This window comes from Fistularia commersonii, chromosome 12 (assembly GCF_037954325.1).
Source record: "Fistularia commersonii isolate RoL2024-O1a breed Wild chromosome 12, RoL_Fcom_v1.0, whole genome shotgun sequence".
NCBI classification, from domain to species: Eukaryota; Metazoa; Chordata; class Actinopteri; order Syngnathiformes; family Fistulariidae; genus Fistularia; species Fistularia commersonii.
In genome coordinates, this window is record NC_141295.1 from 13,745,327 (window position 1) to 13,864,379 (window position 119,053).

Consider the following 119,053-nt stretch of genomic DNA (forward strand, 5'->3'; position numbering starts at 1 on the left):
ATAGGCTCGAGTGGAGGAAACACTAGTTTTTAACTTCTAAGGTGTAGTAGAGGAGCAGGGAGTAAGGCAGTGTGATAAATTATGATCCTGACTGTTTAATGGAAACATAAAATGTATTTGAAAGACAGCTACGAGACAGATTGGAGACACAGGGAATATACCCCTGGGGGATAGAGGGCTGGAGAGATGGGCGAGAACATATATCACACACTGGAAAAAAAGGACTTTCCCACTCCTAACAGAGGTCTGTCCCCACAGAGGCTTCAGCAGGGGGCGGTGTCAAGGGAGGATGGAAGCACCTGCAGTCTGAACGCGGGAACCGGCTCTTAAACCTCTTAGAAGCAGTTGGTCGCCACGGGAACAGTGACAGGCCATGATTGGCCTTCTCCAACCATGCTGTGTACAAGGAGGAACTCTGTCAATCGTTAGATGACACACGAGCCCCGGACAGGGAGGCATTGTGCAGAGGAACAAAAAGTCTTGGTACTGGGAATTTGCAGGGAAATGTGTAACAGGGATAGGCAGGGGAAAATATAGTAAATAGAAATGGCAAATCAGGAAGATTAAAATGAGCGCTTTCCAGGGTGCTTTCATTCCACCTAAACTCCCTCACAACCAAAACGCCCCGGATCCCCCGCTGTGCCTTAAACAATCGGGCTATGTGAGACACACACTAACGACTCTCTCTTGTCTTCTAAGATAACTGCAGGTGGAGGGGCAGCAGGGGTTGACATCTTGTTGCTTGTGTATTGGCCCAGGCAGAGGACTCCTACTTATTACCCTACATAAAGAGCTAGTGTGTGTGCGTGCCAATGTGTGTGTGTGTGTGTGTGTGCGTGTGTGTTTAGATAGCCCCAGGAGAGTATTGTGCTAATCCCAGTAGTTCATGTGAGAAGCCCGGCTTCATGATGAGCCCTAGTGGCTCTGTCACGTGTCAGATGTCATCCTCCTCTTTCATTTTCAGACCAATGCTAAAAGGGCTGTAAATCACTGCCTTCATTGCAAATCAGTCTCCACCTCTTTTCGAACTAAATGATCCAACACCAAATAGAGAAACAAAACTTTTCCAGGAAGCAAGGGTGTTTACATTGGGAAAGCTTTCCCTTCTCACAGTTGTTTATAATCCTTTAAAGAAAACATTTATACACAAATGACTGTAGAATGAATTAAGATTTTGTTTTCCTTCTTTTTGACTATTTTAAAACATCCAGTCAACCAGTGCTGGTTCCTTAGATTGTACTTATGGTTCAGGTTTCACGTTACAGTGATTTACTGTCCTACTAGGTTTTCCGTATTTGATTGGCTGCTTTCCATCGTTGTCCTCGCTCAAACCAAATAGATCCAGCCATTTATGTCTGCAGAGGAGTTTGGAGGCGATTGTAAATGCCCTGCCAAAATTTGAAAAGAATGGAGGAGCCAATCTGCTCTGGACCTCCACCTCCCTACATGTAAATACTCATCTACCTTGCAAAAAAAAAAAAACTCTTGGTTATTTGAGACCATTTTTTACGAGTTAACATTAGTTACAAATGGAATTTGGTGGTACTCACGTGGCGTTTTAATTAACTATGTCATAATCATTTCCATTTCTGTGTTTGCTATTGACGAAAAAAAAATCATTAAAAAAACAAACAAAAACAAAACATTTGTTTTCTATTCACGAGCTCACTATCTTTTTGATCAGATCGCCTGGTATGTTATTTGTTTAAGCGGATCACAAAGCATGCAGAGGTTGGGAAAGCAAAAGTATACAGACTTTTTACCAAAAAAGATAACAGTGTTTAGGTCTGTATTTGGCCATGTGTACAGCAAACCTGTTAACCCCAAAGTAAGATGAATTTGGTTGTAACTAACTGAGAAGACATTGGTTGCTCTATAAAGTTTTCATAAAGTCATAAAGTCATATTTATGTTCACACAACTAAATAACTCCGTGCGGACAAGACCAACAAATGAATACTGAGAGCTCTATTCTTTATATAGCTTAAAGGCTCATTAATGGCCAACTTTAAATACAGATACGGTTACATAAGCAGCCTCCTCTAGGCACATTTTTATCCACATCCATGCGTGTTTTCTGGATGTTTGATTATGAAAGGAAACAGCACCACAGGATTTAAAGTTGGCTATTCCCGGTTTTGCAACAAATGACAGCAAGGGGGAAAAGTAGATTTATCACTCACTTTTGCAACGACTGTTATATACAAAACAAGAACAACATTCCTTTTCCTTCATTGTAACGCATTTTATACACCTAATGGTGATTATGTAAATTACTGCTCAAATTAAATTGACTTTTGTCAAAATCGTGTGACTATGTCATGCATTTAACACAAGTTGAAATAAGAGCAGAGGCCCTAATGTGTATTTTATTGCTTACTTTCCAGACTGGATTTATCCAAAGGTAAGGTCATTTCAGAGCTAAAACCCAAGATATTTGATCGGGAGCCGAGCAGAATCCTGCCAGTTCAAGTCCCTCCTCAGTGCTCGTCCTCATTTCTAGGTGCGAAATCATTCAAGTGACAAGTGTGCCTAAATTCTGATGACCCTGGGTCAGCATGGGGTCGTGGCTCTGTGTTTACAGAAGAGGTGATGTAACACACACCCCAATTCCTTTGAAAGGTGGGAGGGTGAGCAGAATGACAAGATAATCTCAGATTTACGAGTTACAGTAGCATTCAAACAAGGAGCTCTGCTGTTTGACACTGACAGTATACATGGCAAAAGTCAATACAGCTTTTTTGCTGAAGTTGCATGCAAGATACATGGCCTGATAAATGCACCGCATTAAAAATAACTGCGCTGCTGGGCTGCTGTGGCAGCAAATGCGAAGAGTAATGAATAAATAAACAACAGAGAGGAACAAAACAAAACTGCAACTTTGAGCCTCTCTCCCACAATTTGATTACAGAGATGCCAAAATTGGACATTAATAAAACATTTCTTTTTTCCCTTTTCATTTAAGGGGTTATTTTACCAGACTGTTTTTGTAGCAGAGGCCCCAGAGACACGTTGCAAAAAGAGGGAAGAAAAATGACCAGTCCAAACAACCACGAAAGCCCTGCAGCATACATCTGTAGGACACCTCTGTCATGCAGTGGTAGGTAAACTACCTTGCTCAGAATATGCTTTGACAGCAGTGAATGGATACAGAAAACACACTTACTTTGTATTTATTGACCATCTGATACTTGTAGCTTATTGAGAGACTGAAGTTTTGCAGTCAGTTCTCTAACCATCAACAGGGATGCCTGCAGTTTCCATTACTTTAATCTGCGCAAATGAGGATTACCAGCAAAGGACAAGCATAGACATGCTACAGTCAGAAGTGTTTCCCACAGAAGACACAGTCACTAAATATCTTTTGACATGGAAAGAAATGGAAATGGGAGAGAATTGTCAGTGATCAACTGTATGGACATTATAAATAACTCGAAGAAGACAAACACAATGGCAAATGTTGTTTTTTTTTGTTGTTTTTTTACACAAATTAAATGTCAAAGTTTAAAAATCTCTATCTACGTCACTGTGACTTGTATGGATTTTTAGGAAGGGATCAATGAAGTGTTCAACGTAAGACTCTCTGAAGACGAAGACTGCTTTAGGAAACAGTTGATAGTACGACTTCATCATGGCTCAGCTCTGCCCCATTTCAGACGCATCTGCAGCGATGATGGAAGGGGCGGTGCGGCTCAGGGGGTTAATGTACCGGTAGTTGGCTGTGAAACTGAACATTTCTGGTTTGATTCCTGGTTTGATTCCCAGCTCCTCCTTGCCAGTTTAGGTGTTGTGCAAAACACAGAACCCTTAGCTGCCCTCTACTCATGATTCATCTACGATAGTTTAAGCAAAGCGGTCTGATTTTGTACTGTATGTATAACTGAAAGTGACAAACAAGGTGTTTCTTTTTCTTCTAAAAAAAAAAGACAGATCTAGAGACTGCATTTTGTCCTTGCAGAGTCTGTGCTACAGATAGTAGCTCCTCCTTTTTCTCCCTGCCTCTACCCCTCCCCCATTCTGTGTAAAACAAATCTCCTTTTCTGCTCTGGGCCTGAAACTATTGAGTCAACAAATGTCACTGCAGTTACACAGTGGCTGCAGGAGAAGAGGTGGGGTCTCAATTTAAGCCTGACCCGAATAGTAAGGCAAATTATTTTCAGACAAAGCTAAGCAGTGTGCGGAGTACATTTTTCAAGATGTTGTAAATAAAAGTGAAACACACATCAAGATGGTAAATCATGCAAATTTCAGCACAGATGAATTGGAGGTTACATGTTTAACGTAGATGTTTCTTCTGACTAACACTGGCAAGAGTTTTAGTACATGTTATTTTACACACCGGGAGAAACCTGAGTTTGAATTTTAAGCACTCTGAGCTGCTTTTTTTTTTCTTATCACATTGCTCTTTTTCCTTTCAAGCCCACGTGGCCGTGTCAACAGGAGGTGGGGTCTTGTTGGACACATGAAGAAAAATATGATACTCGTATGTTGGCCCGGGAGTTGTCTTACGTCTCGACCTAAAAATGAGCCGGCCAACCGGCCAAGGCGTGCCAAAATAAGACACAGCCGTTGAACATGTACGCATTGCTCAACTGGTTGTACTCCAAACGGACAGCGTCTAACAGTTGATGTAATTCCCCTACAAACATAAGTGCTATTGCCACACGGAAGGAAAACTTGTGTAACCTACCAGAGATAAAGACTGAAAATGAAATAGGGAAGTCAAGATATACTGGGTGAAAAAGGAGGGAAAAAAAACTTAAGTCACTTGGCTTCCTGTCTGAGAAAAAAGGGGGTGGAGGCATCTTCTGCTCTGCCACAGTCAGACAGTTGAGACCAGTGCAATATTCAACAAAAAGTGGGGGATGGACTCCTGTTCTGAATCCACTCCATAGCTTGAGGGCAGCCATCATAGTGTTCACTATTGTGTGCGGCTGAGGGACGAAGAAAAAGAGAGGAGGGAGAAAGAGGGGGAAAGAAAACCTGTCCCTTTGTGTGGGAAAGACTCAGCAGGAAAGTGATTTTGTGATTATTTGAGTTTGCCATCAAAGCAAGCCTCTTCCCCTTGTCCTCCTCGCTCGATTTTGTCCAGTCTGCGTGCCTCTCTTGGCTTACACAGGTCACATATGAGTGTGCTTCTCTGGCCGGCAAACAGCGACACCCGGGCTTCTCCTGATGATGAGAGCCGACGTCAGACTGGTTTGCATGAATATTGATGTGGAGGATAGTCTGTTTCATAGAAGAACAGAAGGAGGCAAGATGGCTGCCCTTTAGGATTTGTTAAAGAGAAGCACCCGACGGTTTGTTGGAATTTCTACAAAGTGGAGGGACGTAAAAGGAGGTGAGAATTTCCTAAGAGGGCTGAATGTCTGCTTATCTTTTTCGTTTTTGACATTGTGTGTATTTTTTGTCGCTTTTCGTATCAGGTGAGATGTAGCAAATGTCCCCCACCGTAACAGCAAGCCAACATAATAAGGAGGGGATATTAGATAAAAGCTACTCCAACATGGCTGACGATTTTCTTTCTTTTTTTGCCAGCCAAACTGAGAGTCACCTTCTGTGTATTCCTGTGAATTCCGTGTTCAGTCAACATTCTTACTGTTTTTGACTGCATCGTGGAAAATGGTATACTTAGACTGCTTGTTGTGTAGTTTTATTTTTCTTTAGGCAGAACTAAAATAGCCTGTGTAATGACTCCCTTCTTTCTCAACATTTCCACCTTGCAGTTGTTATTTGTCAGGTATATTTGGGAACGTATTATAGATGATTTCCCACATGGGTGAATTTATGCTTTATAAGGAAATGCGTTTTCAACATTTATGTGTAATTAAATGTTATTACTATACTAAAATGTTACAATCCATGAAATATATTCAGCTGTAGTCTGTGCTGCCTTCATTAGCACTAGAATTTCTCTGGCTTTGTATGTCTTTTAGTGCTGTTCTGTGTGGATTTGCTCTTTGTAAGAGAGTAAAATTCCAAACTGGACGTATCTAGCTGTAAGTGCACAGTGTATGCACAGCAGTGGAGCTTGAATACCTTCTTGCTTTGTGTATCTCTTTGAATCAGCCTTCATTGCTTTCACTACTGAATGTCAAGCAGACACAAAGGCAAAGCCTAAGGAAAAGCTAAGAAGGAGAATTGTTGTGTCAAAGACTAGTATTGGCAGAAATCGTTAGAAAGTCTAAAGGAAATTAAACTCAATTTTTCAACACACCATTTACTTGGAAAGCAAGAATTCAAACTCTAGTGCATTTTGTTGGTCTTCTTTGAAGGATAAGTTATTGATTGCTGCCAACGAACAGAAATAAACATGCTGTGTCTTTGGTGGAATTTTAATGTGAGACTAATAGGCACACCGAATGGTAGATTTAGTGAAGTACAACTCATATAGGTGACAAGTATATTGTATTTGGTCCCAGACTTGAGAAAAAAGGATCCTTATATCCATAATAAACTAATAAATGAATGTGTTAATGGTTGTTAGGTGTTATGTCAATGACTAAAACACTAATTTGCTGTTAGTTTTTGGTTGTCGTTGTTGTTGCTGTTGTTTTCAATTCACTAAGTGCTACTTTGAGATTAACATCTCAATGGCTCATTAGGATAAAATAGGGCTGCCTCATGTTTGTGTATTGGACTTGTGTATTCTACTGCCTACAGTTGAAATGTTGCACCAGTATGGCCTCAGGTGAAAAGTACTGCATGCCTGCAAGGTGGAGAATTATGGCTGAGCCTTAACTGGGTCGTGTAATAAAACAGTAAAGGGTGTGTAATGTTAAAGTAGTGTCTATGCAAGCACTCATTTGAGCTACACAGTGCTGAACTTAACAATTCTTGCCACAAGAGAGCTCAAATAAAATACTGATATCTGAATGGTGTTGGCTACAACGAAGTATAGTAACTGTTTTGTGGAAAAGTACAACAAAGGGCCAGTTGCTTGTCAAATGACTTGAGGATTAATCACAAAGCTGTTATGTGACCTGCTGATGACAAACAAAAAGGAGCACTATTCTCTAACAGCCATGGATTCTTCAAGGAATTAAGCGGTTTCCTCTGCAAAGTTAAACTTCACTCTATTTTGCTACGTATACATTCCTTGTAATAGCGTAGGATGCCATTTAATTCAACATGTGTGGACAGAAAAAAAAAAAAAAAAAAAAAAAAAAAAAAAAAAAAAAAAAGAGCCCTCTGACGCAATGGCAAGGCTGTGTTTTGATACGGCGAGCATGGTCTTTAACTATGCCGTGTCAACACGAGTGATTCGGTGGGGCGGGGGTCGGGGGGTTCTTCATGGTTAAAGTATGTTATGGCTGCATGAGCTCAAGTGATCCACGCTGGAGTGTGTGAGTGAATATGCTATATGTATATTTGTGTGCTGATCCACTCATAATGTCACATGTAAGAGTCATGAAATCTGCCAGGAGAAAAATGTGCATTTCTATGAAGAAACCATGAATCCATTCCAAGAGAAAGGATAGCGTCTGATTTATTTTTCAACCATCGCTTTAGCAATAGTTCCAACGGCCGCACCGCTGCATTTTAGGGTCGGCTCAATTCAGACACTAGTAAAGGGAGCATGAATGCACCATTTGTGTCTCATCTCTTGTGTTCAGCTGCACAGTGCGCATAATTTAATAATGTGAATCATTATGAAACATTAACTCAATCTAATAATTAGAAGTGGAGAAACACACAGTCCTACTGGAGGTGGTATAATGAGTATCTGCATGGCTTCTGTTACATCAGACGCTGAAAAGGCATCAGAGCATTAATGGGACTGTAGGGGGCTGAGTGGGGGAAGGGCCAAACAGATCAATCACATTCACATAGCAGCTCTCATCTGTCCACACCTACAGATGAGGCTGTGCAGTTGGATTGGTTCTTAAACATGGCTGCAAGTCCCCTTTTTTGTCAGTCTCAGGGCAAAGACAATATCACCTTTAGGAAGAATGTCCAGTTGCCATAGCGTTCAACAACAATGCTGTCCACTTACAATGCCCAAGCCTTCACCTTTGACCCCACTCCGACCAGCTCTAGCATCATATTTCCACTCAAAGGGTGTTGTACAAATGACACAGAGGAACCAAGTCAGTGGCAGGTTAGACATTTTAGATTGCACTACCTGCTGACTGTTTTCCTGAGACAAAATGGCGATACAGAGTGTTACATTGATTTCTTCAATATTGATTTTTCTGTTCGCCTATTGCGGGTTGTTTTGCCATAGAGTGAGAAGGGGAGAAGCAGAAAACCACAATCAGAGTTTTGTACAGGGAAGTTCTCCTGCTATATTGTACTAAGCCTCCAGTATACCTTTTCAGTAAATAAGCTATTAATGACACAAAATGTTTCCCTGCTGAGGGAAACAAACATCCAAAGCACAAGCACTTAAAGCCTAATGCAAAATGCGCATTTACTAGATATTTTTGAATAGGCACACGCCTCTTGCTTTCTGGCCTGATATTTCTACAAAGCATAAGCTTTCCGTTTGGTTAATGACTTAGTGGACAGTTCTCTTTGCCCACTCACAAGTCCATTATGAAAGCATGTATAGTGCATCAGGAAAAATGCAATCCAAGTGTACTGTATTTTTTTACTGAAAAATAAAACAAAAAACAACACTTTAATAGTCTCTGGGCATGACATACCTGAGAGATTATTATGGCTTGAGAAGGTTCATTGGTCAACGATTACATCATAGTAATAATATTTTATGAGACGGTAATACAAAATGTTATCAGCGTCTACGTTTACATTCCAAATACAATTTGCGCCTGCCTTCTACCATTACAAAATATTGTTAGCCAAGCTTAGATATAATTACGGAATAAAAGCGATAAGACTTTCGGAGTGGCACAATGCCTCGAGGAGTGTTGCTGGCCCTATGAGCGTGTATCGATGTCAGGGTTTACCCTCAGGGGTGAGACAGCAAGGGCAGCAACTCAAAGGCTTTCTCCACGTGAGCACACGCACATGGTCGCTCTGTTTACAAACACTATCCTGGCATTCCGCTGAGAGAGGCAAGTGAGATGTTATATAAGTGTGCCAATGCGAACGGCATCGCTTACCGCCGCTCACCAGGACGCTCCGATATTCTCGTACAATTTTCTTGAATGGTGCTTTTACTGCCTTACACTACGAGGAGTTTAAAAAGAAATTGGGCGGCACAGTCACGAGTCTGTGCTCATTAACGTGGCAATGGCGGGAGCAGCACGTTTTTCCGTTTATGCGCCCATGATAGTAAATAGATTGTGTGCAGGTGAGATTCTGAACATTGCTGGGCGGGCAGTCGAGAGTGGCTGCATCTTTTTAGGCGTATCGGGTGATTTCATCAACTCGCTTCTTTTATCATCGACCGGCTCAGCCCTGCGGAACAGCAATCTGATCGACGAATGTTCTCTATATTCAAACTTGTCGGCATGGAAGCATACACTGGAAAACTTCCTTCAGCTACGACTTGGAACCTCCCAAAACGAAAAGTAATTGTGAAATACAGTAACTATGTATGGTCTTACATAGAGAGGCTGAAAATGCTGTTTTCTCTCCATCGCTGGACATACTGAAAACTTAGCATTGCTAAACACCGGCATAATCACAAGAATGTGTGGAGAAGAGCGGACCTTCAAGAATCGGAGGTCAGTCAGATGCATTTAAATCAAATCAGCAGACACAAGAGGTTTCTTCAAGAAGTCTAATCCCAAGAAGTCAAAAGAAGGTTTAGAATTAGGAGCATGGCAGCCTATTTTACACACATCATCTTCTGATATCAAATTGGCTAATTTAGTTTGATATGTGAATAGGAATGTTCCCAGTTAACACCCTGTCACATGGTCCGTAAAGCTCAAAGAAGTGATCTAAAGAACTGCCTCTGATGGTCTCTTTGCCTTCTTCTAAAATGGCTGTCAGGTATGGATGCATTTTGCTTGGAGGAGCTGTCAATGAAAAGGTTAGGCCCCATGGCCCCCTTGCTGTCCACACAAGGAAGCACAGAGACGGACAGCTGGATGTGAATGTCATACAGAAGCTTTTACCCTGCCGAAGGCTTTGAACGACACCACTGGCTACTTCTGTGCCCCAGGTTCCAAGTCATGTTTTACTAATATAACTGGAATGTAAACTATCTGTGTCTCTCAGGTTGAACTCCACATAAACAAGTGCTCTGGTTTGCATGTTTTTTTTTTTCATTTGTTTGAATGGTATGATTTCACATCAAATTCGGATACTTACGATGGCAGCTACAAAAAAAAATGTTCCTTTCTTCCTTTCTTAAACTTCGTAAAAACACAAAAGTCGTATCCAATGCATTTCACTGAGGTGAACTCTAAATCAGCGAAATCGCTTGAAAGCACATACTTGCTAAATATGTTTGTCATTCTTGATATATTGCATGGAACTATAACTTATTTCAAACTGATGCCACAAATCACAGAAAATATTCCAAACTAAGAAGGATTTGTGTCTTCAATTCAATGGGAATCACGTGCCTCGCTCTCATTGGAGAGCAGGGGAGCTTAGCATCAGTGGCTTAGGCCAGGCTGCTTAGAAACTAATGAGAGAAGTAATAATAAGTCATTCAATTTCCAGATGACCAAAGAGAACATAAAAAAAAAAAATGACTTAGCCAGAATATACTGGGCTTTAGAGTATTTTATGGTTTTGAAAAAAAGAGGAAACTGGATGGTTTGGTTATCATTTGATCAACCACTGTTCCATTTGCCCCGCCTCAGATTTTTTCTCATCAGTAAAATCTATCAGTCTGCTCTATCCCATTCACACAGAATACAATGCCATATTGTTTGACAGTTTGATCATCTGCAATTCCTGTTTAATGTGAAACTGCTCACAATTTGGACATAGTGAACAGAAAATAATTATTTGCTTTGTAATCGTGCCTGTACGTGAGTAATATGTAAAGCTTGCAGTCCAGAGGGTGGGCTGAAGAAACATGACATGGCAGGCTACATTTGTCCATTATTAGATTTTTGGGGGAACATAGAGGTAGGGGATATAAAAGCATTAACAGCTAGTACAAGGTTGAGGCTTGGAAAGAATCATAGCTAACAAAGCTCTTGATTTGTTGGTATCAAAAAGAAAGGAACAAAATGTAACGGTTTTGTACCTCAACATATTCCTCAAATGCAATTTTAAACATGTTGATCGACACGAGTGAAAATGTAGGCTACTGAATATGTGGCTCTATTGATTTACTGACAGGATATATACAGCACATGTGCACACCACAGCCCAGCGTTCTATTCAGCAGTCAGCAGAGCTAGGGTAATGTTTAGACCAGATGGGCTTGGAGCACTCATAAGATGGTCACCATGGCTACCATGCACTCTGAAAGAAATTAACTTTGCTCTGCAAACAGTTCATCAAGTTAGTCAGATATATTGACAGTAGCATAGACAAAGGGTTGGAGGCACTGGGTCATTTATGGTAAGGATGGTGTGGCTATGTCCCCTTTCCCTAATTTTACCAAATTTTTCCCTCCACTAAATCGATAAGTCAGTGCTCACGCCTTGAAATATGTATAATTTCTATCAGCTCTAAAAGGGGTTGACTCAGTTTGCCTTGCATTAGAAATGTGTATGTGAATTAATCAAACATGGACAGGGATCAGTGGGGCAAAAAATAATCCCTTTGTGTTCATAATATTATGCAACTGGTCAGTATGAACATGTTGATTTTCCTGTGAAAAGACAAGGGATAAATATCTCTACTGTAGATATTTTAAAAATTGCAGATGTTGGTGCTCATCAAGTCATTAGCAGTTGCAAATTTTCTCAGCAAGGACTTGTAGATTTCCCTACAAATTCATATCCACTATATCTCAGTTGAAGGGGAAGAATATAAGTGGCTGGCACAGAAAATGCAGTTCTGTGAGAGGTTTGGTGCAGGTTAGTGAGTTTGTATGCTCAAGAGCTCTTTTCTTAATTAGAGTCTCCATGTGATGCAGCTCGAAGGCAGAGAAAAAGGTTTAGACTGTGTTTGTAAGCTTTACACAGAGGGCTTCGCAGTCATGGTGCAGGTCAGGGTTTCTCCTCTGGCTTGGCCCATTTAACAAGAAACATCTAAGACTTAGGAGTATTATTCCATCAGATCTGAGCTAATGTTTAACTCCTGCTTACTATCAGAAGTGACCTCTTGGAAACAGTCTAAAGACAAGGTTTTAGAGGAATGCTTTTTGTTTTGTGTTAGATTTTTGGAGCAAGGCCTAATGTTTATACTTGACATGACCGCTGTCACTGTTGCCTTTGGTGAGCAGTTCTTTCAGCAAGCTTTGCGTTAGCAAAAAAGAATTCCAGATTTCTAACTTGAAACATGCCAGTCTTGGAAATAATTAAGTCTTTCAGGAGCATTCTTAAAGCAGTGAGACAAGGCTGAATACAGCAGTGGTATAATTCTGAAACGAATAAGATGGTGACACACCAACGTGTTTTTCTAACTCCATGGTTGTTTTGCTGAAATTCCTGTTCATCAAGTTGTGTCAGAAATGTTCCGAGACATGGTTTGTTAACAAAACCACGCTTGCTGCTATTCAGGTTTTTCTAACCTCTGGTGTTATTACATTGCTGACACATCCTCCATTTTCTTCAAGCCATAGTTTATGCACTGACAAACATGAGCCATCATAAAGATTAAAATATCCTCAACAATATTCTTACTTATTGTAAGTAATGTATATCTTTTAGCTATATCAGGATTTGTGCATAATTTTAATTGTATTGTTTATGCCACCCTCTTCATATAGTCCTGTTTGTGACTGAGACGGAGTAAACCTGCGCTTTAAAAGTAAAGTGACTAAGCTACTCATGAGCAAGGATCTTTGCACCTTTGACAAATTTTCATGAATAATGCATTCCTCACAAATCTTTCTCTCAGCTTAACAATTAATTTGTGCAGAAAACGTACATATGTATGAATATTCTTTGCTATCATCCACACTTTAAGATACAATTTTTCGAACAGATTTGATATGCAGATCTAAAGATATCTGTAAATTTTGCTTTATTGTCTCTTTCAATTCTAATGTCAACATTATACTGCAATTTGGGGGCCTGTGAAGATTCTTGGTGTTGTAAAATATTGATATACCAATCTTAATTCTTAAAATTACAGCTTGGCTGATGGCTGACAGCTTTCTGTCACTCAGCACTTGACCACAATAACAGTTTTTGTGCTCAGAAAATGATAACAAATCTTCTGTAAAGCGTTTGTACATTGTGTAAAAATAAAATAGAAATAAAATAAATAGGGGGGCAAAAACACACTATATATATGACACTATATATACTATATATATATGTATATGTGTGTGTGTGTATGTATATATATATATATATATATATATATATATATATATATATATATATATAACAATAATGACTGCAAATTGTGACAAAATGTTACTAGTACTGGTGAGGAGGAGGGTACCTTGCTCTGCAGAATCTATTCAACCTCTTCTTCAGATGTTGAGGTTAGGTAAAAATTACCAGGGCAAGATTAAGGCTATGCAAAAATCGTCAGTAAGGGAAAAACCCTGGCACAGTAAACAAAATGCTAATCTCTTGCAGCAAACACCAGTTTCTACCTCAGGTCATGTTATCACACCACACACTCCGATGTCAGTTAGGTTAAGAATGTGCTTGCATTGCTGTCGATATGAAAATAAGGACATTTGCATGAGAATGGTTTCTCGTGGATTGGGATAAATATCAGCTGTTTATATTTCAATAGGTAACTAATGATGCAATTGAACACAAGTTATTGCTAGAGTGTAGTAAAACAGTGAGAATGAAAAGTACCCTACAGGTCAATTGATAAAGTTGTACAATATCAAAATTAGCATGTACGACATTATTGCCTATATAAGCTTTAATCACAGAACATATTGGAATACATGCATGAGATACTGGTATATCGTTATTTAGCCACTATTGGCAGATAACACAGCCAGCCATCTTTGGCAGCAGTGACCTTTATTTTAGCTGTTGTCTTATTTCCAAATAATTTCAACAAGCAACTGCATAAAGTAGTCAAGAAGTTGTTTAGCTATCTAAACATCATGATGAGGAAAAACAAAAGGAAAAATCTATGAGGAAAATTCACATAACACAACAAACAAGAAATTTGCGACTTACGGTAGCCCAAAAGTTAGAACTCCCAGCACTGAAGCTTCTTCAAACAACAACACTCTCACTTTTGAAGTGGGCATTAACTCTTTGCCGGACATTTGAATGTAACCTTAAGATTACTCATTTTAAACAAAAACCGCAGCACATTTGCACATCAGCTTTTCCAAAACTCACTAAAGCCATACAGCTCTACTTTCCTCATTTCTAAACTATTCCTCACTGGTCTAAAAAACCTATTTAGGTATGAAAAAATGTTTGGAAGCTCAGACTAACCGATATATTGAGTGTATGAATAGAATAACGACATATTCAGTAATGGGATGTCAAAGGCAAATACACAAAAGCAATAAGACAAATATCCATGGGAGCACAAAGAACTAGAGTGAGAATCTCCACAAGTCAGCCACATCTGTTTTACATTAGGCATAAAGAACAATGAAGATTGTACAGATCCTTTCGTATGTAGGGGGAGGAAGCTCTCTAGGCAAGAAATTACAAACAGAAGTGTCCATCCTTGTGTTTCTACTGAAATCTTATCTATCACTAATCTTAAGAAGAAAACCGAGATAGTATATGTATCTTAAACTTGGCATCGCTATGAAATTTTGTAAGATCCTCAGGTTTCACACGCTCTGAACTTGCTTGCTTAAAAACCTATTCTTTTCTTTAGTACTGTAACGTCAGACTTTTGACAGTTTTTAAAATTGTATTTCATTGAATGAGAGAGCAATTCTTGAATCGGGATTTTATCTTTCTTGTGCGCTGAATCTACCTACAGAGACATCGCATAAGAGGAAATGAAAGAAGAGTCAAGACAAACAGACATGTTGCTCCAGGCCATCACATGATCCAGCTATCATTACTTCACAATGTACTGATTAGGCCACAGTGCATCGACAGGAAACTGCACTGCTCTACCTTATACACACACACATCAAAAAAAACTCCATCAGAGGTAGAACAGGACAGAGACAAATTTTTTTGTTTCAATTTTGTCCTTATTAATGGACGCATCATAAGTCACATTCTATCTCAGAACCACAAGCATATGCCTTCCAGCTCTACAGATGTATCTGCATCCCATTAGTAAGTAATATAAAAGTTCACCACACGTTAATGTAAAGCAGAAGCTACTTCATTTGAACTTCAAACGGTAGATATTTCAGGAAAAGGTGGTACACAAATGTTGGTATACAATTACAGCCTTAAAGAGTTGTTCACACAAAAAAGAAAATTCTGCTATTATCCACCCACACTTATTTTGAGCATACAAAAAAATATTCCTTCAGTTTTTGCTGCAAACAAGTGTTACCGTTTTATCTCAAACAATTGAAGTGACCTATGACCATTTTTTGAAACATCTAAAAATATCCACTGCTTATCTGATGCAATCCAAGTCTTCTAAAGCAACAATATGTGGAAATGACATGAAAAGACATCATTTACACCAATGTCAATGTCCGCCTCTTGCAGAAATGTCCTCTTTAGCCACTTAACTTGTGCTGAAACCACATACTGCAACAAAGATTTTAAAAGAGATTTTATCTTAAACACAACGTATGTTGCATATTTTCAAGGCTTGGCGTGTCTGGGCTGTCACAGACTTGGACTACAATAGATCAGCCATACCAAGGCATTTCATTTTTTTTACTGGATTTAGGTTTAATAGTGTTCGCCATTTGTTTCTGTGGGTTGAAAGAAAACTGCAGAAATGTTTTCACTTGACATTGCAAAAGTGTTTTGAGTACTAAAAATATCTCGCCCTATCTTTGATGGTGTGTTGATATTGGCTGAATTTACAGGAAGAACAAAATTTAGGTTAAAGTATAATGTTGGACATTTTGAAAATGCAACATAAATACTTTGTTGCTAAGACCTAGAAGACAAACTGAATATCAGTCTCATGCCTTTTCATACAAGCTATAACCTGCAGCCAATTAGCTTAGCATGAGCAGAAGAAGTAAATATTTACTGGCCAGATGCAGTACACATGGATATATTTCATATTCACCGTAAACATGACCTTACGGTACCGATAAACTTGTCTATAATAATTGTCCGCAAGACAGTTAACGAATATGTATTTGCATAAACGTGCACACTGAATGGTTTCATCAATAGAATGTCAACTTTTACCACACAATAAAATACATTCCCATAGCAATATCACCCAACATACATATTGAATGTTTGCATACTTTCAGAAAGTGAAATGGTAAAACTGTGTGACCCAGGGTTCAGAATACTGTGCAGCTTATTTTTATTTTACTTACATGTTTCATTTGTTGAGATATGCTCTCTTTGCAGGCTTAAGTACTATTAGGGTGCAGTTCATGTGACAGAAAAGATCCAAGCACTCATAATAAAATGTTTCATGATCTGGCTAGCATGTAAATTTCGAGGATTACAGAAATGACTCTAGACACAGGGGCCTTTTGTTCCCTAACCGCAGTGGAGAGTATCATATGTTCATACAAACGCGGCTACAAATGCGTGAGCAACCATGTGCGGTGCACTATATCTGCTCTATGACCGTGCCATGTGACATAAATCACAAGTGTGAATTGCCAGACAAGAAGACAAATCAGTGAGATGCATTTCATGACTTAACATCTGTTCTATTATGCCCAAGAATTTGACCAACAGTAAGATCACAAATGAATAAGACTTTTTATCAGATTGTGCCTTATGAGTTGGGTTGTTACCTTGAAGGGTTTTCCAGTCCACCTCATAATTTTTTTCTTCACACACCAAACAGTGAGTCTTCAAAGTGTGTCACTGTCATATCCCAAAGCACCTAACATCAAAATGATTACACTGTAAATATAACCCAATATATTGAATAGCTGTTCAAAATTTCAATACGATATTCAATCTGAAATTGCCTTAATCAGCCTTCAACAATTTGTGTTGTTCTAAGGCTGCCTCTTTTAGAACTTTATGGGCTAACTATTAATACCGTATCAATTACAGACACAGATGAATATGAGCTGCAGGAATGATCTTTGGCTGTAATAGATATTTATTCTTCAATGAGTCAACATTAATATTTTTTTGTTATTTCTTTTTCCTTTGGTGCACTTTTGGTCTCCAAAAAAAGATATTTATACAGCACAAAACCCAGCAGCATTTATCTCAAGAGAATTTTCACATTAGGCCAGTTGTACAGCTTTTTTTCTTTCTTTTTCTTTTTTTTTTTTACTATTTACAGAGAGCCCCATGTGCAAGCATTTGAAATTCTTTTACGAGAAGAAACCTGTGAGTAAAGCTGGGCTGTGTGTCGCCAGTCATCTGTCCAATGGCTAGTGAAAGAGAGAGAAGGAGAGGTAGGAGAGGAAGAGGGAGGATAGATGCAGAGTGTATATAGTCAACTGGAATGCCAAGTTGTGCAAATGTTGTCAGAGGTCACAAGGTTTGCAGAGCAGCAAGTCCGGCTCTATATTTAGGAGAGGATTTAAAACACTGACCTAATTACACTGGTAGGGGTTGCTAAGGATGAGGTTTCACTTGCACATGAGAGTCTATGGTCCTTTATATACAATGTGTTAAAGGCAAAAATGTTGTTGTGTTAAAAATAACGACTGATTCTGGAAACATCATACCTTTACAATCACACACCAGGGGCAGTATTGTGTCAGCTTTGTTTTGTTCAGAGTAAACAAGCTATCGGGTTTACTGACAGCTCTTTTTTATCAATCACGACAATATTGTAGCGTCACTTAGTGCAATTTTTTAATGCTCCAACAAGTAGGAATATCACAAGTGTGTTTGGTGTACTGGGCTGCTCAGTATCTCTACCTATGCTCAATAGCAGTGCTCTTGCCCCTTGCTACTGATGTCTGAACCTGAAAGTACAGAGACCTCAGTCTTCCAGCACCTGTTGTTAGGGGTGAATGTCATATTCGGCTGCCAAGTCATGTCAAATACTCTACATCAACTATGGTAGCTCTCATATTTCAATGTGCCGCTCTGGCAAAACCACAATCACTGGGGATTCATCCTTATTAAATTGCTGTGGTGAAAAGAGTATCATGTTTTTGTAGCAAAGTCTTTTTCCCTTTCATGTAGAAGAGGGTGAACTGTAAGGTGACAACTATGTTGAGATCCTTTGACTTGTAGGTTGATAATTTGCTCAATTTCCAAGTCTTTTTCGAAGAAAAAAAAAAAAGCACTACTGCCATGCACATTAACTGCAAGTCTTAAATGACTCTTGTGCAAACTGTGTCCATTGTTTTACTACACTGATCACACTGTGTCCAAAAGTCCACCCTTGCCCTTAGGCTTCAAACAACTAAAGCAACTGACTGTCCACAAATACCACCAAATTCATAGCTCTGATGGCTACGGCTACGGGCAACCGGTGCCTAGATTTACAACAGCACAACAGCCATTAGCAGCAAGGTTCATAACTGCACTGGGTTGATGATAGACTAAGTAGAGGGAAGTAGTTGAACAGAAGAAGTGCGAAGCAACCCGAAGAGCAATTACAGGAGAGGCTGTAGGACAGGGTGGGAAATGAAACAGCATTCTGACAAAAAGACTACAACTTCAAGTGAAATAAAAGAAGTAATATTTAGAAAGCAATTCAAGCCAGGTGAATTGAGTTATATTATACAGTAAACTGAAAACACTGCTCATTTCCCTGGTGAACATATGCTACCCAAAGGAAAATGAAAATAGATCAAAGGATAATAACTGACAGTAGGCTTTCAAATGAAAACTATTGCACATTTCCAACTCTGGTTTATATCGATGCTCTACATCCGGAACAAAAAAGGCTTGTGTGTGTGAATCTTCTTTTTATGTAAATATATATTTACTTTTTTTTTCCCTTAACAGACATATCTGTTATCACAATACATTATTATAAAAATGCAAAAGTGCAGAAGTAATGCAGAGTTAATGCTATGTATAAGTGTAGTATATGTTTATATGTTTAGTGCTTGCAGGCAATCACGCACTCAGCTGGGATCCCTGGCTTTGTTCTAGGTTCACAAAGATTATTATTATTTTTTCTTTTTTTTTTTTTTGCTGTTGTCAGTGTGGGTGTACCCAACTGTGACAAGCTGCTTGGCTCCATTTGGTCCACTATAAACCCTGGAGTGTCCCAGAGGAACGGAGCTGCACAGAGTGTAGATTAGAGCTCGTGTTCAACTCTTGACTTAGTTACTGATTTACAGAGGGCCAGACCAAACAAAGATTTAGTCACACGGGTTTGAGAAGGGGAATTCACTTGATGACCTCATTGCATTGTTTTCATTTTTGTTTTTTTTTCCAAACTTAAACTTACCCTCTTATCCATTTAATTACAAACATCTAAATTTGAGATTGGACACTGAGTGCATTAAAATATACATTGTAATAAAGAATTGGGTACTCAAAATACCAAAATTGTTTATTCTATTCAGCATCATTATCTCTGATTTAAAAATCATATAAAAAAAAATTGCTTCTGGATTAAAGTCTATAGTATATGCTGGAGCATTTTTGGCAAATCCAACAACCGAATCATTGAAAATTTCCGGTTAATGTAACTGTATTTGATTATGAGCCCCAGTAATTGACTCTGCGTCAAGAAATAAAACATTTTATTAAGGTTAAATATAAAAAGGTTGCTTACTAATTATTCCTACTATTACTAATTTCTGTGTGATTCCCTGGTTAACATTCAAATTAATCAAAACCTATTTGACCAATTGTTTGAGTGCTCTTGGCGACAAAAATTCAATTATATGGTGACATTCAAATATATTATCAATATCAACATAAATTTAATGTCATTTGTAAATACTCACAGAGTGAAGTGAAATCTGATCACTCAAAATTCAATTTGAGGTATCAAGGGCTAAACATTAATCATTGTGTGCATTTTAATTGGGGTTCAAAAAAAACCTTCCTGGACTTCACTTAAAAGTCCAATACGTTGATGCTCTCCATGTCAGCACAAATTTGTTTCTGGCCACATTTTCAAATCAATAACAGCATATTTTCATCATGTGGGATAGTTCTTCCAACATCTTAAATGGTGACTGTTGCAAGAGTCTGTTGCAACAGTCAAACATAAAGGTCTGGTCCGTAATATTTTGATTTCTCCTTTTTGTCTTTAATTTTCTACCAACAAGATATAACATATCTGCATATTGCAGTTACAGTAGAACGCTGGGAGATTCTCTAAAACAAGCTAATAATCTCACAGTAAAGAGCAAGTCTCTCTCAACTAACAAGCATTTCCAGCAGAGAACCTCTCTTTTACTGTCTATACGATTTAATAAATAACAAGGCAGCCTGATCTGATTTGGGTAACATACTAAAGGGAGTGCCATGCTTGAATAATCACAATAATCAAAAAATATAAGGAGGGTGATTTTTTTTTGCCATAACCTGTTAAGATTGGTACACAAAACAAGAATTAAAGCTGTTTCCCATCAGTTTGAGTTCTATTGTCAATCATTTTAAATGTGTATGTGTGTGTGATAAGGTTGAGTCCTCTCTATTATCGTCTCACAAGATAATTCATTTGTAATTCTGTGGTATTATATTTTAAGCTAAATAAGTGCTATTTGAAAATTGATACCTTGGGTTCACAAAACCATTTCCTTATCCAGCCAATCGAGGGACTTGTCAGTTTGTTGTCCCTTGTCTCTGACCTGAAAGTTGTTATTGTGTCGTGTTTGCTGCTTCCACCTGCTAACAGGCAGCTGAATGCTGTTGTGACAGTGAGACAGGTTTCCAGACACTTGTGTAACAGCTTGGCTTGTTAGTGGGAGATTTAGCACTAACTGGGGGTCTGGAGGGCTACTAACGTCCTGCAGGGGTGATTGACGGAGAATGGAGATCTTTATTCCTGCCTTGTTTGCCTGGCTGGGCAGGGCTTGGCTTGGCTTGGTAGCTTTTTTTTGTTGATTATCTCGGTCCACTGAGGCAACTGTACAACAACTGCAACTGAATGACTCTTTTTATTTTTAAAGATCCTAATCCACGTGATACTACCGGTCATTGTGGTGGAAAGAATTTTGAGTCTGTGCTGAAGCAACTGACACTGTTGCTGGATTTACAATATGTCATAAGGGCGAAATAATCCACAAAATGGTGAACAGACTAGATAAGAAGGATTACTTCTTCATTTGAACTTCTGTAAAAGTGCTCCGGACTCCTTGAAAAATGAATAATTATAACATATATAGTTAGTGATTATAGTTAAATACATGATAGTTATTTTGCATATTTTAAGTATACCGTTTGGATAAGCGGCAGAAGATGGATGGATGGATATATTTTACAGTATGTGTGTTGCTAATTGAAATAATGTGAATTAAATTATATCATATGTCACATGGCAATAGCTGGAAGGCAGGGGATTTTTTTCTTATTCCCCAAAACACTATCTGGCTGAGATGAATACTGTGAATTTGAAGAAATGTTATCAGACTTGGTATGAACGGTTTTATGTGACGATGATAGCTTTCCTGGCAGAATCAAAACTGGTTCCAGATGTGATAATCAAGCTGAGTGATAGAGCACAATCATGCTGAACAAAACATGCCAAAATATTTGGTGATTTTCCTCTCTCCTCCCCCAAACTTCAGTTAGTGCCTATAGTAGGCTATAGTAGGTTTACATTAACAGGGGGGCTCTCATGGAAATTGAAACCTGGATCCAATTATGTTTTCAAAGTTTGTACAGCATATTTTTCAGAGTTAGCAGCGGTGACTTGAGACTTACCTCAAGAAGGCCAAATATGTAAATTACATATTACAAGGACAGGCAATTAAGCAGACTTAGCTTCAAATTAGCAAACATACAGCAGAAATTAAATTAGTAGAATCTTTGTATCATGAATATTGGACGAAAGGCAGAGATTCAGCCACTGTTGGTGATGTGGCAGGATGTGGGCATTTAGTCACAAACTGACTTGAATATAATTAAAGTCAGGAAAATACATATTATCCAGTCTGAATGTCAAAGAGAAATGTCCAAGGACAAGACTAGCTTACTTAAAAAGTGGACTACACACATGGCAGTATTGAATGATGTAAATTAACAGAGGCTGTGGAAAAGAGAAATCTGTTACTGTGGCTATTTCTTCATGTGAAACCAGGTACAGGAAATGATATTAAGCGGTTAACGGATACACATTTCTGCATTCTGAATGAATCAATTAATCCGTACAACAGGTTTATCTACGGTCCCGTGTGCAGGCACACAGCTAGGAGCCTGTGAGCACACACGCATGGGCTGCCAACCATGAGGACCACCGTCACTTCAATTTCCCTCTTTACTGTTAAATAGCTTTATGTTCAAGGCAGAATATTTAGCAAAGCATTTAGGATTCAATTGGTGCTCACCAGCTGCCCACTGCCTCAGCATCTGCAGCAGAGTTGCTCATAATTATGATGGATTAGACTGCAGCTCTTTGTGCCTGTGCACAGCAATTGTTTTGCAGATTCTATGGATGTGACCTGCATTAATATTTAAGGAAGGCGGAAAAAAAAATCAATGCTCTCCTGGAATCAGCTGAATTCATTTGCTTTAGGTAGGAGGGAAGACAAGCGAACATTTATCATAAACTCTTGCTACTTAATCCTCTATTTGATACATAGATTTCTAGACCCCCAGCTATATGAAAATAGAGAGACAGAAACAGAGAGAGAGAGAGCTAGAGAGAGAGAGAGAGAGAGAGAGAGAGAGAAAGAGAGAGATTACTCCTGTTAACAAAAGCCTTGACATAGAAAAAGAATGGCATTGAATTATATTTGCATACTTGACAGTGGAAAAATCTGCAGGGTGGCAGCAAACGCGCACACAACTTCTCTTTCCATCAGCCATCTGGGATTTTAACCTTGCATACAACTGTCTTGAGATCAACTGAAATTTGAATTTTCGAAAAAATATTGTTTTTGAAATTATGATACACAAAACAAAATCAATGATATATAAATGAATTTCCTTTCAGTTATACAGTACACTTCAACAGTCCATGTAAGATTTTCACATAAAATGACTAAAATGTTTTACTTTTTAACCCTAATGATGGGTCATGCTACATCCCTTAATTCATATGGGATGATGGCGATGGCAGTAGTGGGGTCTTCACATGCTGGCACATACATGTGCTAAAAGCACCTACAACTACAGTTAATGGAAACTTGGCCTATTATTGAAAAGAACATAACTTATCAGAGCAGTTTTTACAAATACCTAACATTGTTTCCTTCCTTTTAACCTTTTTAGGACAGTCAGAGGGCAGCCCTGTGGATGGACTCTGAGCAGGCCAAATGGAAACAGAACAGACCAGACATGAGACGGAAGAAAGTCTGATATTACCACAATTTGGCACACCTCGAAACATCTCTAGCAAATTCCAGAATGGAGGCGAGTCGTCAGAGGGAGAGCCTCTGCATATCACTGGGGATGCAAACTGGAACCATTACAAGTCTAGCGCAGGTGCCAACTCCTTGAAAAGGCACAGGGAAACCTGCAACAGCCCTGCTTCAGTACCAGCACTGTTCGATCAGGGATCCTGCATGGTGAATGGAGAATTAATGAATGGAGATTTGAAGCATGCACTGACTGAGCAGTCTTCAATGGCCCACCCGGCCAAGAAACTTAAAGTAGATTCTGAGATTAAAGGAAATGAAGACATGAGCTCTAGTTTTGTTGAAAAAAATTCAGAGTTAACAAAAGCAGTAGAACATGAATGCGATGCTTCACAAACAGAGATTAAGTTAGATAAGAGGACCTGTACAATTCCAAATGGAGATATTTTCTCTACATCAAGGAACAAATCGTTTTCAATTCCAAACTGTGTTGCATTACCCCCCTCAACCATAGAAAGCACTCCAGGTGATCTTTTAGAGAAAACATTGTCTCAGTATTATCCTGAGCATGTGTCAATTGCACCACAAACATCTGGGTCGCAAATAGATGCTGTCAATGGTTCCCTGGCTGATGAGTTGCCCAATGAAGATGGTCTTCATCCACCTGCACCATCAGGAGAAAACAGATCCGAACAAATGAACAACTCACAGCAACAGTCATCTGAAGAAAAAGGCAGTGTTGAAGGGGGAAACAGTTATAGCTCTGTCAACTATGTAGTCAACGGATACTCTAACAATTACATAGCCAACCACCAGCAGCAGCAGCAGCAGCAGCAGCAGCAGCAGCAGCAGCAGCAGCAGCAGCAGCAGCAGCGGCCACCATCATACTCTGGTCAGGAGCTGTCTTTAGACCAGCTTTCTGGAGTGAGAACACCTCCAAATACTGCAAATAGCACTACACAGAGTAAAAATGACCCATGCTGTTATCCAGAAAATACAAATTCTCAAGGTGCATATGAAAGAGCCAACCAGGAATTTAACACCTTCCTTGAGCACAATGATCCTCTCCAGGTACCAGAGGCAGATGAGTTTGGATCATTTCCCAACTCTGGGATACCAAAGATGGGGCAAAGTGAGGAGCCTGTGTCCAATCAGCATCAAAATCAGCAGCACGGCCCTGATAGGAGTCTTCAGTTCAGGATTCAAACTGGTAATTTTCAAGAAAATTCTGGTAACCAATGTGGAAATGACGCTACAGTCATTTTGGATCACGGTATTCAACAACCCAATCATTCAGCGTTAGAAAATGGGATGGATAAAATGTCTCAGCAGACAAACTCATTGTGTTCGACTCAGCACCAGAGGGGCTGGACAGAACAGAAGAGCTCTCTTTCGCCACAGCAACCAGCAAATGGTACATCATCCAAGGCACAAGAACAGGACATGTGGACTGGCTTCTCAGCTTTGCCTCAGTCAGAACAACAGATCACAAACCACCGGGCTCACAGTCAGATGCCGGAGCCAAACAAAACACAAAGGTTCCAGACACAGGGGATTTTCAGAGAGAGTACCCAAGGGTCTAACAACCTCCAGCAGCAAAAGCAAGACTGTGTCCAAACTCAAACACACTGTGCTTCAGGCCAACGCATTACAGCCCCTGATTGGCAGCAATCAAACGCTGCAGCACCTCAAATGCAGCAGCCATTACCCCAGAAAATATCTGAGCCACAGAACTTTCCACAACGTCAGCACGCAGACAACCATTACCATAACCCCACGCAGTCAGAGCACTTATGTGAAGACCCTGACCTGCAGGATATATTGTCCCCTGATTTTATAGTAACAAAGCAACAACAGCACTGTCAACTTCAGCGTCCACTGTCCCACCCACCACAATTTGAAGAGCAGCAACTGAAGTCTCCAAATTACAGACCTCATAGTCAGCCTCAACCAGGTCAGCACCTTCAACTCAACCACTTACTAAGAAACACCACCGCTGAATCCATCAGCCAACACATCCAGAGTGGTGACCATGCAACTTTTGGTTACAGAAACACAACACAGATGCAACTACAACATGGAAGGCACTATGCTCAAACCTCAGGTGGCAGTAATTTCATACAGTTTCAACCACAGCAGTCCAACAACAACAACTGCCACCAGCCTAACCATTCAGACTTCAAAGATGCATCTATGAAGTCACAACCTCATTTAACACAAGGTGCATTGAAAGAACATATATCAACACAGATGCACCCTAAATCTGAGCACCAGCTGAAGACATCATGCACTCAACTCCAAAGGGGACCTCGACTACCTCTGGGACCTGTAGGTTCCCATGGAGATTTTAAAAGGCACGCTGCTTCGTGTATGCATCCATTACAAAGGCAAGAGCAACAGGGCCCTCCAATTCCCTCTCATAGCACTAGTGATCCCAAACATAGTCTGGGAACTATAAAAATTGAAAACGGACTCAGATTTGAGCCCCCATTCTCACAGCAGCCGCCGTTACAGATGAGAGAAACAGTTCAAGGTGGAATGCAAATCAAACAAGAGAATCAACAGTCCTTGTGTGAGCAAAATAAGGGGCATGGAAGCATCCTTGCCTCAATGGAACAAAGCTTAAAGCAGTACCGGCCTTCACCCGTGTTTGAAAAGAAGTCCCTTGTAATTAATTCAAATAAAATCAAGGTGGAATCTTCGGGACCTGTCACAGTCCTTTCAACCAACACAGACCTGAGTAAATTTGAATCATCAGTGGCTCCCCCAGCCACTTTTCCCTTTAAGAGAATTGATTCCACACCTAAGAAGGAAAACCTCCTGCAGAGCTTTACTGAGTCACCTATGAAATTACTGGACACCCCAATAAAGAATCTCCTGGATACCCCGATGAAAACACAGTATGACATTGCATCATGCCACTGTGTCGGTGAGTCACATAATGTCGGTTTTGAAGTTGAAATGATCAATTGGTTTCAAAGTATTAAATTCTGATCCTTTTTTACAATTAGAACAAATCAGTGAGAAGGATGAAGGCCCTTACTATACTCATCTGGGGTCTGCGCCGACTGTTGCTGGTATACGCGAGGAGATGGAGAAAAGGTTAACACCAAATATACACAACAAAATGGCCTTTGTTACTTAACCTGTATGGTTTTACTTCTCTATACTTCAATAATGTGAATTTTGCATTGAAGGTCTGGATTAAAAGGGCGCGCCATCAGGATTGAGAAAGTACTATACACCGGCAAGGAAGGGAAAAGTACACAGGGCTGTCCCATAGCAAAATGGGTAAGAACCCTCTTATTTTTTTGTATTTGGGCTTAAAAGCTTTCTTTGCTTGCATTTCCTTCAAAAATCGCTGGATGTTTCTTACTGCAGGTCATTCGCCGATCCAGTGTGGAAGAAAAATTGCTTGTGTTGGTCCGGCAACGTGCTGGCCACACATGCGAAACAGCTTGTATCATTGTGGTAATCCTGATCTGGGAGGGTATACTGCCCAGCCTGGCTGACCGACTCTACCTCGAGCTAAGTGAAACTCTAACAAAGCATGGAGCACTCACCCAGAGACGATGCGCTCTCAATGAGGAGTAAGTAACACATAAAATCTAGTGGAGAACGAATATTTTCATATTCAAACACAAACTTTGGTTATTGAGGTATACTGAATAGGGTGTGATTTTTCTTAAAATACCTACTTTGTGCAATTATTTGTACATATGTCAAGATAATCCGCATTTGTGGGAATACAAAATTTAATTAGTGGCTAAGGATTCTTATTTCACATGTATCAAGACGACTACCTGCCAATTCAGTCCTCAATCAGCTATGCTGTCTCTCGATTTGACTTACTAATGACAGATACATTTCTAATTCTTAATTCCAGGCGCACTTGTGCATGTCAGGGGTTGGATCCTGAAGCTTGTGGAGCATCGTTCTCTTTTGGCTGCTCCTGGAGCATGTACTACAATGGTTGCAAGTTTGCCAGGAGCAAAATCCCAAGAAAGTTTAAGCTTCTGGGAGATGATATAAAAGAGGTATTACATTCATTTTGATTAATGACATTGGTTATATAATATGCTGATAAATTAATTGATACTACTATATGCTGTATTCCAGGAAGAAAAATTGGAGCATAACTTTCAAAATCTGGCAACCTTACTGGGTCCTTTGTATAAAACCTTTGCCCCAGAAGCATATGGAAACCAGGTGAGAAAAAAAATCAAACAATTTATTTCAACTATAAAATATCAAATATCAATTGATTAAAGTAAAACTGCCATCAAAGTTTCTGCCATCCAAAAGTGAGAATATCGATGAAACATGCTTTTAAGCTAATATCGTAATCTGTTACATACAAAACAATTGGACAAACGTAACAGCACTTCAGTAGAATGAACCAAAACTGATCAGGTTTAGATAGCCTGGGCCATGCAAAGAATCAGGTATTATATATTATGCACTGTGGGAACAACTGTTTACTCTAAAGGTGCATACGCATGAACACCATGCGTAACTCAATATGATTCCTAAGGGTTTAGTTGCCTTCAAACATTAATACGTAAATGAAATTTGCCTTCTGTTTATTACGGATGTAGGTGGAACACGAGCAGCGAGCACTAGACTGTCGTCTCGGGGTCAAGGAGGGTCGCCCCTTCTCTGGGGTCACTGCTTGTCTAGATTTCTGTGCCCATGCCCACCGAGACCTCCACAACATGCAGGGTGGCAGCACTGTGGTAAGTACTACCTGGGAAATGTATCGTTGTCTGATCCAGAACTTAAATTTAAAACAAGTTTTGCAATTTTGTGCTAACTTGACAGCTAAACTTGTCATCTGAATAATAAACTTATTCGTCATCCAATCCCAGGTGTGTACTCTAACAAGTGAGGATAATCGAGAGATTGGAAAGATACCAGATGATGAACAGCTCCATGTTCTCCCACTCTATAAAGCTTCAAACACTGATGAATTTGGCAGTGAAGAGGGGCAGCAGGAGAAAATAAAGTCAGGGGCCATTCAAGTCCTCAGTGCCTTCCGTCGCCAGGTGCGCATGCTCGCAGAACCAGCCAAGTCTTGCCGCCAAAAGAAGTTGGATGCTAAGAAGGCAGCAGCTATTAAGAACACCATGCTCGACAGCTCTAATGATAAGGCAGAGAGGGCCCCCCAGGCGAAGTCAAAAGGTGGCACTTATGAAAATATGGCTCAAAGCACTCCTGTAGCAGGTAGGCATGAAATGTATTTTGACTCATTTTATAAACTGCACTGAAAAACATCTTCCTTAATGCCTCCCCTTACCACACTGTATTCCCAGTATTGTATTCTCAGTGAGAACCCAAAGAGCAAAGAATTACTGAATCTCCTCAAGTAGAGGCCCGTGTAACTACAGGCTCTTGCTGGGAGAGTCACTTTTAAGAAACAGATATTTTACTTTCTGCACATATTTTGATACTATCTCATATGCTCGTTTTTTTGTTTTGTATGTTTTTTTTTTGTTTGTTTTCTTCTTGTCTACACCAATTATTGGACCTACAACACTTAGTGTGGAAGACAAAGTAGTAGTAGATAAACTGGTAAGAGCAAAAAGAATGAAGCATAAAAAAGCAATAAAATTAAATAAAATGGCCATGTCAAGGAAGGGTTGAACCCAGTGGCATTAATCTTCTGTCATTTGTCCCTTTTTTTCTTGTTTATTCATATTTTTAGAATCAAGAATCCTTATCAGTTGCTGAAAGTTTACAATTGCTGTAAACAGTTTTACATTTTGGGGGAAATATAGTACATATTTGACCTCAGGGGTTTGACATTTGATTTTTCCTTGCATTCCTCGGCGTCTAAAGCTGTTATCTGCTGTTGTTTCAGGACCTATTCCAGGTGCCATGGGAGCAACCCTACAGTCAGGTCAACCAACACAGCCTCTTGGAGGTCATCCTCAGCAACTTCAACATCAACCGCATGAGAATCTTTCCTCTTACCCTGGTGCTACAAATGCTGCAGCCTACCCCAGGTTCCCCAACCACCTTGGGGCTTTTCCAAGCACTTCCAAGGCAGGAAGCATGTATTCCCCTCAACCATCAACACCAACAAGCCCTTATCCTTCCCCACTCCATGTACAAAACTCTTACATCAATGGTTCAAATCGCTCATACCCGGGTTACCAATGTAACGGAAGAATGCCCCTCGACAATTACCACCCATACTATGCTTCGAACCCAAAGCATCTGGACATGTATCAACAACAACGGCCAGTCCTTTACTCAGAGCAGCATTATAATGTACATCAGCATTATGACATCAATTATCCACCGGGGTATGGTGAGCCAGGTTTACAGGTCAATGGTTACAATGCATGTAGCATGAGGCCAGTTCACCCCATGAGATCTTTTAACCCTTACGGTCCAAATGGAGGCTCAGACCCACGGTTTATGGACCCACTTTCAAGAGTAACCTCAGCCCATGGAGGCCAAGATTACACAGCTGCTGGGAGCAAAGGCAATCAGTTTGGAGGATTTCCAAACCCGTATCGCCCTCAGAGCCCACAAATCTTACCAACAGGCCAAGATTCTTTCCATATGCAAATTAAGACAGAGATGGGCTTGCCTGGCCAAAAGATGCTAGCAGCTCAGTTAAGTGGTGGATATTTAAATCCAGATTCACAGCAGGGGCTAGGACTGCCCAGTGGCGGTCTTATGGGACCTGGTATTAAGAAAGAGCCGGGAACCCCACAAACACCAACAACCCCACAAAAGCCGGAGATGTGGTCAGACAATGAGCACAACTTTTTGGATCCTGATATTGGTGGTGTGGCAGTAGCCCCAAGTCATGGCTCGGTCCTCATCGAGTGTGCTAAACGGGAGCTTCATGCTACAACACCCCTGAAAAACCCAGACCGCAACCATCCCACACGTATTTCACTGGTCTTCTATCAGCACAAAAACATGAACGAGGCCAAGCACGGTCTGGCATTGTGGGAAGCCAAGATGGCAGAAAAGGCTCGAGAAAAGGAGGAAGATGCGGAAAAGAACGGTGGTGAAGGGACACCAAGCAAGAGCAGCAAGAAGGGGGGAAAGCGCGAACATTCAGAGTCATTAGAGACTGTTGGAGAACCTCCTTCTAAGCGTTTTATCCAGGCACTCATGGAGGGGACCTTGTCATGCACAACAAACACCTATGTCAGTACATCTCCATACGCCTTCACTAAGGTCACAGGGCCTTACAGTCAATTTATTTAGAATAAACCCATGAAGAAAAAACATAAGGTGCATTATTTATGAAATTACCACATGCACCCCTGGCCTAATCATAAACACTCCTCCCTATTAGTAAATTTAGTAACACTGTTGCATAGTAAAAAAGAAACCTGTGATCAAATGAGATTTAAGTCATAGGGTCTTTCACCTCCATAACAACCAAGCTTTACTTGCTGAACCTTCAATGGATGTATTTATTTTTGTTTTGCAACTTTTGCAAGAAACACACTGTCAAACTCTCTGGTGCTTTCAGTCTTATACACAAGGACCTATTTTTACTGGAAACAAACTTTCATTTTTGGTGGCTTTATTTTTTTCTTAAAAGACAGACTTTGTAACGAAAACATCTATGGTGCTAAAGCGTGTACCATCCTTTTTTAAAATCCAAATGCTTTGACACTATTTCTATGACGCTCTACAAGCGTGACAGTGATTAAGTCGTGTCAAAAGGGCCCTGAAAATTTTACCCCACTGTCAAAAATACAAGCATCTTAATGGTTTTGGCAAGTCAGCCTTTTATGAGCACTTTTTCACCATAAATATCAAAACTTTTGCGAAATACGTTTCAATCATGAAATCTGAATTTACAGCAACATTTTGTGTAATTAATTTCTGAGCAGCCCTTAATGAATCAATAGCATAATGGAACTGTTTCAAGTTGATGCAAAAAGATTTTTTAAACTGTTATTGTGTTGGTGCTTCTTTCACTTTCCTGTCATTTATACTGTAGATTGAGCCATTGTAACGATGCATTTTTAACATTTGAGAAAAAAAAAAAGAAAGATCATGTCTGTGTTACTTTCCTTTCTCCAATTCGTTTGCTCTGTCGGCAAATTTTGATGTTCATTACACAGCGTTCATTTAAAAAGCCTGGATTGTGAAATTTACATGTAGTTTTATGTCTGTGGTGCTTAGTACATGTGCTTTTTGAACACTGAGGAGCATGAAACAGGGTAAGCTCAGTGTCAGTTTCAGAGGGCAGCTGGCTTGCTGTGGGTTCTTTAATTATTGTAATCTAATTGTAAGATAAACATTGGAGATTTGTACAGTAAATTAATTTCCTTTTTACAATTACTGTTATAGATTTTGTGTTGTATAGAATGCGTACAACCTATTTCATTGTATTTCGGGGGGGCTCAGCTGATTTTTTTTTTCTTTTTTTTTTTTTCATAAGGTGCTATTCAACCTGCTAGATACATACAATGTGAGACTCTTTGGGCAGTGAGAAGGCTAGTAAATAATGCACAGTACCAACCTGTCAGATATACCTCAAAACCAGTTTGGCAATAGGATCTGAACGATTTTTTTCTTTCTTCCGTATATTTTACTTTCAAAAGTGAGTAACAGTTAAAATGAAGGCCACCAAAAGGCAGAAAAGTTCACTTCTTACTTTCTTATCAATGTGCTAGAAAGTATTACTTGAACTTGAATCTTTGATGTTACTGTAAAATCAGGGAGATTTTCAACAAATTGTGTGTACATCCTTATCTGTTATTCATCGTGTCTTTTTTTTCTTCATTCAGGGACTTGCCATTGCATCCTGAGTCCCAATATGACTCTTGTCTAAGATAATTCACACAGACAAAAAATATTTTGTGAGAAAGACTTTCCTGCATTTTTTTTACTTATATTTTAGCTAGCAGGACAGGGTAATCTTTGTAATCTAAAAAGAAAATTGAACATAAAGTATATGCACTGACTTGACTAAAGGGAAAGTATGATATTGATTAAATAAAGAGCAATGTATTTGCTTTTTGCTAAGAGGCAAGACCAGGGCAGTGATTAACGTCTTTGTGCCTGTGTATAGTTCAATTTATTTATAACCACTAAGCAATTGTATAATTTTTCTCCCCTCTATTTGTTTTAATTAATGTTATATATAATAGAATGACTGTCATGTTTTAGTAACAATTCACCCTGCTCTTCAACATATTCAGTTTGTGAAAGCACTTCATTTTCTTCTTCAGAAAAAAAATGTAATAATAATTACAAAATGTTTATTTAAACAGATTGTAAATGTGTTTAAAAAAAATAAATTATGTCACAATGTACATACCAAGAATTTGTTTTGCAGGAATACAACTCATTCTTTGGTGTTTCTTGTAGGTTCTTCTAGATCTGTTAAATCGACCCACAGCTCTGAAAACAGCGATCCTAAATCATATCTTAAAATACTAGTTTGGCTCTTTCAGGTCAGCAGAATGAGCACAGTTAGAATTTCCAGGAAGTCTCTGTAAAAATCACACTCACCGTCACGGCAATGTTTACAGTTGAAACTATCCTGTTAGATCAATCATTAGAAGTTGTAGGTTTTGTTTTTTTCAGGATTTTAAATGTTAGTTTTGTAAACTAAATCTACATTTAAAAAAATGTTTATTTTCATTGTACAGGACCCAGCTACGGTAGCAGGACATGGTGGAGAAAGCTGAGATGTCTAAGATATAGCGGGTTAAAAGCATAGCCATACTTGAAGATGCTTCAGAGTGTTTCTGAGTGAGTCAGCATTACTTGAATGACTTTGTGGGCATGACTAGTGCACTACATGTGCTCAGCTCAAAGGTTAAGCTAGCAGTTTACACACACATTGTCTTTTTTGCAGTTAGACACTAAAGGTATACAAAATGTGCAACTTCTCCCCTGTCATTTTATTTCTAAGGCTTCCCATGTTCTCCTGAAGTTTGGTATGCGACAAAAATGGAAATAAGGATGGGTATTAATACTGTAAGTATTGTAATGTACTGAATGCAGTTTATTTGAAAGCTGTTTATTATATCATTCCTGATATTGCTGAGATGTGGGTGTTTTTTTTTTTTAAATAAAATTTATATTTATTTAAGCCAGCGACTTGTTACTCCATGTTGATATTAGCATTTAACTTCAATGAGTATAATTGTCCATACTTTTACTTACCTGTCTATGGATGAAACACAAGGGAGCTCATATTATGTCAATGTCATTTTATTCACACTGCATAAAATTAGTGTCAATTTTATGACTGGATGGACCAGTTCAACCTCCCTTTAAAAGAACATTTTAGGATTGGTCTCATATATTGTTGACATGAATGGGGGCCACAGATATTCTAAACCATATGTTGGATTTCTTAATTAAATGGATGATCAATTATCTTGGGAACTGGTGAAATGTGATGCTCATGCAAACAATTGATGCATTGCACAATTAATGTACATATGACATCATCTAGTCTATAATCTGTATAATGCATTATACTTTATTGGATTTTATACATGGTAATTTAAACAGCGTAAGATTGTTCCTGACCAAAAATCAAAAAAGCTGCATTGAAAAAAGATGATGCCATTTACTTAACAAGTTGGAAGGAGGTTTTTCTGGTTCCACATCTTCATAATCACTTAGACAAAGTACCACTTGTCCACTGTGCAAGAGAAATGTACATTTGAGTAACTTTAATTTATGAAGCACAACACCTCAAATGAACCTTTTTTTGTGAGTCAGTGCTTATTCACTTACCCTCTGGAGGGACAAGATGTGCACTACCCAGTTCAGGAGCCTGATGGGAGTAAAAATTAAAAATTACAACAAAAAACGAACACTGAGGGCCTTTTGTAAACATTTAAGTGAAATAAGGCTAATCTCACGGATTGAACTGTCTCTCTGGCCTCATCTGGGCTGCACTGGAAAGGACTCTCACAGCAACAGACATTTTTGCTGAATATAAAGAATCCAAACAGAAGAATTAGATAACATACTACTCGATATGATGAATTGTACATTTTCATAAACAACAATATGTACAGGTTTGATTACTAGTAACTTACCATTCAATTCCTCTACTATCTGTCTTCTTCTGCACTAGTGCCCTCCAGTGCTCATGGTTGGATTTAATAACCTGAATTGCAAAGTCCTATCAAAAGGAAAAGACAAGAAAAATAAATGAAAAAATAAGGCCCTTTGGATTTTGAGGAATTGATTTAAGTAATGCACACAAAAAATGAGGTTTAATATGTGTAAATTTGACCAAAAATGTCTTTATACTTTGTCTTTGAATTGTGCGTTGTATCCAAACTGGTTTTCTGGCTTTCCATCAGGCACCTTATATTTTCTAAACCAGTCCACTGTGGCCTCTAGATGACCAGGCCGGCTTCTCTGGACATCCTCAATGCCTGTTGAGAACAAATAAATACACCACAACATTATACTTGATTGTTTAATTTAAACTGAAATGAAATTCCATTTACACTTTTTTGTGCTTAGATATTTTTGAAAAGTTTCCATTTAATGAGTTACAACACACAAGTAATAGATTATAACTGTAAATAACTTTTTTTAAAAAAATTTTATTTACAGTTGTTTGTACATTGTTAAACCTAACCATAGTTGACTGAATTCAGGAGGGATTGAACATGGCCTATTTTTCCAGCAAATAAATATCTCTGAAAAAATTGTTGATTATTATCATTATTATTATTTGCTATTAGGTATAATTCAAGTACAAACCATTTTACAGAGGTGATCATTGGACTGTATGTCATTACTATAAGACTATAAAATTAAATTAAGAGCTATGCATCAGTGGTGGATAAGCAGCTAAACAAGAGTGCAGTCCTCTGTGATAATGCCTGATCCAGTTTTGGACTTGACATGTTTGAATTTTTAATAAATTTAAAGATATGGAATAATAGAAACGCTAAATATTATTGAAAGTATGTGGTGTGTTTCATCATTTACTGCCAGTGAATGACATCTTTATGGCCATAAATATATTTAGGAATATTTTAGTTACTATTCATCCAAACATATCTTAGACAAGCTAAACAATTTGGAGAAGCTATGCTTCCAGTTGGACCCTTGGAATTTCAGTATTTAGCATTCTATTTGCTCTGTCATCCATGACATAACACCATGTCTGGTCTTGAATAGTATCAGATTCAGTCATGTCTTAATAAATAATCATGGTTTGAAAATACTCACTATTCATGTTTATGGCATCAGGGTCCTGAACGTTGATGGCAATAACCTTCCAGTCCATTTCTCCCTCATCAATCATTGCCAAAATCCCAAGTACTTTCACTTGTATTACCTGGCCTAAAGAGCATACCTAAAGAACAGGCAAACAAAAAAACAGACAAAAGACAACAAATAATTCATCTGTCTACTGTACACCCATGTTTATTTACAGGTCAATTCACAAGAGGATTGCTACTAACAATATTAGTTGTAATTCATATTCACACACGTCATGAAAAGTTACCTGGCTGCCGATGTCACAAACATCAATGGGATCATTATCCCCAGAACATCTGGTTTCTGTGTCTGTGCGATTTGGGTCCTCCCATGTCTGTTTGCAAGGAAGAGTGACCTGTAAATCCTGCTAACAGACTCCATAAGTACAGCCCTATAATGTTCTACCCAAATTATGAATAAGGACAATGACATGCAGTCAAACTAAAAGTAATTGATTATTTGATGTTTAATATTGTTAAAAGTCAAAAGACATTCTTCTCACCTGTGGGATTGCCCCATAGTTCCAAATGTACCCTTTGTGAGGAAATATGTTGGCAACATAGCGGAGTTTGCCTTTCTTCATATCTTGCTTGATAGGGTTCAGGGGTTCCTTTGTGGCAATCTGGACATTTTTTTGAAATGATGGAGAGGTTCTGTGTGTACATGCTTTTTTTTCCCCCAGTGTTAAAAAAAAGTTGTTTTGAATGAAAGGCTCTCACTTACCTGGTGAGGACAACCATACACAACTAAAACTTCAATAATATTACCATTTGGCTTCTCTTGTGCGAGCATAAAAATCTTAGGAACAACATTTTCAAAAATTTATCCAACCCTTGTCAGCTTGGAATCATATTGTACATTTGCGGGCACATAAAATAACTGTTATAGAGTAACCAGCCTTTATTAACACCATGGCGAAGGTATGAGCAAAAAATCTGACTTTTTAAAAGGACTTCTGTATCTTTTACACTCTTACCTCCATTTTAGCATTTGACCATCGGGGCACCTCCACAACCATGTTAAAGAGCACCTGAACATACAGAAGAGAATATTCAATCATTCATTGTCTGTACCACTAAGCTTGCACAGTGTTGCAATGGGGTTGCTGACCAATTCCAGCTGACATTAAGTTGAGTGGCGGGGAAAAACGTGGACTTCTTGCCAATCGATCACACAAATGGAAACAGAGCCACCCAAAGAAAACTTGATACACCACTGGTATGACTAAATACTACTATATAAGGTAAACATACCTCAGTCTCACTCCTCTTGGCTATTTTTGCTGGCAAGCCATTGTCCTGCTGAACAAAAAGAACATGATCACTGAATGCATTTTAAATCACAGAGCCAGAGAAATTCATGACATAAAACAAAATCTTTGCATTTAAGTAGAGTCACCTGTTCTGTATCTGCTATGAACGGAATATCGTGGAATGGAGAAATGTACTTCCCCTCAGGGTTTTCTGAGGAAATAGAGAAATAGAGAAGAATTTCATAAAATATTCCCTTCCGGCTGAGATATGAAGGGAGACAATGCTATAATAACATCCTTTTAAAGAGACCTGAATTAAGTGCAATATGTATAAATAAAGTTAGGTTGTGAGAGGATACAGAGTAATGGGTCAAAGGGAAGAAGTTGATTTGCTGTGGCGACCCCTAAAGTATAAAGGATATGTATAAATGAATATAAAATGTATTATTTAGATTTATATCAAAACTAAGTAGCATGTCTGCTGTTTAAAACTCACAGGTCATTTGGCAGAGAAAGTCATCTTTATGGACATCTTGTCGATACAAAACAAGGTCTTCCCATATATTTTGTAGCTATAGAAGTCCTGATAACTGTCTTGTCAGGACTGATGATACTAATCCCGGTGGGCTGGTGGGTTGAAAGTGTGTGTGTGTGTGTGTGTGTGTGTGTGTGTGTGTGTGTGTGTGTGTGTGTGTGTGTGTGTGTGTGTGTGTGTGTGTGTGTGTGTGTGTGTGTGTGTGTGCAGGTAATTTGTGTTGTGTGCAAATTCTTACTTTCCATTTCCATTCTTGCTTTCCATTATATTCATACTTATCATTTACATTGTGCACATATTTTGATTTATCAGTAACATTCTTGTCTTTTTTGATTGATTCTAGGGGAGCAACTAAAAATGACCATGTTTCTCATTCAGAAAAACTCGTTGAAGATGTATGTGTTTCAGAAGGCAACAAAGATGCCAAACTGCTCTTGTGAAAATTTACTGCACAAGTACCCAGTTTCATACCAGTGTGCCAATCCATTTTACAACTACATGCTGTACATCACTGCAAACTCCACGAAGGACACACCTATGAATCTTCACTCATATCTCCGCCAGCTGCCCTCTTCTCAACAGAAAAGTTTTAGCAAAATGTCCTTCACAGTGACTGCCTTAGATTGATTTCTGGGCCACATGCAGGAGGATGGACAGATGAGAAAAGAAGAAATATGGATAATATGAGACACTGGATGAGCCTTACACAATGTGGTGTGCCAGTGCACACTTGGGGCACATTTTCAGTGACCATGAGAGTGTGGAGGCTTTTAATAGCAAAGAAAATCTCACAGTAACTATATTTTTTATCCATTTGTCTTTGTATTAAATAATATTTGATGATGTGTATGATGAAGACTGCACTCTGCAGCTACTTTGAATTTACTTCAGGAATAGCTTCAATAGTTATAATGAATGCACATCATGTATATGTTTATGGTAAGAAGGTCAACCTATCTTCGTTTGTGAGTTGTTACATCTTATTTTAATTTAGGAATCAGTGTTTAAATCAGGGCCCGGTGTGCACCTGTGCATAAAAACCTCAGCTGCACTGGTATTTGTGTAAAATCATAGATTTCAGTTCGTGAAGGTTACATCTAAATTAAAGACATGTTGAAAGTCACGTTAACTAGCTGTCAAGCTATCAAGACGTGAATCTCCGGAAAAAAGCCGCTATGAAAACACTTGGATTTTCCCACATAAAACTACTTATCTCGTAAAATAAATTAAGGGGCACAATATAACTGTTGACTTAATTGACATGGTTTAAAAAGTTTGTACTTCCATCAAGTCTTAATCCTCTTTACGTGCTAACCCTTTAACCTGTTAACTTTGGGTGCCACCGTTGACGTCCATGGGACCAATAGCCAGCGCGCATTCCAAGAGGGAAGTGAAAGCTAGCGGTGAGCAGCCGCTGAATAAACAGGTGAGGCTGCGAAAGAGAAGCTAACAGGGTAACCTGTTAAGTGCCCTGTCAGAAGTCGCCTACCTCAGTATGGACCAGTAACTGCATTAAGAATTTCCAACGCCAATGTTTATGCCACCCTAGAGGGTATACACTTACTAAAATAAATCCGGTAGTTCGGAGAATTGGGGCTTCCCCTCTCTTCGGTCTGATAGTGCATCGTTTTTCTAACACTGTGCAGATAAGGCAGAGCGGTTGCTTGACTGATAGGTTTGTGTCGAGCGGTGGAAAACCGTCCGCAAACTTTCACGAGTCGACCGACGGGAGAGCGAAAGACCAGATGGCTCATCATATAATTCCACACTGAGTTCCTGCTTCCCGACACCTGACTTCCAGCTCCGCCATTCAGCTCCGCCAAGCCCGCCAGAGTCACAACTCCACTTCCGGTTGATTGAATTCAAAATAAAAGCCTGTTCCAGCTCTTTGTGTAGGTTTCTTGGTTGAAACCAGTGCTTGGTAGATTTTCCTTTTTTTTTTTTTCAAAGATTGGTTATCACAGTAAAAATCTTTTTGAAAATAAGTGCATCCCATATAATATGCATTTATAGTCGTTTACAGAGTCCCTGGTTTAATCTTGTAGGTTTTATTATAACGAACTAAAATATCAACATTAAAATATGGTGTCGACTGCATGGCTATTTACAGTGACCGGGGTGCTTTCAGTTGGAGTTACAAAAAGAGTTACAACTGTGAATATGTAATATGTGCCCCGATGGAATATGCTCATTCTCTGAGAATAATTGCAAGGCACATCACAATTTCTGTCAAATTTCGTCAGTCCCTGTGCTTTATAATTTCCTAACGAAGAGTTAACTATAATCAGAAATCCGTGTGGTAAAGGGTGTACCAAAGAGAAGAATTATGGATGCAGCGATGATATGAGGATGTAGAGGATATAAAATTAGTAGGTGTGAGAGAGGAGGATATAGAGAATAGGGTTTGATGGAGAAGGTTGATTCACGGTGGCGACCTCTGAAGGGAAAAGCCGAAAGGAAAAGAAGAAGAGTGTGATAAAGGGTGTCCAAAAAAAGGACTCCAAATGCAAACGCATTGTCAATAACTATAGTACATATTCTAGTTTTACAATCTAAATATTTCCTGTAATTTCAGATAAAATGCTGTTCAGCTTGTTGCTAAGATTGTATTATTTATTTCTTTTATTTAGATGATGGTTTTAGTTAAACCAGATGTTTGTGTCTGTCGTTTTTCTATACAACACTCCAAAGCCTCTTGCCGCGCTCTATCAGAGGCTCTACTTTACTGCCACCTAGCTTCCAAATCAATTTGATCTTGTTTATTTATTAAACTCTTTCTTATTTATCAAAATATACAAGGAGATGTCACTGAAAATTCATCCTGAAAGTTATTATTGGCTTACTACAGCTAGTACAGCTACTGCTGCCTCGACTTATATAGAGGCTACAGTAAAAACAACAATAATAAGATATATTCAATAATGAAATAGGATCAACACAATTGCATGACCTTCTAAATTTCCAATATTGTCATGCACATATTGCATGATGCTATCTGTAATTTGTTTAGAGACCCGCCAAAATGCTATTTTTAGCGTGGGCAGTCAGCTAATCTTCACAATTCCTAATGAGATCAAAGTTCATATGTATCCATTGTTCCTTAAACAAATAACCTTGTGTCTCTCTGCATACTTTTTCTTTTTCGCTAGTTCAAACAAATGATATCATCAGCAGCCATAAAAAGGTGGTTTGTTAAAAGTCCATATTTGCTTTTGATACTGTTGCCACAGAGCTGTGATTTTCACAGTGAAAATAAGAATTCCCATCTTTTGTGTGATTCAGGTCATAGGTACATTTGTTTTGAGTGAATAACCATATTAGGCTGTACCGTAGGTGATGACATTAGATATAAATGTTAATTCATAACCATTTGATTACAATTGCACAAAAACATTATGCCAGTTTTGGCTTAACTGAAGATTTATAGAATTGGAAATGGATAACATTAATGTGAGTAATAGTATTGAACAAAGATTTGCACCATCACCCATGCCAACATTCTCACATTCCTAGTCGAAAGGAAAAAGTCTTTCTTCTCAGGCTGAGAAACGTAAACTTCTAGCAGGACACCCCTCCCCCCACTAGGACATGAAAATGTGCATCCCAGTGCTGATAATTTCACTGCCAGTGAAATTGGACTTATCTTTCCAAACCATTGATCACCATTTCTATTTTCTCCTTGTATCTGAAGAAACATTTTCACAAATCGCTTCCATGCTCAAAGTAAAACACAACTAATGCCCCCCAGTCCCTCTATAAGCAAAACCTTCCCCAGAAAGTTAGTAAGAAGAAAAATTAGGGAAACCTTGTGGAGCGTGGGAATCCCTTTTCTGTGCAGAAAAGATGTGCATTGAATTCCATACATACAGAGCACTTTAAAAAATAACATCTTGGTTGATGAATAATGAAATAAAAATGTGGTGATGTTGCCCCATGGTCAATTAGTAAGAGAATTTCCCCCCATTATGCCATACACATAAATCCGCCAACCAAATGGCAGATTTTTTTTTCTTTTACATTGCAAGAGGATCATGCCAAATGTGTGACTGTATAGTCTATCCCATATAACATATCCATTTTAAAACTAAAAATTACATCTAAAGTAGTTGCATTCTTCTGTCTTACTAAAGTAAAAGCTTGTTCTAGTTTTCTTGTGACTGAGGGGGGTAGCCAGCATTTAAAGACAAAATTATAAGTGCCTAATATATCTAAGAATTTGTATGAGCACACGTGTCTCTTTCAATAAGGCAAGCAAAGTGACACCCTGAGCGACTTGTCACACAAACACCCACAGGGACAATATTCCCAGCTGACAATGTTTGTTTAGGGTATGTGCTTGTTCTGTATAATGTCCTGACTTAGTTACATAACACGGAAGACGCCGACAAACATTGCTGTCGTCAATAGAGTTTAATGCTGTCAGCCTGTTTAATGAGGGAAAGTAAATACTAAAGTAATTTCCTTTTCTTTTTTAACATGCCCGCTTCAGTATTCGCATGGTAAAGGTAGCAGGCAAATTACTCATTGGTGACCATCTAATGCGCACGTAAGGCCCATCATGTGTAATAGCACACTTGATGGTGATCCGAAAACACAATAGGAACGCTCATTCCATGTAGTTCAATAGGGAGCAAATGCATCCATTCATCGTTCTGGAAAGGAAGAGAGTATCTGGTTGCCATCATTGCTGCTTCTCAGAGTCAGTGAGTTACCACCCTGTCTACATTTAATATTTGACATGAACGTCATTTTAAAATCTTATTTAAAAAAAAAACTTTATTGAGCAAGAAATGAAGTATTTGAACAGCTGAAAACTAGTAATTTATCAGATTTGTGAAATCTGAACGGACATCAGTGTTTACTGGGTATTGTTCAAAAATAATTTACATTCTGCAGCAGTTAATAATTGCCTGCTCAGTGTTTCATTTCTGTTATCTAACTGAAATGTACACTGCATGCAGCTGATGCGCAACATGACTTGTGGGTTACTTGGGGTGCAATTTCCATTAATCATAACATTGTGAATAGCTAACTCTGTTCGCTAACAAGGTTGCCATCATCTGTTGCACCTGAATCTCTTACTTTAAAAAAAAAAACTTTCTTGCTATGTTGTCTATACGTCCCACTTTTCTTTTGTCAGAAATACATTCAACGTATGGCTTGCATTTTTACCTTCCTCTATCAGAACGATGTTGTTTCTTCAAGTCACTCAAATGGCTGCAAACAGGCCAGCAAGAATTCCCAAGCGTTGAAATGAGAACAGGGGTCCTGAATTGTTCATTACTTAAAAGTCCACAGATTGCAGGAAAGTCGAATATTCTCTGCATCTTGTGTATTTCTTCATGCACCCAGTAGAATTTGAGTCTTAAAAAGATACACCCCTGGAAAAGATACACCATTGGAGAAAAAAAGGCAGACTAGGCAAGCAGTTGATGAACATGTGTCGTGTTAAATGACATCACAGCTGAGTGTTTATGTGTGTGTGTGTGTGTGCATGTGTGTGAGAGACGATGGAGGGAGGGGTTCTTTGAAGCTTTTTGACATCATCATCTAATCATGTGATCTTCCTGTAGCAGGCCAGCCCCAGAGGGGCGTGTAGTGATAAAATGCTAAAAAACTTAATATGTGTTTAAAGGTGAGGAGAATTGAGGAACCAAGGAGGTCAGAGGTAGCAGTACTATAACTCAACAGATGCTCTTCAACGTGACAAGTCACTGAATAAGAAGATGACCATGAGGTGCAAATCCAATTGGTCCCGAAAAACTTTTCTCAGACATCCTCTGATGGTAGGTGATCGCTTCAACCCAAGTCAAGAAACTATCTGGTCTAAACAATGAGACCTTCCACAAGCAAGAAAGAAAAAACAATCATACTGAATTATTTGTATACATTATTACATATGTATAATTACTGTACATGTAATGTTTATACTTACAGTATTCATCCATCCATCCATCCATCTTCCACCGCTTATCTGAAGGCAGGTCGCGGGGGCAGCAGCCAGAGCAGAGAGGCCCAGACATGGCCCATTTTGACTCAATGTGCCCAGCCTCCCTCGCGACGTGGTTGTAGTTCTGCTGGAGGTGGGAGCTGAAACTCCTTCTGACAGGGGACCCCATTCCCAGCAGACCCTCACGTTACAAGGTTCTTCCAGGTTTGACCGGCATCTTCCCCCACCATCGGAGCCAGCTCACCACCAGGTGGTGATCAGTTGACAGCTCCGCCCCTCTCTTCACCCGAGTGTCCAGGACATGTGACCACAAGTCCGGTCGATCAAAGAACTGTGGCCTAAGGTGCGTGGGTGCAAAGTGCACATATGGACACCTTTATGCCTGAACACGGTGTTTGTTATGGACAATCTGTTACGAGCACAGAAGTCCAGTAACAAAACACAGCTCGGGTTCAGATCTGAGTGGCCGTTCCTCTCACTCTTGCCCTTCCAAGTCGCACTGTCATTGCCTACGGGAGCGTTGAAGTCTCACAGTCGGACTAGGGAGTCCCTAATAGGAGCGCCATCTAGCGGACCCTATCTGGACCCCAAGAAGGGTGAGTAAACTAACCTGCTGTTGGGTGCATAGCCGCAAGAAGTCAGAACCCGTCCCACCACCTGAAGGCAGAGGGAGCCTATCTTCTTGTCCACCAGGTTGAACCCCAACGTACTGGTGCTGGTGCCGAGTTGGGGGGGGGGGGGCAATCAATATGCCCAAACCTGCCCGGCACCTCTCACTGGGGGCAACTGCAGAGTATAAAAGTATCCTGCACGTCTCAAGAGGCCTGGTTTCAGGCCCCATGCTGTGTGTCCAGGTGAGTCCGACTATATCTAGTTGGAATCTCTCAGCCTTGCGCACCAGCTCGGGCTCCTTCCCCACTAGAGGTGACAGTCCATGTACCAACTGCTGATGGTCAGACCGCCACACTTTGTCTGGCCTTCACCTGGGAACTATTTGCCTTGGGTGACCCTACCAGAGGCGTAAAGCCCCCAACACCATAGCTCCCAGGATCACTGGGACGCGCAAACTCCTCCATCATGTTAAGGTGGCAGTATCACAATCTTTTTTTTCAATAACGAAAATGAAATTGTGCCAAGAAAAGCATTTATTTGAATTGATACAATTTCCAACAATGAGAAAAACAACAATTATCATATATTATTATTATTATACATATATTTTGTTACTCTCAATGTTACCCTATGTGGCAATCATTATTATATGTACACAAACATTCTCTAACTTTAGTTTGTGCTGCTGTAACACCGCGAATTTCTCTTATGGGGACCGATAAAGTCTTATTTTATAGTCATGTATTTAGTATTGTAATAATATTTAGTCAAGTGATGTCTTCAAGTTAAAAAAGCTACCCTGTAGACTGGTGATTTGTCCAACCCGTCAAGATCTATAGTGGAGTAAAAGGAAGAAGTGCACCATGGCAGTGGGGGAGGTGTGGTCACAGAACTCTCATGTCAGGTAGACAGGAGGAGCTACATTACCTGTGCAGAGTGAGCCTTGCACAGAGTACAGTGCACCTGTTACACCTCCCAGGCTCTCTGCCTCCCTCCCTCTCCCCATTCTGTTCTTCTTGACTAACACACAGGAACCGACGGCCCCGCCATGGATCTCAAAGAGGCCATCGTGAGTGATAAGGACAAGGAAAAGGACAAGGAGAAAGTGATCAAGAGGAGAAACCGGCCCGTGTTCTTGCGATACCTGGAGAGGAGAAAGACGGACACTGTCGTCGTGGCTGATGACATGGGCAAAGGAGACATCAACCTGGGGACATTGGTGAGGAGGAGTCAATCTGACAAGACGGAGTACAGCGCTAAACTTAAAGGTACATTGGTTAATGACCTCCCCAGGGGTCAAACTATGGCAACAATCTACACATATGAGCCAGCACTGAAAAGTCTCTCAACTCTTTATACTGTACTTTTTTCACACATTTTTTTCCGTGATGGATTGATATCAAGAGCAACTTCTTTGGCTTTAGGGCATCAATGCAATGCAAACACAAAACAGCAGTGCACCGCATCGGTGCCGGGCACCTGTTGTGTTACTATGTGGTGAGCCAGAGATACTCCCATAGGGATGGGGCCACATATGCAAAATGTGCTCCAAAGTCAGGCACAGAGGAGTGGCTTTAGAAGCGTTCAAGACCGGATGGTAAACAAGACCCGGTGACACGTGATTAACAATTTTCCATCCTGATCATAAAGGAAAGTTTGAAGATGTCTCAGCTGCATAATCTTAGATGTCCCTTTCAGCTGTTATAAGAAAGACCTTTTTTAGTAGTTGGTGTAAGAAGTTAGAGTAATATTATAACATTAAAAGAATGCGTGATGATTCACACATTTAGATAGCACCTTATTACAGTATGCTGTTAGTCACTTCAGACAGACGGTACATTCATCTTTCTGAATAACTGGCTTCCAGTCTCCTTAAAGTTAAATGTTGTAGGAATGTTGTAGTTCAGGGAAATGACTGAATGACTATCAGCTGGGGCTACTACTTAAAAAATGCTGAAGCATGTTGGCTTTCCTGTCCCACTCGTTCCTCCTTTCCATGAGCAATTCAACCCTCATTCCAAATGAGTAATGAAGCGCATGCACACACACACACACACACACACACACAAATTCACACACATTCACACACAAACTTGCCTTATCAGCTGCAGCGCTATTTACTTGGAATAGAGACTCTCTCTATTCATTTGCACTTTCTGTTTTGTTGACTAACCTGCATGGGTGCATCGAAAAACACCAGGGTGTTTTCAGTAAACATCTTAAGTTCAAGCCTCACACATGACAAGCAGTTTTATATATTTAAAGGGGTATTACCATTGTAAATATTGACGGAACGATGACTTCACTGAGAGAGGAAGCATGTGAGCTGCTGCTTGACAGTCAGTTCTCATGTGCTTGTCAGACAGGTTGTTCAAGTCAGAGGGCCATGGTAGCATGGCAACATGGCATCACCATCATATCTCTTTAATAGAATACTACACATATCTCAAAAATCATCATTTCAGTGATAATTACAAAAATGGTATGAAAACTGTATATGTATTTCGGTATACACGCATAGAGAGAGAGAGAGAGAGAGAGAGAGAGCGAGAGAGAGAGAGGGAGAGAGGGAGAGAAATTGTTAACAATATCTTGCTTTCAGACAGGGTTGATCTGTCTGTATTTCATGTTCCATAAAACAAGGCATTCAAATTGCCATGCAGTGTAATAAAACTGTAATTAAGGTCAAAGAAAGCAAAATCAGTGCGATCTCCTGTATAGAAGTGAGACACAAATTATAAGATGCACAAGCCCAACTTGTTAAAATGAAACATTTAACTATTAATTTTGTGCTTTGTTTTTTATTTTTTAATTTGATAAAATTGTGCTCAGCACTTTGCGGTGTGGCCAAGTCTGACACGTCATTTTTCTGCATTGTGATATATGATACTTTTTTTTTTTCTTTGTATGGGCTGGCTCTCAGATCCCTTTCAATGGTCTGAGCAGTGAAAGGCTCAGTATCCACTTTCATGGGAACTCCTATGCTGGCAACATAGCTCACCAAACATAATACTAGGGGAAGAAAAAAAAATCACTAACTCAGATCCGGTAGGAAATGTAAAAACTGAAATACATTCTTGCTATAATGAAAGGAGTTTTCAAGGCCACACCGGAAAAAACAATTCAGCACAACATAAAAAAAGAAGAATATGAAATTTACTCAGATTGTGCATGGATTCCTCCGAAGATTAGGGAAAATGCTAAATGCATGGTAGAATGGGTCAAATTCCAAATTGAATAAACATTAAATTCTGTCACCAAGTTAATATGCACAATCCTTCAATACAGGCACTTTTCTAATTGAGACCTTTGGTATGTTGACACACAGCACTGTATAAGATTGCTGAAATACAAATTTAATGCTCCTTTCAGTTAGGTTTTATGGGTTTATAATCCTATTTTCCATTACTTCTGGTTAAAGAAAGTAAATAATGTCTCTGCAATTCACCATTCAATACATTTCCAAGGCGAATACTATTCTGTGTAATAGTAATGCTGAGTAATGAGAGAATGCCGTTCATAGTGACTTAACAGTTAAATGTTGTATAACCTGTGGCCTCTTGACATTCAGTATTCTGTGTTAAGTACGTTTTCATGCCAGGGTCTCGTACACACACGTTTTATTGAGGTGAAAAATTCTTTAACAGGATTCAAGGTATTTATGCCAAATTTGGGACACCAGAATTTGAACTAAGCAATATGAAAAACATTAAAATAAGATTACATTTATATTGTGTTTTATGACTACAATAGTTCTCCATAATGAGTACCATCAGGCAGATGATCAGGTTCTCCTTTTTTTTAAAGTGTCAGATCATTGGTTGTTTATGTCTGCCTGTGGTTAGTTGGTTACAGGCTCTCACAGAAAAGCAACACTGTACTGAATGTTCAAACCTGTTTTCCCTGACCATGACCTTCCTTGACTATCTCATCATGTATGAACAATTCAGGTCTGACACCAACACTCTATTGTATAAATAGCAGGTTTCAGTACAAATGGTGGATTTTTGACTAATCATTATCCAGAACGGTAGAAATCATAAGTAAACACTCTGGGAGTGAACTGATCCCGTAACACTTTCATTGCAAATAAACCCTTAAGTACCAAGTGCTTCAAGTAGCAAAAAGAATAAAATGAAAAAGAATTAAAAAAAAACAAAAAACTTTTTTTTTATTTATGAATTTGATTATTTATTAATTAAATGTTTAAAACAAACCAAAAAAGATTAGGATAACTTTAGCAGATGAAAATAATGTAAAATCATTGAGGACAAATAAAATTGTTTGTTTTGTTTTATGTTACAAACTTAAAGCCAGATTATAAACTGATTTAATCAGTGAGCTGCTGCCAGTCAGAAACCCACTAAAATCTCATATATATATATATACACACACACACACACACACACACATACACACACACATACACACACACACACACACACACATACACACACCGGTATATATTTGTTCAGCTCCTTGGTGGTATAAGCAGGCTGATGCGCCACTCTAAAACTGTGTGAAAAAAATGCGTATCTATGATTGTGTGCACTCTTTGTGAAATAGCATCTGTTTGTATGTGGGGGTGCATGTGTGTGTGGGCGCACACGCGCGTGCATGCTTCTGTGCGTGTGTGTGTCCTCTTAAATGTGTGTTCATCAGTGTTTGCCACTCCCCTCACACCCCCAGCCCGAGCAGATGGAATGCCTGAGCACGCCAGTGCCGTACCTCATCGGCACGATTAGTTCCGCAACCTGACACGGGCTTTGCCGCCTTATATTTCCCTTCCTCCACCCCTCCCTCTTTCCCCTCATCTCTACTTCCCCAGAGGAGGAAGTATGGTGTAGCGCAGATTAAGCAGTGAGGAAGCATCCCTCTTCCCCGAACAGACACACTTGCATACCATGCAAAGCACACAGCAGCCTGGCGGCGCAGCAATAAAAAAAAGAAGAGCAGTGAGCCTGACTGGCATGTTAAGTGAGGCCTTTTGGCGCTTGAGTCAAAATAATTACTGTGAAATATCGCTGGCTGCTCACATATCAAGGGGATGTGTTAAAAGAGTGTGTGTTTAGCAAAGCACACATCACCGGGGTGTTTAACAGGATTCTAGCAAAAACATTCTGCGTGTGCCACAAGCCAGTAATGCTGGATGTCTCCATTATCTGATTTGAACGCCCGCAAATTGCATCTAAGATTATTCACACCTGTTTCACACCTATGGTCATTTTTTACGGCATTTTGTTTTGTCCCTCAGAAAAAATGACGCCGTATGACCTGTCTGCGCCCTCCTCTCCTGCACTCGACCCAGAGGAAGTCCGTTTGAGAAAGATGAAACGCAGGGCAAAGGTCGCCCAGGAGCTCGTGCAAACGGAAAAAGACTATCTGATTGACCTGGAGCTGTGCATCAGAGAGGTGGTTCTACCTCTAAGAAACACGCAGGTGAATAGCGTCCTTCCACTATCGATAATCAATCATTGTATGTAAATGGAATAGTCAGAGCCAAGCAAATCAGGGTTCTCCAGGCCATATTTAGCAAATGAAAGCTAGAAATCCGGATCTGACAGAGCAAATATGAATCCATATGTTTACACAAAATATTAAAAAAAAAGACCTATCAATCACTTCTCAGACCGGGATGTTTGTGTTAACAAAATCAAATTTAAACAGATCCAATAATGCACTTTAATGGTAAACATACTTTGACAGACAGTCATATTTTACTATTCCAATTGCTGTTTGCACAATCCATACCTCGGTACAGCTTGTCTTTCTACACTCAGGTTGTAGATACAGACCGGCTGTTTACCAACATGGAGACGGTCTGCGAGGTGTCGGCTGATCTGCTCCACAGGCTACAGGAGGCCGTGGCAGACCCCGACCCAGAGGCAGTTGTTATTGGTAATATCCCGTTCGCAGCTAATAACTGCCCAAGTCACTTATTAGTTGCATTTTGAGCTCTGGTTGACAACATCAAACATGTCTTGACTATTTTGAAGGTGGAGTATTCATCCAAATGAAAGCGGCTTTAGAAGACGTGTACAAGATTTACTGTTACCACCACAACGACGCCAACATGTCGCTGAAATCCTACGAAAAGGAGGAAGAGATAAAGCAGCATTTCACCACATGTACATTAGCGCTGAAGTATGTCCCGACACTTCATTCATTTTTCAAATGATCCTTAACTTCCTCATACTCAGGTCATTTTTAATGTTGTCCTCATCCTTTTGGATTACAGGAAAATCTATGACAAAGAGTAAGTATCCGGCGATAAAACATACTGTTTTGTCGCAGGTCTGATTCTCTGCCTATATTTCACTCTCTTGATGGTGATGCTTTGTTCTTTATTATGAAAATATTCTGACTGTCACAGGGGAAAGCCTAACTTATTGGACATGGGCTCTCTGCTCATCAAACCCGTCCAGAGGATCATGAAGTACCCCTTGCTGCTCGGGGAGCTCTGGCAGGCCACACCCGAAGACCACCCCGATTGTTGCCCGCTGCAGGAGGCGTTCACTGCAACCAAGATAATAAATGTCAACATCAATGAGTTCAAGAGGCGCAAAGATATAGGTGAGCTTGGAAGACTCAGGGATAATATCACTGCATAATATTACATTAAATGATCTAGTATCCGGTGCATTCAAGCTGTAACATATGAAACATTATTTTAATAATGTGGTCCAATTTTGATTTGATTTAGTCATGAAGTACAAGAATTTAGAAGACGAAGGAACGCTGCGCAAACTTCACAAGTTCAACATTCACTCCATCAGGAAGAAAGGCGATAGGTTTGCTGGCTATCTGAAAATCCTAACCGGAGTTGAACCACAGGTAAAAGACTAGAATGTCACAATTATCTGCGGTTATCTAAACTTCTGTTCTTCTTCTCCCCCTCTCGGCTTTTCCCTTCAGGGGTCGCCACAGCGAATCAAGCTTCTCCATCTAACCCTATCCTCTGTATCCTCCTCTTTCATACCAGCTACCTTCATATCCTCTCTCACTACGTCCATAAGTCTTCTCCTTGGTCTTCCTCTAGACCTCCTGCCTGGCAGCTCCAATTCCAGCATCCGGCTACCAATATATTCACTATTCCTCCTCTGTACATGACCCAACCATCTCAGTCTGGCTTCTCTGACCTTCTCTCCAAAACATCTAACATGCTCTCCCTCTGATAGACTCATTCCTGATCCTTTCCATCCTGGTCACTCCCAAAGGGAACCTCAACATCTTTATCCCTGCAACCTCCAGCTATGCTTCGAGACTTTTCGTCATTGTAACCGTTTCTAAGCCATACGGCATCATTGGTCTCACCGCTGTTTTGTACCCCTTTCCTTTCATTCTGGCTGATAGTTCTCTATCGCATAAAACCCCCAACATTTTTCTCCACTCATTCCGACCTGCTTGAACCTCCTTCCCACACTCTTCGTTCCTCTGGACTGTTGACCATAAGTACTTGAAATCCTCCAACTTCTTGATCTCCACTCCCTGTAGCCTCACCGTTCCAGCCGGGTTCCCCTCATTCACACACATATATTCTGTTTCGCTGTGACGAACCTTCCCTCCTCCATCTAAACTTCTGTTCTAATGGTACAGAGTCAAAGCAAAGCTAAGTATATCTTGTTTCAGCCACTGATCAGAGCACAAAGCTCCTGCTCAGGCAACAACTTCTCAGCAAATCTGAATTACAATACAAATGAAACAGCATAAAATTTGTTGACAAAACCAGAAATTTGGGGGATTTAGTTTATATGATCTTTTTTATTTTTATTTTTAGGTGAGAGATGAAGTATTTGACAGAGAGGAAAAGCTGTTCAGAAGTCTGGAGAAAGCCGTGAGGCTGCTGGTCAAGAATGTCCAGTGTTATCTGCAGCAGGCACAGGTTAGCAGCTCAGCCTCCTGGGAGAAATGTGAAGTGTTGGCTTGTTTAAAGGCTCCTGTAGAAATTCGGAGCTTAACCTTTGGTTTCTCCTGCAGGAGATGGTGTCTGTAGCTGTTCAGACTGTCAAGGACTTGGAAAACGTCATCAGGGATGGCACAAATGGCTCATCACACAACAATGGCGGCGACCCCTATAAGCACTTTGTAAGAATGGCTTTTTTTCCTGAAATGACAAAACATGATTTCCTTATCCTCACAGTACGTTGCACTGACACCCCTTCTTCCCTCCCTGTCCTGGTGTCACCTTGACTCGTGTTCTCATTACTTTGCTGTCTTGTTTTTGTTTTGCTTTTTTTCATAAATCCCCCCCCTCTAACTGAATCATCAGCCACTCACACTTGTATTAATCTCCTCCTTTGTAAGCTGTAACGATATTTCAAGGTGTTCTTTACGACGAGACGATATGACGTTGGTAACCAAAATAGATTTCATTGGGTCATTATTTGCGCAGAATAGGAAATGAGCAAATGTAAATGATGAAACTTAATCCTGGAATACATGACACGATCCCTCATTATAAATCAATGAGGTCACAAATGGTAGCTTATTTTAGTGTATAAACAGAAAATATAGGTGATGAGGCTTTGTTATAATTATATGGTTAGGGTTAATTTGGGGGTTGCATTTTAGTCTGTTTGGTTTGAATTCTCAAATTGCTTGCATTACTAAATCACAAACAAGCCAAAAAAAAAAAAAAAAACCGACACACACAAAAAATACGATCCCGTTTTCTCTTACAATTTTTATGTTGAGATTACAAATAGTAAATCACTTTTGAGACATTTCAGAGTACATCGTGTATTGCTATTTATATTTATTGCTTCGCTAACTTCTCACAGACAGAGAAAATGGAGCGCCTGGTCCTCGCCCCTGTCTCTTCTCTGCAAGGCATGTTCACAGCCCCGCAGAAGCTCATCCAGAAGCGATACGACAAATTGCTGGATTACTGCAGCCGCCTGGAGCGCTCTTCTTCTTTATCCTCATCTACCCCTTCACTGGTGTCAGAGGACCCGTCCGGTCCTGCCAGGAGAGACTACGAAGCTCTCAACACCTTATTAGTGGAAGAGTTGCAGAGGTTCAACATGGCCGCTTATGCTATCTTTACCAACTGTGTGGTAAATCTAGTGTCCTTACTCAGAGGGTTAACGAATAAAATACTACTGCGCGCTCCGGCCATGCAACAGCTTCCGGTAAGTATCCTGCACATGAGACACATTAGATTTGTGTGTGTATTTTATGATAAAATTGTGACACTGTAATCTTTTCTTCCCCACCAGGTTCCGTTGTCGAACATTGCCGAAGTGCAGAGCAGCATCATGGAGGGGCTGAACAACATGAGTTTCGTCAAGGATAACGCACAAAAGTTAATGGAGCGAAAAGTCAGCTTTGAAAGACAGCGAGACAAGAAAATGACGGTAAGAAAATTCGCAGAGGAGGTGGCTTGTAAGCTACAGTGACCAAAAGACAGGAAGCAACGCTGGAGGTGGCAGGGATGAAGATGTTGGATTCCCTTTTGGAGTGACCAGGATGGGTAAAATCAGGAATGAGTCTATCAGAGGGAGAGCATGTTAGATGTTTTGGAGAGAAGGTCAGAGAAGCCAGACTGAGATAGTTGGGTCATGTACAGAGGAGGGATAGTGAATATATTGGTAGACGGATGCTGGAATTGGAGCTGCCAGACAGGAGGTCTCGAGGAAGACCAAAGAGAAGATTTATGGATGTAGTGAGAGAAGATATGAACGTAGTTGGTGTGAGAGGATGATACGGAGAATAGGGTTACATGGAGAAGGTCGATTCGCTGTGGCGACCCCTGAAGGGAAAAGCCGGAAGGGGAAGAAGACGGTGGCTTGTAAGCTATGTCTTATCAAAGCAAACACCATTAAGAACTTCAAACCAGGCACCGGGAAACTCCCGCCCCCACCTGTCAGTTCCATGACATTGTAAATCTTAACTTGTTTCTGTACATACATGAGCACATAAGGTTGGGTCGTGTTAGTCACATGTTTTATATTTCTTATCACATTCCTTATATCTTATCTTGATCTGTTCTGTGGTGTGTTGCCTTCAAGATGCCAGAGGTGCAGCATCAGACGGACGACCAGCGCGCCCGGCTGCTGGCAGAATACCCTCTGAGCCGTCTGTACCAGCTAAAGAGAAAGTGTAATGGCTGCCAGGAGCAGGACCTCAGCTTGCTTGAAGGAGAGCTGGTGGCCCTGCTGGAGGACACGGACCCATTGGGCAGCAGCACTCGCTGGCTGGTTCATAGCGGAGGCAAGTGTGTGCATGTGTGACTATGTGTGTATGGACCAAGGATGTTGGAAAATGGTGGCTCTTGACCTATGTAAGAAGATAAAAAAAAGGGAATGAAGTCATTACACCACACCCTTATAAACAAATATAGTCTGTAAATGCAGCAAACTTTACTTCCTGTCTCAGCACACGAGATGTTTGTGCGATGTTCCCGCTGTGTTTTCCGCGGCCTCTGGAGACATTTGGCTCGCAACAAGAACCCCACTCCACGGCTTGTCTCCTTCTCTTCTGTACATCTCGCAGCGGCGCCCGAGATCTTGTTTGGAACAAACCACTGTGCGTTGTAAGCAGTGTTTCTTAGTGTACAATGCCTCTCCCTTTGGGTATTCAAAAACAAGGCTGGGGACACACCGTTCGCTTGCCTCCACTGCATTCTTCAACAACAGCTTCCTTTTTGAGCTCTAGACCAAGAAAAAAAAAAAAAAAGTGGTGTTTCTTTGTACAAAGTGCGTTCTTCACAGACTTGTCATCTCCTCCGGGATTACAATCATTCCCAGGAAGTTGTTTTTGATTTTCAACACAATGAATTCGCTTGTCTCTTATTTACAGTCTTCAGGTCTAACCCAGTAAGTGGGTTCAAGCTAGTGTGAGCAATGTAATGCCGTAATACGATACATCCAGTGCCACGTGTTGACACATCCGGCCTCCAGAAAATAAGCCGATTGTTGATCGAAATCGTGAGAATTGAAACAAAGCAGCAAACCTTGTTCTCTCAGTTTGCCACTCTGTGCTGTGTTTCTCTCCCAGGTGCCCAAGGTTACGTCTACTCCACTTTCCTTAAGCAGTACAACCCGCTGCGGGACTCGCAGCGGTCAGGCCAGATGGCCAAAGATCAGCGACAGCAGCAGCCTGCCTTGGTGGATGAGGACTTCGATGACCTCAGCCTTTTTATGTCGGGCAGTGGCAGCAGCAGCTTGCGCAGCTTTGGTCTCAGCACCACCGACAGCAGCTCCACACTGTCCTGCCTACAGGGGGAAACAGAGAGCGCTGTGGACCTGGAAGGTGGAACAGACATAGCGGCTCAGCAGGTGTGTATTGAATCTTTATTAATTGGTATATTTTCCCGTTTTACATCACGTGTCATTTAACTGAACCCCCGTGCTCAACAGAGCAGCCATTGCTTCTCTCCCCTGAGGTGCAGTTGATTATTCAAAGTTTTAGGGGGAAATTGTGAAATTTGGAGGCGCACCAGATACGCCTGCCTTCTCTCAGAGGCGCTGGAACTTGATGGCATCTGCTTTGCTCACATTGCCAAAAGTACATATAAAAATTCAACAATCCTGTTTCATTCCGGAAATCCTATCCTGATTACTCTAGATAGCAGCAGATCCTGTTGTGGGCAGTTTCATTTGGAAATGTTTTCTTCTGACTGAAATAAATCCCCATCTGTCTGTAAGAAATTGACCACAAAGGCGTCTGGTGATAATATTTCATGTTTTGAGAAACGTGAGACAAAACTTGATGATTTTTTTATATTCTATTGAATACAAAGCTAAGATTGTGGCAGCAACAAATTACATTTGAGGTACCACAGGCAAGAGGAGAGTTTCTTAATTTGGAGTAAAGTGCATTTTTGACTTTGACATGGTAGATAATTTACCTTACTTTTGAGGTTATAATAACATGCCACCAAAGGAGACCTAAAACAATGGAGGGACACAGTTGTTATAAGAACACCAGAGGAAGTAAACAGTTTTGTCCTTGGCAATGTTTTGCTTGCAGTGGTGTTACTGCTCTTTCAGAAAAAAAGAACAGTTCACTCGAGGTAGAAACACAATGGTTTCAGCCATCTGACCTTCGTCTCTGAAGAAATAATGATTTACAAGGTGAATCACAGCATTGGGAACAGTAGGAGAGAAATACGAGATGATGCAAGTTTTCAATGACATTTTAATCCCATGTTCTTGTATAATATTGATTCTTTGTTTTTCGCTATGATGGAAGTACATTGTAACTACATCCAAACCTCTTTATTTGTACATGTTGAACTCAAGTATACTGTATGTGGCATACAAACATTTGAGTTAGTATGCAGTCAGTAGTTTAGTATGATTGAATACGAAATTGAAAAACAACACACACACACACACACACACACACACACACACACACACACATACAATTTTAGCACAAGCAAATCTCAGTCCAGCTGGGGCCCAATTATTCTGTCCACACAGTCCAGTGTGTGGCACTGATAAACAGTGCCCCCTTCTGGACATTTCAGGTAGTAACATTAATATGCTGCATACAACTGACATTTAAAATTTCTTTTTCTATTTTGAGAGGAGAGATGGTTTGACATTTTCAACTGCATTAAGTGGGTTAGTGACTTTACGTGGTTTCGTTTAATATATTTTTTATGTCGCTTTTCTCCACAGTTCTACGCCGTGTATGCTTTTCAAGCCCGTGGTGACCAGGAGCTCACCTTACAGGAGTACCAGCATGTACGCATTCTCCAGTTTCATGACCTGGGTGGAAATAAGGACTGGTGGTTAGCTGAAGCTAACGGACAAAAGGGATACGTCCCTGCCAACTACCTTGGCAGGATGTCTTATGCGTAAACGTATCCCTCTGGTTTTGCGTGGGACATCCCGGAACTCCCCCCTCAAAACACAATCAAGCACAAATTTTGTGTTGTAAACAATCCTCCTCAGCTTTTCCTTAACATGAAAAAAAAAGAATTCTGGTATGAATGTAAAACATTTATGCTTTGAGAAAGCAAAAAAATTACTGGTGCTTGCTGTCATGCCAGCAAGTAAATGTCAAATCTGCTTTGCCTTTAGAAATCAGAAAGATATGGATGAACATGACTAATTGTAGATACCAGCCACTGTGCTGAGCACTTTTTAAGCTGCAGTGTTTTTCAGAATAATTATGAAGAGATTTATAAAATGAAGTAAATTCTATATGTGAACTGGGTAACAGATGAAGTAATTTATCTAAGTATGACATGTGAATGTGAAATGACAAAACAGATGTTATTTATATTTTAATAACTGCAATAAATAAATGAAGCCTTTATGAAGACCAATGTGGGCTTCTGTTTTCTCTTCTGGAAGAATATCAACAGCAAATAACACCTACATTTTAAATACAATGTACAACAGTAACCAGAGGGTGAATAAGAAGTGGATTTTTAATGACATTTCTTAATAAAACTGTCAGTTTTCACTTGTTAGATTAGTCAGGACAGGACGAGGCACAAAGAGTCCAGCAGCATTTATACACAGTGAGATTCAAGTATTTGAATGGATGATCCATCCGCGGACTGGATGGCGTTCCTCCGTATCCACAGATATAATACAAATATAATGCTCTGGCACAAAATCCACTCTGGAGCCCTCACAACCCATACTGCTCTGTGATTCTACCTCAAAATTATTTCTTTAGTTTCTTCTGTGCTGCTTTTTTCTTTACCAGTTGTAACCGCTTCATAGCATTAAGCTGGGACTCCTGGGATGTTGGCGCTTTGTCCCCCGGTAGAGCTTTTGACCCATTTCCATTGTTACCATTACCTCCTCCGTTATTGCCTGTCGCGCTGGCACTCGCGGCGCTCGCCTGGGAGCTGCTTGGGGAGCCACCTCCCGATGGAGCAGAGCTTTTACCTTGGCTTTCGCCACTTGATGAACGGTTCAGTGTCTGCTTGCCCAGTGTCAGGGGTGGGGGCGGTTTCAGAGGCACCTGGCTAGAGCCATTACCGTTGCTGCTCCCAGGCATCTTTGCGCTACCGAGTCCAGACTTTGCTCCTGCCAGCCCAGAAAGACCCACCGGTTTTTGACTCGAGGGGGCTGTAATAGTCTTATTGTTCCCACTTGGTCCGGAGGAACCCAGTTTGGAGCTGACTGGGAGGGAAGGATTTGTCTTGGCGCCAAATGCGGCCCAGCCTGTGAGACCACTGCCCGATGAAGATGAATTGCTGGCGGTGGGATTGGCAGATGTTGTGGATGTCTGGATGATATGGAAAAGATGTGCCGCGATCAACACAGTGAAACACCAACTTGGGTTAAGGTTAATTTGAGGTGTGCTCATTCGTTAAAATGTTACAATTAATGACTATAAATCACAAACATATTTCTCATTTTCTTGATCCGATAAGTGAACACTCATCCCCTAAGTCGCCTCCGTGACAGGTTGCAGCATTCTAATAAACATGTTTTGTAGAAGCAGAAATACAATATTAATCAAAATGTAGATGCCACAATTAACATAATTGGAAAAGTTAGAATATTTACCTAAATAATTTATCAAGGGGCGGTATTGATCTTCAGACTTTTGAGGGCTTGACTTTGAGTATCTCTTCTGTAATTGTGATTTGCTGTAGTTACGTGCATGACATAATATTGTAGGATTGATTTAAAATTTACAGTTGCCCTCCGGTTGCCTTGCCAAGGTCAGAGTGAAAATAGACATCTGTTTATACAATGACAAATTTGTATTATAGACAAGGGCGAAGCCATGATGCAATAATATAATTATATTACATTTGCTGAGCTGACATCTTTCAACGGATAAGCCTGTTTGTCTTTCAGCGGCTTTGTCAAGAGGAAGGTGTTGAGACAATCGATCAACACAACTCTTTACAGAACAGAATTCTCTGACTGTCAGCGCTGACAGGAAAATAAGGCAGAATTTTTAACATGATTTAGCAGCAAATGGCCATATACTGACTCCTGCCTTTTTTTTTTTAAACCATAAAACAAAGCACAACATGGACAGACAAATGATGCTCTATGCGAACTGTTCCTATTACAGGATAAACCAGGGGTCGGCAACCCGCGGCTCTTTGACCCTTCTGATTCGGCTCCCTGTGGCTTTTGAAAATAATAGTAATAGTCAGAGTATTTCATTAAAACGTATTCTATTTTAGTTTGTTCGTTTTTAAAATGTAATTTTAAATTTGAAGAGAATGACGATCTTGTAACATCTAAATAAAACATGTTGAAATATTTTTGTCGCTCTTAACAAGCGACTGCACGCACCAGTTAAAGGATGACAGCACACAGAGAGACGACCCCATTTTTCGCTTGCTGTTGGTGGATAATTTAAGTTCGGCTTTTTTTTCCACAAATAAAAGAAGCACTCAAATAGACACTGAGTATTTTGCGTCAAAGTAACCTTCAACCAAACGTCTTTTCAAAATGTTTTGAAATGTCATTTCGCTATCTCTGCAGTTGTTCATGGATTAAAAAAAAATGCCACGCATATTTTGGTTATACATAGCATAAAGGCAAAAAATAAATAATGTTACATGCTGTGTTCGTTCATCTTAAATTTCAAAAGGGTCGTAGGGCTCACAGTGTTTTCTTTACTGTGGGGAAACGGGTCCATATGACTCTTTCAGTGGTAAAGGTTACCGAACCCTGAGCTAAACAAATATCTTGACAGTTGGCTTTTTGATTTCTACTTATCAATATTTCCATTTCTGTGGAGGTTCTCAGTCACCCAAATCATAGTTAATTCTTGTCAAAATCTCATATATTCCCATTCTTTGCTGAAAACCACAGAGGGATACTTTTACTTTTTTTTCTTTTCTTTTTTTTTAACTTTTAGGATACTTTTAGCAACAACTCTGTTAGTATGACAGACAGCAATAAGATTGATTTTCATGTGATTATTATCTAATTTTCATATAATTATTTCAAAACCTGGCTGTTTGTTAAAGATTATACTTTCTTGTTGTTTACTCTTCAGTTACAACTAATAAATATTGTTCAGGTAGCTTATTGCAAGCTTAAAACGTGGGCTTAATTACATTTCCTGGACAACGCGGGAATTTCCAGAATATTCTGACTTTTCTCCTTTTCACTGTATTCAGTAGCTGATGCTTATAGTTCTGCAAGTTTTCCATCGTTCCATGAATACGAGGGAACACTCATCAGTGATTTTTTTTTTTGCGAAGAGAAATTTTGTCAGAGGGATTATACTTAAAGAACAAGTTTTTCGCAAATCCTGATAAATCCCATCCTGAATTCTTCCTTTTGTGAATTTCCACATACCTTCACCTCTGTTCTTTTGAAGGCTTGGAAGGTGCTTGCTGTGTCTGGCTTGGCCTTAAGCTCCGTCTTTTTCACCAGCGTGTCTTTGACAACGGGTGCAGATGATGCCGAGGCCGGGGATGGCTTCTGCGGAGGTTTCTGAGCCTGATGCACAGACAGAACTTTTTACCCTCTAGACATAAAGCTGGATCTTGAAAACATTCACCGGTGCATTTTTGCAAGAGAGCGCATGTTACAAATACATAATGATATACTGTAGATTTGGAAAACCATGTTCAAAACTCACCATACGTTTCATTTGCCTGGTGCAGCGAGCACAATACCACACGAGTCTCGGGTCATTGACCTCTTTGTCTGTCACTTGAGGCTTGTGACAGTCCTGATGGTACAAGTTATGGCACTCCTGGCACTCCACCAATTGGTTTCCCATGGTCACGGTCATTTGTCTGAGGCGATGATGAACGGAGTCAAGATGTGAATATATTAGAGTATTTCATAAACACCTGGTTTAGTTCTGCTTGTAAATGACATGTACCTGCAAACTACACAAGCCAGACCCATTTCCATGGCGAAGTCATCGGCATTTGTCTCGTCGTAGTCGCTTATGTTGGTCAGGAGGTCTTTGCTTGTCTGCACTGTAATCGGAGATGAACGATTCTCCGTTTTTTCTAAGCGAGGCTTTTTCGGTGGATCCACTTCTCCCAAGTCCACCCTGACCTGTTGATTGTGATGACAGCAAGATTTTATTTTATAAGAATGCAATTTCTTTTTTATGTTACGATGCACTCATAAAGGGATTTTGCATCTGGTGGTTTGCATTTGAGGCCCACCCTGGTTGTAAATAACTAAACAAATAATTCAATCTAATCTTGAATAGTTTTGCACTTGTAAAAACATCAAAACAAAAAGGAGGATAGCAGGATAGATACTAAACAATAGCTGTTAAACTTTTATTTTTCAAATTAAAGTGGGCGTTGGACTGTTATTTTCTTCTGAACTCCACTTTCACGAATGGTAAATATTAAATCTATCATTTCAAATTGACAAATTCATGTCAACCTGAGGAAATATTTCAAATAGATTAAGAGAAATAAAAAAAAAAATCGAATGCGGCCAATTACCTTCTCGGACGATCTCTTTTCTCCTTCTTTCTTGCTCTTGCTCTCGGAGATGGATTTGCCGGTGACGCTGCTGTTGCTGGAGGACGAGGAACTGGACGAAGACTTGGAGTCCTGCTTAATAAGACTGAGTTTGGAGACAGTGGCCTTGGACACCTCTATATCCTAGAAATATACACGGTGACGACATGCAGTAATTAGTACTTGGTGATACATTACAAATAAAACCGATGATTAACCAAGAGACGACGTGCCAACGAATCGGCAGAAGTGTTTACTTTTTGCAATGAGCGATAGGATGAATCGCTCCCTCTTGCAAGAGACTCATCGAGAAGAGCTTTAAGTTTCTCGGCAGAATCTTTGCTCTTGGAGTGCAGGTAACTCAGTCCTTTCAGGAAAATGGGATCCAACTCCAGACTGACCGGTCCAGCCATGACTTGAACTAGGATTCAAATAATGGCGCTCAGAAACGGTCAATTCGACACAGTAATATAACGTTACAACAGAAATAACATGATACACCTGATATATATGTATACTATCAAATCTTCATTAAATTGAGAATGTCAGCATCATATTCAAACGGTTGATACCAATTCAAGAAAAGCACCATAACAAACTAAACAGATTAAACTGGAGGACAAAGAGTTCTAACAAAACGCTTTGAAATTGAAAAGAAAAATGCAGTTGCAGACCTAAGTGGACACCTAGTTACAGTTTTCGCCAGGACACTGTGATCAATTTTATTATAAATTATTTCTATTTCCTCACAGATTTCACAACAATTGCGTTTGGGATCTTTACACCCATTCTCACTACTGGATGCTCGGAAGTAGCGTATGTTTCAGAGTTCATTCACAAAATAACATTGAAAAGTAATGATCAAGAGATAGCAAAGTAAAAAATAGCACGTATAATCTATTTGGTATTAAACCATAACTTAAATCTGTTACGCTATTATGGTCGAAAACAGAACGATGACACGATGACAGTGAAATGAACTCCATTGTGGCTACACTGTCGTTTCTTCGTGGCTCTTGGGAGTAGCTGATAACACATCAACGCACGTTTTCATTTACAGTACATTACCTTCTGCTATGAAACTCGGTTAAAAATCTATCTCTTTCACCGCTGCTTCCTTTGAAATAACGTATCGGACATCTGCAACGACAGATCGACCACCCTAAAATACCGCTTTTCTTCTTTACTCAACCGGCGCAACCATCAAATACGTCCGGAATTAACAGGAGCGGAACCTTATGTGGAAGATTTAATAGAAAAATAAAAAGCGTTATTTGTCACATTTATCACATGTATACTTCTAACTCCATCGTTTTAAATCGTGTTATTTTTTTTTTCCAACACTTTAAAACTGATGTCGTCACAAAAATATTTCCGGTTTTTTTTTGTTTTTTTTGAAGGATTGTACGGTGGACAGCAGGTGGCGCTGTCGCGCCTCCCACGCAGATCCAACAAAGAAGAAACACCAACGCATCACCAGGAAGTTTGTACCAAAACAACGTGGTTGCGTTTAAATTACCGCGTCTAATTTATCACATAAGAAGCTGCCGTAAGTATTCATGTACGTAATGTTGATCGTTCTTCAAAATACAGAACATCATCGATTTTTTTTTTTTTTTTTTTTTTTGTGGAGGGGGTCTTTTAAAGGATAACGCATTAATAACGTTTTGTTTATTCCACAGTTCTGCTCACAATGAAGCAACAGAAACCCTCTCTCTTCCTTGAGGTCATTTGCCAAAATGAGGAACCTCGTCTCCCGCTGCACACGTCCGTGGTGTTATTCCTGCTGTCCTACTGCGAAAGCAAGACTTTTAAGGTTTTTCTGGTTTTCACCAAACATGCCAACTCCGAATCACTGAAGAATCAGCTGCCGGAGTGTGTGGATGTGTGTGAAATGCAGTTGGAAGAGCTGCCTCAGCTGGTGAGGGGCTGCAGGCTCCCTGCAGCTCTGGATGAGAGTGGAAGTCTCTGCAGGGCAGGACTGGCTGTTCTTTTAAGACACATCATCAACAAGACAGTTGAGACCGACCCATCGAGAAATGATGTGCTGGCGCTTCTTGGCTTCAAGAAGACGTGTTTGAAGGCCTGCGCTGAGGTTTGTGCTGCAGAGCAAGACAAATCATTTTAATAGGAGTGGAATATAATCTTGAAAATGAATTCCTTCGTGGCATCGATTTGATACACTTGTCTGTATTCCACAAAAATTGTATCGCACTTGGTCGATTTGATATGGTTGACCATTACATATTGATATTTTACCCACCCCGAGTTTAGTTTTAACTGGCGTAATTGGTGCGCTCTGGTACACGATGTCATGGCGTGTTTCAAGAAGACAGAATGTCTCTATATTACCGGACTTTGCAGCCACGTGGGACAAATGCAAGGAAAATGGTCATGATGATGATGATGACGTTTCTGTGTTGACTGACACTAAGCTCGTGGTAAACGTCAGAAAACTCATTGTCGTTTTCCTGTTTATTTCCATAGAGGCATATTCATTCACGCCCAAAATTTGGTCTAATGTCCTAGAACAAATGTGCATTTGAAGAATTGTGTCCTTTTCTTCTCCTTTCGGCTTTTCCCGTCAGGGGTCGCCACAGCGAATCAACCTTCTCCATCTGTATCCTCCTCTCTCACACCAACTACCTTCATATTCTCTCTCACTACGTCCATAAATCTTCTCTTTGGTCTTCCTCGAGACCTCCTGCCTGGCAGCTCCAATTCCAGCATCCCTCTACCAATATATTCACTATCCCTCCTCTGTACATGACCCAACCATCTCAGTCTGGCTTCTCTGACTTCTCACCAAATCATCTAACATGTGCTGTCCCCCTGATAGACTCATTTCTGATCCTATTCATCCTGGTCACTCCCAATGAGAACCTCAACAACTTCATCTCTGCCACCTCCAGCTCTGCCTCCTGACTTTTCATCATTGCAACTGTTTCTAGTCCATACAGCGTCGCTGGTCTCACCGCTGTCTTGTACCCCTTTCCATTCCTCTGGCTGATAGTCTTCTATCACATAGTACCCCTGACACTTTTCTCCACCCATTGCAGCCTGTTTGAATGTTTCTTAACCTCTTTTCCACACACTTTGTTGCTCTGGACTGTTGACCCCAAGTACCTGAAATCCTCCAACTTCTAGATCTCCGCTCCCTGTAGCCTCACCGTTCCACCCGGGTTCCACTCATTCACACACACATACTCTGTCTTGCTGCGACTAACCTTCATTCCTCTCCTTTTCAGAGCATACCTCCACCTCGCTAGATTTTCCTCAACTTGTTCTCTGCGCTCACTATAGATCACAATGTCATCTGCAAACATCATGGTCCTTTGAGATTCCTGTCTACTCTAACTGTGTCCTTTTGTAGTGTTTAAATGGAAGCTTGTTGTTCAACTGAAACTTAGGACTCCATCAATTAAAGACACCAATGTAAATCAAAGATGCACAAGTCTTAAATCAGTGAAATGCAGGTTGGTTGGACTGAGACAATTTGGACACAATCACAAAATCAAATCATTTATAGAACACTCTATTCAAACAAGTAAATGCCTCTTGCATTTATTTGTTTTAGTATTCAATAATATACTTTAGGCTGATGTTATTCTTTCCCCATTCGCACATCAAATGCGTGTCAGTTTTATATTGGACCAGAGTAAACATAAAATAACATTATTGATGTCTCAAATCCTGGTTTGAGGCCGGCACTTAAAATGTGATTTTCAGATAAAAAAAAAAAAGTTTAAATTTATGCTCCTGTCGATGAAGATGAAATAGCTCAAATTGACAAACCCCGCACATATGGTACCAGGGTCTCAGCCTTTTGTGTGTCCCCAAGGTCCAGAAAAGGGCCGTTGGTGATAGAGCTTTTTAAATTCGGGCACCAATTGTGCAGCAATCCGTTCCTTGACATCAGGCGGAACCGATCTGTCGATGTTTCTAAAGCAGAACTGAAAACCTGTATTTTTGTCGCTGCATAGTCCCAAGTGGTGTTTGTATGACTGAATATTTTTCTGGGTGACACGGTGGTGCAGTGTTCAGCACTTCTGCCTCACAGCAAGAGGGGTTCCTGGTTTGATCCAGACTGGGGGGGCCTTTTTGTTTGCATTTTGTTTGCATTTCTCCCTGTTGCTGCGTGGTTTTCCTTCAGGTTTTCCAGTTTCCTCCGTCAGTCCAAAAACATGCAGTAGGTCTGTTGGAAGTTTCTAAACCCTTTGAGTCTTTTACTCTGGGACTGGCGAAGTAAATGCATTGAATGTGCATCTTTATACATTTGCATCCTACTTGCAACCCTTCTAACTTGTAGCACTTTGATAGAAGGTGCTCTATAAATATTATTACGATTATCATCATCATCATCATCACCATTATTATATATAGTTTTGGGAACCAGAAGAAAAATGGGTTTCTGTATGGCAGTATTTATTTGTTTTTTTTTTTCAAGAAATTATCTTCAACATCTGAACACAATCACAGATAAAATAGCAAGACAGGTGGCTTTCTGTTTTTTTTTTTCCGTTTAATTTATTCCATCTCTCATGACAGAAAGAATGCTATGTTTGACTTAATTCCAATTTTCTATCTCTGCTTGTCTCGCCTGTTGTTTCTCTCAGGTGAGCAAGTGGACCAGATTGTGTGAAATTGATATTCCCTCTGCTGTCGAAGAATACCTCCGAAACCCCTCAAATCCACATCCGCAGCCGCCTCCCTCCATCCTCACCTTAGAGCGAAGGCTCGCAGAGCCCGTTAAAGTTCACAATGATGACAAAATTCGACGGAAGAAGCTCCGGGAGCAGAGGCAGAAGGACGAGGCACCCGAGAGTCAAGAGGGCGTGGCGGCCGCCTCCGAGCCGGCGCCTCAAGCCTGTGACGGGCTTGAGATCAGGGCTGCTCTGGCGAAGCTCTCGGTGGCTGCGCTTCCAACCTCCACCACCAGAGAGAACTCTGAGATCAGGAAAGTGAAAACCAGCGACCTGCCTCCGCTGGAACATGTCTTTGCTGAAGGGCTGTATTTCACTCTGACTGATGTGGTCCTGCTGCCATGCATCCATCAGTACTTGGTAAGGCTTAGTTTATAACCCAGGGGTTGTCCGTAAATGACAGACCACCGCAAGTTATGCCCGTTTTATTTCATGGAAAAATATTCTGATGATTTTTCGCTCACTTTTAGCGAAATTTACTCCCCTATCATCGACGGCATGTTGAGGGGGGAGGCACTGCTGGGAGGAAATGAGAAAAATTATTAGAATTATATCCACAAGCAGATATTTGAATAGTGTTTTACATGGGGATATTTGGAGAGAAGGTCAGAGAAGCCAGACTGAGATGGCTGGGTCATGTACAGGGGAGGGATAGTCAATATATTGGGAGACGGACGCTGGAATTGGAGCTGCCAAGCAGGAGATCTAGAGGAAGACCAAAGAGAAGTTTTATGGATGTTGAAGTTAACTGGTTTGAGAGAGGAAGATACAGAGAAGAGGGTTAGATGGAGACGGTTGATTCCCTGCGGTGACCCCTGAAGGGAAAGCCAAAAGGAGAAGAAGAAGTTATGCATCGGGATACTTACAAGGGCAAGATCCAGATGCTAGAGAGTCAGCACAAGTACATTTTCTGTTTCAGTGGCATTATATTTACAGTATATATAGTTCCTTTCCTTCACTTGTATTTAAATACTCATAAGACTTGACGCATCAGGGGTAAATTGCCTAAAGCAAGTTTGAGGTAATTTCCTTTTCCCTTTTTGCTTGTGCATTTATGTGTGCCGTTGTTTTAAGGTCACTGTCATTAAACATGACATTTGGAGAAAACGGTCATGAAACTACTGGAGGAAAATGTGATTAACTTTTTTTTTTTTCCTTTTTTTTCCCTTTAAGAAAGAAATTGGAAATTAAATAATAAAATAGTCAATAATATTTTTCAGTATTTGTAAATCCACATAGTGAAACTGGATTATATTCTATCTATTTTTCCCATCCCATGATAGATTATGATCTGCAAAATTCTTTTCTGCAAAAAATTTAAGCAATGGATTTTATCATCTCAAAAAAAAGGAGCAGACGGTAGGTCACATAGGTGGCATCTGAAAATCTCCATTACCGGCAGTTAGATTTTTTTTCTCTCCTTCTATTTCCTTAAGAAAGTCTTTAAAGAATGTTGTGACAGTGGTCAGGGCGAGCTGGCGCCACATTCAACTCTTTTCAGATCATTCCAGGCAGAAACGTGAGTTTAGAAGACACCCCGCTCCGCTCTGGCACAGGTTTTCCTCTCAAAGGTGGTCTGGAGCCACCTGGCAAAGAGTGATAACAGTGTATGGGAGGTTTACCATTCAAACGCAGCAGGTTAGAAATGCATTTAATTAACTTTATTTTGGGAGTTTATCTCTCCGCAACGGATCAAGAATGGCTGGGGCAGTTGTGTCGGCCGTTGAATTCAAAGAGCAATTTCACAAGCCACAAGAGACATTTACAGAATATTAACTAAACAGAATGACTGCATATGTAAGTAAAGCTGTTTGTTTTAAGCATCTACTTCCTCCTAGATCCATGTAGTGTTTCCCTAAATCAATAGAAAAACTAAATCGCATGATGAATGTAGCCTGATTTTTACTTTAAAGAATATATGTACAGTGCACACGTGTCTAAAAGTGGACACATGTTCAAGCTCCTTTGCTGTCCATGGCATATCAATGCAAGCAGCACTTATTTCTGATTACCACTGCCGAGAGACCCTTTAGCAAGGCTGTAAGCCCTTCCCTTTTGCATTTAAGTGGCTCGGTGGTGTTCAGACCTGACAAGCTGAGCTTATTGGCTTACAAGTATGAATGTGATCTGGGTGGCACTGCAGTACAGATGCTACCTCTTAAATAAATTAGGGGGGAAAAAGGAGGACATAGTATCAAGTGCTTGCATAATGTAACTTTTCCCCTGAAATTGTTTGACACCGTTATTATTGGTCGGGTACTGCGATACCAGACGTATGGCCTCATTTAATATTTTAGCCTTCAGACAAGCGAGAAGGGAATTTCCCATGCAGCTCTGGCCTCATTTCAGTTTGAAATGTTATTTTCTGTTGGTGTTCTCTCATATCACTGTCGCGAGATTTTGTCATTTAAGACAAGTGAACATGTTTTTGAATTAACTGAGGTTGAGTTTGTTTTTTTTGTTTTTTTTTAACAAAGTGTAGCCGAGAACATGCTGCTGTGTCATGCTGCGAAAGTGGGTCTCACGATCATTTTCACCCCTCTGCCCCCTCCAGCTGCTCCTTAACTATAGGAATGAAGTGCGGTTCTCACAGTGAGGCCCTCAGTAGTCAGCTGTGCTCCAGTGGTTTCCAGTTTCACACTTGGCCTAGCATGTCTCCTCTCAACAGCCGTCGCTGAGCATGTCAGATAGAGCCGTGACTGATTCTCTCCAGTCAACCCAAGTCTCATTGCCGAGTACCCCTTCACATCCCCCTCTTTTTTTTTTTTTTTTTCCTTGTTCATGTCACTGTTTGTTTAGTTACCTTTGCCACGTGAAAACCCAGGTCCGACGTCATGATGAGTGATTGTAGTTAAACCTGACACGTTTCACTGTTGGATTGATCCCTCCATCAGCATCTCCTCGTATTTTCTTTCTCCTCGCCAGCAATGCATCGTCACCAATCCTGTTAATGTTCTGCAAAAGCTGCCCCACCTCACGCGCTGGTACGGCCGTGTTCAGGAGGTGCCCGGAGTTCTTCGAGCCGCCAAGGCCTGCGGGATGACATTCCACGTCCCTGAAGCCCCCGCATTGAGCATCTCTGAGGATCCGCCAGGGGAGGATGATCCATGGAGGCCAGCGGAGCAGGAGCAGCAGGAGAAGCCCTCCCAACTACCCTTTGTTGGCGGTCCTCGACCTACAATGACGAAACTTAAAGTAAATCCTAACTTCTCACTAATTTCTCCTCCTGATCTGCCTCCCCCCGCTTCCCCCCGAAGATAAAGTAGTAGCCATGCCATTGTGAGAACCCCTATAACTTCACAGTTGGACTTTGTAAATTTGTTATGAAGCGTCTTGCTGACCTGTAAGCATGAGAAACATTCATCTCAAAGTGGGATTTCCCCCGCCGGCTGAGTTGATCACTCTGTACTGAAGCAATTATCTCCTTCAACCGTGGAAAAGTTCCCAAACTTCAAGAACTTTCGGACTATCATTTCAGCCCTCCGCTGCTGAGTGTGTAAAAGACTGCGGGGAAATGTTAAGAGTCAGCCGAAACAGTAACGTCGCAGGCTGGACAAGCAGACGTTCAATAGAAATGCCTTCAAATTGGTTTGAAAGCCAAGGGAGATACTCCCCTGTACGCTCATCGCTCTGAGCAACACCTCAGACGGTACACATTGTTATGCAATACTGCTAAATAATACTTATTACAGTCTTGTTAATGAGCTCCCTTCCTCTGCGTTCGTGGGGTTTAGAAGCCCCTCCAAGTTGCAAGCCATTGTTTTGATAATTTCATGCCACAGTTTTATGCTGATTGTGCCTTCGAGAACGTGGAACTAAGGTAATATTTTGGCCTGTGGGAGACTGTTAACAGCAGTATTTTTAGTTTCTCTGTCAGTGCTTAACGATGAGTGCTTTGAGGCATCGAATTAACATTTTGGATGGGCTCTCCAAAGCATCGCCTTGCTTCTTTAAACTGTATTTATTTATTTTTTAATACACTCCTTTCAAAGACATTGTTTATCTGGAAGAATTTTTTTTCTCAATCAGGGCATTCAGGCAAAATGACCTTTCCAAACGTAAAAACAATAGTCGCCGTTATTATTATTATTATTATTATCATTGCTATTGCTTCCTTAGATTGCTCAGTCAATTCACATTCAATCCGCTCCCAAACAAAACAAATGATAGTAAGACAAAAAAGTAGTCATATAGTAATAAAGGCATTGTATCGTAGCATCATATTGGGATTAAAAACAAGACAGAACACTCGAGGGCAACATATATATCTGTACCTGTCGTTGTGCCAGAGCACACACACATATTATTCTTGCAGCATTTCTTTGCCATAGATTTTACAGCAAACGACAGGGAGACGTTGACTCTTTTTCTGCTTAGCCCTCACTAACCTCTCTCCAGTCAGCAAGCACGCTGTTCTGTTGGCCTCGTTGCTTTGCGCTCTCAGCAAAGAAATCTCCAAGATTTCCTGTTGGCTAAGTGTCTCTAACAACAGTGACTGTAAGTAATAGGAATAGGAGACAGAGATTTTGGGAAAGGCTGAGGGAGCTGGGTGGTCAGATTGTACAATGTTGCCGGATTAAATTAAGTTGAATGCAGATGTGCACAAATGACAGTTTTCTCAGGACAGTGAAATCAGATATTAACGTGGAGAGGAATGCACACGCGCTAAGAAACACAATGGCCTCTATTCTTTCTTGGCTTACCGGGATTACAAGGATGGGTGCACATCGCCAGCATTGCTTCTGCCACGCAGCTGTTGTGTTGTCGCGGCCAAGGCGCAACTGTGTGGGTGCCCATGTGCACGCCCTCGCACATCCTCGGATATGAACGCGCGTGCAACCCGAGGCAAACGCACTGAAGAACAAGTTCACTTTTTGAATAGTTGAGTCATGATCTTTTACTGCTACTAACCAGGGGAATCAAACTTATCAAACTACACTGTCCACAATAAAAGGCTCATGAACCATTTCTCGCTTCACTTACCACACAATGATGCGTGTCAGTCTAACTGCCGTCAGAGTAATCTGTGGAGGCAAGAGCAGTGATCCAAATATAAAAGGGACGGAAGCTCAATGCTAAATGCCAAGGACTAGAAGCCAGGAACACAATTTGATTGCTACAATTTTCTAAGAGGCCCAATTCACACCTGGTGTTAGTAAATGTGGACCCAACAGGCCAGTAAAAATCTCCGACAACGGAATTATGGCAGCACCGATTCGCATAAAGAGCGTCAAAGTAAGATCAAGCGGGAGTCATGCGCAGTCATGCGGGAATTATTTAAACAGATCTGAAAGATGTTCTCCTTTGTCCGTCTTTCAGTTTGAAACATTTGTACTACGAGATACCTTCTTAGGATATATAAAACAATGTTAATCTGACTTGAATCATTAGTTGGCAGAATTTATTCACAGAATTTTAGAGAATCCTTGCCTTGGATTATTATTGTTTTTTTTTAGCTACTTCAGAGCTTTCAGAAATTTGGGATTCCAGTTTCTCTGTTTGTGTGAGGGGAAAAAATTAGCTTTCATACTCATAATATGGGAAGATACATAGTCTGGCATAGCTTTCCTCAGTTCATTTCATACGTTCAATGAATGTTAACAGCAGCCACAGACCAAGCGTGGCTGCGAATATAACTGACTGGATCTACATCCAGTCAGAAGAAATCATGCATTACTCAAAAAATGAATAAAAATCTGAAGGCGCCAATGTTGCTCAAAATTTAACAATAGAACTGTTCCTAATGGCCAGTGTGAGCAGAACACTTGTCTGCTTACAAAACACCGCCTGACTGTTTGCCAATTATATCATGGATATAAGTGACAGCTGTAACTGGTGTTTTTGTTTATCACTGAAAGTACATACACTATTGAGATCAGCCAGTCTACTTTTATGTCTTTTATGTAAAAAAAACACCACAGGAAATGCCTGAATCAGCATCAAGCATCCCTGTTCCTTCAAAGCTGTTGGCTTCTTGTTAAACCAAGCCACGCCGGAGATACCTGGCAATGATAATCGTGAAAATTCAAGAAGCCTGAACGGGTCCGTCCCGAGTGATAGCTTGACTTATTGTGTCATTTTGGTTACAAGGTTCTTTTATCCAGGTGTTGCCCATCACACTGCTTGACCTCATCATGTCTATAGTACACTGGGGACTTACCAAGATATTAGTTAAAATGTGTTATATGCCACATATCTGTGGAGTACATTCTCTTTCCCCTCGATCCATACATTGGCAATTTTAGAGGGAAATGACACTGATGATTTTTTATTTTTTTTGTGGCAGGTGCCACTCTGCCGTTTCTCTTGGTAGAATGGATAAAATAGTAAGTGGTGGTGCAATGAACAATGAAACCCTTCATTTAAGACAGCATAACATCATATTTGTTGAACCAGATTAAAAAATACCAGTTTTCAGGATACTCTATATATTTCTTTATCATGCAGTTTGTAAATAAACTGCACACTGGAACATTAAGGTGGGAATGTTTGGAAGGTGTGTTCGAAAGCAAAGAGAAAAGAGGAAAGGCAAGAGTTTGGGACTGAGAGTAGGGATTTTGTATACCGGGACTATGACAGGAAAAGATGGAGAGTTCGTCAACATGATGCAGAGAAGGAAGGTGGATATAATGTGTGTCCAGGAGACCAGGTGGAAAGGTGGTAAGGCAAGAAGCTTAAGAGCAGACTTTAAGTTGTACTGTCACGGTACTGAAATGGAGTAGGAGTTATCTTGATGGAGGAGTTTGTTAGGAATATTTTGGAGGTGAAAAAAATGTCAGACTTATGAGTCTGAAACTGGAAATTGAAGGTGTGATGCTCAATGTTGTTAGTGACTATGCCCGCAGGTGGGATGTGAGGTTGAGGAGAAGGAGAAGTTCTGGAATGAGTTAGATGACGTGATGCTTAATATCCCCAGAGATGAGGGAGTGGTAATTGGTGCAGACTCAGGAAGAAGTGATGGACAGATTTGGTTTACAGGATAGGAAGGCAGAGGGACAGATGGTGGTAGACTTTGCAAAATGGATGGAAATGGCTCTAGTAAACACTTTTATCCAGAAAACACAGGAACATAGGGTATCATATACGAGCAGAGGTAGGAGCAAGCAGGTAGACTACATCTTGTATAGACGAGGTAATCTGAAAGAGATAAGTGACTGCAAATTAGTTGTAGGGGAGAGTGTAGACAGACAACATAGGGTGGTTTGTTGGACGACTCTGGTGACAAGAAAGAGGACAAAGGCAGAGCAGAGGACAAATTGGCAGAAGCCGAAAAGGGAGGAGTTGAGAAAGGCTCTGGGTGGTCAGGGAGGGCTTCCAGATGACTGGACAACTACAGCTAATGTTATCAGGGAGACAGGTAGGAGAGTACTTGGTGTATTATCTGGAAGGAAAGAAGATAAGGAGACTTGGTGGCAGAATGAGGACGTGCAGGAGTATATACAGAGAAAGCGGTTAGCAAAGAAGTGGGACACCAGAGGGGACTGAGGAGAATTTCTGAAAAAGCATATGACATGGTGCCAAGAGGGGAACTCTGGCATTGTATGAGGAAGTCTGGAGTGGCAGAGAAGTATGTTAGACTGGTGCAGGACATGTATGCTTGCTGTGAGACAGTGGTGAGGTGTGCTATAGGGGTAACAGAGAAGTTCAAGGTGGAGGTGGGAATCCATCAGGGATCAGCTCTGAGCCCCTTATTATTTGCCGTGGTGATGGACAGGCTGACAGATGCGGTCAAACAGAAATCTCCATGGACCATGATGTTTTGCAGATGACATTATGATCTGTAGTTAGAGCAGAGAACAGGTTGAGGAAAATCTAGTGAGGTGGAGGTATGCTCTAGAAAGGGGAGGAATGAAGGTTAGTCGCAGCAAGACAGAGTATATTGTATGTGTGTGAATGAGAGGAACCGGGGTAGAACGGTGAGGCTACAGGGAGTGAAGATCAAGGAATGGAGAAGTTGGAGGTACCATGGGTCAATAGTCCAGAGCAGTGGAGAGTGTGGAAAAGAGGTGAAGAGACTTGTCAAAGTCTTGACAAAGACCAAAGAGAAGATTTATGGATGTAGTGAGAGAGGATATGAAGGTAGTTGGTGTGAGAGAGGAGGATACAGAGAATAGGGTTGAATGGAGAAGGTAGATTTGCTGTGGTGACCTCTGAAGGGAAAAGCCAAAAGGAGAAGAAGAAGGAGACTGGAACATGAATACATAACTTATTACATGTACATACATATATACACATACAAAACATAACACATTTATTGTTTTGTAATTTGTATAAACATTTGTCTTTTTTTTTTTTTTTCTTACATTTGTTTTTTAAGTGATGAATAGGAAAATTTAAAGACTGATGAAACACTTGCTCTTGACACACCTAAAGAGGATAAATGACCCTCAATGGCCTTAACGCCCACCTATAAAACTCAATACTACACTACCACATTTTTTGTTAAAATAGTAAATCCACACTTATTTCCTGTGTTTTTGAAGGTTACTGCTCATGGATATTTAGCACTAATCATCAAGGATGATGAGAAAAGTTGTCACTTCTCTTTTCTTGTCCTCCTTTCCCAAAGTGGATTTGATGTTTCGATGTATCTACTGAATGGGCCATTTGTTCTCTCTGGAGAGACTAATAAACTCTCAGGTTTAGGTTCAGATTAGTCCAAACAAGGTAACAAAGGGCTTTCTCTCTATAAATTGCTTCATTACAGCCCTTTGGACCATCGAACCCTGAGGCTGTAATGGGGTTTCCATAGTAACACCTGTATTTGTTTGCCCCCCTCCAAGGAAAACGGGATTGAGGCAGCCTTCTCTCCCCATCCTTGCCCTGACTGGAACCTCCCATGGGACAGCTTACCAGAAGCTATCAACCCCAATGAAGGTAGAGTCAAACCACTCTTCTTTTTTTTTCTTACCAAAAATCCCCTTCAATGTTCTTACATCATAATTTTTGTTGTTTGTCTTACTCCCTTGTCGCCCTCCTCCCCTTTACTTGCGCCACTCTTTCATTGTTTAACCTGGCCAATATTTAATCAATATGCTGACACATCATTCTTATCTACTCCCTTATTAACCTTATTACTCGGTCAAAGTCAAAACAACGTGCCGTAAGAGAGGAATGCAAATAAATATTATCATAAATCCTCCTTGACGTAGGAGCAAGCGCCACAAAAAAACAGGGATGGTGCTTCTTAGCAGATTTCTGGAAGATGGCCAATTAGGAGAATGTGCGTTTTTATTTCTTTATTTTTTTCTTGTCAGATAGATGATTAACCAGCTACTGCATATAGAGCCATGGCTACATAAATAAGACTGAAACAACCAAAGCTAATCTATTGGAGTCTCATAGTAGTGATATGGTTCTGTAAATTATTATATTACACCCCCTTTAGAGAATTTCACAGTGCAGATATTCATATTAGGGCTTGGTGAAATGGGGAAAAAAATAATTATATTCTGAGACCATGCTTTTGATATCAATATGTTTTATAATATGTGACAAATGACATGTCAGATACACAGCACAAATAACTTCAACATAATGAGAGGGCTGTTTTTTTTTTCTTTTTTTTGATTAAATGTTTTTGAAAAAGGTAAGTAAATTAATTTTGACAATCCATTGCTTATCAGTCCTTTTAAACATATCATTTGAATAATTGGAGCCTGAAGGCAAAGGGTTCATTTATCTCGGGCTCTCGTTCGGGAATGTGGGCGGGATTGAGTGAGCGTTGGAAAGGTGGATCGGTTCGGTGTCAGCAACGATGCCGGCTCCGAATCGGTCTGCTGTGGAGGTGGAACAGAGGCGGAAAGCGAAGCTCTCAATTTACCAGTCCATTACCAGCTCTCACCCTTGGTCACGACCCCATAGATCATGACCGAAAGAACGAGGTCTCGGATACAAGCAGCTGGAATGAGTGTCCTCTGCGTGGTTCCCGGGCTGAGCCTCACAGACATCTGGGCAGGTCCCAGAGTAGATGCGGCTCTTTGTGTTGATTCATTTGAGGTGAAAAGGGTTCAGATTATCTCCACCGGAGAGCAGATCCCTTGGTCGACCCAAAATACACCAAAGGGATTACATAGCACATCTGGCTTGGAAACACCCTGAGAGGAGCTGAATGTGTCACTGGGAACCCCTGGGTTGACCTCTTCACTACTGCTTAACTACCACCATATTAGTGATGGGACAATGATTGAACAATTTGAGATTCTATAACATTATTATTCAACTATTCATTATCTGTACTGCTCATCCTGCTGTCAGGGCTGGGGGGTGTCACTGGAGCCTATCCATGTTGTCATGGGTCAAAAGGACCGGGGTTCATTCTGGACCCTGGTTCACCCTGGACTGGTTGCTCGTTGATCACAGGGCCAAATATAGAGATATGTGGTCATTCACTCTCTCATTCACACGTCTGGGCAACTAAGGGTCACGAATGAACCCACTGCATGTTTTTAGACTGTGGGAGGAAAGTGCAGAATCCGTAGGAAGTCACTGCAGATGCGCACTTCGTGAATCGAACCAGGCAGGAGCACTCACGATGCATCATAACGATTTATATCACATTTATCTTCATTATCTTATGCTTTAGAATTAAATTTTGAGTTGATGCTTACCTATCGCATGGAGGTTTCGATTTCTCTCAGTTTTTTTTTCTTTTTTTCTGATTTTAGATGTAAATATTTGCTTCTTTCCTCATAGTGTTTGACATCAACATACGTCGAAATTGAAATTGGTAAAAATAAAAAAAAACAACAAAAGCATACAATGCCTCCAACAATACATTGTCATATTTCAACCATTCACTAGATATAGATTTATTGCCCTGTTCCAAGTTCATCACTTGGTTGCATTATACTGCAGTGTTAAAAAAAATTTGTGACTAACATAACATAGTAAAAAGAGGCTTACTAAACTGCACATAACATAGAACTTGTGTGAGCTGTTGCCGCAGTTGAACACGGACTGTCTTATTAACAGTGACTGACAGGCAGTGAAGGTTGATTCTTGCTTCTTTTGCTGCTCCTTCTCAAATCTTTTTTCCTGTTCACATAGTTTTTCTTCTCACTAATGAAGGCCGTGTATCTTGAGATGATCAGTGTATCCACATTCATTCATATACGGAAACAATATTTATTGAAGCCTTTTTACCTCTTAACAATCATTCAGCTTTTCTAAACAGTGGTTAAACTAACGCTCCACTTAACTGCAACACACTTTTAAAAAATGGTCAGTATTAAAACACACAGAATTGCAAATATACCAGACATCATTATAAAACAATGAGCGCCTTTTTGAATACTTAGTTTGTGGGTTGCCTCTCTGGCATTCACAATGTTTTCATGTATTTATTCAGTTTTAATTGGTATTGTACTTGTAAGTGGTAAAAAATTCAATTTATTTTGTTTTTTACTTTTTTCTCCCCCTTGAATATTTTATGGGCACAGCCCTGGGGTAGAAAATGAAACTGAGAGGCTTAAGTTCTGTCTTCTGATCTACCTGGTCTGATTTAGACGGAAAGGCTTTACTGCTTTTACTTTTTCTAAACCATTGTGTCACAAATTTTCCAAAGCTATGTGTAATGGACCATGTGGGCTGTTATTCAGAAATGCCCTGCATACACACCTAAGAATATATTTACATACTGAGTTCTGAAAACTTCCCACTCACAAGCTTTGATAACCGAACATGCAGCAATTAAAATAAAAAAAAAAAGGGGTTTTGAAAAATATGTATTACTAATGATGCTATAAATAAAGATGACATGATTCAATTACTAAATGTGCATACATTAACCAATATGTGTGACCGCAGTGAAGACCCATGTGGTCCTGTTCATACTGAATTTAACAGCAATTATTAATTTTTGACTTTAACTACAGTTGTGAAGATTGTCATATCACCAAAGGACACAGAGATCCTAATCCATGCATTCGTGACATAGTGTCTGTATTATCGTCACGCTATTTTATCCGGGTTGCCCGAAGAAGTGTGCCAGAGCCTGCTAACTGTTCAGAATGCTGCAGGACGTGTTCTAACCAGAGCGAGTCAATTTGAATGCATTACTTTGGCGCTGCCCTCTCACCACTGGCTTCCTGTTTGGACGAGAGCAAACTTCACTCTGCTGCTTCCCACTTACCGGTATATTATCGCCAATGGCACGGCACCATCTTATTTATCTTACTTGGCCCTATGTGCCTGGACATCCACTGTCCCAGGGTTCTCGTCTTTTGTGTGAAAATGCTCTATCGATATATTTATTAGTATATCATAATGCATAGTTTGATTTGTAATGAACTGAATTGATATTTTTTTTCTTTTTGGTCTTTGCATCACTTTCTTAAAGTGCTTTTGCATGGAAAATGACAAGCCATTTCAGGAAGGGGCCTTGAAAGTTCCCTGTATAATTAATTGAATTTTAAAAATGGATCACAGGTGGCCCATATATGGCTCTCCTCCCCAAATTTTAAGGCAGTCTACCTTTCTTTAGTGGAGATTATTCCAGTGCTGGCTTTCTTAAACAGATGTGAAATGCCACTAAATATGTATGATGCAGTGGTGTTTACTAGTAAGCCTCTAACCGTATGTTTTGTAATACACATATATAGAGTTGGATGGGCTTTAACAACAATCAACAACAATCTACAGATGTAGATGGTGGACACTGATGTGAGAAAGGTACTGCCTGCTTGTATTTCACCAGAGATCAAATCCACTGACTGTTTATCAGGTTAGATGATAGTATGAGTTAGTCGAGTAGAGTCTGGCTTGAAGCCAGCTCAGGCAGCTGTAGTTTCGAGGATCGATGAGGCTGAAAACGAAACGCTGTAACCTTTGCATTACTCAGATTTGGAATAATATTTTCAGGGACTTTGTTACTTTTTAGACCACAGTGCAGTGTAAGTGTGCCAATGTACACTGTCATTGCACAACTGAATCAACTTGATGTATTAGCTAGTAGTTTGGGTTTTATTACTATCATGTCCTTCCAAATACACGCCATTATTTTGATGCCATCAAGAAATGGACTGTAGCTATATGTATCATGCCAGATTTTTAAATATTTAAATATTTATAAAATATTTATATTTATATTTCCAAATTTATATCCGTTTTTTTTCCGTATTTTGACTGCAGGGATATGCCACAGTTTGAATAACCAACTATTTTGCATCATTAGCTGTTAACCAGTACAGCAATACTGGGATCTTCAGCTTCAAGTACAGAGATGATTCATGTTTATCTCTACTTAACAATATATTGTATTATATTGTTGGAAATGGTAACGATGACACGGCCGTTTTTCAGATGGACCATAATCTGTGCATTTTCAGCTCCTCATAAAATATACATTAATGATTATGGGAGTTTTTGCAGGTTTTTCCATTCAAATTTATCTTTTTTTAAATTATATTCTCTGTGTGTTTGATTGTATTTTATTACCGTGCATAAAGGTAGCCTGTGTAATAACTGTGGCTTTCACTCCAGTAAATGTATGCAATTTTTTTGTATGTGGTAGCACATATTAGATGCCTTTGTTTGAAAGCACAAGTGGGCGTTAAAGCCTTTCAGGTGTATGTGTGGGCAATCATTTCGGTTTCAGTGTATTGGAATTCATGTCAACTCCAAATAACAAACTCAATTTGCGTCTGAGTCTAACAAGCTATTAACGTAAATCTGACTAACGAATATGTCAGGACTGATTGAGAACCCCTGAAATATGGCGTCCATATTGTAATCCTCTCCGCTTCTTGTTTTTGCTGTCATTTTCAATCATTCTACCTCACTGTCAAACACACGTTCAGTTTAACTGAAGTAAAGTATTTAGGCAGTCAAATCCTATACCCTCTAAAAGCACTTGTTTTTTCTGAATACTATATTAAGTTTGTGACATATATTGCCATTGCACTGCTACCTTACCGTCAATGTGGGGGTGAGTTTTTCACAAACATCTCATCCTGTGATTTTTTTTTTTTCTGCTGTACAACATAGTCATCCATTTCTATCCGAAAAAATCCGGTATCCAAAATGAGGTACTTTTGATAGTGTGGGAACTGTCTATTCAGAGAGCTAGAGTTCATTTCAGTTATCCCACTTTTCCCGGCACTCTGCATGGTAAACTGCAGTTGATTCCCTCGCTGTGCAGCATCCGGTCGGCTGATGGATAGTGCCTGTGTTTCACTTCTGTCTAATTAAAGGAGAGGAGAAGAGATGAAAGGTAGTCAATTTGTCCTGAACCCCAGTGCAGCGGCTTTCCATCTATCTACTTGTACAGTGTACACAAATGGCTTCAAATATGCCTACACATGCAATAGAAAAGCAAAAAAGTGAACCATTTGGCCCTTTCAGGTACATAAATTTGTCTGTATGTGCGAAACTAGACTAACATGCAGAAAGCCACCTTATTTATGTCTTTCTCCCTATTTTCTGTAATGGAATATAGATCGTAACCTGCACGTATTAATTGGTTTTGTTTTTACCTCTGGGCTTGTGGAGGTTCGCAATAATTGGGATCTGCAATTTGGACATATAGTCCACCAAATGGAAATAAAGTCTAGCATCATTATTTTGACCCCAATCCCTCATCATCTCTAGCTGCATTATGCCAAGCAAGGAATATATAATGATTTGTCATTATAGAATCTAAGGTCACATTACAGGCTTGAAATTATTATGCCACTCCTTCTACAATATCATTGCTATCTGAAATGATCTCCTAATCATCCATCCATCCAATGTATACACATTGTGCGTGTGTGCCTGTGCGTGCGTGTCACAAATCTTGATCTTAAACACACCTCTCAAAAGGGCAGCTCATTAAACTTTGATTGACTTCAACTTCATCTCATCTTTCTACAGTCAAAAAGCAAGTTCTTAATTGCAGTATTGCATATATCAATATTATTAACATTTTTTTTAACTGAGACTTTAAACTCCCCTACTGTGCAACAGCGCTAAGAGAAGAATTCTGTATTTGAAGAGCACTGTGCAATATCACCTTCAGTTTAAAGCATAAAGTGCATTTTCTTATAAAATAGACAAAGTAGGTTTTTAATGATGCACTAGTTTTTTTTTTTGCATTACCTATTGACCCAACTAATTGACATTCAATGGAAGCGGATTTCTTTTTTCCCCCTCTCCTCATTTGCAGTACTTAGCGGAAGAACAAAGGGACCTGTGTGAAGTTGACTGCTAAAGTGAGGAGTGTCTCTGGATATATAAACAATAATTTGAATACAGGGACCATTGTAGAGCAGCCAACATCTCCTACGCTTCACTTAATGCTGGTACATGGTGAGGTGGCAAATCAGGTGTTCCTATGATGGAGTGTGAGAGGAGAGAGTGGGAGATTGAGATAAGGACGAAGCGCCTGGAGAGGAAACAACAGTAATCTTGGGGGAAAATACATTAGTGAAAAACCTGGAAAGAGAAATGACCAAGACAGTGGCAGTGGCTGGGTAACGCATATAGTTGTCATAGTTGAGACATGCAGTTGTTTTTGTGCAAGGAGATCAGTTTTAATGTTCTATTTTGACCATGGAATTACAGAAAGTTAAATCCTAGACTTAAAATGCCTTCATATTCCTCCATCTCCCTGCTACTGGTACAAGTGTGATATACAATTTCACACTTACAGCTGTATGTTTTTTTTGTGCACCTATTTCATTGTAATGTAGGGAAATGAAATGCAGCGAAAGGCAATTCTGAGAAAGCTATGCCCCTTGTTTTTTCTCAAAGGACACACACTACCATGTCAGGGGCTCTTTAGGCTTCTCTTTGGCAAGGGCCCTTTTTTTTTTTACCCCTCAGCCTTTTGGCTTCCTTCTCCTTACCAATACTGCCGGGTAACCTTAAGTCATCCCTGCTCTAACCTTATTAATGTCAAATCTGTGTGTAAATTGCTACATGTCCCATGTGCTTCACCTACCAACAGAACCCTGGGTGCAAAGGATGTTGTTTTCCAAAAGATCGAAGTTTTTTCAAGCAACTAATATCACAATAAAAGTTCCCAAATTTTGATAGCCAATATCACTTAAAACTGCAACGCATTTATCTTTTGTTGGTACAACAGTGTATCCCTACCCCACCGAGTTTTAGGAATGAAAGGAAGAGCGTTTTCAGTCTTTAGCTGAGTGGGTGAACAGAAGCTGGTTAGTGGTACTTGATGTATGCATGAGTTGCTCTGCGTTTTTTTTACAGCAGCCAAATTCAGTTGATCATTTTTCAGCATGGTCCAGGTGGCACCGCTATTCCTCAATTTCAGGCAGCCAACCCGTGAACCCCCATATGTTGTAGACTGCGTGCTTTTGGAGGAGGAATTATCAATCTACTCACGAAGTAGAAATTTCCTATTGGGGTCTTCCGAAAGTAGACCTAGCGTTGGTCTCTGTTTAAAATTAGCTCTGAGACAATATGGTTCACTGTATTGTTGTCCCAGATGGATTGTGACACATCGACACATCCTCTTTGCTCCATTGCTGTCAATTGACATGTTGACCGCAAGGGCTTTGGCATTATAAGGTCAATATTTACAACAAATGATGCAAAGCATCATCGGTCACTGCTCAAAGTTGAAAATTCAGGACAACTGTGTCACGGCATAGCTCAAAGATCGGGACAAAAAGAAGGAGCTACAAGGTCATGGGAAAGAATCAGGAATAAGAAGGATCACAAAAATCAAAGGGAAGTGGCGTTTTTTGATAGAATTATTCAAGCATTTGATGAAAAGGAAATAAAAATGTGCCGGTGATTTCTCCTAATGGAAAGAACCTACTGTGCTGTGTGTATGGAGTCCGTGTCTTATGTTGTTCTTAATGAGATTCAACCAGTCCACAATGTGTTTGTACCCCTGCTGGTAAATTTGTAATCAGTTTCGATTCCTTTTTTTTTTCTTTTTCTTTTACAAGTAAGCAGATTTAACATGAGAAATGGTAGTGCAGTCCAACGTACAATGTTTTCTTGTATGAAAGTGCAGACGCAACAAATTAAAAACCTGCTGTAGAATAGAGTGGTTTGCACTCAGGGTGTAACAAGACAGTTATATAATCTTGGAATCCACTGGATAACAAAAGCATTTCCAGGCATTCAATGGTAGCAATCCAAAGATTTTCTCTCTTTTTTTTGTGATTCGATATATTCATTGAGAAATCCTACCGTAATGGAAACTAGAAAACCTTGATTCCAAATCATGTCAATTGCCCACATATCCTGTATTGAGTGTGAAAGAAGTCCATTGATTTGTAAATAAACAGTGAGATAGCAAACACTTAGACATCTTACTCTGCCAGTAAAAAACGTTTAGTAATTATCTTTTTTTATGGATAATGTTTTCGTTGAATGATCAGATTTTTGTGACAAATTTTTAACTGAGCGTGAATAGTCTTTTTACATACCAAAGTACAAGCTGACAATACATTGGCTATTATCATTAATCTATACATCTTTATTCTGACTTTAACATGTTGGAAGATAAAATTTAACTGCTCGCTCTAATTTAGCTAAAAAAAGCAACCGCAAAATGTATTTTATAACTTGTAAATATATTTTGAGGACCTTTGTCAACTTTTCCTAAACCTACTAATAAAGGGCAAGTAAATGTGGTTTCCTGGTAGATTGAAATGATTCAAGATTTATGATAAACCACAGTTAAATTCCCAGAGGTTAGTATTACCAGTCCGTAAAATCCTGTTTGATGGCCCCTTACCATAAATACTATCTCTCAAAGTTGGTAGGTGTGACCTTCTTTGTATGCCCATTAACATGAAAGCTTTGCCAATGCTCCAGAGAGATGTTTTAAGCTCCCTACAGAGAAAGGAAAGAGTAAACAAGGTGGAGATGGGAATGGAATCTCGACCTTTTGCCAACCTGAAGCACAAGATTAGAGTTTGCGTCAGCAGTTGCCCCTTGTCGCCCTGCAAAATTGCAGAACACTGTTGAGCAGAGGGATCGTTTAGATATAAGCCGCGCAGAATTGGGCCTGTAGCTTTTGTTGACTTGCGTCACTGGTGAAATACTAGACACCGCATTTGTGACCAGCTGTGTCTGTTGGTGTGAATTTGTCTTTAAGTGAATAGGGGCCAGCAGGCAGCAGCATTTTTTAAAAATTACTTTTCCAAAATATAATGGCAAAGCAACACCATGCAAATTGGAAGTTCCTTATTCTGTATACATAACAGGTAATATATAGTGCAAGTGCAAACCCCAGCATCTGTTTCTCTGCTCATTCCTGACTTGACATGGCTGCTGGGCAAGGACATGACAAATGCGGGTGTCATTTTCCCTCCCAGCAGCCATGTTAAATAAGTAACATTTACTTAACCTCTGCGCTCATGTCCTTGAAGCATGGCAGCAGCTATAGATTTCTGAGGAGAAGCCAGAGTCAACAATGAGGGGGGAGTCAGTTGAAGACCTCGATTATGGCACAGCAGTTATTGGAGTGAAATGATATTGGCAATTTTCGATATTGCATGTTACCGTATGCCATAAAATTAGATTGTTGTGAATTGCTGATTCACTCACAGTATCATGTCGACATGCCAGGGACTTATGTCTGTTGACTGTTAAGCTTACAGTGGAGAATGTTTGCTCTGATGTGCTCTGGCATGCAGAGACAACCCTGGGGATACAAGAATTATATATTCATGTTGTTTCCTACTTAATATTTAAAGATACTGTTTTGCTTTAGTTCTTATCAGGACAAAAATCTGTTTAACAAATGAGTGAGTCAAGCTTGCACAGGACATGATTAGTTCTGCTTGCATTTTTTACAAAACGAAATCATAATACTATTTATTGACTTGATGGTGGTAGAAAAAAGGATCCCGAAAGTTAATATTTTCCAACTACTGGAATTACCGCCACCAACTTACAGTCGTCAAGACGTTTCATTGAGATACCACAGTTGACGTCCTTGTGCTGGTGTTGTATTAAAAAAGCAAGGATATTACCAAGATTACTAGACTTTATACTTCCTCTTGTTTATGTCATGATATTAAACTCAAGTTAATAAATCTATTTTGTCAGTCCTGGAGCATGGTGAAAATATGCAAGTGTAAAAAATCTCTTGAGATGTGTGATTCGCCTTCGAGGTGGCGTGAGGGTCAATGACATTTTTTTGCATAAAGCTGTTAGTAAATGTGTAATTAAGCACATTAAGCAGGTAATTGAGCAGTTATTAAAACTGGAGATAAAATAAATGTTGTTTTTTTTTTCCTCTGAATAGCATATGTTAATACAAACACACAGATGTGATTTAAAGAAACTGTTGCTTAGCAGGACATCTGCTTATAATATGTCCCTTCGCCTGGGTAACAGCCCCAGGGCTTAAAGCGCCATCCACCATGCTGTGACTCAAACATAACTCCTCTCATTCTAATTGAACTCATTAGTGCCTTTTTAAATTGGAGATTTAAAGATGTGTAGTAAACTTGGGACCAAGCATAACAGACACCCAGCTTTGTTACTTCCAATTATGGGGATAATTGGCACTTTATTCCTACAATTCACATTCAAACACATCTAGACTCCCCTGAGGTGTACCCCAGAGTATCACTCTTCACAGTGATGCTCAAGTCGGACCCATTTGAATGCAGAGCCACTGGCTATTTCCGTGATGGGCTGCTTGCAAATGTCACATAATGCATATTCATAAGTCTCCTCGGTTTTGTTTTGTTTAATAATCTGCGGCGAGGCATTGCGATGTGAGTGAATGCGAGCGGAGAGACGATTTACCTAACCCTCAGCCAGCTTTTGGGGGGGCTTTGGCTTTTCATACATTTGGAAATAATGAACACACAAACTAGTACGTGTGTCCCGGACACCTTGTGAAAAAAAACAGTATATATTCCCCACTAATGAACAATAAGGTGGATAGACGGGCGATCGCCTCGAAATATGCTTTTCAGAATATTATTCTTTGACTGTGTTTGGAAAAATTTCAACATACAGTATTGTAACTGGGAGGAAGGTAAATGAAGATACTTTCTGATATATATATATTTTTTTTTTCTCCTCTTTGTTGTTTATTGTTCTGTGTGTCTTCCTCTCCTTCTCCATATATTTCTTTCTGCACCCATCCGTACATTTACAGTCCGTAACCCCCGCTTCCCCTTCCCCAAAAGCCATTGCTTTGAGATTCAAAGTCCTGCTTGCAAACTTTATATTTTTTCCATGGGCCCATGAACACTTATCACACATTGATTCATTCTTCTTCCCTTTGGCTCAGAGGTGCAAGTCTTCCTATTTATAGTCAGCACTACAATAGAGAACGTTTAGTCACGTTATGTAGTGTAAAAAAAATGTCCCGGGCAAAGAGAGACTCCTCCAAGGCACCGCATTAGGTTTTGGCTCCAATTTGCATTTTTTGTAAGGATTTGTTTGACTGAGGTCCATTCTTTTTTTGTTGTTTTGCTCAGGTGTGCATGAGTGAGTCAGTATGTGTCGCCCATTTTTTTTTTTGTGTTTGCCGAACAAATAACTACATTGTGCCCTTTTATGTCCTCACATTTTTTACAGCCGCAGCAGAGCCCGTCCGCATAGTTGACAAAATCCACAGTTGAAAAATTTGGCTGTTCATCTGTTGTTAAGCGATCATGCATGATCCTTAATGACTCAATGGACCATATTCACTACGTTAAGTAATTTTGATTAGTATTTTGTGAGAAGCGAGAATGTAAAGGATCGGTCATATTTTAAGGGGATCTGTTCAAGAACTGTAAAGTAACAACAGAGCGGAAGAATATTTCATGTAATTGCTTTTCTAATTATGTGATGGGCTCCTTTAACTTTTGTAGCTGATCCGTAATCCCTAGATCCCTGTCCCATTTTCTTGAATAAGAAAACCCTTACAGTCCAGAGACATGTACAATAAAAGTTGCGAAATGAGTGGAGGGGTTCATGCATATATTCACACTTGAAATACACACATTTCAGAATGCTTATTCCAAGGAATCAAACCAAACAATTCAGGTTCAACAACACTTTGACCGAGAAATAGATTTCTAATCCCAGCCCCTGGATGAGATTCCTTGTCGAGGCTCGTGGAATATGGCCCCAGTCCTTCACAAGACCCGTGTGGAGTTTAGATAAGGCAAAGAAGAGGAGCATGCCAGTGGGTACACTGTAACAGCAGAGAAAGCTTGCAGATGCTCAGTTGAGACACGTCTGGTGGCGAGAGTTTGTTTTAAGCTTCACTTCATGCAAAGGCACTGCAAACAGTTTTCTCCTGAAATGAGGAGTCAATTGACACACAGACACTGAAGTTCACCCTGGCGTGCGATTGTATTCAGGTTCTGTGGGATTATCCGCAGCTGTGTTCGATGTCCATGACGTGTGCCTTCCCTGGGCATAACTCCATCAGCATCACTGGTTACCTTACAGACTGTATTATTCAACACTTTTGTAGAGTGGCAATCTGGTAATTGGAAGTTTGATGGTTCTGTCATGCTGTTCAGCGCTTGCATGATAGCCTTACTCATCCATGTGTGTGTGAGTGAGAATGAGTTAATGAGGCACATTGTAAGGCGCTTTTTCTCATTCACAAATACGAAGCAGTCGCCACCGCAGCACCATACATCTCACAAATGATAGAAGTGAAACCGACAAGTCGTGCTATCCCAATGAAGTGTCTCTCCAACATCAGATTGGTTAAATATATATTCCATGTCTATGACTCTGTAGGGATGATTGATACTAGATCTGGAGACCCTCCAGTTGTCCAGACTAGATACTTCAACAGCTGTTTATGGTCGCCGGTCCCACAGATGCATCGGGCAAACGTGTCATCCTTCAGCTAGCGTCGGGGCACGCGCTTCCCTCGCCTCATGTTCACTGGTGCCAAATTGCCCAAGCTGACCTGCGAGGACATTTTTTTTCAATGGCAAACTTGATTACATTCCCAGTTGTCGCACTTCAGTCAAACCAACTGCTTGCAAGTTAAATAAAAAAAACCTTCTCCCTTTTGACAACGTGTTATGACAAATCATCTGACCCTTTTGTGACCCCCCCCACAATAAAGAAGAAATATGGCTTATTCATGGCTTTATCATTCACTCATTAACTACCATATTTTCTGGACTTTAAATTTCCCTTTAAATTTTCCCTTTAAATTTTAAAAGAAAGAAATAATTTTACATATCTTAATGACACCGGATTATAAACCGCAGACATCCACAATGTGAAATTAGATATTTACACAGAAAGAGTTTATAAATGTTTATTTACATACCTTAATTGTTACATACCTTAACGTGCATCATCTTCTTTTTTGCATTGAGCTCTTGCGCCTGTCTCGTTTTTGCACTTCCTGCTAGAGGGCCCCCGATGGCAGTTAGCGAAGACAAATCGATAGATTAGCCGCATCGCTATATAAACAGGGTTCAAAGTGTGGGGAAAAAAGGAGCGGCTTATAGTCCCGAAAATACGATATACTGCCTATCCTGCACACAGGATTGCCAGGGTGCTGCAGCTTATCCCAGCTGTTGTCGGGCAGGAGGCGGGGTTCACAGAGAACCGACAGCCAGTCTTTCACAGGGTCACATAAAGAAACAAACAACCGTTCACATTTCATGGCAATTTAGGGTCTATAATGAACCTACTGCATGTTTTGAGAGGAAACCGGAGAACCTGGAGGGAAGCTGTGCAGACACAGGGAGACTCCTCACAGAGAGGCTCCCCTGTTGAAATCAAATCAGTGGCCTTCCTGCTAAGAGGCGTCTTTTTATCCGGCTTTTAATCGGCTAAATTTGCCACATGTAAAAGATGGATTCTTTTGGCAATGAACAAATGCACACCTAGATAATTGTGTTTTTCTGTTTAAATTTTAAGGGAAATAACATAAGAAGACTTTGAATGTATTTTCTGTTTTTTTTTTTTTTTCTTTTACACGTAAAGATGCCAAGTCTTCTTTTGTTTGACAAAATAAGTTGAGGGAGCGGGGTTTTTTTTCTCTTTTTGCTTAGATAGCAGGGCAATCACACAGACAACTCAACCATGAATTATTTTTGAAAGAAAACTAGGAGAACCACAACACAAACTGGCTGGAGTCCAGGCAGGCTTTATTTATCCTTGACTTACCACTGTGAGTCTCTGACTAAAAGCCTCACTGGCTGGTGGATTTTTACAAAAGTGGCAGGTCAAGAGATGTTGCCCTCCAAAGTTGCCGAGACTGCGCTTGGCCTCTGACAGCTCTGGCGGCGAAAGACTGGGAGGAGCGTGCGCGGAATACAAAAAAAAAAACAAAAAACAAAAACAACCAAACAAACCTGCTTTGAAGAAACCATGCAAATTTACATGAAACATAACCAGGTCATGAGATGGCTGTAAATTATATTTGAAAAACTCATTTCATTACAATATATTTTTTTTAAGTTTTAATAGTATGAAAAAGCATACTGCTGAAAGATAGAGCTCAGCCACATTGCCATTCCATTTGATATATCTTATATATGAATATTGACAAATTACTGATTAGACATGTAAAATTTTATCAACTGGCTACCGTTCAGGTGACTTGGAAGGTGGATGTTTCGGACTTTTGACTTTTGGATTTAAATTCATCCGTTCACCACCCCTCCGGCCCCAAAGCAGCTTTCCAAGTTGCTCTGTGGGTAATTCAACGCTACATAGCTCAGAAAATATTCGGCTAGAGTGTACTCTGTCGTTCTGCTCATTGATTCCCTGCAAGGTTAATTATTTACTGAGATAAATCCTTGAGGAAGCAGACAATTAAAATTAGCAATCCCCCCCCCTCCAAAAAATGGGGCTTCTAGCATTTGGCTCAGCCAGTCAATGCATATATATCAAGCTATCGTAACCAGTTAGAACAAAGATCTTTTTTTTTTGTTTTTGGGATACGTGCCAGCGCAATTATCACCGTTAACCAAATTTGCATTAGTATTTTGATAAATGTTAATTGAGCGGTGCTTGATAGGCTGTCATTCTATTTGTCTCTTGTTTTCAGAGTGGAGTAAACGGAAACACTGAACACAAACGCTTTGCTCGAAGATATTCCCCTTTTTATTGCGGAATGATGTGATTGTTTTTAATTTGCATATCGATGAAAATTTAATACTAAATGGCTCTTCATAGTTGCGGTGAAAGGCTGAAAAATTAAGATAGCAGTCTTCCCTCAATCATTGACAAGTGTTCAGTTCCCCCAAGAAATATTAATAGAGAAGCTTGTGACCTGATCCGGATGTGCATTTCTTAATACATTTGTTTAAAAAAATCAGTACAGTCATGCGTTTCTTGACATATTCCAATTTTTTTTTTGTGTGATGCGTGCTGCTCTATTTAAATTGGCTTTTAAGGTCCTAAGTGCACAGAAAATGAATGAAATGCTGATTTAATCGAAAGCCTGATTAGGACACATAATTTACTCACGGAATATTAAGGTTCTGTGATTATGATAATTTTAAATTAATTTGTATAATATGAAAAATTAATCTACCCAGTAAAAAAACAAAAAATTCAGCCCCTGTATTTGGTTTACATTTTAGTAAACATTTTGAAAGAAAACAGTCAAATTGGGTTTTTGCTCTGACCTGAGAGAACAACAATGGGGAGTCCCATAATTATTCAGACTGCTTGCCCAAAGCGATGTCTGGTCATGTTTTGACACACATTCCAATGCTGTTGAGAGATGCACAATGAGGAGTTTTTTTTTCTTTTTCTTTTTTTTTTTTTGCGTCTTTGTTCGTCTTCATCAACCTTCCTTTTTCTTGTCACTACTGTCTCATACAAAAAGCCAGAAAAAAAAAGCAGTGACTGGTGCTGTGAAAGCAACCCCTATTCTGACAAATTCAAACAAGCTAACCTGACATGATTACATTTATTCACCGCTTCCTGGCCTTATGGGCTCTTAATATTGTTGATTAGAGACTGCGTTCGCTCAGTTCAATTTGTTTTTCCTTTTTTTTTTTTTTTTTGGCTTGATCAAATATCCAATTCTAATAAATGTCTCTTGCCGTTGGATATCCTGCTCCGCCATCTTTAGATCTGTTTTTACTATTCCTTGTTATTGGCGACTCTGTCCCATCCCAAAATCACCATTTTAAACCCATTCAATCGTATATTCACAGTTCTATTTAACACCCGGACGATCGACTCCTTTTCCTTTGGCTGCGCGAGATTTCACTGGTACTCTCTTCCCTCCCATGTCACTTTGTGTCACATCTCTGAATCCATGCTGTCAGGGCTGCCATTGGTGAAGAATCCTCCCAGAGAGATACTTCGGTCGATAAACTTGCGCTTTTAAAGCGTTTTACTCTGACCCAGAGCACAGCACACACTCTGTATTTTCTCCTCATGGCTTCCGGAGACTTAGCATGCTTCACGTAACCGCACCTTGTTGTATGACGTGTTGTGTGCAGACTGTTAATAAGGGCGGCTACGATTTTTGTTTTAACAGCACCCAGCCGCCCAGCAGCATGCCGTGCCGTGTAGCATCTCATCATCATCTGCGCGAGGAAAAAAATCCACCGCACGTATCCTTCACATCTCATCTTGACTTCTCAGTAGCAGTCAAAACACCAAAAAGCAGTGACCCGGCCTTTTGCAAATGACCCTGTGCTCGACTGCTCTAGTAGGATCCAGGGATTGATTAGACAACACGATATAACGAGAAGAGCTGCAAAGATAGTGATCTCACCATTCCTCTGTGTTTGTTTCACGGCACCTTACTTGTGCACGAGGCATGCCTCCGTGTTGAAGTTGAACAAATAATGATGGCTTTGATTCGCCCGGATCAATGTACACAATCAAACACGTGCAAACTCTGCATTCTTCCATCTAATCTGCAGAGCTACTCCATCTTACTTCCTTCATGATCACTTCCCTCCACAAACACACACACACACACACGGACAGAGTTCTAAGGGTGTTTTTTTTTGATTAACCAAACTTTGCTCTGGGTTATTTTCCAAGGGTGAAGTTTCTACATCTATCAGCAGTTTTTTGAAGAGAAAAAAAAGAACAATAATAGGATGAGTTTTCCAAATTTTGTTAAATGGCCACTAAACTGACTTTACAAGCCTTTAAACTTCAAGACGGATCTTTCAATATGGAAAAATAAGCATTTCTACTGCCTTTGCAGAATTGTGCTGTACAGTATGAACATCAGTGTTTGGATTTATTGCTTGTGGTAGTGATTTCACCCCAGGATTATTAATCACTTTGTGATTAATGATTTCCCGCAAAGAAATAGACTATGGAGTTTTTTTTAAAGCGTTTTAAGTTGATTACCTTTCAATAAAATAAATTGAATTCTTACAAATATTATATAATTTCAAAAAAAGATAATCGCTCAAGGTCTTTTGGAGTGGTATGTTTTTTTATCTGACTGCTCAAATTAGCATTTTTAAGACTGCCTTTTCAGACTGGTCACCTTCTACTATGACATCTCTTTACAGCATTTTCCTCACTGGCCGGCATATGACACCATCGCAGATCGCTCTGTGGCCAAGTTGTCTGGAGCCACTTGTAAAATGTATATTTCCTCTACGGCAGCAAAACATGTAACCTAAGTTAGCAACCTACTTGAAGAATTAGCTTGGCTTACGGGACACTTTGGGTCCTGAGCAACTTTGACATTGGTATAAAAAAATGAAGGAGTAAAATGCGCAATTCCCACATGATAGTATGTTCTATTAATGTATATGACTATTTTATTTTTCAGAAAACATCCACAAAACCCATTATTAAGATTCTAACTGCTGTCTCAAACAGTTCTCTCTGTATATAGTTGTTTTAAACCAGCATATCCCATAGATATGGGAGATGTCGGACCATGCAGGACCCTGAACAGAGGCCCTCTGTGTCTCAGTGCTGTGTTTACATTCTGGTCTGTGCGATGGACTTGGTTGATAAGGCCCCAGGCAGTCCTGCAGTACCAGGGGAAAACAAAGGGAATTGAGGTAGAGGCTCACTTTAACAAAACACCCACCATTCCCTTCAAAAAAATATAAAAATACATATACCGGTACCGTAATTTCCGGACTATTGAGCGCAACTCAATACAAGCCGCACCGGTAGCCGATCGCTATCTAGGCTTTCCTCCTGCGCACTAAAACCGTCAAAGTCGTCCTCTTCAGTGTCGGAGTTGCACGAAATCAGAATTTCCTGGTCATTTCATCGGTCTGATGTGATGAGGATAAACGTTTTAGCAGCGTGATGCTCATTAGCCCCCCCAAAAAGATCCATATATTAGCCACATTGTTGTTTATATAAATATATATTTATGTTTTTTTTATTGTTTTTTTTTTTTTTTTTTTTAAATAGAGGATATGGAGTGTGATGAATTCTCACCCTTTGCAAATGATTCTGCCCCAGTGTGTTCTCTCTTCATGAGGATTATGAGGTTTAAGATATTCAAGCGACAATCAGTCTAATGGAAATGAAGAAAATGTTTATGCCAACATAAGTGGTGTTTTGAAAGAAAACAATTTCCCTACAAATTCTCTCTGAAGCAGCGTGACTGTATAATATATTATGTATAGCATATTAAGAAGTCAAGGAAATGTTTGGTGGAATTAAAAAAAAAAATAAAAAAGCAGTTACATCTTTTGATGGAGGAATGAGCTGTGGCATCATGCTGAATGAAAGCAGTCGCAGGCTTTTCATTTTGTCCATAGATAACGTTCCATCTCAGCCTTCCTTCTTTTTGTAACTAAACCATATATTTGTATTAAACTTAAACGAGGATAAACAAATAGTTGATGGATTTATTTTCAGTTTTTTATTTAAAGTTCATTTGTTTGGCATTCTTTGTTTGCCTTTTTCCCATGTGTTTTTTTTTTTTTTTTGCAGTTCATTTCTTGACAGGTGGACTCTGGATATTGGCTTTACTAAATATATATCAAATGGTGGAATTTTCCAGATTAAAATGATAAAAAAATCATTATTCCTCGGATCTTTAAAGATACATTTTACATTGTTGGTACTCATACAGTATTTTTTATTCTTTTAAACCGAATCAGTCAGTTATGTCTTGCTCTCATTTCTACCCTGATCAGAGCAAGAACAGTCTTTCAAGTTAAGACAGAATAAGAGAGGCTGAATAATGTGACAGTGAAATGTCATACTTGCCTCTCTAGAAGGTCCCCCTCATGTTTCCTCTCCGCTTGTCATTTACAAAGCCGTGAGTGGCAAATGTCCAGTAAAACTGTCACTGAATAAGAATAGATTGATTACCGAGATCAAAAAAGTGCCTCCTTTATGGAAAGTAAGAAAAAGTTGAGGGTGTAGAGGATACCCCTTTTTTTTTAAAAAAAAAAGCAATTTAGTTCCTTGTCCCACTTTGCCTGTGCTGTTGCTTACATTTATATTGCACATTTAATGGGAACAGCATTCCCAGGGTCCTATACTTTCATGTCCTACTTACATAGTGTTGTCTGGTTTGATGTTTCTCGGTAATGGAATCTTTACCCCAAAACCCAACTCAAGCTCATTTGCGTTTACAGAATGACTGAATATTGGATTTCAGCCACTCCAGGGTCCAAACATTGCATCCCTTAAAGTGACACGAGAAAGGTGAAAACTATTTAATGTGACTGGCCTCTTAATGAGATCAGCACCTAAATTCGGTATGTTCTTATTCCATGTCGTCCCACTAAGTTTTGAGGAATAAGGCCTGGTAGCGGCTGCAGTCTTTTGCAATCTTGCCAAAGTTTTGACAGAGATAGAGAGAGAGAGAGAGAAAAGAAAAGGCACAGAAACATGAATCATAAACCCAGGTTTATTTTGTTCATATATGGCTTGGACTCAACTGCTCAATCCACTTTCTATACAGAGGAGGGAGTGCCTGCAGTATGTACTTCAAACTGCTCACACGGCTACAGAAAATTGCCCAAAATAACAATGACATTCAATTTTGACATTCAGAGGCCCGATTTTCATGGAAGATTGTTTGTGCTCCCTTGTTGGCAATTGGCTGGAAACACACTGATGAGAGAGTTGGGGGGTAGAGGGGGGTCTTTTTCATCTGTGTGCTATAACCATTACTTGCAATGGCCGGTTGTAAATCAAAATTTGTGTGTATTCTTGCTCTGACACTATTGGATGTGAGACTTTACAACTCCCACTTAATAATAATAATAATTTGTCTTTCATTAATCCCTATGGGGAAATTCGTTCTCTGCATTTAACCCATCTGAAAATAATCTGAAAAAGTGTAAGATTACACATCACACACACACACACACACACACTGCTCTGCGTTTGCTTTTAGCATTTTCTTGTAATGTGTCACAATTGTCAATGTTAGTTGAACCAACCCGCCTGCACCGCCATCTTTTACAGGTAAAAAAAAATGTTTCGCGTATGTACGAGTCATCTCATTGCTTTGTGACAGATTTTCAGAGGAATTGAAAAGCCTCTGCTCTTTCGCAGGGAAAATGTCAGATATCCGCGCAGTTAGGAAGAGGCAACAGCTGAATAACTTGGTCGTCATGGTTACAGGCCTAGCCGGGCCGGGGGACACCATTGTGGATTTTTGCAGTGGAACAGTAAGTATCTCTAGCCATCAGTCCAGAACCACACAAATATATCATTATTCTTGACCCCCCTTTGTTGGATTGCTCCAGCCTCTGTGTAAATGAAGCACTTCTTCGATATTCTATTTCCTTTTAATAATGTGTATATACCCCATATCTTCATTCAATGAATGATGTATCCAGACAGACCAAAATGAAGGGGAACAACATGATTAAAAGGTCAATACAAACCCAAAAGGCCATATCTAGCTCTGACCCACTCTGTGATGTGTACTATTATATATATTTGGTATTTTTATCCCTTTAAAGTGCTTCTTTTCCCTTCTCTGCCATCAGGGTCATGTAGGGATAGTGCTGGCTCACACTCTTCCCCGCTGCAAGGTAACATGTCTTGATGCAGAGGTGACAAACAACCATGAAGTATGAGTTGGATTAAAATATTCAACAGCTCAAGTAATGAATGTATGAGGCTGTTGTGATGAATAAATAAATGCATGAATAATTCTTCAATGAACGCACAAGTTGTTGTTCCAGGTCATCCTCATCGAAAACAAAGAAGAATCCTTGGTCAGGGCCCAGAGTCGGTGCGCTGAACTCGGGCTGGAAAACATCGACTTCATCCAGGCCAATCTGGACTATTTCACAGGACCGTTTCACATCGGGGTGAGCCGAGCATGCAAATCTCATCCGCCCATTAAAGCTTCTGCTAACCGCTTAGGAATATTCAGTCACTCCGATGGCATCGGGGGTCAATGAATTCAATAATGCATAAATTGAGGCTAAAACGGCATTATCTGCAGTCGTCTCGCTTTCAGTGATATCAAATATACCTCAAAAGAAAGGCCAGTGCTCAACACGTTGATGGCAAAGTACAATGCACTACATTACAGTAAAGGTAGTGCAGGTAGATCACGTCATGAAAAAATAGTAATTCGGACAAATACAAACCTAAGAAGGAAATACTAACTGTTTAAGGCTAAGCTACCAGCAACGACTACCTGCACTATGCTACCTTGGCTGATTCCATTCAGAGAGTAAGGTAGTGCCCAAAATGCACAGAATTGTATTGTGTCATACATTGTCATGCTGTTATGAAAGGGTACAATACATATTGTAAATATAAAGTAAATTCAGAATATATATAAATGAATATATGTTTGGCATTTTTGATGTTGTTAGATCATTTTGACATAGTCATTTTAAAAATATTGCTCACAAGACAGAAAGGTGTAGGCATTTGTCCAAAAAAAAAAATCTGAAACGATTGAACCTATTTACATTTTTGCTAACAGTTAAACTTGTGACATGTCCTTGGATACTGAGGGCATGTCAGAGCTACGGGCTTCTCTCGCTCTCTGCCGCGCTGTATATCGGCTGAAAATTTTGTCTTTTCCCCCGATCAACTTTTATGAGAATGCTTGATGTCTGAAGATAACAGCAAAATCATGGATTGCAATAATTCCGTCATTGCAGATTAATAGGCGATGTTTGCTGTTCAGTGAAAATAAAAGGAATTCAATTCATGCATTATTCCAGACAATCACAGTGTGCGTGATCCATCTTCGAACAGAGTCTCCATATGACATTTCAGGGGAATCGTTCGGCGTGATGACGATTAAGGCAGTAACTCAACACCCCTTGTTCTCGGCCAAGCTCGGAAACAGGGAATTTGACTCCTGCGTAAACTATGCATTACGCTCCGGTCCGCCACTATCTCGACTTAATGACGGTGTATTTTTTAGCGCGAACGTCTCATTTCAAGATTCTGGGGGAAAAAAAAAGACCCCTTCCGCACATTTCATGTGGAGACATATAATTCCCATCATACGTGAAAATGCCAACTTGCAATTAGTTTTGTCAGAGGGGTTGAGATTGCTTTTCATTTCCTGAAGTGGAGCTTTTAATCAGAACCCTTTTAGCACTGTGCACTTCAGTCAAGCAGAGAATGCCACTGTTTCTGCTGTGATTTTTGAGTGCCGAAAGGCAGCCCCCCCCCCCCCCAAAAAAAAAAGAAGAATACAGATAATGTCAGACTAAAAGTGTCTCTTGTATGTGTCAGAGGAAAGAGTTGTTTGACAGTGTTTGTTCCTGTTTTACAGTACAAGTCTGTGAAGTGAATATATGGCTGGTATAGCTCTGAAAACAAGTTGCTGGAATCTTCGGAAATGTACCCTCATAAAAGTTTAATAGTTTTTTTTTTTTCATTTTTCGCAAAGCGTTTGAAATGAAACGAAAATGTTTTCCAGCTTCCAGTTTTATGTTCTGAATTCATCATTCGTTGCGCAGACTGACGTCTCTGCCAAGACTCCAGTTCCGCCTGTTTATGTTTGTTCAGTTTAAAGACCCGAGGCTGAAGTTTTAGATGATGTGTATGCACAACAAGCATCCATGCTCCTTTACCAACACATAGACCGGTGCTTATAAAGAAGGAATGTTGTTGTGGAAATGTGTAAACCTCACACATTTCAGACCACACACAGGTTTTTGTGAGACCAATCCGAGCCTGATCGCGCATGTAAATGCAAGGTAGACAATAATGGAGGCATACAGTTAATTTCCCTGTGCGTGTGACATATTGTCATGATGATTTTACCTTCTTAACTCTTTCTGTTTCAAACACGTGCACACATGCACACACATGCATTCACACATCCGCACACCTTCGCACATACACACGTCCAATAATTTTTTCAAATCACAGAAAATAAGATCCGGCTTCTCATTACCGATGCTCAAGTGTGAGCACAATAAACAAATAACCACAGCTGTTGCATAACAGGTGTGTTTTCTTTCCTTTTGTGAATTGATGGGCTTTTTTTCCGCTCAAATTTTTTTCTTTCTTCAAACCTGTCAGGGCCAGAGTCCCCATTCAGTGCAAACTTTTGTTTCTCACGTCCTCAGATATTGTGCTTTTCATGGTTTCTTTTTCCACATGTAATAACCTAAACAGATAGCATTATCGTATGCATCTCATCAATCAAGGCATACTCTGCATTCATTTGCAGCTAAAGATGGAAAATTGGTTTATGCGGCTTCTCACAATTACACTGGGACTGAATCCATAGAAAGCTGTGCAGACACACAATTTCATAAATTTGCTTCTTCGCACGTCCAACAGTTTGCATCTCAAGACTTGGCACGATCTGCATAAATGGACTGGAAAGTCTTAAATGTCCGAGCACCGCTAAATCGTCTGGCGAATTTTAAATGCAATGTAACTACTCGTAGGAGCCAGTGTTAACAAAGCGAGACCTTTACGAACTTTATTGTAAGATGACCCCCATTTACTAGAACTCGTGCTTCTCTCCAATTCTTCTCTGTTGAGGAAAAAGTCAATTAAACCTCTGTATTAAATTTAAGACATTTAACCCTAAACCTTTAATTTCCTTCAGTGACTGAAGCTGAGCTCTTATTTCGCTGTTGCAATTTACTCCGCAACTTATATGTTTTTACTGTACAATCTGAAAGACTATTCTACGCACTTGGGATTGGTTCATCAGTGCTGTTTATTTTCCTTTTTTTTTTCTCCTTATTGTGTGTTTTGGACCCTGTCAGCGTCAGGTATCCCTCTAAGTACTTAACAGTTTCCTAATCTCTATGTTTTTGTTTTCTTTTAATCACGACCGCTAGTTCCTCCATCCCACTAAAAATGTCCAAGAAGGGTCCTGATCCATCATCGACCCTGCAGGCTGTGATTCGTGATCGTTGTAATTCGCTAATGACGTCCACAACTCTTTATTACGGTTTATTTTATTTCCTTTGAAATGATATTTAATTGATCCGAAAATACATACAAAACAGTCACAGCAAAGTCAGAGCCCACCTGTCTAATTTAAAACACTCCCCTTCAGCTATGAAGCTGTTCTCCCGTCAAACTAAGTGTTATTAGTTTTGACAAAATTGGTCCTTTACTGCAGGTGTTCAGTTCTCAGGCTTCATGAAGAATGCTTTCTTTGACGTAGTTTTTTTCTGTATCTCTGTGGAGTTACAGATTTTCCATTTTGACATATTCCCACAGAATAATTTTTATCATTTCCGATTATCATCATTATTATTATTGTTATTAGCATGGGTTTTCCCTTCACATGTTGTAGTTATTAAACCGTGTACTTGTTGTAACTGGACAAAACTTTGCCGATACCTGCTTCCATAGGGTCAGAAACAACCGGCCCCAATTTCAGTAAAATACGTGTTTTGTTTTAAATTGGAATGTTTTGCACATATATTGATTTATTCAAACAAGATGATTTTAAGATTCCTTTAGTTTCGCCGTACCTCGCATTGTTTTTAGGCTCTAACATTAATGAAGCTTTCTTTTGTCAGACTTTCTTCCTGGCAGACTCATCGCATTATCCTTTATCCTGTGTAAGACAAGGCTCAGTTTTAAGTCACATTCATTTAATGAGGCAAGTTAAATTGAGTTTTCCCTGATTTTTGTCCGAGCCTCCCCTGTCTTGCGGTAATGTGCCTCAGATTCCATGCCGCCATCGAGGTGGCCTCCACATAACAATGTATTTAATGTTTGTCTTTTCTTATGTCAAATAAAATTGAACCAACAGGCCCCCAAGGCAAGGAAAGTTTTGGAGCTTGAAGTTGATTCAGATTTTATTGGAACCCCGTCTGTTATTGGTTCTGCTTGAGGGTCTGATTGTTTGCGATTGATTTTTTTTTTTTTTTTTTTCTTTTTTCCTCAGTGAACTTCTTTGTTTGTGGACATAAAAATGCACTTGCCGTAAGCTGTATGCTAAATCTTGGATTGGTCAATTCCAATAAGACTTCATCAGAAGTCAAAAGCTTTATTCATGTTTCTTTCTTTATTTGCTTAGGAGGTTTAAGAGACATTCTGCTTATCTTAAGTGGCCTGCAGCGTCGCATCGGGCTCTTAGAAACAGCATGCTGTTTTAGTGCGCTTCGTGCAGCGAGAACTTACAACCGCCATGAATTTAAAACATCATTGAAGGTCCTCTGCCACACTTGTCTTGCAGTCAGATGATCGACCCAAATCTTCTCCTCATATTGCATTTGATATTAAGTGTGTTATCATAATGAAATCTCCTCCACTGAAAAAATGTGAACCAATGATGACAGTAGAGGTCTCTCATGTTATAATCTGCCCACAGACAATTTGTGAAGATTACCTCATTAACCCTAAGTAGCTCTGGCACATGGCACAGTGACTGGAATGCAGAGGAGGAGGAGTGTACGAGAGAACACGGTATGGTTTCGGAGACGAAACCCCGCAAAGGATGAAAAGTTACCACTGCGATGGCATGTAATCACAGAGATCTATGAATAAGTGAATGCGCATTCGGTTGCAAAAGGCTAAACGAGGCTCGGCATAACGTGCAAAAAAGGGATCACCTTCATCCATAATTCTCTGATGTCCTTTAAGAGTTTGGCTGTTGTATCAGAAACGTTTATGATTTAAACATTCAAAATCATAAAATAAACAGACAAACAATGAGAGCTTTCAATTAAGCAGGACTCGAGTGAGAATGATTTATTATCAAAACAACAGATGGTTTGGCCGTGTCCATTTCCTTTGCTCGGATGGCTGTTTGTGTTAAATCAAGGCTAAAGGTTGTAAAACGTAATCAGGATTTACCGCAGCATGACTAATGCTACACATTAAATAGCTGGGAAAGAGTGATAGTGTGACTTTTTTAATTATTTTTGGTTTTAGATGCCAGAGCGATAACATCATCTGATCTGTGATGGCGGCGACTCGTTCTAATTAGCAGTCTGATGCATGCACTTGTAATAATAAGCCTTTTCTTTTTTTCATTAATATATGCTGGATATGAAAAAAAGGGTGTTGGAGGCGACAAGGCGACTCAGATAATAGATATTAATTTCCCTATTTTCGCTTCACGGTCATTATTCCACGTGTGTGTGTAAGTAACTTGACGATTAAATTAGCGCTCATGTCGTTTGAAGAGGTGCGCAGAATCTTCGGACGATAAATTCCAAGATCGACTTCGGAGCACTTGCAGCAACAGAGAAAAACAAATTCAAGGGGAAAATGAGGAAAGATTAACACCCAGCTATCTTGAGGTTATACAAGCTGGACGGTAGATATAGGTATTCAGGGGAGAGCAGAGGCAACCCCGATTTCACGCATGGGTTTTACTACGTTGGAAATGTCTTCGTTCTCTTTAATCATGGACACTTGCTCAACTCTTGCTCTGGAGCACTGCTGTCAAGGCAACGCAACAATGGCTTCAGACTTGCAGTCACCAAGTGACAGATTCTTGGAAGACAGGAACAGAAAGTGGCTGTTTGAACTGTTTGGGGTCAATTTCAGTGCACCTGAGTTGAACAATAGCATAAAAGTACAGCAGACAGTTGAGTTTATGTTTTATCAGAACCTTAAACAGAAAAGGATTATTCGATTTTCTCCAGTTCTTATGACATCAAACTCAACGGTATCAATGTTTTCTGACCATTTTTTTTCTCACAGATTGTTAAGGAAAACCCAGCCACGATATATTTCAGTCCCTTTTTTTTTCATCCAACACAAAAGCAGACTCTTACTAATGCATTGCTAGGTGTTCATCACCACGGACAGTTTACCCACTCAAGGGGAATTCTGATACATCCGTGCCTCTGTGCCCAAAGCACTAATATATTTTGTTGCCGCTTGGAGTGTCCACATTTTGAGAACAAAGATTTATATTATTGCAGCAGCAGTTTTGAAGTAATCAACCAGTTAGGTTTATTGCATTTTTACCAAAAAGACGTTAAATAGTTATCTTTGATTTTTGCGATTTTTAATAATATATGTATTTTTGTCCCTGTCTGTCTCACCCTAGGTTGCCCTCCATGCATGCGGCGTGGCGACAGACATGGTGATGAAGCATTGCATCCAAGCAGGCGCCGCCTTTGTCATCAGCCCATGTTGCTATGGTTTCATCCCAAACGCAATTAAGTTCACTTTCCCCAGGAGGTTTGTCCCCACCTGCTCCAAATCAGGCCTTAGTGTCATTTCTGGGTATATCATTCCTGGCATTTTGCTCGGTAGAGCCCTGGTAGCATTTGTTTTTTTTTTTTTTTTTATTATTATCATAGTGGTACTCCTTCATTTCTAGTATCAATCTACCTTTTTTCCCCACCGTCTCCACGCACACACACACACACAGGCTATTGCAAACACACATCAGAATTGTCTCCCTACTGTATGAGGCAGCAAAATCCCATAACCTCATAAACAGGCGCCACCCCTGCTGTTTGTCTTTTTAATTTCAAACCTGAACCGTCATCAATGGAGAAACAGCCCTTCGGTACAAACAACAATTTCAACACTCATCGAAAGGACTCATCAGATTGCACTCAAACTGCTCAATTTGAATGACTGGGGATCAGGATAAGGTGTCTGTTTGGCTTGAGATTGTTAAAACAAACAGCAGACAAAATGAAAACAGTGGAATTGCTGGCGTCAATGGTGTCGGCCCCATTGCTAGCGCAGCATTTTGTTGACTGATGGTCCCGCGTTTCCCCAGGATTCTTGATCTGGGCTGAAAGGAAAAGGAAAAAAAATAATTTAATTAGGAGGACCAACACTTTCCAAACCAATGAATTTTGCAGAAAGGTGCAATTTAAATAATTTAAATAATAAATATAACTATATCCCTCAGCCAAAGGGGCATGTTGCCATGTTCACCAAATACCAAGAGCTTATTAAATCAAAAACAATTTAGCAACCAGAAAGTTGACCTGCTCTTTATGGAGTTTGGAATAAGTTGAAAGTTGTATCTGTAACTGGGTAGTTTCACCAGTAGAGATGTTACCTTGCTTGCCTAAAATAGCACCTTTATGGTACTTATATCTGTTTATCTGTCATACGTTGTTTTAATGCTTCTTGTAGAAATAAGTATTTTGTTATAGAGCAGTGGTCAGGTAATATTTTCACAAACTGGCCTTTAAGGTGTGGCAGATAAATACATATTAATATTAATATTAATATTAATATTAATATATATGATAAAAATCCTCCAATGGCTTGTTTTTTCAATGCACTGTGCTTGGTTTTCAAGTGGTGAAGCAATTTTGAAGGCGTCATTGCCATTTTGGAGAGCCGGTTGTTGCATATTATGCAGAGCAGGCTTGGTGTGTGGGAATCACTTGTCCCCATAAATCCATATTTTAAATAGGTCTCCTGGTATTGCCTATTATGTTAATATCTGTTAATGCACATTTCTTTTTCTTTGTGGTCATAGGCTCTTCTTCTGTCTCATCACTGAGCCTTTTACCCTTTGCAAAGAAACTTAAAACAGACTTCTGTTTTTTACTCATTTTGCTAACTTGGGGGATTAATATTAGCGTGAATGTATCACACGATTGAGACAAGCATCTTGACATGCTTCAAGAGGGAGCCATAGAGGGATGTAACAGAGACAATTTGGTTGTTTCTGAAAAAAAAAAAAAAAATTGTTCAGACTTGGATAATAAATAAAACGGAAATAATGTAAGTTATTTATTCTTTTATTCTGTGAGGCCCGGTACCAAATGACCCACGTACCAGTATCGGTCTGCAGCCCGGGGCTTGAGGACTGCTGTTATAGAGTGCTTGCAGTATAGCAAGCCATAGACGTACAGTTTCAATTTACTATACAGTCTCTGGCCCATTTGCAGGAATGTATGAAACACCTGCATCATACAGTTTATCTTTGAGGGGATTTACTCGGCTTTCCAAGGATCAAAACCGAACAAGTAAAGTAGCTTTTTCTGTCCCACTTGGTGAACACGCTTCCTGAACGCTGGAGGTGTGGTCGCTCGACTAAATCAGGGTCTTAAACTTTTGTAGTCCTATTACTGCATTCCAAGATCCGATCAAGATTGTTTTTGGTTTTTTTTTGTTTTGTTTTTTCCGCACCAAATACCTTAGACAAACTATCCAATACTCCCTGCGGGAAATTAAATTGCATTGTAATACTGTACATTTATGGCACGCAGGGAAGACATCGTTATTTCCAAAGTTGTTGTTTTTTTTCTTCACTTTAATTACTTTAGATTCATTTGAACCCAGGCAAATTCATCACACATCGTAAATATCGTTCCTATCATGACCTGAAATTTGATATATTTTCCAACCTGTTGGCTAAACTTTTGACCGCCATCACCCCCCCCACACACACACACCCCAGGCAACAAACATGCAATGACTTCTCCTCGTATGTGATATGGCCAGCCCCCAAATCTTTGCCTTGAGGTGTGTCTTCTCTGTACACTATCAATATTCAAGCCCCCCCTACCTACCCAAATTCCTCATAAAATATTAAAGACTGACAAAAAACTATTTCTTCGCCATAATGTGCAACGAGAAACGACGTTTCTGGAGGGGAGTCGTTTAGTGTGTGTCAGAGGAGCTACGCACCTGATGGTGTCAATCTTCATCTTGCTAATTTTAGTGTTTTTTTCCCCTCAGGTCATGTTCCAGGTACTCATGAAGATATTCTGCAGGTGTAGACATTGCAGACAGTTCTTTGGATTTTATGAGCTGTGAAAGTAGAATGCTCATTAAGCCCCCCCACCCCCTTCCAGTTCCAATTTTCTCACCATTCTCCCCAGCTGGCCCAGTAACTCTTTTTCATGTTGAGTTTTAATCAGCTCCTACGATCAGCCAAAGGAGAGGGAGGCTTATTTCAGATGGAAAGGATGGATTTGTGATTCTCCTTAAAATTAGAATACCCATCCTCCAGCAGGTCCACAGTCTCTTAACACCCAAAATATATACAGTTCTATCATATATATACTGCTTTAGTAAAATATCATTTTCTTTTTTCTTTTTTTTTTCTTATAGCAAAAAGTTCCAGGAGATTCTGACTTACAAGGTGGGTATTTTAATAAAGTCCAATCCCTGTCAGTGTCTTTACACCTACATTCTGCTGCCGACAGAAGTATCAGCTCAAATCAAGAAAAGTCTTCATGAAACTTTTGGAATTTTGTAATTCTTTATGGTCAAAAAACCCACAATCAGAAGAAGATTCAAGCCCTGCCTGAGGCAATCCTTTAAAAAGGCAAACAAAACTGTTTTGTCTGTAAATCAGTATTACATTTGATAGCTAGTCCTTCAAGTAAATGTAAATATGCATTTACAGAGCGTATTATTTGCAATGCGAATTATCCTGGCAACACTTGTTTGAAATCATTTTAATGCAATTGAATCCTTTTTTTTTAATTTGAGAATTTTTCTTTTGTAAGAATTAGCCATTGATAACTAGTCCTATTGGATGTAGCAACTGTATAATCACCTCTATCACATGTACATTTATTTACCAGTTTATTAGATGCCTCTTGATCACAGTATTGCAGTTTGACACAACAGCCTAATGTTTAATCTCACCTTTTAGATGGCTTTCACCATATATTCACCATATATTGTGATTCAATGTGTAGTGACAAACTATAATGGGCATTTTAAAAACTCATTTACAGGACTGGAGTAGTCACTTGCACTGACATGTGTAACCACGCATGGCCCCTAATTTGAGTTTTTGCAGCTCTGCAAGTTTTATCCTTCAATTATTAATTTGCATTCATTTCACCAAATAACAGCCAAGCAGGACAATCAATATTAAAAATGATCTGCAATAACATAGTTTACTCGGATGTGAGGGTTGTTTTCCGCTTGTTTCCATGAGATCATTGAGCTCATCAGTTTCCTAGGAACGCTGTTTACTGAGGCATTTACTACACAAGTTGGAGGCTCTCGTCCTGCAGTCTCTCAGCCTCTTATCGCGCAGCACAGACACAGCTCTGTGGTCCGGGAGGGCCTCTCCCATTATGATGTATGGGACCTGTCAGTGCCCCTGGGGATAATCTTTGCAAAAGTTGCAGCAGGTCTCAGCCGTGGCAACCTCAAGAGTTGACATGTCACAACACCCGACCACCTCTAACCTCCGCCTCGTGTAAACTGGAAGGGAACACATTTCCACCGCAAGGTTGTTTTTTTTTTTTTTTTTGGCATCTCAAAGATTATATTGTAACGCCAATTGCTCCACTGTGTGAAAAGTGATTCATGTTTTATCTGCCACAGTCTCTCCTCTTGAACTGGCACTTGTGGAAATAAAAGTGACAATGCATTGTTTTATGGCAGAACCATCACTGTTCTCCCAGACACTGGAGTAGCTAAAACAAAATGTCAGCACTTTGACAAACAGTGCATCGTTGGAATAAAAGGCTAATGGCCTAAGATATTGCTGCTCGGCGCTACCTTTGAGCACCTGCTCCGTGGCCCGGCGTACACCATCGACCCTGTGGAGCGAAGAATGGAATCAATTACAGTGAAGGCGGGGTCAGAGATCCTGTAGTCTTCTCCGGAGCAATTTACAACGGTCGCTGTCGGAAAAACATGGCAGAAAAAAGGTGTTTATTTGGTTAAAAAGAAATGATCACGGCTCATGCTGTTTATTCATATTGCCTTCCCCTTTTTTTTTTCCCAGGAGCACATGATCCTGTGTCGCTTTGCAGACCAAACTGCACCCCAACTCCCAGCTGAGAGGAGACTCATAGGTACGGCTCTTTACATGAACGAATGCGTGTCACACCTTTGGTTATAAAAAGTAGATTGATATCTGGTGGTCAAATGATGCCAAAATAAAAGTAGAGCCAGGATTGATTTCTCAACCAGCTGATTTTGAGAGTATCAATACTGATTTATGACACCAAAAACTATAGGGATTTGTGTTTTTTTGAATGCAAAACCTTTATTCAAAAAAAAAAAAAAAAAAAAAAAGTGGAGTCGCATGATGCAGTGGTTAGAGCTTCCATGGTACAGCAAGAAGATCCCTGGTTCAACCCAGACAAGGGGCCTTTCTCTGCAACTCTAAAATGTCCAGACGTTTGAATGGAAGGGTGAATGGTTGTGTATCTATATGATGTGTTAAAGAGAGCAGGAACGGTAGTTAGTCTCTACATGATGTGTGAATGAGTGAATTGTTGAAGGTTTCTATATGATGTGTGAATGAGAGAGTGAATGTCTCTATATGTGGCCATCGAAGATGAAGATATACAAGATGAATGAATGAATAAACTGCGATCAGGCGTCCTGCATCTTTTAAATGTTGTGTTTTGCTGCAGGCAGACAGTGCTTTCAAATGTTCGAATTTTCCATTTTTTTTTTTTTTTTTTTTTTTTTTTTTGGTGGGCGGGGGTTAATTCATGAGAGCGCATCTATTTTCTTAAACCCCTTTTTTTTCCCCAAGTCACAGATTTTTCCTATAATGGCCACTATCAGATTTTGCAAACTCAAATTGACAGTACAAACGGTCCTCCCCCAAATAGCACGGCATCGCAGGTTTGAAGTCTCGCTCGTGCACTAGCAGGAATTCTTTCACACCCATATGCTATTGGGAAAAATCCGTGACATTTATGAACCCATGTCTGTTTTTTTTTTTTAAAAGCACTTGAATAAGGTACAAAATGATCAACAGCTGCCAAAGGAATGTTGTCAGACGCAGTGGGGAAGCGTCGTGTCAGATTGAAACCTCCGGGCCTGCGGTGAAGCATCTCTCTACAGCGTCAGATTATGTTGGGGACTCTCTTCACCTTGATAGCGCTCCAGTTTATCAAAGCATCCCTCTAAATCTGAGGAGGCTCCCCGGTGCCTCGTCAGGCTGAAACCCCTTTTCATATGTACCTGACACCACCTGTCACTACTGTTCTCCGCCGTGCGAGTTAACAGGGCTGAGCCTCCTCCGCAATTGCTTTTTTTTTTTTTTTAAACCGCGATTGATCTCGTCTCTCTCTCCCTCCAGACGAGCGGGGATTTCGACTTTGACCCCGTCGTCTGGCCGGCCGAAGCTCACGTTTACGGCGCCCGCCACCTGTCGGGTCGCTTCTAGGAGTACACAACTCATTTTAATCCTGCCTTTGAAAAAGGCCGGGCGCAGGCAAATGCCAGTGATCGACTTTCAACAACAAAACCCTTCAACACCCTCAATTGAATGAGCGCTTTATAAATAAATAACGCTCGCCAAACAGTGAAACCAATTTGTTGATATTGTAATTATCATGAACTGTATTACAGCTTCATTGGTGACATCGTTTTTTTCCTATTTTTCTTATTATCTCTGTGTTGTTAAAACTGAGGTGATGATAGGCGATACAGGTACATCTCAAAAAATTTGAATTTCATGAAATATTTTAATATCTTTGTCACTCATTTCAGAAAGTGAAACACATGTATGGATTTACTGCACATGGAGTTAAACATTTCAAGCCTTAAACCCCCTTAAATGTTGTTGATTATAGCTTATGGATAATGAAAACCAAAGAAAATTAGAATATTACGCATGATCATTAAAATAGGAAATTTAAAAACAGAAATGTCAGGCTTTTGAAATGTTCATTTCTATGCAGTCAATACTTGGTTGGGCTTCCTTTTGCATGAATTACTGCACCAATGCGGCGTGGCATGGAGGCGATCAGTCTGTGGCGTTGCTTTCGTTGAATGGTCGCTTTCGCTGCCTTTGGCGGTGTGGGCAGGTGACAAGTCCTGAAAAGGAAAACGGCCTCACCATAGAGCAAGTCAGCCAAAGGAGGCATGAAGTGTTTGAAAATTTCCTGATTGATGGCTGCATCGACTGTGGACTTAAGAAAACACAGAGGGTCAACAAGCGCACATGACCTGGCAGCCCAAATCATCTCTGACTGTGGAAACTTCACACTGGACTTAAAGCAGCGTGGATTCTGTGCCTCTCCACTCGTCCTCCAGACAGAGGGACCTTGAGCCCCAGAGGCCGTGCAAAATTTACTTTCATCTCAAAAGAGGACTTTGGACAACAGAGCAACAGTCTAGTTCTTTTTCTCCACAGCTGAGTCTAGACTCTCTGATCCAGGAGTGGTTTTACATGAGAAATATGATATTTGTTTTGGCGTTTGTCTCTGCATAGTGGCTCTTGATGCGCCGACTCCAGCCTCAGTCCACTCCTTGCGTAGCTCACCCAAATTCTGGGATGGATTTTGCTTTACAATTCTCTCAAGTTATCCCTTTTGCTGGTGCATCTTTTACTCCCATACTTCTCCCTTTCACTCGATTTTCCATGACTATTCTTGGATACAGGAACCTGTGGACAACCAGCTTCTTGAGCAATGACCTTTTGTGGCTTTCCCTTCCTGGGGAGGATCTCAATGACTGTCTTCTAGACATCACGCTAGTCATAGTCTTCCCCATGATTGCTTGGCTTACTGATGCAAACTGAGAAACTTAGGAAACCTTTGTAGGGATTTTGAGATAATTAGCAGTTCAGAAAGTGGCAACATGACTTTTTTTTTTCTTTTTTTCTTTTTTTTTTTTTACAATTTTTAGAGACACTGAATTTTATGTTTCATTATCTGTAAGCCATAATTATGTCAAAAATGCCAAATGCCAAAATGTCAAAAAATAAATATGTAATGAAGGTATAGACTATATAGGTTTCACTTTCTGAACTAAGTGACCAAAAAAATTGAACCTTTTCATGATATTCAAATTTTGAGATGAACGTGCATAGGTGGAGTTCATTTACACAGGGGCACCACAATAAGCTGAACAGCATCTGAAAAAATGCCTCCATGCCTTTCTGAATTGGAATAACAGACTATTTAAAAATGGTGTGCGACTGAGCAAGGCCGAAAATAATATTTAGCATTGAGATGTTGAACAGGGGAATTGCTTTGGAATTAATGAAGAAAAAGTAATGGGAAAGAACTATCTATCCTTTGTTCTTGAGAATTGATACTCATTCATTTATATTTTCAAATCTATTATCTGAATTTCAGTGTTATTCACAATCATTGCTAAATTTATTATTTCTTTAAAAAAAAAAATCTAAAATCCAGGGAGTATTTTTTCTTCTTCTGTTGGTGCCTAAATGCGTAATACAAATATATATCCCCCAAAAGCAGAATTTATTTAATGTATACCGGCAATTTTTACCAGAGCAGCGTGTCCCTTATTTCTACAGTCAAACAGCTTAGAGTTTTCATTATCAAATTTATAACGCCGATTAATGGAACCAAAAAAAAAAAATCACAACATATTATTATTTCTCTTCATCCATCTTGAAGTCACAGTTGACCGGTATCAGCAATCTCGCTCTTCAAGCATGGATTTGCTGACTTCTTTAGTGTAAAATTGAATTTGAGACTCAATTTACCAGTCATTTCGACATCAGCACTCACCTTTATACAATCGAAAACTTTAAGTAATTCATTTCTAAGTGACTTTTTTTTTTTTTTTGCGCAGAGTTGTTTTCTTCATATTGCTGCACGATGAAAGGCACTTCACACTCGCACATCATTTTAATTCCATTAAAAGTGCACGATGAAGGGTTTCAGCGAGACCTCTTTGGGAGCCGAAAATAGCCCTCGCTCCTCTGCAACACAGTGCAACGCCCCTTTTACGCATTGTTACGCGCTCCATGGGAGAAACGGGAGAGGAGCTGCGGCCCCTTAATGCTCTGGTGTCCGCTCCGGCGAGGGATTGTGCTATTATAGGGGGTCGGCCGTAATCACTCCAGGCGCTCTGTTCCACGGGATCATCAGGGAATCACCACTTAAAATCTATTCGGAGGTAGAGCGGGTATCATCGAGTGAACCGTCCATCCAGGGCCGCCGATGACAGGCTAAATACAAACCCAAAGCAAGTTCTGGTAAAATTCACCTTTTTACTTCGAAGTATTTTCGCCAACTTCATAATTAGCCACTGACATCGTTTCAGATCGATCTGCAGACGCTTTTGCGGCCTCCATCCCGCCACCGCCACACACATGCACCTAAGGCAATTTTTGAGTTGCTGATAATCCCCGTCTGAGAATCCTATCGAACCGCTTTTCTTGTGGGTGCGGGCAATTTAAAGCCTGAAAAGACCGATTCTCGCATGATCCAAGGATCCCGTGAATCCAGCTGCTTCACAATGCTAGACCATAATTAGCCTGTGGAGAATAACTATATTCCCTCAGAAGCTCTACATTTTCAATAACTTTTAAATTGCGTTTTCACTGAAATTATAAAACACTTCAGCTAAAACCAGACAACACATCAATTTATTTCAAAGTCCTTGCTTGTGTCCTTATTGAATAATGAAATGATGTAATTCCTCCTTGCTAGGGAAGCAGTGTATGGGCCTGGTGGACTTGGACCGCTCCCTGGCAGCGGAGGAGACACGCGGGTACTCGGCGCGAGTGATGAGCATGGAGCCCGAAAGCTGTTCGCCGAAGAACAACTTGCTGGTAGGGCGACCGCCACCGAGGCGCGGACTGGACGACGGCGCCGGCCAAGTGGAACCTTCGTCCGTGTCAAATTAGGGACGGAAACTGTGGATTGTCCGCATCTCCATCGGGGGGTCACTCAGATAAAGCGCCTCCCTCCCCCCCCCCCTCGCTGTGCCAAGACACCGGTGAAAACCCAATATCCGTCTCAAATCATCCCTTTTTAGTCATTTTGTTCAAGTTTTAAGTAAAACGCTGAGTTGAAGATCGGTAATGATTTCCTCCATGCTCCAGAACCTCTTAACAGACTCAAAAGTCATGGTGCACTGATTTATTTTATTTAATTTCTTTTTTAAATCAATAAACATGTGGAAGGTTGTTATCTGAGACCCATCTCCCATTTCTTAAATGCTGTAGTAAAAGGTTACATTTCTTGCCAGCCCACTTGTTCATGTCTTCATTTGAACTGAATGGTTAGGCTGTTAACGTAAACAGAATGGGCAGGAATTACTGAACCACACTGTGACATAAGTGCAAAAACACGCGTTTTAGTTCTTTATTGCCCGTATACGGCCCTCTGTGATAGAACTCGGCAATCAGCCCCATCTGTTAGCGAGCATTAAGCACAGAAAGTAAAAGCGACAGCTAAGTACGCGTCTCTCCTTTGAGCTGAGAAGGGAGTCATCAACCTCTCCTCCTGCCATAGAGGAAGTGGGAAACAAACTCGTATTAAGATAAAATACAGCATTTGTCACGGTTCTACCGAGAATCATATTATTCTTCATAAAGAATGCATGTGGACATGGTATGCATCCTGTAATACATCCAGCAGCGATGAATATTTTATAACGCCGGCAGAAAGGTCAGCGGGCTTGATTAGATGCACAATCTCGGAGACCCTGCTGCTAAAATCCCAACCATTAGCCCCGCATTTCCAGCCCTTGTATTCTGCGGCCACAGGACGGCCCTGAAGCTTTCGTTCTGGCAGGTGAATACGGTCATGTGGTCGTCCGAGAGATCCTCCGTTGTCGCAACTGCTTGAGGAATCCGTGGAGGTAGCTCGAGAATCTGTTTTTCAGCTCACGGTGAAGGGAGAGACGAGAAAGGCGAGGGTTTTTTTTTTTTTTTTTTTTTTTTTTTTTCTCCACCCCCCCAAGCATCAAGCTCATCTGAATTCAGTCAGCAGATGCGATCCATCCCGGGCTGAATGGCCGCAGACACAGCGCCTTGCGAAGCTTGGAATTATTTCACAAGGAGGCGTCTTACACTTGGTTCATGTTTGTGACTGTGCAAGTAGACATTACAGAAATGCATTGTGGTACGAAGAGGAAACAGAGCGCTCAGGTCGCACTGCTTACGGCTTGTTTGAGAGAGAGAGTAGAATATTGAGGTGTAAAGTGGGTTGACTGAACCCAAACAAACAGGGTTGGAGGGTGACTGGGCACGAATCGTTGTTTAAACAGAGGAGGTGAGATAGCTGGGGCTATTTCTATGGAAATGCATCTTTGTTGTTTTATTGTTTGTAATGAGTAGTTTGGCCCTTGAACCTTTTTTTCCAAAGCGTGGCAGCATCTCAGCGGTGCACGAGGCTGAATGCTGTTTCTACTGTCATTCACCGATATTTCCTTTTTCGCAGCTTGACGGGAACTGGATTTCTTGAGGTGATGCTAATATTTGTAAAATTCTAACATCAACACATTACCTGCTATTTGAGCGACATTTAAATATTGTCATACTAAATCTCATTTAAACTGTTGACACAGTGAGACAACTTTAAGAACCTGCTACACCAGGTGACTAACTAACAACAGAAAGTAATCATTTAATGTTTGCAGAGACATAATCAGATCAGATATTACATTTTAGTCTATTAGATCCAAATTTGGAAGTAAACCAACAAAATCTTATTAAATATTATGCACAAAGCATTATGTCATGGCTGTTGTTTTCCTGCTGGAAATTAGCATATTTAAGTTGATCATACCTTTTAATTATTAAAACTGACTGTGTATATTAACCCCCAAATGTTTGGACTATTCCCGGTGGTAATGTTAGGAATCTTAAGTCCATTTGAAGTTTTTGCTCAAAAATGTGACACTTGCTGGGCACCAGTGCAGCGACAGGGTGTGGAAGCGTGGTTATCTGCTTTCGTGCAGAAAGTCGAAGCCTGTCAAACGTAACGCCAAAGCCAGGAGATGCTTAGCTTAGCACAAACGTGACGAATTCATCCAGCCAGTCCCCTGGAAGCTTATTAAGTGTAATCATGTAGGTTTCTTAAATCCATATAACACACAAGTTGTGGTTTCAGTGGGTTTCAAGTCTTCTCAATATTTCTGATGACATTAATATTCTAAATTGATATTATCGTGGGCCCAAATTAATTTTTATTATACTTCATTTCAATTTATTTTATTAATATCTTCATTAAACTACTTTTACTAGATTCTATTTGTGGTTGTCTATTCATATTTTGTTATAATTTGGTTTGTTTCTGGTTTCTCTCAGGCTGTGTCTTGGGAACCATGTTGGTTCAGCCAATGATTAAAAAAAAGGAGGAAATAAGAGATGCCATGAAGTTTAACATGAACATACCTGTATTTTCTCGATTTTTGGGAAAAAATCAATTTGCCCTATGTTTTCTTATTTACAGTTTGAAAAAAAAAAAGGGTTTTCAACTGATTTACAAACATGATGCTGGTTTCCTATTCTGGCTTAATTAATACCCAAAACACAAGAGCTAAATTTCTATGACTAAGGCTGAACGTGTCATAATATCCTGTTAGAAAGGAAGCATCAGGCTTCTGCAGATATGTCTGAAATCGAGAATCATTCTTCCCTTGATATAAAACCCTGACCCTGGCAAATTCTTACAGTCCTTTTTCATAGTATTGTATCCATCTTGCAGCAGAACACACATAAAGCATTCGTATAAAGGTGAAAAGAAGTTCTATTCTAAAGTATTTTGTGGGCAATCGGTGTGGACAATCAAAGCTGCTCTGTGCACCAACAGGGGGCGGAAGTTTAATTTGTTTGTTCGATTCAATTCATTGCTGTGGCAAGCCCCTTCCAAGAATAAATGAACTTTCGTTGTTTTATTATAACTTCACTTATCTGTAATTAAAATTCTGCTCATCGCTGTGATTTGGCCAGCAGGTTTTTTTTCGCCTTTTAATTACACTGGCAACTTTTATAGCTGCCACCTTCGGTGGCTCCAAATTCACCCCCCCCCCCCCCCACACACACACACACATACACACACATAGACATTTGTCTGAATTTCCCCTTCTGACAGTGACCTTGTTTATGCATTCTGAGTTACTATACAGACTCTGATATCAAGCACAGGCTGAGGGAAAATTGATGCAAAGTGCCTAGAATCTAACTTTGCTATTATCTTGAATTTAAAATTACCTTCATTTAACACCTCTTTGTACAATAACACTAATAAAAATGATTGATTTCTTTCTAAGATAATAATTAAGCCGAAAGAACTTCTAATGTTAAAATTAGTCCCTTTCTTCTTTTATACTCATTTAGATATCCTCTTTGTTTTACGCGGAGTAAAAATCCTCCTGTTTGGATTGCAATTCTCTCTCCATATGACGTGTAATGACTCGTTTCATTTCGCAGGTACATTAAATGATCACTTCACCAAAATTCAAATATTTGCTCACCCGGTCACGTGACGGTTGACAGCCGCCAAACATGCCGCTAATAATGAATGTGTATATCTAGTAATACTCTGCAAATGTTCCAAATAAACACGTAATTTGCCTCGGGTTTATTTCAGAAGTCTCGTCGGGATTTGTATAACGGAATAAATAAGTCAGCGCGCTTGTGAATCATAGAGATATAAGTATATTTAATCTTAGCAGACTTGAGTGTTCTTGCAGTAAGACGTGTTTTGAATGTCTATGATTTAGAAACTTGAAGTTAGGACAAATATGTCACATATGTTGCATAAAATCATTCATGGAAAACATCATGCAAAAAATCATCTCATCACTAATTTAGATGTTATTAATCAAACCCAATTACAAATAGAGTTGAATCTATACAATGTCTGATAAGAACATGATGTGCCTGCTTTTGATGTGGTATGCTGATACATGCACATGTAACCCCTATGAATACAGAACTACTAAAGTGTAATAAAATAGGGACTTTAGATGGCGCACTGCGCTGCCTGGAGAATAGCAATCAACTGCATGCTTCTTCTATTTTTTTTTCCTCTACAGCCCCTGCTTTGAATGTGAGTTAATGGCCTCCCTGCTCTTGAATTAAAAAAAAGATAAAGAATACTTTAAAACTGATTATTTCACACCCGCTTAGTCTTTTAAGTTACCTTTATACCCAAAACAAGGTTGATGCAAGAAAGCAAGACATCGAGTTTCATCGTATTGATAATTGGTTTGATGGTGAGCGACAGATTCCGATCCACGATGGCGAGCTCAGCCCAGTGAAGACTGAGGACGGTCAAGAAAGCGGTGTGGCAAAACCCTGTGGTTTCTTCAGACGAACCTGACATTGGATCACTTCGCCAACAGATAAGACACCAAATAAGGGTACTCCCACTGACTCAACTCAGTTATTGGATAATACACACTTTTTTTGGGGTGGGTGGGGAGGGGGGTACTGTTTGGAATTTATTTTTGGACTAAGGACTGAATTATTTTTGTTATTGCTTTGGAAAGTTCTTCTTTTTCCTTTTCATTTAGTCAATACATTTTTTACCTGTTTAACTCTTTTTTACCGGTCTCTGTAGATGTTAAGTGTCCTTACAGGTCCGAGTCTACAAGCGCTACATGCACAATATGCATCGTGAACCTGATGTAACAAAAGATGAAGACACATATTCAACACTCGAAGACCATCCGAAAGAAGCACCCCAGAGGTAAAGGATCAAATTAAATGACAATCTCATGAGCTGAAATGGGAACAGCGTTTCAGAAACAGAAGCAATTTGATTATTTACAATTCGTTGTATCCACCGATTTCGAGAATCTGGGGAAATCTCAGCATGTAACGGTAGAGGAAGAAAACCAATATTGAATATCTGTGACCTTCAATCCCTCAGGCAGCGGTGCATCAAAAACAGGTTTCTATAAAGGATATTACTACACCGGGTCACCGTCAACGCAACTGCACGTGTAATGTGCAAACATCCAGAACAATGTCACAACACACAACCAACTTCTCCGGGGCCCCGGCTCAGCTGAAATAGACCCATAGGTGTTTCATTTAGCTTCGGTATCCAAATTCATTTGGGAACGAATGCTCGTCTTTTCTCCTGTGGCAAAAAAGGACCTTCCAGATTGTCGCGGGCACCGAATAAACCGGCAGCATCTGATGCTGCGGGGGTGCGCTTGCAGTCACAGCGTGGGTGACTTGCAAATCTGCAAAGGCACATACACACCGGTTTGTTTTTGTTTTTTTTTTTAAACAACATATGCTGCCGACCGAAACAAGACAATCCATTAATCGGTGACGGCCGCTGTGCAAACTGAAACTAAAGACTGGCAGGTAGACCAAAAGTGTCTAAACTAATATACACCTGAGCTAATGACGAGGAGGCAGGAGAGAAAACACGAGGGCACACAAGGCGGCGACTTGGCTAAGGAATGTCAAAGGGACGAGGAAGATCAATTAACAGACAAAACATTGCTGAAAAACAACATTGTGCAGAAAACCTGGCCCTGCAATCCGAATTACAGACATATATTAAGCAAAAAGGAACCAAAAGGACCAACACAAAACCGATGATAGGGGCTGAAGCCTCTCTCCTATTGTGGTATCCAACACTGTGGTGTCCCAGTTGTGTCGAATTGCACGGACATTTGAAATCGCAGAAATTAACCCGTTTTAATCCAACTTAGTTCCAACCAAAAACACGAGTCTGTAACTGTAAGGCGAATTCGAGACACATTTTGTGGCCACGGCTTCTCAATAAAAAGAGGCAGATAATGAAATGGCCTTCTGTCTGCGACCTTTCCTGCATTGAAAAGATTTGGTAGACTATTGTACACAAGAATGTGGCAACAGAGACCTTAGACTATTGAGTGTTAAAAGAAAAACAGTGCTATTTAGGGAACATTTGATGTAACCAGGTCCAAAGCGACCACTTATAAGGGAAGAAAAGTGTTTACCAGAGTGAGCAGCAATATCCTCTATATTCTTACTGTCATACATATGAGCGGGGAAAAAAAAAAAAAAAAAAAGTTTTTCGATTTTCGTTTATTAACGTATTGGCCTTCTTTTGGAGTCAGTGGTAATAATGTAATCATTGTTCAGATGTAGATTTTGGGTTTGTGATACTAAAAAAGGTTACATTTTTCTTTAAAAAAAGTTCAATTACTTTAAACCCTGCTTTGTAAGCCACTTCCATTTAAACCCTGGAGTACCGTATCTAATAAATCACAACCGAGGTACAACCTATAGTCCAGCGATGACAGTGATGTGATTAAATCATTTCTCCGCTCACCTCTGTCTCAACATGTCAAACCGTTGAGCCACCCAAACCTCGGCAAAGATTTATTGTCAGGTCGATGACAGGGTGCAACGCTGCGAACAATGCCATCTGTGACAGCAGTGACATGAAAAACAAGCAGTAATCATGTCTGGGCTTTATGGCAGTCATCTCCTCCTCTGTCACCGCAAAGTGATTGTTTAGTTACCCCAGTTATTTGCCCATTGAGTGTCTTGTGCAGAACCGTTTCATCACTGTCCCAGGGATGCATCAGAATAGTGTTGCATTAGAAAAAAAAAAGACTAGGGCCTTGATAACCCCCCCCCCCCCCTTCAACCCCAATTCTATTTGATCCTGCACACATTGCATGTTTTTTTTTGACTGTGAGAAAAAACTTGAGAAAACCCATGCAGATATGGGAACATTTAAACTCCACACAGCAAAACACAGTTTGAATTGAACCAGGGACCTTCTTGCTGTGGGACAGACGAGCCCCGTGCTGCACTTATTATTATTGTTTTTATTGTTATTGTTTTTATTGTCATTATTATGTCATTATTATCATTATTAATGTTATTTTTGAAATTTTCAATTATGCATATACATATTTGAGACATTCTGAATATGTATAACCGCACCCCCTCACCCCTCCAGCCACACACACACACACACACACACACACACACACACACACACACACACACACACACACACACACACACACACACATACACACACACAGGCACAGATTCCCGAGCCCCCGGTAGTTTTGCAACGCGTTGTCTTGA

At 40.1% G+C, this 119,053-nt stretch overlaps 5 protein-coding genes across 8 annotated transcripts; 3 read left to right on the forward strand and 2 right to left on the reverse strand.

Moving 5' to 3' along the window:
• Positions 1-4,945: 4,945 nt before the first annotated feature.
• Positions 4,946-33,538, forward strand: tet2 (tet methylcytosine dioxygenase 2). Its single transcript, XM_086157235.1, has 10 exons — positions 4,946-5,340; positions 23,369-26,383; positions 26,466-26,556; positions 26,652-26,745; positions 26,836-27,044; positions 27,341-27,491; positions 27,574-27,663; positions 28,053-28,190; positions 28,323-28,677; positions 29,315-33,538. Exons 2-10 carry the CDS (start codon positions 23,413-23,415, stop codon positions 30,682-30,684), a joined length of 5,469 nt encoding a protein of 1,822 aa, XP_086013361.1. The 5' UTR covers positions 4,946-5,340; positions 23,369-23,412; the 3' UTR covers positions 30,685-33,538.
• A 112-nt stretch (positions 33,539-33,650) lies between these two features.
• On the reverse strand, positions 33,651-39,290 carry ppa2 (inorganic pyrophosphatase 2). The gene is made up of 12 exons (XM_086157243.1): positions 39,040-39,290; positions 37,087-37,151; positions 36,942-36,986; positions 36,665-36,718; positions 36,191-36,310; positions 35,936-36,022; positions 35,656-35,782; positions 34,720-34,847; positions 34,503-34,588; positions 34,323-34,392; positions 34,195-34,234; positions 33,651-34,099 (listed from the first exon to the last, which is right to left on the reverse strand). Exons 1-12 carry the CDS (start codon positions 39,230-39,232, stop codon positions 34,077-34,079), a joined length of 1,038 nt encoding a protein of 345 aa, XP_086013369.1. The 5' UTR covers positions 39,233-39,290; the 3' UTR covers positions 33,651-34,076.
• A 4,507-nt stretch (positions 39,291-43,797) lies between these two features.
• On the forward strand, positions 43,798-57,319 carry arhgef38 (Rho guanine nucleotide exchange factor (GEF) 38). The gene is made up of 15 exons (XM_086157236.1): positions 43,798-44,021; positions 45,069-45,305; positions 49,292-49,476; positions 49,818-49,935; positions 50,034-50,181; positions 50,276-50,293; positions 50,411-50,610; positions 50,741-50,871; positions 51,815-51,919; positions 52,015-52,122; positions 52,818-53,168; positions 53,256-53,393; positions 54,048-54,249; positions 55,036-55,316; positions 56,667-57,319. The coding sequence occupies exons 1-15, from the start codon at positions 43,826-43,828 to the stop codon at positions 56,847-56,849; spliced, it is 2,601 nt and encodes an 866-aa protein (XP_086013362.1). The 5' UTR covers positions 43,798-43,825; the 3' UTR covers positions 56,850-57,319.
• Positions 57,320-57,440: 121 nt separating this feature from the next.
• Positions 57,441-62,622, reverse strand: ints12 (integrator complex subunit 12). 2 transcript variants are annotated; one of them, XM_086157241.1, is made up of 7 exons: positions 62,492-62,622; positions 61,681-61,844; positions 61,406-61,567; positions 60,820-61,001; positions 60,571-60,730; positions 60,285-60,428; positions 57,441-58,236 (listed from the first exon to the last, which is right to left on the reverse strand). In XM_086157241.1, exons 2-7 carry the CDS (start codon positions 61,834-61,836, stop codon positions 57,667-57,669), a joined length of 1,374 nt encoding a protein of 457 aa, XP_086013367.1. In that variant the 5' UTR covers positions 61,837-61,844; positions 62,492-62,622; the 3' UTR covers positions 57,441-57,666. The 2 variants fall into 2 exon arrangements, with proteins under 2 accessions (XP_086013367.1, XP_086013368.1); XM_086157242.1 differs by lacking the exon at positions 62,492-62,622 and having other exon boundaries at positions 61,681-62,468.
• A 262-nt stretch (positions 62,623-62,884) lies between these two features.
• Positions 62,885-111,970, forward strand: gstcd (glutathione S-transferase, C-terminal domain containing). Of its 3 annotated transcripts, none has more exons than XM_086157238.1 (12): positions 62,885-62,984; positions 63,106-63,518; positions 66,040-66,486; positions 69,052-69,321; positions 74,910-75,003; positions 95,506-95,621; positions 95,946-95,990; positions 96,144-96,272; positions 102,422-102,555; positions 105,409-105,439; positions 107,051-107,120; positions 111,699-111,970. In XM_086157238.1, the coding sequence occupies exons 2-12, from the start codon at positions 63,117-63,119 to the stop codon at positions 111,893-111,895; spliced, it is 1,935 nt and encodes a 644-aa protein (XP_086013364.1). In that variant the 5' UTR covers positions 62,885-62,984; positions 63,106-63,116; the 3' UTR covers positions 111,896-111,970. The 3 variants fall into 3 exon arrangements, with proteins under 3 accessions (XP_086013364.1, XP_086013366.1, XP_086013365.1); XM_086157239.1 differs by having other exon boundaries at positions 62,886-62,972; XM_086157240.1 differs by lacking the exons at positions 105,409-105,439; positions 107,051-107,120; positions 111,699-111,970 and adding an exon at positions 105,034-105,138.
• Positions 111,971-119,053: the final 7,083 nt, after the last annotated feature.

Excerpts from the sequence above, each read along its gene's own strand:
- tet2 (XM_086157235.1), top strand. The coding sequence starts at position 23,413 with ATGGAAACAGAACAGACCAGACATGAGACGGAAGAAAGTCTGATATTA. Across the intron at positions 26,384-26,465 it reads TGCATCATGCCACTGTGTCG|AACAAATCAGTGAGAAGGAT; the intron begins GTGAGTCACATA and ends TTTTACAATTAG. Across the intron at positions 27,664-28,052 it reads CAGAAGCATATGGAAACCAG|GTGGAACACGAGCAGCGAGC; the intron begins GTGAGAAAAAAA and ends TTACGGATGTAG.
- ppa2 (XM_086157243.1), bottom strand. The coding sequence starts at position 39,232 with ATGATGAGCCATCTGGTCTTTCGCTCTCCCGTCGGTCGACTCGTGAAA. Across the intron at positions 36,311-36,664 it reads GGTCAAATGCTAAAATGGAG|ATTGCCACAAAGGAACCCCT; the intron begins GTAAGAGTGTAA and ends AAAAATGTCCAG. Across the intron at positions 34,848-35,655 it reads TGATGCCATAAACATGAATA|GCATTGAGGATGTCCAGAGA; the intron begins GTGAGTATTTTC and ends TGTTCTCAACAG.
- arhgef38 (XM_086157236.1), top strand. The coding sequence starts at position 43,826 with ATGGACAATCTGTTACGAGCACAGAAGTCCAGTAACAAAACACAGCTC. Across the intron at positions 49,936-50,033 it reads CCCAGAGGCAGTTGTTATTG|GTGGAGTATTCATCCAAATG; the intron begins GTAATATCCCGT and ends ACTATTTTGAAG. Across the intron at positions 55,317-56,666 it reads CAGACATAGCGGCTCAGCAG|TTCTACGCCGTGTATGCTTT; the intron begins GTGTGTATTGAA and ends TTTTCTCCACAG.
- ints12 (XM_086157241.1), bottom strand. The coding sequence starts at position 61,836 with ATGGCTGGACCGGTCAGTCTGGAGTTGGATCCCATTTTCCTGAAAGGA. Across the intron at positions 60,731-60,819 it reads CTGGCTTGTGTAGTTTGCAG|ACAAATGACCGTGACCATGG; the intron begins GTACATGTCATT and ends TCATCGCCTCAG. Across the intron at positions 60,429-60,570 it reads CCAGGCAAATGAAACGTATG|GCTCAGAAACCTCCGCAGAA; the intron begins GTGAGTTTTGAA and ends TCTGTGCATCAG.
- gstcd (XM_086157238.1), top strand. The coding sequence starts at position 63,117 with ATGAAGCAACAGAAACCCTCTCTCTTCCTTGAGGTCATTTGCCAAAAT. Across the intron at positions 66,487-69,051 it reads CATGCATCCATCAGTACTTG|CAATGCATCGTCACCAATCC; the intron begins GTAAGGCTTAGT and ends TCTCCTCGCCAG. Across the intron at positions 107,121-111,698 it reads AGCTGAGAGGAGACTCATAG|GGAAGCAGTGTATGGGCCTG; the intron begins GTACGGCTCTTT and ends CCTCCTTGCTAG.